The 137,021-nt window shown below is 37.1% G+C and overlaps 1 protein-coding gene across 1 annotated transcript; it reads right to left on the reverse strand.

Annotated features, from left to right (window-relative positions):
- Positions 1-25,233: 25,233 nt before the first annotated feature.
- On the reverse strand, positions 25,234-107,721 carry DOCK9 (dedicator of cytokinesis 9). Its single transcript, XM_041478300.1, has 53 exons — positions 107,419-107,721; positions 100,405-100,521; positions 92,682-92,771; positions 90,876-90,958; positions 89,711-89,780; positions 85,555-85,650; positions 84,809-84,943; positions 81,006-81,180; positions 79,614-79,681; positions 75,672-75,746; positions 75,438-75,578; positions 74,872-75,072; positions 74,621-74,743; positions 72,169-72,251; positions 71,603-71,725; positions 71,263-71,270; positions 70,015-70,232; positions 69,827-69,892; positions 69,213-69,305; positions 68,833-68,956; positions 68,323-68,444; positions 66,869-66,955; positions 66,191-66,280; positions 64,769-64,884; positions 64,572-64,641; positions 64,306-64,431; positions 64,106-64,177; positions 61,708-61,854; positions 60,922-61,005; positions 60,204-60,315; positions 57,803-57,981; positions 56,875-56,991; positions 56,052-56,172; positions 55,426-55,559; positions 52,194-52,308; positions 51,255-51,321; positions 49,811-49,858; positions 47,950-48,086; positions 45,028-45,143; positions 43,213-43,350; positions 42,721-42,903; positions 41,988-42,101; positions 41,632-41,847; positions 39,880-39,937; positions 37,943-38,049; positions 34,541-34,663; positions 34,082-34,195; positions 32,447-32,593; positions 31,417-31,627; positions 30,499-30,689; positions 29,187-29,287; positions 28,844-28,982; positions 25,234-26,462 (listed from the first exon to the last, which is right to left on the reverse strand). The coding sequence occupies exons 1-53, from the start codon at positions 107,530-107,532 to the stop codon at positions 26,340-26,342; spliced, it is 6,228 nt and encodes a 2,075-aa protein (XP_041334234.1). The 5' UTR covers positions 107,533-107,721; the 3' UTR covers positions 25,234-26,339.
- Between the last annotated feature and the right edge of the window lie 29,300 nt (positions 107,722-137,021).

The following is a 137,021-nucleotide window of genomic DNA, read 5'->3' on the forward strand; positions in this document are numbered from 1 at the left end:
CCGGCTCGGAGGGAAGCGGCTGCAGGGATGCTCATCCCGGGGCGGCATCCCTGCCGCGGGCCGGGCACCGCCAGCCCGCCACCCGCTCCGGGCTGCCCCATCCCGCACCGCCACACCTACCCATGTCGCCGGCGCGGTCCCGCCGGAGCGCTCGGGGCTGAAAGGCAGCAGGAAGGCAGGGAAAGAGGGGAGGAAGCTGCCGGGGGCGGCCGGGCTTTAAGGGCGGCGCCGGGGCCCCGCCTGGCCCCGGGTGCTGCGGGGCGGCGCCGCGCAGGTGTCGGGGCGGGGAGCGGCTCGGTCTGGCCGCGGAGCCATCCCGGGGCTCACCTGGCCTTCAGCCGCTGCCATCGGCCCGGCTACCCGAGCGCGGCGCTCCGGGGAGCCCCAGCGCTCCTCCCTGCCGCCGCTCCCCCTGTGGCTGCCAAACGGGGTCTGTCACCTGCTGCTGGGGGCTTGCTTCGCTCTCCGGCCGCCGGCAAGCGCCGACACAGCGCCATCAGCTCAACCGAGCGCCGTGCGGTGCTGCCAGCTCCACGTTGTCCCTTTGATGCTAACGGCGTGAGGGAAACCTTAGTAAGTAAGTAAGTGAAATACACGCTCTGTGGAAAGCAGCTTTCTGCCTTGTTCCCTCCTCTCGAGCCAAGGAAACCTAGGAAGGTCTAGGAAGATCTCCTAGACTGCTGCTGCCACAGGTTTCTAATGATCTGTGGCTCCTGTGGACAGATGCTTCTGAGAAGTTGGCCAGAGAAGATGTGGATGCATCCCTGGAAGTGTTCAAGGCCAGGCTGCATGGGGTGTTGAGCAACCTGGTCCAGTGGAAGGTGTCCCTGCCCAAAGCAAGGCATGGGAACTAGAAGAACTTTCAGTTCTTCCAACCCAAACCATCCTGTGAGTCTATGTTTCTATGACCTACTTTGCTCATCTCTTGGTCAGTCCACAGCAGAAGTCTGTCCTGTGTGCTATTTGTGCCACAAGCCATAGGGAAAGCTGGGAGAATGCACATCAGTACAACATGATGTACGTTTCATGCACACACCTTACTGAGCCACGTACATGGAATAAATGGATGAGAAGTTTAGCATGAGCAGGAGAGCCAGAGTGCAAGGCTGACAAGAAGAATAGCTAGGGGAAGCTCCATGTTACTAAGGCTTGAATGAACTCAGAATGCAGAAACAGTAAAACATTAGCAGACGTTACCAAAAAAAAAAAAATTTTTTTTCTGAAAGAAGAATGAGCTCTTTATTTGAGGCTTGAAGATACATTGGTACGCTCTAGTTGATGCAACCAATCCAATAGCATTTTCTATGGCATGCACTTAATAATTACCTGGCTGCTGAACAGGTTCATTTTGTCTTGGGTACAAATCAAACAAGCATTGCAATGCATTGCAATTTGGAATATCTACAGCCAGCACTTCAACTGCTAAAGAAGGCTGCTCTGATTTGTGATACAGAGCTACAGCTGATCCTGGATTTCTTAAATTGTATCTATATGGGGGTAATCTACTCAAAAGAGCTCTAACTTCTTAGCAGTTACCTGTAGCCTTGAATGTAAAGATTAATGAATAAATTCTTAAGATAAAACATGAGTAGGTGGTTATAGCTATATTTATAGCAAGTTCTCCAGTAAGAAGCATAAATCTTGCTGTATAAGCTCCACTGACACAGCTGATGCTAGTCATGTATCACTTCGCAGTGGGATATACGTATATGGCCACATAGCACAGGCAGTGTTGTGTTTCTCTATTATGGTTACTCCAGCAAAACAAGCAATCTGTAATGCAGCAAAGAATGCTGAAACCTCCAATAGCTCATTCATCTACAGAAATAATTGAGATATTACCACCATTTTCTGTTAAAGTATGGAATTAAAGATGTCATTTCTTTCCTGAATAATGGAAAACTTCCCATTGCATGACCAGTGGCAGTAAAAGGTTAGTTCACAGGCATATCTTATATCGACCCATGCATTTAGTTAAAACAAAGAGTAGGTCTTTGATGTTTCTTCTTAGAAAGCAACATACAAGTGAAATGCAGGAATTAAGGAAAAACACCTGTTTTCTCAAACATTTGGGGAAAAATAAGCTTGTTGATCACCGGCTTTCACTCAGGTTACTTTTCAATAATTAAGGTCTCTATTAATCCACAAAGTATTCACCCCGATGAGTACACATTTTAAGTTGTCCCACAGAGACAGATAAAAGGACACACAATCACTTCACAGCTGTTTCTGAGGTGGATTGGCTTCTGCTGTTCTTTAGTAAGCAGATGCCATGGGGTTGGTCTTGTGGAGCTATTTTATGGTTGTACTTGTTAGGGGGTCAGAATTTGTTCTCAGAGGATTAAAGTTCCCCAGTGAGGCTCCCTCTTCTAGAAGAACTCAGAGCACAGCAGGGCTGTTAAATACTCAGCAAACAAAAATGCAGAAATGCATTTCTGCTTTTTTCTACAAAACTCTGAAATCACAGAATCATATTTTCAAGGTGTAATAGAATACTGTCCTGCTTCTTCCACACAGGATCCTGTACTCCACCATCTCATGGTCACTACAACCAAGACTACTCCCAGCTCTCATATCCCAAATCAGTCCTTCTTTCTTAGTTCAAGGTCCAGCAGCACAGATCCTTAATGACTCTTCCACCACCCGTATCCAAAAGTTACCATCAGTCCTCCACAGGAACATCTCAGGCTGTGTGTTCCTACGGTAATGATCCTTCCACAGAAGGGATCATTCCACATATTGCTCAGTTAAAGGTTGTAGCTTAGTCTGTCAGATTGTTTCTTTGCATCTCCTAGGAAGGAAGAATACAATCATTTCAGAGGAGCTGGTGAGGTGAGTCCATAACATGGAATAGTTGATAACAACTGTTCATTATTTAAGGACAAACAACCTGACTTGAGATTGAAGTATTTTAAAGAAGGTTAGAGCATATTACTATCTGTTCAGATAATGTGTGATTTATAAATATTAATAGGTGTTTTTGACTTTTTTTTTTTTATATTGGAAGAATTGTAATAAGGATGAAGAATTTGCAGGGGTGTGCAGCTCATCATGGAATAGCCAGTATTGCACGGGATGCTGCAGACTGAGTGAGGTTGTACATTCATTCATTCCAAACAAAGGCTAATGGATCTTGCTCTACAACCACAATCCATTGGGCTTTCATGACGGTAGTAGGCAAACACTAACACTTGTCACTTCCCAGTATCTACTCCTCCCAAGATAATACATCCTTCCAAGAAAAGTTTATTCCTGCTTTCCAGATAGGGAATTTCAGGGGGAAAAGTGATTTGTTTGCTCTGACTTTTCTCATGCACTGTGTCTATTATTTGCTAGCAGAGCAAATAATAGATGGGACGTTCTGGAGGAGATGGGACTGCTGGGAAGGAGGGCACCAGGGGTCTCTGGAAGGGGTCTGCAGCAGTTCAGGTGCTTTCAAGCAGCAGCACTCCAGCTACTGGGCATTGTGCACACATAGTGACATAAACTGGTATTTGAGATGCTCACTCAACTTGGGTGCAAGGAGCAACTCTGGCCCTAAAACATATGGACTTGCTTCTTCTGGAGTTTTCTAAACCAGAACAGGGACATGCAGAGAGAGGTTTCTACCAGCCCAGCCTGCCAGCCCAGCAGCATTCAAAGTAATCGTCTCCACAAAAAGGAAAAGAGTTCATGTGCTGTGGCCCACAAGGGACTTGGCTTTTCTGGCACATCTTTATGTACACACACTGGATGTGGGTGGAGGGTAAAGCAGGGGAGCGGGAACTAGAGCAGACTTGTATCTAAAAAAAGTAAATGAGTGAACTCTATTTACCTGGAGCTGCCAGGCAAAAGCAATGGCAAAAGTCTTTGGCTCATTACCAGTGCCTGTGACGACATGCAGAGTTAACTAATGTGGCAGATGTAGACCTAATGAGTTCATGGTAAACAATATATTGTGAAGTCACTCCTGCCAATATGTGGGTTTGTTCCTTTTGTTTTTGCTGAAAACATAACTTGAGGTTGATAACTCTTTTTGTTTCCCCTTCATTTACTCTGATAACATTGTTTCCTTGGTAGAGCCAGATTTACACCTTGTCCAGTTCTCTTTATATCTATCTTCATCCTGACAACACCTTTGCTGCTGTTTCCTTCCATGGGTTTTCCCCTTGGGGAATCTGAAGGGGATATTTTGTGCAAAGCCTGGATTTAATAGGGAACCTTGGTTCTGGAAATGCAGGTCTGTATGGAAACCAGCCTTAGGGGACAGTTGCAAGGAGGCATTCAAAATCTTCACTTTGGACTTAGAGATGTGACCATCCCTTCCAGCCCTGAAAGGCCTTTGTAGATCCAGCCTTCAGCCTGAGTCTTTGTACCACAGCCACAGCCAAATGTGAGCAGTCATTGTGTTGTGCCTTCACAATGCATGAGGCATGAGACGAGGAGAACAGAAACACATGCAGTAATCCCAGATTTGATGCTGATTTATGGTCAGATGTTGTGCAACCCATCTCTGAGGCTGGGAGATTCTCCCTGCCAAGGGAGGGCACTCCCAGCAGGTATGTGGGATAGACAAATAGGAGTGTAAGCATAAGTATTAAGGGCAAGGGAAGTAGGGCAGAACAAAAGAGCTCCTGATTCAAAGCCTTTACATACTGCTTTCCACAGCAGATAAACACCTATTTCCACCCTTGAAGTATGTACTGTATTCAAGGAAAAAAAATAAATAAACAAGTGTATGAGTATCCTTCACCCAAGCTAGGATTCTAGCCTTTCACTGAGTTGTGAAAGCTTTTTTTATTTTGAATTATGTACCTCTGCTTTTCTTCATTTTCTTTTCTACATTTTCTTCATCTTGAATTTGAACTTTCCTGACACACAGCATCACCCTCTCTCACCTAAGGCAGTGCAAGGATGCTGAATGTTGTTCAAAGCACCTTGAAACCATCCAAACATCTCAATAGTCTTTTTTCTTTGTACTGCCACATTGCTATTCTTTTGAAACTTTGGGTCTGTGTTGTGAGACCTGACATTTTCAAGTGAACTTTTTATCTTTTCATTGCATTGTATCTGCTGAAGTTTCAGTTCTAGCATGTTTTTAGCCAAGTTGTGTTCAGCTTTTTTTTCATAAGGAGAGCACATGAGAGTGTCATCAACACAGCAGCTGCTAGGTATAGCTGGCTGGATTATCTTGTCAACTTATGCAACCAGCCCTACAACATGAATCATGCTGTTGACTGGACCATGCAAGTACAAGTGTCATCTCTTGACCAATCTATGTTTTGACTCAAGCAGATGTTAAAAGACTGGAATTAAACTGACAGAAAGATTTAGGAATGGATATGAGATTTGTATTTTAACTTGTGAAGATACTTAAGGGATTATTTTTAAGTGATGCACCCAACACACACACACACCACCACCACCCTCAAATAAACTATCTTACAAGATTGGATGCTCACATTTTCAAGGGAAAGCATCCTAACATCCTTTGACTTTATACATAATTTTTGGGATGGGTGAGACAGCAGTGATGTACAAAGCATACCTGACTACACATTACATCAATGTCCACAGTGGAAATAACATACTTTGAGTTCAGATAACAGGACAATATAATTTAATTTTCTAAAGACAAATTTTCCGTTGTGGAAATTCTGCAGCTGGAGACCAAGAACTGACACTGTCTACCTGTTAAAGCCCTGTTAGAAGTTTGCAGACGGATTCATTCCTCCTGAAATGGGTTTTCATATTTTTCCACATTCATATTTTCACCACAGGTTACAAAGCCCCCCTTTTTTCACTACCCAGAGCTGTGTATTGTTCAGATTTAAATGAAAACTTTAACAGCAGTAGCTGACAGAATTTAATGTGCAATTGGATTTTAACAGATTCACTTATCTCGCTGCTCTCTCATGAAGTCTCTATAAAGCCAATTTTTGTATTTCATCTTAGAAGTCTTGGTCAGGTCTGCTGCTATTGAAAGATCACAGCATCCAGGGCTCAACTGGATTAATTCACCTGTGCACTGCAGTACCCCTGAGTGCTTCCCTGCCTCTCCACTTCTCTTTGGTCTTTTCCAGTAGCACCTCTAACCTTCTCTAGGTAGTCTCCTTATTGTTGTGATATTTGTCCAAATTAGCAAAAGAGATGTGTTAGGATATTATTGACCTATGTAGTTGTATTCTTACTTTCTTTGTTCTTGACACTCCTGAGTAAAGGATTCCCAAAAAAGCACCACAACACAATCCAATTATTTTGTTCTGTCAGCTTCCAGAAAAGGGAGGTCCTCTTACTTTCTCACACTTAAAAAGCCCAGGATCTGCTGTTACTTTCAGGAAGTGTAAACAAATCCAACAGGTCAACCCATTTTTCTCTTACAAGAGTGGAAGACTTTGAAAAGAAAGAAAGGGAAAAAAAAAAAAGGAACCTTTAACCACAACAACAGAAATCCATCCAACGACAGCTTTTTCCTTCTTGCAAAGGCAGCTGAGTAAAATGCATTCAATACAAAGGTTACAATATGACAGTAAACCACTGAAATTACATAATATATTTCATAAACTGAAACTGCAGCACATAAATAATCTACTTGTCAGCATAACATGTTGCTGGGTCACTTGCTGCTTCCCTCACTATAAAAAACTTTTCCAAGGAACAGGAAACTGTCTTCCAAGAGGAATCAGAGAGAGAAGAGAAGCAGCATGTTCACATTGAGCAATTCTGTTATGCAGAATTACAGGGAACATACCTAATGACAGAGAAATATTTTTTTAGGAAATTATTAAGAATTTTACCATGAAGGTTAATACTTTTTCTAAAGATGAAGTGAATTGTGTTCATTTTAGGTATTTCAGCAATTGCATTTTTTCTTTGGGAACCCAGTTGTAAGGGGCAAAGCGTATCAACAGGTTTTTCAGCCTCTACCTACAAATAACTTTGTAAATACAGTCAGATTAATCCACTTCTTAGGCTGAAAACTTTGGAATGTGAATTTCAGAGGAAACCCCACAGATACTTGAATATATCCCGCAAGAATATTTTCATGTCAGGACAAAAGCAAAGCCTGGGAGCTTACTGACTGCTCCTCAAAATGGCTGGGCTTCTTCCTGCTCAGGCTAGACTCGTTGTTGGAATACAGCCAGCCATTTCTTTCTTTTAAGCACATGTTTATTCATATGTGTTGAAACATATTCCCTTTGTCAGAAACGTCTCCTGGAGATACCAACAAACAAATAATTGTCTGTGGCCTTGTAGCACATTCCTCATCAAAAAAGTAGCATCAGCAACATAGAAATTTTAGTAATGGAAATGACTGCAGTTTGGTGCTGAAAGCTATCCTGAAAAGAGTGAGCAGAGACTCATTTTCTGGCAGCTGAGGCTGGAAACATCTATTTTCAGATGTCTTAAAGAACCCTAATCCTGGCAGATGGGTTCCTTTCCATCAGTGGGTCTTTTTATCTTTGTTTCTCCCTCCTCCTCTCATAAGACTGGAAACCAAATTGCCATCTCTCACCATCTGCCTAAAAACCTTTTGCTGAGGGAAGGTTGCAATGGGAAGGAGAATAAAGGGTATTACATGATTGAACTCTTGCAGTTTCCACTTCTTAGAATCATGGAATCTACCCATGTTTTAAATACCTCCAGGGATGGTTACTCAACCACTTCCCTGGGGAGCCTGTTCCAACGCGTTACAGCCCTTTCAGTGAAGAAATTTTTCCTAATATTCAGTCTAAACATTCCCTGTTGCAACTTGAGCCCATTTCCTCCTGTCACCTGTTACCTGGGAAAAGAGACCACCCCCACCTTGCTATAACCTCCTCTCAAGCAGTTGTAGGAAGTGAGAAGGTTTCCCCTGAGCCTCCTTTTCTCCAGGATAAATAATCCCACAACCCTCCTCCACTCCTCATGGGATGTAAGTTTCAGACCTTTGACCAGCTCTGTTGCCCCTCCCTGGAGGCACTCCAGCACCTCAATATCTTTACTGTGGCAAACAACACAAAATTGAGCTCAAGGTTCTTCTGGTAAGCATGAATGCTAGGTATGGAGATGGTAATGATCACAAAACCTACCACTATTTTTATAGTAGCTTAAATGTTTAAAGATAATATGCTGCCTAATCAAAGGTTACATTTTGTTCCATATACTGAGCAAGACTTAATTTTCACTGCTTTCTGAGCTGTCAAAGTTTGTAGAGTGTGTAGTTATTTTTTGACTGTGCAGTTTTATAAATGAACAAGTTTTGCAGAAAAAACTGTTCTTAATCAGTCAGTAACAGACCTAATGGGTTGAAAACAGGTCCAAAACTCACAGCTTTGCTATTTCTTTCTTTGCTATTGACACACTGACACATCAGTGCGTGTAAACTTTTCCATCTGTAAAAACATCTTTACAGATATCAATCAGATTTTCACACTTGAAATTGGTACTTCTTTACCCTAAAAAAAGCTATAAAACATTATGATAAAATATCAAGTCAATACATATATCATTCTAAAATTCTTTACAATAGCATTCTAAAAAAACAAGTCTGCTTATAAGGAGATCATCAGTTAGCACATTGTAAATCTAGTGATCCCACACACATGCTACATGAAACCCTTGTAAAGGTAAGATTTCAAATTGCTCAACCTAGCCAACAGATACACTACATATGCAGGAAACATTTTCTGTAACAGAAGTATTCCCTTCATGGTGCAAAAGCAGAGCAATCTTTCCCTATAATCTATACTGAAAAGCAAAATTAAAAAAAAAAAAAAAAAAAGGAGGGAAAGGGCATGCAAGCAGAATTAATTGCTCTATTTTTTGTTTGTTTGGAAACTGATGCAGAACAGATTAGCTTGCTAATCTTTTCTTCCATAAACAAGCAATTACATTTGGCCAAAAGCAAAGCTGTTTAAAACACTCCTAGCTAGCTATAGGTAAAAGCTCGGGAAAAAAAATTGCCTAAAATGGATGTTATTATGGAAAATTATAATAAATGCTTGTTACTCTGGAAAGCCCTTAAGACCCTTGAACATTTTAGTAATAGACTGTAAAATCATCTTCCAGAGAACAAATGTAGCATCAGCTTCTGAAATTTCTTGAACTGCATTGGCTGAGAACTGATATTTTGTGTATTAGAAGTTAATCCAGGCTTATCCATCCAAAACTGTAGAAGCTCTAGACAAAGCAAGTACCAGAACAGGGCCCACATTTATCTGTTTCAATACTGGAGTTAAAAACTCTTAAGTTCCATATTTAACCTTGTATATTGTTACAAGAAACCAGTGCTTTATTAATAGCACTAGGACATTTAGAAATTCTTTTTAACTGACACAGTATTGGTCAAAAGTGATTTTTTAACCAAGTCCTGCTACTGCTGCAGCAATAACTCTCTTTTGCTTATGGTAAAAAATCAAGTATGTCCAAGCAGAAATGGTTTATCTGTATTCTCTCCATAAGAAACAGAAATGCATTTTTCATTATATTGTACATACTGAATTGTTTTGTACTTTGCAATTTTCTTTCTGATAAAATCATATTGCTTGTCTATTACAACCTCTCTATTACTTACTGGTGTGTCCCAAAAATAAGTATCCTTAGATACATTAAGTCTCATATTGAAACAGATAGATTTTATTTGGGTTTTGAGAACATTCTTAAAAGGGGACGAGAAAATATGGTTAAAGAACAAAGTGTCATCCTCTTGCTCCCATATCCATTCATTTACAGTTCCTGGAGACAAGGAGCAGTTCCTGCATTCTACTAAAATTACTTCCTATTCTTTCTGTTATCAGATAACCTGAACTTCTAACACTGCATCTCAGCCATAGGTGGTTTTGTTAATATTCACACTGACCTTTTCCTTTATGGTTCACTTGGTACCAGCTGATGCTGGGTATCTGCCTGGGGCTTGAAATACTCCATCCAATAACCCTTGAGGAGTTCCTCCTTGAGGAGTTCCTCTGAAGGCTAACAATCCTTTCCAGAAAAAAAAAAAAAAAAAGTGTTAGTGTTCAATTGCACTCAGCTGAGACCCCTGAGGGTTTTCATAGTGCAAATATTGCCTACTACAGAAAAAAACCCCACTATGTTCAGAAATCTTGTGCAGAGATGGATGCTGTCCAACCATGGATCCTCACTAACACCCCCCATTTGCTTCATGGGGTTATTAATAAGCAGGAAGACACATCTCTGGTGCAAGATGCCCATGGTCAGAATGGATTGAGGTGAGATTTAGGACACCATTGTAGTACAGGCGCACAGTTCAACATATTTGTGTCTAGCTCACCTTAAACACGATGAGCTGAACCATGCCATATCAAGAAGATGTTCTGTCTGGTGCTGACCATGGCTAATGTTTGAACATCAATGCTGCTGACACATGCTTTGAAAGAGCAGCTGAACACAGAGAGGGACTTTTGGCTAAATGGCTTATTCAACGGGAGGAAAACTACCTTTTTTTTTTTCCACCTGGAATGCCACTGGATCTGAAAAAAATGAAAATGGCCAAAAAAGAGTGTTCAGAGGCTGAGCCTTGTAGATGGACTGGTGAGGAGAAAGACCAGTGGACTTTATCTAAAGAAAGCAATTATACCGACAGAACCAAAAATATTTCAGCAGCCAGGCTGCTGAAAGTGAGCTGGCTCAAAAGTCAGGTGGAAAGGTGAGTCCAGGCAGAAGGGACATGCTGCACCTGACTTATCTTTTCCCTTCTCATGATTAAATATGTATTTTTCACCTCTGCTGTTATGCAACGCAGCGGTACAGTATGAAACCATTGCCAAATCCTCCTAACAGGTGCTGCCACATTTTGTATCGGGGTGAAGCTGGAATCACATTAATTGTGTTTGAAATTGTTTGGGGTACAGAGGTGCCATTTAACTTTCAATGTAGTGCCTCAGTATTTTGTGGGTTTTTTTAACAGCAGTTTGACATATCTGGCAACCAGAACAGACAGATGAAAAAGAAATTATGAAACAGCCAATCTTTCATGCAGTGGTTCAGTTCTCCTAGCAAAGAGGTTTTAAAGAATTAAGGTTTCAGTAAGGGAGAAGCCAGGCCTGAGGCAGGGTCAGGAAGGTGGATGATCCCTCTTATGATCCTTGTGGGTCTATTCCAACTCACCTGTGATAGAAGATGCTGATATTGCCAGTAAGTACATTAAAAAAAAAAAGTTAGTTATTCTTAAATATAGGACCTGAAAAATTGTTGTGATGACAACTGTATATATTACTTGCATGCAATACTTAAAAAAGGGAAACAACAATTTAGTGCAGGTTTTGGGCAGGAATTTGTAAACTTTAATGGCAATATAACACATCCTGCTAGGAAATGAGGGAGATCTGTTCATGTTTTAATTTACATATAGTGATATAATTAGCTTAGGATAGAGTCAACCTGATATATATTAGTCTTAAGTGATAGGAATAAAAATTATTTAAAATATACAAAATAAATGGATTAAGCAAATGGTGTTGAAATCGGTTGAATTTAAATGTTTTCTATCAAATATGTAACTGTTTGACAAATAACTCTGATGTAATGTCATGTGTACTTGACTTGCAATTTGGTAGAAGGGGAAAAAAAAAGCCAAAATTAAAGACTTACAAGCTTTAGGAGGGCCATACCTCAATAAACACCTTTTACAATTAAAGAAGACAACAAAGTATACTGCATATTTTGTCACATACTTATTATTTAAATGAACTCAGTTTGCAGTACAGCCCCACTCAGATATCTGGAACTTGAGCCAGAGAAAGAACAGCTACAAGAACTTGCAGCCATTCCTAGGACCAAATGACACACCTGTGTTGCAGAAGCTGATAAGTACCACGCAAAACTGAGTTCTCGTTGCTACCTGAAAAGTGTAGGCAGAGAAAAGGAACAAGACTGAAGTTATAGAATATTTATGCAAGACACTGTTCTCTCAAAGAAGCATCCCAGGAATTTCTTCATTTATAAATTTCAAACCACTTCAAACACTAGAAGTATTAGGATGTAGTTGCCTGAAAACGGCTTCACCAGTGCTTGTGATACAAGTTTCTGCTGTGATTAATGCCAGGCTGAAATCTGGCTGTTGAACACAAGTCTTGTGGTAAGTATCAATGCTGAGATAAAAATCAGTCAACAAGACCACTTTCTAAAATTATGATGTTACAGACTGCATTCCTCTGTTTTTCCAAAACATTGTTATAAAATAGCCATGAAATAGAATAGGTTAACAGTAACTACCATTAGCTTAAGATGGCTAATGATTTCAGGATTTCAAGTTTTGCTTTTAACACTTAGACCTAAGAGAGACCACTAGCTTTGAACCACGTTAACCACACCTGAAATAAAATTGTAATTAAACAACACTGCATCAATACCTTTGGAATTCAGCACCGTTGATTATGTCTTCCTTAACCAAACTATAAAAGACTCGCAGCATTCTCTATTCACTTAGAAAAAACTGATTTTGGGTTGTACACTCCTAAAATTTTTACTTGTTAAGTTGAAGTGCTGTTCCCCAGATCTCCTAGCACATACTCCTTGAGTATGGATTTTTGTGGCCCTTGTATCAATTCTTCAGTATAACATTTCAAAACTTCAGCCCCAGTGCTGACCCAGTAACAGAGTGCTTTAACAGTGGTTTCACAGATTCTGTAGGACAAGGGATAAAATCACCACAACACATTCTGTTTACATCCACTTCCTGCAGTAGTTCTCTTTACCACAGAATTACATTAGAAGTTTGTTTATGGGAAGCTCCATGTTCAGAAGATTCCTTAAATCCATTTCACTGGTGCTATTTACCAAGACATAATGTGTATATTTAAGTTATTTTCCTGTTTGCAGAAGCACGACTTTGTAGGTGATTAGACTAGCAACAGACACCAGCATACTATGTTTAGAAGTATGGTGCAATTAAAACAGAAGAGACCAACCTTTGTTTACATGCAATTTAAATAGGCAGGGTTTTGTCACATTTGTTTCTGGAATACCAGTGAAAATGTTGAATAGTACCACTATGACACCAATATATTTGGGAAATCTTGTACAATGACTCTGTCAATGGCCTCCAAAAACATTTGCCAGGCTGCACTTCAAACATTTGGACATAGCTCTGTCATAAAGGCCTGCCCATGTCACATTGCTCCAGGGAGGTGAAACAGAAACATTAAGAATGGTTTGAATGAAACATGAGTGAGAATTATTTATGTGAAAACACGAGCAGCAGCACAGTTTCAAGGAACAGCATGAATTGATGACTGAGGACATGACTAACAGCAATTAAACTAGTAAATGCTGAGGAATGTGCTGTTTACATCAAGATCAGGAGGACTGAGCTCTGATAAGGCCGTGGTAGGATGACTTGTCAGCAGAGGACCCGGGGTCTAATAGCAGGAGGATGGCAGCAGGGTTCCAGCATAGTGCGTGCCTTCTGCTTCTTACCCCAGCATGGAAAAAGGCCAAAAAGTTACTGAAATGAGGAAACACACACAGGTAACAACCCTCCCTACGATTTATGGGTGATGAGGTAAGCAAGATTATGTTGGAACATCACCTTGTACTAGCTGATGGATACAAATACCTGGGTGGCTCTGGTATTTTTATCTGGTATTTAACTCTGGCAGGCAGCTCAGCCCCACACAGGCACCTGTTCATCCCCCTCCTAATGGGGTAGGGGAGAGAACTGGATGGGTAAAAATGCAGTAACTTGTGGGGTTGAGATAAACTTAATTTGCCTAATAAAACAACAACAACAAAAAACCCCAAATCACCACCATGCCCTCCTTCAAATAAATAGCAGAAAAACAAAATTTAAAAAGCTAAAATAGGCAAGCAAAGATAAAAAAACCCTAAGTCAAGAAAAGTGTTGCCAAAAGCCTAATTGCTCATCAGTGACAGATGCCCAGCCAGTCCCCAGGCAACTGCTGCTCTGGCTGACCTCCCTCCCCTCCAGATTAATTCCTGAGCTCAATGTCATATGGTGTGGGATGTCCCTATGGTCATTTGGGATCAGCTGTCCCACCTGTGTCCCCTCCTCCCAGCTCCTTGTGCACCCCCAGTCTGATCACTGGTGGGCTGAGAGCAGAAAAAGCCTTGACTCTGCAAGCGCTGCTCAGCAGCAGCTGAAACATCCCTGAGTTATCAACACTGTGTCAGGCACAAACCAAAAACACCCCATACCAGATACTGTGAAGAAAATTAACCCATGCCAGCCCAAACCAGCACAATGAACAAGTTTTCCACTGCCAAGGAAGAACTCCAGACACATGGCACTTACTCAAGGGTCAACACTCCTTTTCTCCCTTGGGGACCTCCAGCCTGCCTGGAGTAGCTGCTTTGACATGGGCTCCTTGGTGCTTGTGAACACGTGGGTGTGAAAACACAGCTGGGTGAAATCTGTCAGATTCAATATGAGGGACTGAAATGGATTGTGTTTAAAATAAATACCAAGTTCCCTTTCCTTCTGGCCTTGAGTTGAATTTTGTCCCATTAATTTCATCCTGCATCTTTTTCTATAAGCATATTTTACAATTGGCTGTGAGCCATTTTCCCCTGAAGATGCGCAAGGCAAGTTAATCCTCCAGCTCTGAGGCCACATTTTAACAACACAGCTCTTCACCAACACATCACTGCCTCGTGCTTTACCAGCTGGTGCATTGCTTTAGTTCTGCTTCAGTTCCTGCGTTTTGGCATTATCATTATCTCCAAAACAGGTAACAAGCTATTTTAGCGTACTGTGTTACCTCCCCTATTTTATCTTTCTCAACCAAGTCAAAAAGAAGAAGAAAAAAATCACAGTCACAAAATTTGTCTAGGTACATTCAAATGATTTTTTTCAAGGCTTTATTGTCTATTGTGTATGTATTTTTATAGTCTCCTAGCACACTGTGATGAGAAAATATTGAGCTGTTTCTAATTATGGATGCAGAATAAGGATCCAACACTGCTGACAATGAAAGAATAAAGCTTTAAGCAATCTTAAAAAAAACCCCTTTCAATAGGCTGTTGTTGATGAAGAGAGTTTTTCTTTTCTATCGCAGGCCTTTAAAAAGTCTAAGTAGTGATGTTGACAATTTTTCCATCTCATTACACCAATTGTAAAAAGCGTTGGTCCCCTTAGTGCCTTGTTATTGATTATTACTATGGGCAACATGGCTACTAAAGCTTCACTAAATGAAACTCTGGGCTTTTCCCTCCCCAGGCACCGTTCATGGAGCTCTGAGAGTTATAGAATGAACAATGAATTGAAGAGTTTTGCTGAACTAAGGTCCTTTCCTTGCAGCTATCTGTACATCCTTGGGAACTTCTTATCTCTTCCTTTTACAGTCCCCACCACTGATAAAAACCCAGGATACTTACCAGCTCTCTGAGAAGTTTCACTTCTATTTTGGTACTAATAATGTTGACTGGAGCAAAATGGTACAGTAACTTTCTTTTCAGACTTCTTCCAGGCTTCAGAATCCTTTTTTTTTTTTTCCCCAAACATTAAATGCTAACTCAAATTTACTTACTCAGTGGCTACCAACATTTTCTTCTATTAAGTCTGATAACTGTCCTAAGCTTGTAGGCATCTGCTTCCCCTCATACACTTGGAAAAAATGTGATGTGTGTATTGTAAATCTGTCCGTCTATTGCGTAAGGCCAGTAATTGCTCGCGTATCAGGAAAACCCGCGTACTGCGGAGGGCACCTGCTTCGGGAGTGCTCTCAAAGCTCTGTTTTTTCCGCCGATTTTCCAACCCGCCCTAGCTCAGCTTGGGGGAAAGCGGGGCGTGAGTGCGTGTATGTGCCACCGGCTGAGGTCGTTCACTGCTGGAGAGAAGCATGACTGTGGCTCTAAGATCTTCTCAGCCTTCTGATGTTTACATTCTTGTAACGAACTTTCTCACGCACTTTATGTAAATTATTAATTTTTTGAATTAATTGTTTTGAATTTCTTCTTTTTACCTTAGAAATTCCAGTGTCCGCGTCGTTTTATTTCGTATCCTATATGACCCTGCGAAAGTTTATTTCGTGTTTAACACGCGCGGGTTTTGAATGTGCGGCTCGCCCGGCCATAAACGTGACAGGCCCCTCGGAGCGGCCGGGTGGGCCCGGCCCACGCCACGGCGGAAAGCGGGGAAGCGGCCCCCACCTCCTGTGTTCCGTCTGTGGAAAGGGAGGTCCTAGACCTCAGCAGGCTGGAGAGGGGCTCAGCTTCTGCTGTGACAAAAGCAAAAATTTTGTGGGGTTTTTTTCCTGGGTTCTCAGACTACATCCTGAAGTCACGGGGCCGCACCGCGAGCGGAGAGACCGTGTGCCCCGTGAGGGAAGCGGGGAGCAGCCGCTCTGATGGAGGCCGAGTGGCCCCTGCGGTTAGCCCGGTAACGGCCGAGAGATGGGCCGGGCAGTGTGCCCGGGCCCAGCCCGGAGCCGCCGGTCTGGAGCAGCGGGGAAAAGCACCTCTACGCGGCCACGGGGGGGCCGTGCCGCCCAGAGGGGGCCGGGAATGTGAGACCTGTGGTTGGGGACGCGCTTCCCGGGGATGGCGCCGCTTCTGCTGCGGCGGGGGCAGAGGCGGCGTTGAGCCGAGCCCCTCCGGGCAGCCGCTCTCTCCTTTGTAGACGGGAACGGCTCTATGGCGGTTTCCAGAGTAACGAGGTTTGTTTAAGACAGAAACGAAAAGCGGCGGCGGTGGGCAGTCCGGGGTGGAGCTCGGCGCCCCTCGTGCCGGGGGTGTCCCCACCGCGGGACCGTCCCCGCGCAGCGCTCCCGGGTCTGCGCTGGGAGCCACGGGCAGCGGGCAGCGCTCCTGTGCGCTGCGGGGCTCCGGTCCGAGCAGCCGCTCCTGACACACCGCACAGGTCAGTAAACGGAGTCCTGCTTTAATAAACCCCTTAGAAGGGAAACTAAGTTAATGTACTGTATTATTAGTACCACAGGGGTAAGAGAAATGAGACCTTTCTTCCAAACTTTAAAATATTAATTGCTAAAACGCTGAGTGATTTATCAGTTTCTCTGTTTGCCAGATTCTCCCAAGAAGGATCTATTGGAATTTTGCAAAAGGAGAAGATTAGCAGATAGTTTAAGATGGTTTACTGCATTAAATTCTAAAACACCTTCTCCTGCACTCCTGCAAATAAGAAAAGCCAAGGACTCTCTGATATTAAGGTCTAAAACAGGGAAAAAGAGCCAGCTCACCATCATGCCTGAGGGTTTAAAGAACAGCCCAGCTCTATTCAGGAATCAGCTGGCAAAGGAACTGAAGAGGGCAGCAAGTGAGAATTGCAGCATCCAACCAGCAGCCAAGAATTGCTGCATCCAGCAGTTGCATCCAACTCACTGTAAGTTTATTCTGTGACACTATTAATGACTCTCAGTTTCCTACTAGCAGCAAAATTATTAACACTGTTGTTCTTATGTAAGTCAGAGTGACAGAATTAATAAGGATTGGGTTGAAATTTGAAAGCAAACTCGAATTCTACACCAGGTAATCCTCAAAGGACCTCATTAAACCTTGAATATGCCTTCAGTACACTCACTTCATGGTTACCAAACTGGGCCTGGATAAAAGAAGTATTCATTGTAGCTGTAGTTATAGTTGGCATCTCTATGATATGATGGTGTGATTAAATATGGAGTAGAGACTGGACAAAGCAGAGTCTTGTTAGTGTCTAAAAGAGGGGGAAATTATACCATTTCAGTTTTTACCTTTTTTCCTCCTCTATATTCACTGTATTCCTTATGCATATATTTGTAGCATTGTAGCTTCTTATTGTGACTTAGCTTCAGCATTTTTCTAGGCAGGAAAACAAAAGAAATTTCAAGATGCCTATGCTATCTTGGTCCATGGCTACTAAAGTTGAAAATAGCTCTTTGAGACACAGTTTCATAAACAAAGTACAGCAAGTACAAAGGAGGGGTCTCCAGAAAAGGGGCTTTACCTGAGCGGGAATTGCATCACCGCTTGTCCTCCTAATTGCTGATTTTTCTCAATTATGGTAATTTCCTAAAACCTATAAAACTGTATTGACCCCTGTGGGAGTAGGATTTGGTGGACATTTTTCCATAACTGCCTCTGGAGGCCTTAAAATAAAGATCCACTTTTATATTACTTTCTGTTGTAATTTTATCTCGAAAGTGTGTGTTGTTTCATTTCTAGGTTGAAACAGGCATCAGAACACCAAGCTGGATGGGAGTCTTGATCTGCTGTAGGGTAGGAAGGCTCTGTGGAGGCATCTGGAGAGCAGGGATCCATAGACAGTGGCCAATGGTATGAGGCTCAAAAAGACCAAGTGCTGGGTCCTGCCCTGGGTCACAACCACCTGTAGTGCTACAGGCTGGGGACAAATGGCTGGAAAAGTTCCCAGCAGAAAAGTACCTCGGGGTGCTGGTTCAGCCAGCTGAACATGAGCCAGCAGCGAGCCCAGGTGGCCAAGAAGACCAGAGTGGCATCCTGGCTTGTTGCTTAACACATCAGCAATAGTGTGGCCATCAGGACCAAAGCAGTGATTGCCCTCCCGTAGCAGCACTGGGGAGGCCACAGCTCAAGTCCTGTGCTCAGTTTTGGGTCCCACACTACAGGAAGGACATGGAGTTGATGGAGTGAGTCCAGAGAAGGGCAGTGGAACTGGGGAAGGCTCTGGAGCACGAGTCCTGTGAGGAGCAGCTGAGGGGGCTGGGGGTGTTTAGCCTGGAGAAAAGGAGGCTCAGGGGAGACCTGGTCCCTCTCTACAAGGGCCCGAAAGGAGAGTGTAGCCAGGTGGGGGTCGGTCTGTTCTGCCCAGCAAGGGATGAGAGGAAACAACCTCAGGCTGTGCCAGGGGAGCTTGAGAGTGGATGTGAGGAGAAATTCCCTCACTGAAAGAGGGGTTAAGCATTGGAATGGGTGCCCTCCCACCAGGGAGGTGGTGGAGTCACCAGCCCTGGAAGCATTCAAAAAATGGTTGAATGTGGCACTTCACAATATGGTTCAGTGGGCAGGATGGTGTTAGATCTAAGGCTGGACTTGATGATCTTGCAGGTCTTTTCCAACCTTAATGATTCTGTCATTCATGTAAACACCCAGCTACTCTCTGAAAAGCACAGCTCCTGTTTGGCTCATCTTCCTGTCCTCTCTCTCCCCCCTGTACAGTCACAGCAGCTGTTAAACTCCCTGGGATGTGGACTAAAGCCCACCTCTGGGGTTAAGGTGGTTCATGCAGGGCTTTGACTCAGGACTGGGAATGAGCATGGGAAAGGGATAACATTTAACAGCCACATTAGAAAACTCACTGAATTACAGCTCTCATGGTACCCTTGTGCTGTGCTAAATGACACAAAATCCTGTCCTGCAGTGGTGGCTGTGAGAAGAACAGTACTGGGGCATCTTGGACTTTCGTCTTCCTGGTGAAGGAGGATGAAATTCTTGTTACTTCCCCTTTTATTAATTTGTCTCCATTTCACATTTTAAGGCAAAACCCAGTTGCTTTATTACCAATATTGTAATCTCTGCTGGACGGTCAGTGAATGTTATGCTAAAGTACTACAGCAAGCTGTGAAAGAAGGAGGCAAAAGCAAATTGTAGAGTATGTATAGGTGGCTTGCAGTTGCTTCCAGGAAATTTCAAGAAACCAAACAACTTTGTATAGACATTTGTCTGTAACTACAGATAAGTTTTTTCAGAGATTGTGCTGCTAATAAGCCAATATTTAGGAACAGCAAATGGCAGAGGACGGATTCACGTGGTTCAGAGAATATGACATTGAACTATTTTAAGTCAAGTGTCATTAGGCTGAGCCAAAGGGAATATGGAAAAAACATAGAAGTTTTACATTATATTTGTAATATTATTAAGCATACAGACATAGACATTCCTGTATCTACCTGGCCACGCATGAGTGTAGATTGAATTGCTAGAGCAGGCATAATTCATTACTCTTGCATTTTTTTAATGGTCCATTTTTGTTCAGAATTATAAGCTGTTAATTTGATTAACAGGGTATATTATCTGTAAAAGAAAATTATATGCAGAAGACCCTCTGAATTAGTCTCATAGTCTAGTTTAGGATGCTGCTGTCTAAACACTGTCACACTTAGAGGTTAATTGTACCTCTTCAGTGCTTAAAACTAAGGAACTGAAAACACTCCATTTCAGCCCAAAGACCAGTTCCCTGCACACAACTCCTGGACACAACCACAGTGATGCTGACAGGACCTACCTGGCTAGGCACATGGATATTTTAACTTGAATTACTTAAATCTCTGTTGAAAATGAGATTAAAATCTTGTTACACACAACTGTCTCCATTCTACCTTACAGGTAATTTTCACCTCATCAGAAAGGTTCCCTATCTAATTTTACAGAATTATTGGCTTTCTAACATTAACCACATCCATCATGTTGTAGACAAGTTAGTGGGTTTGATAAAGCACTAAGATACAACAGTTTATAGTATACAAAATTGACACATGACCTATATTCCAAAGAGGAAAAAAAGGTAGTGTTAAAATACTAAATAAACATTTCACCTGGGGTGGATAGAGTAGTAGGCAGAAGAGGATTTTCTATTGGATACCGTTAATAGTAATTTATTTTGCTTAACTTGCATGGCAGAGGAAAAACTGGTATAAAATTTCCTTAACTCCTCAGAGGATGGCAGGGAGCCAGTTGCTCCTGTGGACAAAAATTAGCTTCAGCTTCCTTCTCATTGCAGTCTTGGTCCTCCTTCTCTTCTTCCTTGCTGAACTGAGCTTCAATCTCATTTGATATAAAACGAAGCCATTATAGCGAAAATGACGCAAACTACCAACAGCAGGGCAGCAAACAGCACATACTCTGCGCACTGCAAAAAAAAACCCCAAAACCCAACAAAAACCACAAAACAGAATTTACCCACCAATACTCATTTGTCAAGAGTATTACACCATTTTAGTATTTTCAGGAAGGAAACTCAGAATGTGAAACTGAGTGTACATAATAAGTATGGCTTACAGGACTAAGTATTAATTAAGCATATAATACGTATTAAAGCAACCCAGAATTGAGGCTCTTTCAGCATTTCTATCATCACTGAAAAGATAAAAAAATCTGTGAATGCTGCAAAATTCTGCAACATCCTTTTCCTGGAGGAAGTGGGAATTGAATGAAAGACTGAGAAGGAAACTCAGCCCCTTCATTTTGGTCAGATCTCTAAACCAGGCTGGCACTGATTCTGCTTCCACTTAAAAATTTTTACAGCTGACCTAGTGACCACAAATGTGGGCAAAGATCAGAAACTCTGCCTGAAAAGCCTCAAAATCTCTGTTTCATGCTCTTTCTGATTTAATTTAGCTTAAACTGGGGGCTGCCAGAGCTCTTTCAGAGACATTGAATGGCACAGAATAACTCTCAGCCATTTTTATTCATTACGGAGCACCACTAATAACTGCTTTCTCCCAGTGTAATATAATGGCACACCTACTGCTTGCATGCTTACCTGCTTTTGGATTGCAGATACCCCAGCCACAATAAGGACAATTATGTTACCAACAGCCACAGTCAGCAGCCATCCTGCCTGCAGCACTGCCTTCATGTTAGACGGGGCCTGTGGAGACACACATTTAAGTTTCCGTGGTTTCATTTATTTTCTGATGCATTTACTGCAATCTTTACCTTACAATAAACACTGTTTCTCTGTGGGGAAGAGGATGTCATGGTTTGCTAGGTTTTGTGGTGGTTGGGGCTGTTTTTAAATTTATTTTTTGACATTAAAAATTGCTAGAGAGCTAAACAGGTCTGGAGAAGGCATTGAGGAGCAGCAGGAGACCACGAGCACACTAACTATAACACCTTTTACTTACACACACCGAGTAACTAACAGGTTCCTGCTCCCTCCAGAGCACGACAGACTGGTCAGCACAGAGTGATGCACTTGAGTGGAGGGGTCTCTGCTCTGGCCGGTGTCTGTTTGTGCATCCCCAGATCTTCTCTGTCACTGTCATATATTCTGAAAAATCTCTTTTCTTTTGGGAAGCTGAGAAGCCTCAGAGAAAAATGAAAACAATAATTATTTTATTTGCTTCTCTTGTGTTTTGCTGTTTTGAAATGTGTTTGGACATTGTTTACCAACAAGTGGTTGTTTCATTGGTTTCATGTGAATTGTTTCGACGTAATGACTAATCACGGTCAAGTTTTGTCGAGACTCTAGAAGGAGTCACGAGTTCTTCTTTAGTATTTTTTAGCTTTTTATTTGTATCCTTTCTGTATTCTTTAGTATAGTTTACTTTAGTATTCTTTAGTATAATACAGATCATAAAATAGTAAATTAGCCTTTTAAGGACATGGAGTTAGATTCATCATTCCTTCCAATGTCATGGCACCCTGCAAATACAAGACCTCTCCTCCCCTTGAGGTTCCCAAAGCAGTGCTTGGTAGCCAAATGTCAGCCCTGGCAGAGTGGTAAGCTGTATTTCTGCCATAGCCAGGACATCCTTTTTTAGCAAATATTTGCTCACCTCGAGATCCTGCACTTGTTCTGTGGTGAAGTCCCAGACTGCCAGAGGTGACAGTCCTTGTCACCTGCCCATATTCTCCCACATGCCTTGCTACCCATGACCATACTGCCTCGGGACATACCCCTATGTGATATTCTTGAATCAACCTTAGGAAAAGCTGGAAGAATATACTTGAAACATGCCAGTAGGAATATCTTAGTTACCAAAGGGTGTCCAAGATACTGAAGAGTTATTGTAGAAAGCGAGAAAACATCTATCCCACAAGAAAAGAAGGGGAAGGGGCTATTCTTTCTTTCATCCACCAAGTGGTTCTCAGAAAAAGGAAAATGTCTAATTGTTCATTGTCCTCATGAGATGGTTCCCAAAGTGCAGGGAAGGCAACAATGCAGGGCCCAAATACCAGTTTAGGTTCAAGGCCAACTCTTTTATCATAGTTCTCCCAAGCAAAACACAACTAAGTGATACACTGCAAATTCAGGCTTTAACAAGTTCTCAAATTTGATGTACAGCAAATAAATAGGGAGCATGGCAGTGATTAGATAAACTAATACTGTGAACAAGTAAATCAACACTGTGACAACCGTCAAATAGATAACAATTATCAGTTCCTTCTGTAACACACTGTGGTCAAATCTGTCATCCCAAACCCTTCAAGCACGACGCAGGGTGCCAAAACAGGACTGTTTTGATTCAGCTTCATCCAGCTGCTCTATCAATCCTCTGCAGCAGGATAGGGGACACAATCAGAAGGGTAAAAGTGAGAACATTGGTGGGTCCAGATAAAGGCAGTTTAATATGTAAAAAAACCAAAACAAAACTAAGAAAAAGAAATTATGCAAAAAAACCCTCAATTGCTTGCCAGCAGCTGACCAATGCCCAGCCACTCCCTGAGCAAGTGCTGCTCTGACAAACTTTCTCTGCAGTTTTTATTGCTGCACATGACACCTGTACGGTACAGGACATTCCTGTCGTCAGTTGGGGTCAGCTGTCCTGGCTGTGTCCCCTCCCAGCTCCTTGTGCACCCTCAGCCTGATCACTGGTGGGCTGAGAGCAGAAAAAGCCTTGACTCTGTGCAAGCGCTGCTCGCAACAGCAGAAACATCCCTAAGTTATCAACACTGTGTCAGGCACAAACCCAAAACAGCCCCATAGCAGTTACTGTGAAGAAAATTAATCAAAAACCTGCAGAGAGCACAAGTCTTTATAAATAAATTAACCCACTTTGAATAATTAATTTATGTGTTATAGAAGTAACAACAGAGAAGGGAAGCTGGTACAGAAGGAATTATTCAGGAGGGAAACGCCCACATTTATTACTATATATAAAGCTTAAACAGTAGAGGGTGTGTTCCCTCAGAAAAAAGCATCACAAGAGATTAAGTCTATAGACATGTCATTTATGTGTTAATTATTAATGATTTGAGCCTGTGTAAACCTGCAGCATTGTCAACTACAGTTTGCTGGTTTTCATAGGCCAAGGGATATGTATGTGCCTCTGTGTGTGTGTGTGTGTGTGTGTGTGTGTGTGTGTATTCCAGGATTTGGGAATTCTGGGATTTGGGAATTTTGGGAATATTTGGGATGGGAAATTGTGGGTTTTGGGAATTCTGGGATTGGGGAATTCTGGGAATCTTTGGGATCCTGATTTCTGGAATTTGGGAATTTCGGGATTTGGGAATTTTGGGAATCTTTGAGCTGGGGAATTCTGGGATTTGCGAATTCCTGGGAATATTTGGGATCAGGAATTTTGGGATTGGGGAATTGTGGGATTGGAGAATTCTGGGATTGGGGAATTCTGGGAATATTTGGGATGGGGAATTCTGGGATTTGCGGATTCCTGGAAATATTTGGGATCCTGATTTTTGTATATATATATATATATATATATATATATATATACATACACACACATACGTAGATGCACACACACATACGCAGATACATATTCACTTCTGAATACATACTACAGTTATAGGTTAGTTGTCAGATGCATCTTAACCCAAGTGAGGTCTCAGTGCAAAAGGGAAACTGTCAGTTCTGTTCCCAAGACAAAGTGGAAAAAAGCCAGAAAAAGTGAGGCAATTAAAAGAAGCCATTGTGATATACACAATAGCTCTTAATACATGGATACAGAAGTCTTCCTGAGTGGCAAAACAGCTTTACAGGATATATTCTATATTCTCCCAATAATGAAACACCTTTTGAGGTAGGTGTTCCTACACCCATTTCCACAGACGAACAGAAGTGTGAAGCATTTAGGGCAGAGGAGAAGAAAATGTCTCTTACAGCACTGTGAGTTCACTGCCTAGAAGTGTATGATTTTTTTTTTCCTCTTTAAGGAAAAGAATTTTAAACAATGATAAATTTTGTTTCAGAAACATAGTTAGAGAAAGCAGAGTATATGCAAAATATCACTGCCAAGATGAGCTGCTTTAGAAAAAACCTTTGATGAGTAATGGCAACATACATGTTTCACACTATGCTACAGAAAAATTACAGCAAACCTCATGTCATCAGGAAAAGATGATTTCTACTGTCATGTGATGAAAAGTTTTGAAGACTTCCTAATATTAACTGTTCTGGTGAATAACAACCTGCAGTTACAGTAACATAGCACTAGAGTCAAATGCAAGGGACTAAAAACTGATGTCTCAACTAATAATTTAATTGCCTTTCTTGACAAGGAATATGAAATAAGACCTACAAGCATCTGCATCTCATATGCAGGATGCAAAAAGCCGTGTTTTTAAAATCAAGCTTTCATTTTTCCCAAATGTCAGGGGTGAATCTAAAACAAAACAAAAAAAACCGCAGCACACAGTGAGAAAAGTAACTACCTTTTTTCTTTTAATATAGATGTAGTACAGAATGTTTAATTACAGCAGGACAGTGCTTCCAGTTAAATAAAATTAAAAACCTTTATTTTCCCCAAATATAAAATTACTAAATTAATGTCTTAAAAGAATAAGAATATGGAAAAAGCTTTAAATTATACCACCATTTACCACAGTAACCATGATTACCAATTACATACTCCATTGCTTTGGCAAAAAAGGTTTTTCTCTTAATAACTGCATATAAACCTACCATAGCAAAGACTGTATACATCTTTATATTGCACTTATTTATATACAGGGATAAATGAACTGTAAAGTCTGCATATACTTTGAATGAGCAAATTTTCAAATAAACTGAAAGCAGAATGGTAAGAGCAGGTATGAATATTAAAAAAATGCTTAGAAATGTAATACATTTATGTACAGACTGTACGGACTGTATTAACAAACAATATGTACATAACAATTTACTACTATTGATATTTTAGTATAACTCAGTGTTCATTAATACAGACCTTTGGTTGTATTTAGTTGTTTAGTAAGATCTAAGCTTGCATACCTCCAAAATGCAACAAGGTATAAAATAAATCACAACAATTTGCCAAATGGTACAAAAACTACTATTGTCAGTTCCATTAAACCCCAAAAACTAGTGTCTCTGTCTAGCCCCAAAATAGTTCTTGTACTTGTTATCTCTATGTGCCATACACAAAAAGAACACCTGAATGTTACATATCTGCAAAATTACATCCCACAACACTTTTTTTGTAATGTGCAATTCATTTTAATAATACTTTCTAATGAAAAACAGAAGCTAACTTCAACTTCATAATTTTCCAACACGCACTCCTGCAATGACATTGTGAACACTTTTAAATTTTACCAGCAAGATTAAAAAATATATATGTGTGCCTCCCTTACTCTAAAAGACTATTACCAGTAACTGCTATTTGCTAAGTGTGCTCAGACGTTCGTATGAACTACGCAGTTTGCATGTGCCCGACATTTAGCTTCAAGGTCATCCTGAGTTTGCACACAATGAAGCAAATCCACAAACTTCAAAAGAAACAAACATACTTTCCTTTACAAAACAATCATGCAACTGAAGAAGAGCTGGGCATCCCGTGAACTGTTGTGCTTGTCGGAGTTCCACTTATGGCGTTGAAAATGTGCAGCGAGTTGGGCATGACACTGGCCTTTTCTTCCACTGGAGTAATCTTAAAATGAAAGACATGTATTTACCAAAATGTTTCAAAATGGCACAGGCATGTCTAAAACAGCTAACCAATTTCTTGATGTGCTGCTTATCGACTCAACCTCCCAGTACTTTTTCAACTGCACAAAACTTTTTGGAAATGGTTACTCTTTTCAGCCATCTCCTCCCAGATTTAGGAGAAGTTACTTCTCCTATCTCAGTTCTCCTAACTCAGATATTACACATGCTTGGATAGTTTCTGTCATTCCTCCTGTCAACTTTCAAAAGGAGTTTCATAGTGACAACAAGTTAACTTTTTGCACTTTTTTGGTTTTCCTTTTTTTGACTTAGAGGTATGATTTGAGCATTTCATACAAAAAGCTATCGAAACACTGAAAAGATTTCATTCTTAACAGCTATAAACAAATTGATGCTAAAATCAGAAATACCATAAAAAATTATATAAAGATTAGACAAACTAATAGAACAGAAGTAGAGAAAACTAATTACCATCCCATCTGATCATATTGGCAAGCAGCAGAGGAGAAAAAAAAAATCTGTTAAGATTCTTTTATGCATTTTTATAGCAAATTTTTTGCAGTTGTTAAGACCTTGTATGGTTACATTACAGCTAATAGTTTATTCAGTGATGCAAAGCTCTTTTTCCCAAAACAGCAATAGGCAGATACATAAAGGAGACATTTAAAAAGATTTAAGTGAAGACCTTCATGTTTCTAAGTCTTCAGGGGAATTATCAGTCTAACTGAAAAAACCCAAAAGCCTAAAGCAAAACCACCAACAACATGGAATGTTTTAATTATGTACAATTAATTACATTGGTATAAGAACACAGTGGTAGGTCTACAGTACATATTACTGCAGTCAGTGCTGTACTTTCATATCCTGTTCACAGTATCTTATGGATATCAGTTGTTTGCCTAAATGTAAACCAAGAGAAGAAGGGGCAATGTGATTTACACCTGAAGTTTCAGGACATGCTTTTTCTTATCACCAATCTTTGGAAACTCACAAACGTCAGCATTTTTTAGACATCTACATTTTCCACTGAGTTCAAAGTACTTTTTCTTATGTACAAATTTTCATTTTATTCTTTTACTTTTTCCTATGCCAGGGGAATGCTAATCTTGCATTTATCATTAAATTCTTTGACCAAAACACTTGCCTCTCCTTACCAAAGGGGTATCTGTATCACTGTCTAATTCTCTCATGTACCTTGTTCATCTCAATCAGCTTTCCAATCAGTTATCCTCCATTCCAAATCCTCCTCTGCTTATCAATAAATCACATTGAAATATAGTCAAACTGTCCCCACTTCTGTTAGCTAAGCAAATTCTTTTTCTGTTCCACAAATCTTTCACAACTGTTTCCTTCTACTACCGTTTTTTATTTAAAAAAACCAAATCCAACCACATAATTCTGGGAAAATGGTATCACTTCCTATAAACTTTGGTTCACAAAGTTTACATCTATTGATGGTAGTTAAAAAGAGTTAGTTGTGACAGGATATCAAAATAGGTGAAGGAAAATAAAGCCAACATGCTTCATCATAATTACATCACAGAGTTGCCCAGAACACAGTACCTGAGAGACCACGCTGGGAAATAATGGAAAGCAATAGAGCATGTGAAGTGCACTTTAGACAAGTGGCACATTTTTGAATAAAAAAAGTTGCCATAAAGGTTTTGGGTACCGTCTAAGCAAAGGCAGAATAAAGGCAAATCTCTCTTTAGAATTATAAACCATTCTGTGGTTCTGGAAAAAGGTTATAAAAGTAAAAGTGGATGAAAGAAAAGGGGGCTGAAGTCATGAATATAATGAATAAAAATGTCAAGGCATGTCAGGGATCGAGCACTGAACTTCAGCTCTTCCTGTCCTACTGGAAATAATATCTTTGCCTTAGCACTCATGAGACATTTCTGCCATGGAACCCAGATGCAAAGGTTGAGTGGTACATTCCACTCCACAAAAATTCTGGTTTTCCTTCCCCCCATATTTGTAACTTGTCAGTATTGGACTTCCCTCAAGAAAATGTATTGGAATACCTTTTAAAAGACATTTAACTCTTTGTTGCAAAAGCAACTATTTATACCTCCAACATCGATGAAGAAAGGGCTAAACTTGCAGATCATACATATTAATTTCATTACAATTGTTTTATCTTTACTGTAGTCTTCCTTACCTACAAAAAACCAGGCTGGTGCCAAGAAAATACACAAGCAAAAAAAATGAAGGTCCACAGTTTCATCACAGGCTTATACTCCCACAGAAAGGAAAACAAAACCCAATTATTTTGTGTAAAGCATCCCATATATTTCCCCTATTCTTTTCACATTATAGTTACATTCTGAATGATAGTATGCATAATTTAATTGCAGCACATACTTGCTCATGCATTATTTCAGAAAGCTCTTTTGCCATTTCTCTGTAGTTGGCCTTCATTTCTTCTTGATATTCCAACTGATCTTCCTTTATCAATCGTTCATTTACACCCAGAGCATGCCCACAGGCTTCAACAAATTGCCTGATATAGAGAAAATAAGAAAGTTCTCAAACAGAAATCCAAATGATTGATTTAAAATGTCAGCTTAAAGTATATTATTAATGAATCAGAACACTTTGAAAGTTGAAAGCTTCAAAAATATTTTTTATGAGTCTTGGGAAAAAGGTCAATTTTTTTTTTCCCTCTCCCCCATCCCCAAGAAATCCCAAACCTTCCATGCCATACCTAAAAACTTCTTTTAGGAGCTTTACTTTATTGTCTGGATATCTTTTGGTGTTAGTGTCATCTAAGAAAGCTCTTGCATATGCTAATGGACCAGCATTAACCTAAAAAGAACAAGAATTAAAAAACAGTCAGATATCTGACGTACTGTCTTAGCAATAACAGGTGCTACAGGTCTGATCTGATTTTCTTATGAGAATACATTGATTTCAAAAAGGCTGGACTTAGAAAACAAGAAAACTTGTAAAGATGGAGCCTTAAACCAGGAGAGGTCTCTCCAGTGCTATAAACCTGTCGTGGCACAAAGAAACCACTTCAGTTATGTGGCAAAGTAACTGCAGATATTATCAATCTGTCATCTCTGTTACGCAATTAGGGTGGGAAGATGAGCTAACCTACTATTGTTTGGTCTGTGCATCTATTGAAAACACATTTCCAAGCTGAGAATTCTGCGAAAACCTGCAGAAGTTTAATTGTGCTCTTAGGGCAGCTACAGGAAAAGTGGTTTCAGTGACTTATGACTCATCCTTATTATTCCTTCATATTATCAACAAGAGCCTCTCCCTTCTCATCCCATAATACTAGCTTGATAGCTTACTGATTCTGGAACCTCGGTTTGTTTTTTTTCCCTTTTCTGCTGAATGAGACAGCTGGTCATATCAGGTGACTGTGTTAACAGTTCAGTTGTTTCCAATCAATTTAAAATAATAGAGCAGCACATTTGTCACTGCATTTTTTCAAGATCCTTTCCATACTGACTTGTACATGCTACACCTGCTTCAGGTACCCTATTTTGGTGAATCTGATGGCTTCTTTATACATTCCACTTCCTGCCTGCCTTGGGCAAAAAGGCATGCACAATGAGATTTTCTGTGGTTATCTTCTTCCTATATGTCATCACTCACTCTTTATCTCCATAGGGTTCTTACAAAAATATCCTAGACCTACTGTGAGCAGACCTACAGCTAGGCAAAATATGCTAATTTATCTTCAGGGTTTTTTTAATAATTTATCTATTTTTTTATAATTTATCTATTATCTTATAGCAGTTTCAGCTTTACACCAAAATCTGGTAAAGCTTGGAATGCAACATATTCCAGAGATGAATCTTAATTCTTTCATGCAACTGTCTCTGATCAGTTGTTTATATTAAATACTTTTATTTCTTTTCCTATTCAGGAAATAACTGCAGACAGTGAGCATATTTCTAATTTAGGACATTCTTGAATGTGCAGAATAGAAACCAACTGTAAAATGCTACTTATATAATTTTTCATGGACAGAAGCGAATGAAACTGCATGGCAAAGGTCTTACCTGAACACTGACACTTCCCTGTAGCTTCAGCTGCAATTTGATCATATCTACTTCAGCTGAAGAGCAAAGCTGCCTAAGCTCTGCAACTTTTTTACTCATTTCATCAATGGCTACTTCAATTGGGTTTAAATCAGTGTGGTGCTGGTACATCACTGGAATGCGCTTTTTCACATATGGGAAACAGTGTATGGCTGTGGATAGAAACACGTTTAACTTTGTCAGGAAAAGGTTTTTTAATAAGGTGTGCTTTGAGAGAATCTCATGCTAAAATCTCATTTTGATGTAATTAGCTGCCCAATTAATAACTTCTATAATTAGAAATTTTACCAAATGAACAGGGAAGCAGGATATTGAAATGTAAATATGCACAGTGCTACATGCATTACAGCAAAGAAAGATCACTGTCATTACTGCTATTAATAACCACCAAGAAATAAACCACTGGAACTTAATTTATATGAGAACTCTGAAAAAAATTGCTTAACATTCACAAATCTCAAGGAAGAGAAGAATCCCAAAATAGCAAAGCTGTATTTTCTATTTCCTCACAAGTACTGGCTATGGACAGCTATAAAGTCACTTTTTATTATAAAGTCACTTATTTGTTTTTGCAACTATATTAATACAGAAACTCGTACTTAACAGAGACAAAACACAAAATAGTCTTTTTCTAAGAAAAAGGAAAGCCAGAGTCTAGTTTCAGAATTCTGAAAGCTTAAGGAAAAGGAGATAATAATTTTGAGAATTCCCCACTGAAGAAATCAATCTGAAAAACAGTTAGCTAACTGTGGCCAGAAATATGAAAAGGATTTTAGCTGATAGCTATAAAGAACTTAGGTGAAATGAAAAAACCCATACAGAACAAAATTAGACCATTTCAACTAATGTTTCCAGTGAAAGCATCCATTCCATCAGTACCTGTCAAAATAGTCCTTCTCTTACACTGTTCTTCTACTCCTCCTTGTCTTTTACCACCTTGAGTAAAAGGCATCTCAAACATGAAGCGACGAATGTTATGAGTCCTTTCAAATTCTGTTTTTCTTTCCTGCAGCTCCTTTTCTTCAAAGTATGGAATTACATGTGTAACTTGAATATATGCGTATTTTGAATCTAAATCCTTAGGATTTACCTTAAAAACAGGACAAAAAAAAAAAAAAGTCAAATAGCTACATTGTGAATAAAGTGGATCTAATAGTAGTCATACAACTTCCAGGAATTAAATTTGGTCTCTTAACCTCTAAATTATTGAAACTGTTGGAAATGTTCATGCTTTCACAGGGGTTTCCTGTATTCAGTTTTTAACTACTAGGAAGAAAGACAGCCAGATGCATTACAGCACCTTGTGGATTTTTTGGTTTATTTTGGTTCATTTGGTTTTTGGAGGTTTTTAACCACTCATTATCATGAAACTCAGCCCTTTCATCAAGTCCTCCTCTCATTTTAAAGTTCAAAATTGAAATGCCCACCATTACTGCACTTTAAGGCCAAAATGCACAGAAATTTTTGAATCAAGGATTCAAAAGGATCCTTATCAAGGAACAAAAAGAGGCATGAAATTATACTAAGGGGAAATCACCCTAAAGTCTAAGGTGAGGAGAAAAACACCATAAAGTCTAAGGTGTGGAAAAGGGAAGAACTTCCAAAGAATGACTGGGCATGAACGGGCAAGAAATATAGCTGAAGTTAACACAGAATATGATCATAATCCAAATTTGTTCTAAGATACAATTATTGTTTTGAGAGGTAACACTCCAGAAATTAAGCTTTTTGTTTGTTCTAAAAGGCATACTTAGTAGGAGATAATATTCCTCTTATGCCTTTCCAACAGCAGAGCTTTTAGATGCTAATGCTCATGTGCCAAATGAGTAACAGCCAGTGATCCCACAGCATTTCAAATAAATTAATGAAAGCAGTATATTAGAATTTTTAGACAGAATAAGGATCATACTTTGCCAGAATCCTGAATCATTTTGACATTTTCAGCTCCAAATTTGTCAGAGTAGAGTTTTTGGAGTCTTTGGGAAATTTCTGAAAGAGGTGTGAGTTTAGGCTCTTTATAGATATATTCCTTTCCATCTTCATCCTCAAAGAAACCCTGTAAAAAATGAAGTAATCAAAATCTTGGGGAATAAAACATAAGAGACATTACTAAGATGGACATAATGGATGTGGTTCAAAGGAAATATAGACATTTAACATTAGAATTCAAGCAAACATAAATAGACAGAAATTAAAATCTAAGTAAAAAGATTTTCTAAGAGAATAAAAAAACAACAGAAAAATGTAATTCTCTACTACAATATGAGCAAAAGATAATGGAAACACAGAGTTTGAATTTTAAAAGTTTGTAGCAATTCTATGGTGTGACAAGCCTTTGAGATAATTTTCCTTCACTTTTTCTTAAAAGTGAACTTGCAGCACTGTTTCACTCACCAAAACTGGTAGTCTTGCCCAACATGACTATCTGATTCACAAGTGACAATTTTTTTGGCAAAAGTTTGCATAAAAATAATCTGAAATTTTTCCTTATGTAGTTACAAAAAAATAATTCCACAAGATAAAATATAATTATGCAAAGATCTTAATTTTTTGATGTACTATTGGTATATACTTCTTTATTTTTATAACACATACCATTGTTTTTAAAACCACACCTAAATGCATGGAAAGTGAAACAGTTAGTTGGTTTAAAACAACAAGCCATGTTGAGTTCATGTTTGAAACCAGAAAATAAACATTTTTGGTCATAAACGAAACAGACAAAATAGAAAAGCACAACATATCATGTATAAACACAGGCTAGATTGACAAAAATACCCACACCAAACTAAGGTGAAATGCAGTAGTTTGTACTGCATTGCTTGCTTTGTAAGCAGTTACTGTAATTACCTCAACATCTGTCTCACTGTCTGTAAACTGGTATTGCTATAAAGTCATAAAAGACAACAGAATACATGTAAAATTATACTGCTCAGATTATTTTACAATTCTCCATGCTCAGCTGGACAATTAAGCAACTGGGCTATGCATGTAGAGAGTGTATTACTCGATACTGCGTGATACCATAGGGATACAGAGGCATTCTAGACACGTACCAGAGGATGTGAAGCTGCCCAATACACAGCCAGAACTTTGGTTTGAAGCATGCAATACTGATGCATAGAAAAGAGTGATTTGTTCTCTAAATGGAGCTTGATGTTACTTTTTGACTTGCAATGGCTATTAATGCATACCAATCTAAGAAGCAGCCTTGCAAACCACACTGTAGCACTACAGACATTAAGTCAATGCATTGCTAAAAACTGACATTACAGAAAACTTACCGCTGCCTTAAGGTAGTAAACAAAAGAAGAAAAAAGGAAAAAAGGCAAAAAAATTTACTGAGGAAAATTATAAGAGTTTTACTGGAATTGATAAATGTTTTAAAAATAAATTACTGCTGGCATTTCTTTATTTCATACAGAACACACTCCATGTGCTTTTGATGTCACGGCACCAATAAAGATGATGAAAGAGTAAACCTTGTAAAATAAATTCAGGTTTTTCCTACTGCATAGAGCAGGCCAATGGAAGTAACACTCACTTGTCCAAAGAATGCTACCCTGAAATAAGTCCCCAGCAGCCTCTTGCCTGTATGCATAACTTCAGTAACTTTACTGTATGCTCGATGAAGGGTGTCATATAAGTGAGCAAGCCTCTAAAAGTAAAAGAAAACAATAATGAGGGAGAAGAACAAAGCACAACTTTCCTGTCTTAAAATAACAAATTATGTCCTTGTAGCCAGTAACAACTGAAAACATTCTTTTATTGAATAGTAGTATTAGCAGTTGTACAAGGATGACAATATGTAAGACTAATTTTAATTATTTGTATTTAAAGAAAAAAAATTAATTATTTAAAATTAAAACAAACATTTCAATGCATTCAAATTTCAGTTACTATTTTAATACTCTTATTATGTGATGTCCAATGTGTCATGCAGTTAGACTTGAAAATTCAGGATTTTTTTCTTGCTCAAATTTACATTTGATGAATTAAATACCTCAAAATCTCTCCGTTTTTCATAAATGGGAATGATAAGTTTATATATATCAGCAATGAGTTCATAGCGCTCTGCCTTCCAGAGTCCATCAGCACACTGCTCCAACAATTCCATCAGCACATCCTAGATTTGGATACACAATTGAAAGTGTAAAACAATTCAGTACTCATCAAAAGCGCAGCAAATAATTATACCAAAATTCTTCCCAGGGAAAAGGGAAATCTTGCCTTAAAACAGAATTATGTACACTTTGTAATTTATGTTATTGTGGCAATCAAAAATTGCTAAAAGTAAACAAAACAAGACAGAATGGTCCAAGTTTACACACATACTGCTTTTATTTACAAACAGCATGTATGTTTTAGATATTCTTTAAATTTCTTTGGATCTTCTTCAAGCACTCTTGCATCACAGTGATGGCAGAAGCTGGGAAAAACTCCTTTCATGCTTTGAAGCTACTCTATTCCACCTCCTTCTTCCCTTTGGTAGAGGACTAAGTCAGCATAAAGACATCACTAAGAAAATCAATTTTTAACACTGCAAGCACAGACTAACAAACGGTACCCTTATCCATGTGCTGCAACAGATCTTAAAACACTTCCTCCTTTCCCCCAGTCATTATGGGGCTGCACAGACTCCTCAGTACCTCCATTCTCAGCAGCCAAGTGGTGACAAGTGACAGACCAGTGTCACTGCTAGACCACAAGGGCTGTCCACAAACACTGGTTTATGACACAAGTCTGAATTCAGACACCAGAGGGCATCCAGATGTAGCAAGTAAAATTTTGTTTACAAAAGGAAAAGAACATGAAGAGCAGAAGCTTCAAGTGGGAGAGCTGATAGGAAGGAGCAAAAGAACACAACATTTTTGAGCCACTTGTCTCAATATTTATCTATTCTCATGGGAAAAGTTTTTTTCCACATATGTAATGTTTCCCTTGACACCTGTAAGAACAGCCTCTTGCCCTTAGTGGTGCTCTTCTTGGAAAAGTCTGATTCTGGACCGGATTTTTTCCAGTTTGTTGACACCTGTCTTGACTTTTGGGGGTCAATGCTGGACACAAGGTTAGAGATGGGGCTCCACAAATACCAGCATAAAAGAGAAAAAACTCACTTCCCTCTGCTTCGAGTCAATGCTCTCAAACACCACACAGCCTGCACTGGCTTTTGTTTCCACAAAGCCACACTGATGATTCCCATTCAACAGGCTCTCCACTAGAACTTCCAGGTATTTCTGCAGAGCTGCTGCTTAGCCTGTACTGAGATTTTTTTGCTGATTTTTTTTTAAAGGTGCAAGGCTTTGCACTAGTCTTTGTACAGCCTTGAGAGGACACTGTGTTCCTGAGACCTTCATTTACCCATCTGCAACCCAGGACAATGCCTCTCATGGAATGTCACAGGCAAACAACTGTTCTGATGAAATGCACACAGTAGCCCTGTTAGAAAGCAAAATCCCAAACTAAATTTTTGGCTAGCTTAGGTAACCCTGGCCTCAGACAGAATTCTTTTAAAATGAGAACTAAATTGAGAATTCCAAAATTTTAATTTTTTTTAAAATGAGGAACTATACAAGTCTTAAGAAAAATCTCACTTAACTATGAAGAGGTTTTATAAACTGGAGAACATGAAAGATATTTGACCCTTTTAAAAACATGAAGGGATTCTCTCTGATCCTCCAATACTTGTAAATGCTCCTCTGGAAATTTAACTCTAAAATAACTAGCAAAAAGGGAAATCTCAAGTTTTAAGGGAAGAAATTTCACATGGCTTGTTACCATGTATAGGAAAAATTCTCATCAGAGCAAATTTTGCTAAGTAGTAGTAAAATACAGCTTGAAAGATGTTTCTGCTTTTTGACTTCTGTACCCAAATGATCTAATTTTTTTTCTCAGACAATACAGTTCTGCTTACTTTTGAACACACTGAGGAAACACTCCATTTATGAATATGTTTCTATTCCTGAAGGAACAAGGCTACCTGTTCTGAAGCACTTCTGAAATGATTTTTAGTCTGCTAAAGCCAAACAGTTCTTCCCTATTGTTACTCTTGTTATCATTACTATTATTAGTTCTCCCCTATTATTACTTTTCCCATGTTTCAGACAACTTTCAGAAGTTATCTGAAAAACAGTAACTTTTTTCAATATTTCATCAGTTATAGTACTACATGGTTAAGTTTAGAAAGGGTTTCATGCAGGGAAAAAATGAAATTTGGCTTGGTTTGATCCTTCTGCAAGCTGTACAGGCTTATATTTTCACTCTTGGTTTACTTCTGTTCCATGGAAATACTGAGAGATGGAAATAAATTTGTGTAGGGTTCAATGACCCAGAAAAATCAGTATATTCTTTTTGCAGGGAGTGACTAATGAAAAAAAGAATAAAGACATTCCAATTTTAAAAAATGCATTATAATTTTACTCTGACAAATGGTCTGGCAGGAAAACAGTGACAGAAATTTCCAACAAAACTTTCCATCAGCAGTAGTCGCTAGAATTCCTGATCTTCAATAACTTAGAGCAGCTTGCATTTTGCTTTGAGTAACATCTAAAATTCATGCTGGATCAGAAGAAACAATTATTTTAAAAAGACAGCACAAAATTTGAAAAAAAAAATACAAACCACAAAACAATTTGCACAGTCAAGTAATATTGTCATACAGCTTTAACATACACTAATTAAAACACAAGAAAAATATGTTTGTTGTACCATTACACTTACAAACCAGAGGGTTTTCCAACATGACTTCTGCCAGTTGTGGTCTGCCCCTCTCTGCCACAACTATACCAGCAAATACATAGTGCAGACATAGCTTTTCATAAGCAAGATTATTAACATTTTCATATAGGCTGCTTACTAGTCAAATTTACTGTACAGCCTGCACAGATGGATCAGCAAAGACTCAAGGAGTGAAACTTAAGCCAGGAAAAACACATGGACACGAGTTTGGTGTCAGCAAAACTATTTTCACTGTTATGGCATATTTGCTTAAGGAAACTGTAAACAGCAAAAAACCAGTGAACCGATTTTCATGATTTCTGGTGGAGTAATACTGTAAATCCAAGTCAGTTTCACAAAACAACAGATTTTGCTAACTCTAATAAGTAACCCACATTAGTGTTCATCCTGTCAACTAGAATAAACCCCCAATTTGCTTTTATTCCAAAAGTGGAATAAAAATTGAGTTGATGTGCTAGCACTATATTTAAAATATATGTCTACAGTAAATTCTCTAAATCTAGGCCACCTCACAGAATTTTTTAATTTCAGCTTTAGGGTATGAATAGTAGATCAGAAAAACAATTATTGTATCCCTTATACCAGTAATTCTCCAGTAAACGTAAAATTTGCAAAAAAACCCAGCCCTTCCATGTATGTAAATTTTAACATTTTTATGTTTACTTACTTCATTGAAGTGAACATCTTGCATTCCAACATCCTCCATCATTGAAGCCTCTTCATCAATATTCGGTGTGATTACTCTGAAAGCAGTACAACCTTGCCTGAACATCCCTGTCATTGAAAAAGAAATACAGACAAATTTAATTTTTTCCAGCAGGATAACACTGGGCCGTTTTGTGATTCTGGATAAAGCAGAAGCCATATTTAAATATACCCATCACCAAATAAATAAAGAAATAGATCAGCCTCCCACTGCATGATTAAAATACAAGACCTTACATTACCGTGAATGTACAAATGGATTTAAAAAAATTCAAAAACATTAATATCTGGACCCTTACCTACCAAACTAAGTAGTGTCTGAATCTTCCTACTTCCTACTTCATCTTAAATTTGTCTCTAATCTAGTCCACCCTAAGTCTAAAGTACTCAAGGTTACTTTTACAGTGTTTAATTTTAAACTGTCATGAAGTCATGCTGGACCTGGCACATCATTTTTTCCAGTCTGAACAATATGAATGACATTAACCATAAAAAAAATGATCAAGGGATGGCAAACCAGATTATTCAAACACAGAAAACCAGAAAAAAAACTAACAAAATACCAATCTAATTTCCTTTACTGAAAAAAAAACCCCAAAAATGGAGTATAGAATGTTCCAACATGAAACCCATGTCTTTTACCCATGCTGTTTAGATATTTTTGGTTACATCAGACTGCTGAATTAAGAAAACAGGATTTTCTGTATCAATTAAAACATCAAGCATGATCAGTAAATGTTATGGAAGCTTAAGGATTTGCACATATTTATTTTACATTTTATTTTACATATTTGGAGGAATTTTAATCATTCCTCCAAAGATTCTTGCTGCTCAGTTAGGAGTTCTGACCATCAGAGGTTTTATTGAATGATTGACTCAAATGCAAGGAGCTTTTCTGTTCTTAGAAGTATCACAGGTAGAAGTTTGACCCTCTTCTGAGAGGAAATGAATTTTATATGACAGTATACAAAAACAGCAGAACACCCAAAGGACTCACAAATAAATAGAAACTATCACTAGTTCTCAGGTATCATCAGGCTTCCAACTGGACACAGATATTTGTCCTAGCAGCTTATTTCAGATTTGGTCTCAGAGAAGGTTCTGAAATCACTGTGGCAAAGAAAACAGCCTACACACTGCACAAGGATTTGGTGAGAAGCACAACAAGAACAGAGATAACTCATCTTTTAGACTCATGATTTTACTTCATTTTGAACTGTCATGCAAAGGCAAAGCTAAAAAGATGCAAACATGAATTTGCCCACAAATCCAAAACACTATCTCAGCATCATAATGTTTTAACAGATTCCTGAGATTTTCTTCATGAGAGCTCTTTTTGTTAATTTAAGTCATATCTCAAATCCCTGACTGAGAACTCTTCTGATCCTGTAGATGAAAGGCAGTTTTCTACCCTATCTCAAGGGTCATCAGAATCCACTTTTACAAACAGCTGCTGGCACAGAATATACCACAACAAGGTGAAACAGCCTGAGCACTACTGTCATTGATTGAACATCTGAAAATTTGTACAAATTTATTTTGACTCCTCTGGCAATGCCAGGTTTCCCTAGAGGCAGTGAGAGACTGGCTATGTGTAGAAACAGGAATATTCATGGATAACTTTGCTTTAGAAAGGATCTGATTTGCACTATTAGCAACTCTGGTGTATAATTAAAATTTTTACTTTCCAAAAATTTTACTTTGCCTTCATCTGAAATGCTGCTTCTTAGATATGCAAGTTTATTCTTTAATATATGAGTTTGCTGCCTGGTTAGGTCAGAATTTTTTTCCCTAGTGAACACTGAAATACCTACAACTTACCCAAGGAAACGACTGAATTTCCCAAACTCTAATAAAAAAGATATTTGAATACATTAAAATAAGGTTTTGAAATCATACCTTTTCGTGTGAGATATTCTGCAACCAGTGCTGCTACATGGACATAGCACATTGCTGCCTAAAACAGAAAGAGTAACAATCTTTTAAAATACAATTAAAATGGGAATATTAAAAACAAGGTATATGAGAGCAAGGGTACGACACAATTTCTTCAGTTTTCCTTTTTGCTGCTTTGCAGGTGATATTCTACGACTACTGCAAGAATTCTCCACCTCATTTATGTAAAGCGGTAACTGTGCAAGTGCACTCCTTCTTAACCAGAGCACTGAGTGGCATGGACAGCAGCTCACAATCTAAGAGTGACCCTGGGTCACAAATCACAAGGTAGGGACATCATGCTGTAATCAAACAAGTGAATCTCTCTTTTGGGGAGAGGTATTTTAAGTGTTAAGCTATTAATGATTCTACTCAACATTTGGCAGCCCTTCTGCTAACCTGTTTTGTCTGCTTTTGGCTCCTAATCAAGAAAAATGCAGAAGAAACTGGTGGCAGGCCATTTGAGAGCAGCAAGAGAGCTCTAATCTGTGAATGGAATTTGAAGGAATTTGGTGCAGTTTGGAAAACAGAAAAAAAAAAGAAGAGGGACAGAATAATTTTCAGATATCTGAGTTTTTTTAATGGATTTGACACTGACCACTTTTCTCCAAAAAATTAAAAAGATTTCGCATTTTTGTTTTATTAAAAAGGCTTAGGCTTTCAGCAAAGTAACTATCAGTTGAACAGCTCCAATATGGAGGCTGCACAACCTCAAACAATGGAGGTGAAGGAAAAAGATAAGAATCTGCCAGAAATTCTAACTCATACTTTGTATCAAGTTCAACTTGATCATTTGCAGACATCTGCATCTAGTTGCACAGTCAAAGATTCTAAGATTTCAACCAAAAAAATTAAAAACATAATTGCAAAGGACTAAAAGCCCTTGTCTTCTCAGATAGGTGAAGCTGTTCAGTTCAAGAGACAAGCTAAGAACAGGGCAATGTGTATGCCTTCTGTGTTCTTACTATGTAGAAGAACAGAATTCTAGTACTAAGAATTGAGTTAGGAAGATGGCACCTTCTATTTCTTGGAGATCTTCACTTGCTTACATGATGCTCATTTTAACAGATGTTTATGAAATGCAATGATTTCACACAAAACAATGTACTTTCAGATGAAAAAACCTTCTAGAAAGAGACAAAATTAATCTGTATGCAGTTATAGTGTTAATGTCTCATTAAGACATATAACAATCCCCAATTCTGCTTTTTGCTAGAACTGAATATTTTAAGAGCACAGTAAAAACAGAAAGCTTTCCTTTTTTTCAAATAACACAAGAAATTATTTGTCAGTTTTAAGAACATTAGTAGCTTTTTTTAGTAAGTAATTTGGAATAAAATCAAGCTAATTCTGTAAGGGCAACTGGAGGAGAATTCAAGGAGTGGCTTTAAGTGTTTAAGCAAGTAATAACAAAGATATTTTTAAGCAAAAGGCCTCTCTTCCATGGCTTGCATTGTGCATTCCATTCTTAGTAGTGTGTCAGCTATAGCAGTTAAACATGTTCCTTACATTAATAACCAGAAATTACTTACAGATGTACTTGGGTAGGACAAAAACTTATCAACTATTGAAGCCAATCCAGCAACAATTCAAAAATTGTTAAAAATACTTATTCTGTTACATTCAAGCAAATACATATAGTACATTCCCTTTCTATAAAGATAAGCTTAAGTTTATACCAGAGCTAAAACTAATTTGATTTTTTTTTCCTCTTACCTCTGAAAGATCTCCATTTTTAACATGGATCCTTGCCATGCTGTCTAACCATGTCTTCCTCAGTTCGGGTGTACTTGCATAGGACTTTGCCAAGCTGTACTGGAGGTCTACAAGCATTTCTGGATCATTCTCATGTTCCTTCATCTGAGCTGTAGCCATCAGCACTGTTCGAATCCGTTTGGTTAAATCCTTAACATCAGAAGGGAATGTAGTGTGCTAAAACACGGAAAAGTCAGGTTAACTACTGTGTTTTCCTAATCATTGCACAGCAAAGTGATAAAGCATAACTGCAAAAGATGCTATGAAACAGTCTTCAAGCATCCTTCTACAGTATGGAAATAGGAATAAAAACAGACCTTAATAATTCTGTCGTTATTGGCACAATTGTTGATGATGGAAAGAGACTGCTGAAATCTAGTTCCTCCAATTCCAACCACATCAGCAATTAATTGGCTTACTGAAATAATAACCTTGACAGAAACAAATATCTTGTTAGTACGTATTTCATTAAATACTCTTGAGATGTACTTATGACGCAATTACAAAGGAAGTTTTGTTATTTTTAATTGAAAAATCATTCTCCTAAATAAAATAATGTTTGGGGGTTCTTTTCCAATTACTTGTACAATAACATAGGCAAGATAAAACAGGCTTGTGTAAATTCCAGACACATAACTGACTGCTAGGTGAACTAGCCAGAGGTCATTAAACTGGCAAACTACTGATCCCAGCTTTTTCAAGACACACAACTCTCAAATTATTTGTTTTATTTTGGACTTCTATGTGCTTGTTGCTGCATTCTTTTCCTTCGTCAGATGCAACAGGATACAGCATTTAACAAACAAAATAACATCTACAAAACAGAATGTTTGCACTGACAAAATTTATTTCCTACAAAACACAGGGTAATCCAACTGTTTCTAAATATTTCCTTGTACTGAATATATTTTTATGGCCATCTTCTTACTCTTAGTATCAGCCTTTCTTGAACCCCAAATAAATTATTTTAGGTCTATCAGACAGGGCTTTGCACATTGGTATGCAACTGTGTATTTACAATACTTAAAAAAAAAAAGAAAATATACTAACTTGCAGATGTGTTCGAACAAAAGACTTCTTCCCTGTGTAGTCAAAATTATTTCTCATCAAAAAGTACAGTAACTGTGAAGCCTCATTACGAATTGAACTCAGCTTGGAATTACAGTACTTCAGAATTTCATAGCACAGTGCAGAACACATATCAGCTCTACCTTCATAAAATGTAGAAGGAAACTGAGGAAAAAGAAGAAAACAAGGAATTTATTCATTAAAACTAGAGTCAGAGCTTGATAAAATAACCATGTCAAGAAAAACACAAATGCATTCATATCCTCAAACTGTGGAAAGAAAAATTAGAGTAGTTCATGACATAAAATGATTTTTACAGCAAATCAAAGGACAAGCATTCCACACTGTTGAGATCAGATTAGTCCTTATTCACCAATTTTATTTTGGGATGTTAGTTCTTAAATTCTTATATAGCATATTGTTGACTAAAGAACTGGACAAGTACTCAAAGATGAATTTGTAAAAACTTCTTACCTTGTAAATAAGTGCCCTTAAAGCACTGAATACATTTTTCAATGCTGTTTCAGACTGATTCTTCTGAAGGAAGCAGAGGTATACATCAAATACTTTCTTCATCAGTGGATTATGTCCATGATCAGTCAGTAGCTGATTCTTTAAAACAATAGCAAGGATTTAGGAATTTTGTACAGCAATACATTTATACTGCTCTAAGAACATATACAGATCATCAAAAAGCAGGAGATTTAAAAAAATATAAGACGTTTAATAACACACATACCTGAATACTAACTAGGTATTTCTAAGACTTCATTAATTTTGCTTACAAAGGAAGTGTTGCCTTCTGAACAGACTTACAGAACACAATTGTTTTTATCAGTTGTTAATTAAATCCATTACTATTAATAGCTTTTTGAGGGGCACACTCAAAGTATTAACAGACTTTGCTTACACTGGCTTTAGCAGCTGAGACAGGGGGATTTTCTCATAGCAGTATCTCCTACTACAATGTGATTTTACAAGGTCCTGCTCCTTCTGCACCCATCTCGGGGCACTCCACTCTTCCTTGCCATCGCTGCATACATACAGGCCTCCAAAGGAGTGGAAGAGCCTGAGTTCAAACTGGACATAAGGAGAACTTTTTCTGCAGTGTGGCTGCTGAGGCAATGGGACAAGCTGCCTTGGGAAGTAGAGGATGCCCAGTTCCTTGGAAGGTTTTTTCAAGGCCAGGTTGTATGGGGTTTTGAGCAAACTGGCCTAGTGGAAGTTGTCTCTGCCCATGCAGAAGGGTTGAACTAGGTGATCTCTGAAAGTCCCTTACTACCCAAACCATCTGATTTTATGCATTTTAGTGCAGTTAATTGAATAGAAGCTCCTAATTGTCCTGTTTTGTTTGCACCTTTGAGACTATTCTGGCATATTCTTGTCTACCTTCTCAATATACAACAGATAACCTTGAAGGACTGTCATTCCAAGCATGATGGGTTGATAATTGAAGGAATAGTGTTCATTCCTCTTTAAATCTTTATAGCTAGGTTATTAATTTTCAATCCTATAATCAGGTCTGTGGACAGAACTGACTCTAAACTCTACTAATTAAATTACCAGAAAAAAGGAATCTCATTGTAAATAAGCTCATGTTTTCATAACTAGATTAAAGATAAGATACTAAATTTGAATCTTCAAGCAAGAATCTGGATACACTGCCCCAGTCAGAGGAGAAACAAGCTAGAGTTACCATCTCTCCTTTTTATGGCTTCGATTTTTAAGTCTGGAAAACCTCAGAAAAACAGCCAAGAGGGGTAAGTAAGTGGGTGTGCTATATAAAGATTCCACAGGAGAGCTACAGCAAATGATACAACTAAAGGAAGTCTTATTAGTGGACAAATGGAAAAAAGTTACAGAAGAGGAACACACAAATCACTATTAAGGAGTGCATTACTGTAATAAGCAGCCAAGTTCAATATGAAAATCTGAGAGTGTCCAATTATGGTTTTGCCATAGATCTTTCACCTCACATGGCCTTTAAGAGCCACTTTTACCACTAATATTAGACAGACACTAAAGCTCCTAGAACAATTTTTAAGTTAGGTTGAGGAAGGAGCTTTTCCCACAGATTCCTGCTAGTGTATGATGTATAGCTGAAGCCAAAGCATTTTGCTGTGAGATATTATTAGTTTTACATGAAAATAATAAAATACAATGCTAGAGAAGTTAAAAATAGTAATGCCATTTAACTAGACTATAAAAATGTAACTTAAAAATAGTTTTTAAAAGTATTTATTCTCAAAGATACTTAGGGGAAAAGTTAACACCAAGTCATGAACGAACCTTAAAAGCCATTGTGAACAATGATAGAGTGTCCAGAATTGTAATGCAAACTTCGGTGGCAATATTTGCTTCAAGTAAAGACTGGTGAAGGACATCTGCATCTGAATGGCCATAGCCTACAGAAATTCCAAATGAAGTGTAAGTGCTGGATACACTCATTTAAATGTTTCTTATTTCCAAAAGACTTGCTGAACTAGGAAAAGATTAACAAGCCTGACAGAAGTTAGTATTCAATACAGGAAAATAATTCATATGCATTTAAATAGTTTCAAATATGGTCAGACAATTATTCTAACATAATTTGCACAGGACTATAAAATACATTAAGTAAGAATTTCAGCAATAGAAGCATTAAACAGCAGTTAAAAACTATGTGATATTTCATATATATGTGCATGTAGACACACATGTATATATATATACATAAAGCTACACAGTTTTTTAGATATATATATATATACACACACATATATTAGTAAGTACTGCGGTAGGATGAAGTTACAGCTGAAAATATGTAGTTTTGGCAATTTAGTGATGTTACAATGGTTTTAAAGTTAATCACAAGTCAACCAGGATAAAAATACAAAATAGTAAGAGTTGAAGGAATACAATCCCGTACTTATATGCAGTTTACCACCCAAGTAATGAATTCTGCTCTTGTAGCAATACAATGCAATAGCTCCAGATTTAACAAAAACATTCTATCACTTCTAGCTCCATAGTGAATTTTAATGGTTTTCAAAACGTATCCTGCCTCAGCACTGATAGTAATGTGTCACTAATGTTCCCTAAGACTGGCCATGAAGCACCGGATTGACAAACACGACTGGGCTGCTTTATAAACATTGGTCTGGGTCATGTTTATATGTCAGATTTACAGACAACTTGGCATCACTAAATCAATGACAAGGATGACAAACTTTTTGAGATCAAGTAAAGAACAGAAGAAATACCAAACTCTTTTGTAATGACACCTGGCCACTTCTTTCTGCACCTTCTTGCTTCCCTAGCTGAACTATGCATGTACACACATAACCACCAGTTTCTTTAGATTTATATGTTCTTTCTTTAAGCACAAAACTATGCTGAAGTATCTGAGAGATGAAAGGTATCATACCAGCATTTCAGTTCTATTTCTAGCTTAGGTGGTTAGAAAGGGAGAAAATAAGTTTATAATTTACACTAATAGACAACTATCTTGCCAAAGAATCTTGATTTTAGAAACAAGTAAATCAACTATTTCCACCAGACATTTCCTTTCTTTATGTATCCCACACAAAATACCTGCAAGATTATTCAAGCTCTGAATGTTACTGTGGATACATGATAGAGGCAGACTGACAACTAAACAAAACTGGAAGTTAACAACAAGAACAAGGATATAAAAATCAATTTCACACTTGACGTGCTTTTTACAGCAACATATTTTCAATCTGTAAAACCTTGGTCAATACAATGTGTAATATCCTGATATTTATTAACTGTCCATTAAAAAAAACCCACCTATTATCAGTTTAGACAAAGTTATCTGAATAAGACACCTTCCTTCATAATTTCCTTCAGTTGGAAAAGAATGGAAAGTTTCTTTTTACATAAGCATGCATTTTTTAAAATCTTTCAGCTCACTGTTTCCTAAAAAATTAGTAAACATTGCCAAGTTCTGAAAGCATGAAATCTCTTTGCACAGGGACATGTTATCTGTTTCTCAGAGTTGTTTTTTTTTAAACCAGTCTTTATCTGCAAAGTATTATACTGTACCAAATGTGTAGCCACATAGTGTAAAGGCTTTCTTTTGTGTATCAACAACCATGTAGAAATTAGGATGATACAGCAGTAGCAGACTGATTGCAAAGGGGAAAAAAAAAAAGTAATTTTCACATACTTGTCTGACATTTTAAAAGCAAGCAATTGCATTTCTTACATTTAAACAGATGTGATAATGCATTTATGAATAGAGAGGTTTTGTGGGATTTTTTTTCACTTTTACACAAGAAAATGTGATAAGTCTTGTGCAATTAGGCTAAGTTTTGCTTTATATTACAGAAAAAGAGCTAAAAGATTTTAAGGGACAGTTAGATATGCTTTGAGAAATCAAAGAATGAACACAGTGAAAATACAGTTAACTCAAATAATTGTTTTACTGCACACAACTCTTTTCAATACCAGTGTTATATTTTACTGAATTAGTCAACCAGTTTCATTGTTTTTTGAAGCTGAAATTTGAGAAATGGTGCTTTAGAATACTTTACATACAGTATATTGCAATTTAGAAGCAGAATGTTTAAAAAGATAGGCCACAAGCAGATTTAGTTTTCAATACAGCAGTCTATACAAGCTGACTTCAACCTGATTAAATCTTACCATTGTCTACAGAAATTCCAAGAATACTTGATATCTTTCTCACACTGAAAACAGAAAAATCACTTCATTATTGGACGCTTTTTCACTTCCAGACAAACTAAATCATGGGCTCACAATCTTTGTAGAAATTCTAAGAAACTTATTTCTCCTCAGGGGATGTCAAAACATGGAGATATGGTCAGAATACATATATTTAATTTGAGACTAGTAATTTATAAGACCAGGTAGGAGAAAAAAATTGAAGCTTAAAAAAACAAATAGAAAAAAAAAGAGTAAATTTTGTAACTGTGCGCAGCAAAAGTTTGAGGCGTATGTAACTAAAAGAAAATATTAAAACACAGTTTTAAGATAGATTGTAGCTAACCATGCTCCATGTTATGGCACCACCCAGCAGTGATTGTTTTATCACAAAGCAGAGAACAGACCATGGACTGCTTCCAGCTATTCGTTTGACCTGGAACAGTAAAAGTCATTGGGATGCACTGGTGTGGCTCTGGGACCTGTCTCTGGTGTTGTGGTACTGGTTGAGGATGACAGATGTTATCATGTCATGAGACTTACTGTGGTTAAAAGTGAGAGAGTTATCCAGGCTGCTCAGCTGCTGCAATCTGGCATGCATCATTCCTGTTCTGTTACGGGAAACAGGCAATGTCTGAGATTTTCGATCATGAACTATGGATCCTAACCCCTCCTGGTTCCTGCAAGATGGGTGAAATGGGATAGAAGCAAAAGTTAGACATGTCAAACTGCAGCAAGAAAGGAAGTGCTGTTAGTTAAGCACAAGAAGTTTTATAGAAAGAATTATAATGCAACCTATTCACTGTTTTTTTATAAAACAAAAATAGGTAGCTCAAAAAAAAGCATCACAGCAAACTCTTTCTTAAAACCCCAAAGCATGAAGGCAAAAGCACACAAGCTTTCTTGAAGTGCTAAATTTACTTCAGAGCTTAAAAAAAAAAAAAGTATTTGCAAACATAAATATTCTGAAAATATTCAGAACCCAAAACTGAATCCTCTATTTATATTGCAAAAAATTTAGCAAAAAAGTTAGGACACACAGCAGTAAAATTAGAAAGCATACATGCAACAGGAGAGCAGGAATTAACTGAGATAGTATCATATACTTCTTACCCAAGCAGGAAGGGAGAAGAGCCATAGACTTTGTTAAATTTGCAGCAATCAAATGAAGAAAACAGAAAAGTGATCGGTGTTAGCAATCAGTACAGGCTAACTTCCTATTGTGTACCACCACCAGAGCTGATGAAGAATGCAAACCAGTGCTTGAACTGCAGAATTCCCTGTTCCCTTTCGTTCTCTGTCATTTGTGTATTTTAAGAGTACGTGCATTGACTGTGATACACTTCAGTGCAGTGACAATGTGAAAGACATGAAAGTTACATTTACTGAGAAAATTCACAACACCAGGTGCTTTCCACAGCTCAACATCTTCAGCACTAACATGCAGCACACAGACCAGGTGATCAGTAAACAAAAAAGAAGTGTAGTAGTGTCCTCGACAAACTCATCAAACAAAGCAGTTGGAAGAACTTCTACAAAAAGCCTGAGAATTATAGACTCCTGTACATCCAGAGTTTGACGTACATTTGAACACAAAGATTACAACCAAAACCTTAAGAAAGCCAGATTTATTTTTGAGGTTTTTACATTATGTGAATAATTTTTTTCCCCCCAGAAAAATCTCCAAGGAGACAGTCAAGTCTGTAGAAGAAGGTTCACATTATCTAAATTAAAACCAAAAAAAGCTAACATTATAGTTAGAATGTATTACCATCCAAAGCCAGCAACAACTTTCTCACTGAGTTCAAGAGGGCCAGTATTTTAACCACACCAGTTTAATTATAACACTATTACCATGTCAACCACAGCATAAGGCCTAAAGAAGTTGCTATCTTTTACTCCATTAAAAAACACTTTGTATTAAAAAAATTGTTGCAGATATTAAAATAAATTAATGCAAGTTTCTGACTCCCACAGATTTTCTTCAGACTCCAAATTTAAAAACAGCAGTGTTGGAATGTTCACTACTCACCTCCAAGTAAAAACACTATATATATGAAATTTCTAAAACATTTCCATTTACGTGGTTTTGTGGCCAACTGAGTAAACAAAACATAATAAAATTTCTTTCCCAAAGACATTATTTCAAGGAAAAAATGCTGTAAAAGATAGCATTTAAGAGGTGGCTTCTGAAGTCACAGATCATTCTTAAACAGATACCAGACTTCCAGACAGGATGCAGCTTTGTTAATATGGTAACCAGTTACTTACTTCAAAATCTTATGCATCATTTCACAATAACTCTTCTACTTGTGCAATTTGTTTGTTACAGAGGTTCAAGGCATATCTTACACGGTGCAATTATTAACAAACAAGACAGTGAAATTTAAATTCCACACAGTACCTGGCTATGTATCGCTTCCCCATGTACTGGAACTGATGTAAGCACACTCTGCAGAGAACACAAGTCAGAGAAGCCACACTTAAAAAAACCTTTTCTAGATTTATGTACACTGGAATTATTCAACAATTATTGTTAACTTTAAACTCTTACATCAAAAAAGTTCTTTATTTCTCCCAGCCTTAAAATTCCTTTCCAGACCCCAAGCCAGGAAAAGGTAAATGTGTCAGTTATCTACAAAGGGACAACAAGACAGGACAACTAACATAGAAGAGGGAAGCAAAGAGATAACCAGACATTGCCTATTTACACAAATTTTATAAATTGTGTGTAAGTGTTCAAAATAAGGGCAAAATATTTTGCTTCACTTGGTTACGAATTGGCTTTTTTTGTTTTGTTGGGTTTTATTTAAGGTCTCCAGATTCCAGGAAAATACTTTCTGAAATAACTATTTTCAAAAGGGTATATGCTTTTATAACAAGATGATGACAAAGACAAATTAACAACAAAAAAATTTCATGAAAAAAGTAATCTATATTATTGGTAAGTGCACAACACTAATGACTAATTAACTAGAAGTCATATTTTAAAATCAACAGAAGTGGTGTGAGGGGAGCTGTAATACTGATTTTATTTTACTCTATTCACACTGTAAACATTCATTCCAATAATACAGAAAACAATACAATATCCCTTGTTCCTCCAGTAAGATGTTCTAAAAGTTCTTCTTTAAAGTGTAAAGCCAAAATGAAAGCCAGATTTCCGGCTGTGTCTTCCATGTGCCAGCTGAGAATGAGAGAAAAAACTGCCTTACTGACTCTTCAACTCAGCTTCATTTTTTACTGAGATCTTGAGTAGCTCAGCTGTCTCCAACCTGCCTGGGCAGAATGGTGTTTGCCTTCCCCAAACTTGTCATTCTGAGCACAAAATAACCTCAACTCCCCCTTCTGAGATCTTCTTGTCTTTTAGACTAGTAGACTCGTGGTGGAATAGTGAACTCATCCTGCACCTACTCCCTTAGGGAACAGCAGAGGACTCATGAGGAATGCTAGGAGCACGCTTCTGAAGTTATGCAATACAATCAGTTCTGCTACACAACCACGTATTTGCTATTGAACAGCTGAAGTTACAAGACACAGTTTAATGCAGAAGGGTATCAAGACAGTTGGTTCCTCCTCCATGAGCACTGCAATACTCTGAGCACTACTTCTTGTTCAAGAACTTTCTGAGATCCCTTCTGTATAGCCTGATTCCAGAGACTGTCATGGATTTGGACAGACATGCAATTGTGGACATCAAGTTAAGGACTTCCAAACAGATCAGGACAATATTATTAAATTTTAAAAAAACCCCAACAACAACCAAAAAAGCATTTACACATGCTCATATCCACACTCATGTTGTTCACAAAACATAGAGATGCACGACAAGCACAACAAAAACTTACTCTGTAATGGTGAAAAAGTCCATGAGTTCAGATTTTGTAGCCTTGTTCCAATATGTAAACAACGCATCTAGGAAAATGAATAACAATTTAAAAGATAACAATTACTATTTGAAGTGCTCCTTAAAACTGATTATACAAATGCTCATATCAATTGTCCAAATGAGTTTCTGCAACATGATGTTAATTAATAACCCATAATATTCCCATCCAATTTCATATTTTACACAGTAATATTTGTGCAGCCTCTAGTGCCTACAGCCCTGTAACAATGTAGGACTCAGAGTATTTCACACTGTTAGTCCTACAACCTGCTTCTTTACATATGGGTGCCAACTTTTTTTTTTTTTAATTAAAATTAATTCTTTTTTTCTTTGATCACAGACAGGGATGATTCCAAGATGTATGATCCTAACAAACAAGTAAGATGTGCCATTCATGTCCTATTTCTATACCTCTGCAACACCTTCTCCAGGATAACACGACTCTTTCGAAAATTCAATGGATCATCTCACAAACATCCCAGGAGAATGAAGAAGCACTATCATCCCCATATTTCAGAAATGGAAATATATACCACAATCAAATCATTTGGTTCCTTGTAATACAGCAAGTTCTGCAGAACAGAGCCCAAGACACTTTTACAGAACAATGAATTTTTCTTCACCTCTGTTTTCCAAACCAAACTGTACCATCGCACACAAATATTCTCTTCCTTAAAAAGTCCTTCAGTTGACCTCACACTTTGAATAAATAATGAATACTTAATGCTTACAAGGTTTCAGTCAGAGTTTAATTTGAGTAATCACACATATTTGTAAAGGCAGCACATCATGATATCTACACCTAAAATATTCTGCTGATTTTGAAAAGTTATTTCAATAACAGCCATAAATCCAGGAAAAGACTTTGAATTTATAAAAAGCAGGAGGAATTACCTACCGTCTGACATGCTTCTTAAAATATGAAGGAAACACATGAGCAGACTTTTGATCTCTGCTTGGTCAAGTTTGTCATAGCGAACAACAGAACTTCCTAAAGTGCTGCTCTGTTGGTTCTGAAAAGGAAACAGATGTATTTTGGCTGAAGAGTTCTTAAACTGAAAACAAATTAAATTGTTTTCAATTGTTTTAATAATTCCTGCAGCAGAAAAAGGATCTCCAAATGGAGACAGAAATGTTTCATGTAGAGACAGGTCACTAAAACACACATTACACACACCAAGTATACCAAATTAAGCCTCTTTGCTTTTCTTGTTTTTAATTCCTTCTAGGTATAATTTTTTTTCCACTAGGAGCAAAAGGAAAAGTTACCTAAGTGGGATTATTGAATGAGTCAATTATACCTAGGTACTCACACTGTAGAAATCAAGCCTGCCCCTTCTGCTGAGACTGAATACTTGAAAACCAAATGCTACTGTTAGGTGATACATATATGCTCCTTTGCTTTTCAGGAGACTTTCTGCTGAACTGTAGACAGGACTGCCTCTACAAAATTCATTCCATTTAAAGAACTCAAGCAAAATTCAAAGATCCTCAAGAAAAACATACATGAAGGGCAATAATATGCATTCTGGAAGACTAACTACTACTAAGTAACTTGTTCTTGCCCTCCCCTTCTCCCCCACAATACAAACAAACAAATTATCTACCTGTTCCATTTTTTAATGTAACTCCTACACTTGTGGGAAATTTATCAGCAACCCACAATACCACTGTCTGTGCAAAAAGGAAAAAGCTCTGTAATAGGTCTTTCAAAATATATACCACCAAACAAAATGGAAAAACAAAAATTGTAAAAACAAATGAACTTTGGGCAAAGACTTGTAAAAGAATAATTTCCACAGAGTCAAGTGTTAAAAAATCCTCAGTCTGAAGCTTTTATAGATATACTGTATAAACTTTTGTTTAAAGTATAAATTATGCCCTTCATAGTGCCTAATTCTCACATCCAATATGCCACTTATGCAAATGGAAAATGAACCAGACATTTAATAAGTTTTCTGTAAAGTCAACAGTCTGGTATAATTCATCTGTATAAATCTTAATATTAAAAAAATTACAAATACAAAGGTAGACTCAAGGGAGAAAAGCACTTGGTTTCACAAACGAAGCAAGAAGTGACAATTAGAACAATCCTTCCTGGCATACTCCTAACTGAAAGCAGGTGACACATTAACCATGAAGGAACATTTCACAGCAACCATTGACTGCTGAGCCCTTTTCATGCATTCTGTTGCATTAAAGCATTCCTGTCCTAAACCAATCTGTGAATCTGATGTGTGACTCACATACTAGTCATTGAATGGATGCACAGTGAAAGTGAATGTGAAACTATGATGAATACCAGCCAGAAGTTACTGTAATTTAGGAGAAAGTGGACACCTCTGTAAGCCCAATTACTGCAGATTCTAAAGATCTCAAAAACTGTTTATTTTGAAGCATCTCTGATGAACAAGGAGGTGCCACTCTACAGCTTTTTGGATGCCATAACAGAGCAGGCAACCAATGGGTGACAGAGCAGAAACAGAACTGTGTTTCCAACACTTCAAGAAACTGCCCAGAGCACTAGATAATATTCCCACTAAGACTGTTGAAGATACATACAGATAAAATAGGACTATAGCTACTCAGAAGCTTAGTTTAGAATCATGTCAATAACCTACAATGTATGCACATATTGAAATAGAAACTGATATACTTCCAGTCTATTCTGATTCCACAAGCATAATACTGCAGATTATTCTGAAAGAAAATTAGAACAAAACCATGTCTCTTCACTATAATGATATCAAGCAATGAGCAAAAACTTGGAGATAACATGCACTGAACAACTGATCCACTAGAAAGAAAGTTTAGAAAGCAACAAATAAGAAGCCAGGATTAAGTATTACTTGGGGAAAATATCAACAGCATGCAAAACATAAATCCTCTGTTACCTAAGTTGGCAGATCAGAGTAGAATTTTCAAAGGATGTTGACTCCTTTGAAAACCCTTTTACTTGGCGAAAACACTACACATTAGTAATTAACAACATGACAACTAAGTAATAGATGACAGCATTGCCATTTAGCAACAGTGTATACCAAGATATTTCTTTATTACCTTGGTCAATACCAAAGAACTTTCAGTTCTATCAAAGACCACAAGACTCAAATTCTGTAGTTATTGAAACTGATTTGGTTTTTTATACTTGAACTAGATCACGTGCATGTACCCCAGGTTTGACATTTGAACATATTTTACATGGTCAAATTGCATATATTGGGTTTGAGATTCAACTGTTGCAAAGAAGCGGCAAAACTACTGACCACACACTTCACTCAGAAGCTTAACTATACCAAGCACAAAAACCAGATACTTCTTGTAACTGAAGAGAGAAAGTAGTATGCAAAATTTTCTCTGGCAAAGCTGGGATTGTCAGAAGTGAAAAATCCATAGTAACACGGTTTTTCTTTGGAGGGTGAGAATTTTCTTCTTCCTCTCCGCTTGGGCGCAAAGCATGAGCAGAGTGCCTTCTGAGAAGCTTCTCTCTCTGCCCCACGAAGGCATGTCAGAGTCAAGGGGAAAAAGTCAACATATTGTGACTTGCACAACGAGAGCTAAGCAAATGAAACGTGATCAGCATTGACACAAACTCTAGAAAGGCAGGACTGAATACGTCATAGCACCGGCAGCCAGAGCTCCTAATTTGTAACAGCTTTAAAGTGAAATGGTTTAGAAAAGTCAAACTAAGATAAAAGAAATCACCCAGGGAAAGCAAAAAAACCTGGTTTTTTCAACGTTTTAAAAATGCCAAGTATATTGAGCATAGAAAGGGATGGAGTGATGGTCTCCACAAAATCAAAGAAGCTGTTCTAACTGGAATTCAATCCTCTCAAGCAACAATCAATACAATTCATCTAGTGCCTTTCACTAGCAAAGAAAACAACAACTGCTTGCTTTTGTCTCTACATTGAAAATCTGTTTGCATTTTTTCTTAAACAACTTGGTAAATGCAATGCAAAAGCAGTTCACAAGATAATTATTTCACAAAAAAATTATATAAAATTCTGCTTTGAAGTTATTCTAGAAAAGCCCATTCACAATGGAGATCAGAGAAGTTAACTTCTATGAGACTTAGGATGAAATTTTAGAAATACGCTTTTAGGATTTATTGGTTTGTTTTTTGTTACCTTGTCAAGAGAATTGCTCTTGTCACTGTGTCTTTCTGGGAGACTGTTTCCTGAGTCTGTGCTTATAAGAGAACCTCTTGAGTCAGCATTCCTCACACTATTAATATTTGGAGTTGATGTGGTGTATGGGGAAGCTAAAAAAAAAAACAAATCCACAACCTCAAACAACATAAAAATCTCAAACAATACATACAACAAGTCACTCCATAGCTCAGTCAGACTTTTAAAATCACCATATATTTTTTAAGAAAGCAAATAATTCCATTCCATTTACTTATTTTTAATGAAGACAAACTTATTCTAGAATTTCAGCAAAGTATATGTGTAAACATAAACACAGGCTTATGTACAACTATGAGACATGCATAAAAAACATATGTAGCAATACATACACACTTCCATGAAGAAGCATGTCTATTTAATAAAAACAACAAACTTTTCCCATTTTTTCTATCTTAACTATCACCCTTGACAGGGAAAAAAGCAGCCCTGCTCCAGAAAATAGCGTTAGTTTCATATAAAAGAGCAAACCCCAAATGATCCCAAAAGACAGATTTTACGTACAGAGTGAAAAAATAAAACAGTTCCTCTTTAATTATTTTATTTTGCTTTTTTTAAGTGCTTACCAATGCCAGAGATAACACCAAACAGATCTTTAGGAAGGTTGTTATCCAATGTGTTTCCTGATTTTTGTGGTGTTACTAACTGACTTGCAGTCGGCAAAATCTGTGCATCATCCTTTGTGCTCTGTTTGGAAAAGAGAGGAAAATGTGATTATTTTCCTATATTAAAGATTTAGTGAATATGTCATGTCTTCTAGAGAAATATTTGTTAAGTATTTCTTCCTTAAAATTTAATTTATATTAAATATGCTCAAAAGAATGGAGATGCTCACATACTTGCATAAGCTTGGAATACCTTAAAACTTAAGATACCTCAGGAAACATTGAAGAAATGAGTATTCTGTTGAATTTGAAACACTATAAAACAGATATTTCAAAAAGAATCACATTAATCGCATTTTAAACACCCAAATATTTATCTTGTTGGAAGTTTAGGAGATTTTTTTTCTTAATACTAAATGGAACACAACAAGATAAGGACAGAAGTAAAATACATGAATAATTAAATCTTAGATTCAATAGCTGTGTGCAACCATATCAATATACGCCCTTCACAAATTGCATTTTAATTAATTCTCCTGTAGTCCTCTTGCACTGTAGGTCTCTCAAAATCACTCTTTAGGGTTAAGATCTTCTTTAATTTCTAGAAAATTAACAATCTTTCTGTGGTCCATTTGTTTCAGTGCTGGACAGTGCTGAAAAATTGCAGAATTCTGAAGCTTACGAAGCTCCTTTTTTTGCCAGGAGTATGCAGTGTTCCATATGCAAGTTACCAATAAATTATGATAAAACCAAATCAGAATACCAAACAGAAATTGTCACTCACGTTGCTGGAAGGGTTAACAGGAAATGGAGACACATCTTTCACATTAATTCGCTGAACATTTTCTATGAGCAGACCAAAGAGTGGCAAATACATAGTGGCTATTCTTGCTTGATGGCCCTAAATAGAGTTGAACAGTTAATTTAAAAACTACAGTTTTGATTTTTAATCACCAACTAGTTTTAATCTATTCATCCCTAAATTGCAAAAAAAAAAAAGAAAAAAAAAAGAAAAAAGAAAAAAAGGGCACTTGATAAATATTTGCCAACCCAGAGCTCACTCACATTCATAAATTCATAAATGGCAAAAGCAGTGATCATCACTGTATTTGATTCTAATTTACAGAAGATCAGCAAATTTTATTTACTGTCTTAATATAATGCAGAAAAACATCAAAATTTATGTCATTCAGCTAAGACTAACCAAGTAAATTAAGATTCTGTTAGCTCAATGAATTAATGACACCTTTCATTACAATTTTTTGGCTTCTCCACAGCACTGCTGACATTAAAAAGAGTCAGAAAATTAAAAATCACTCAAAATTTACCACCATGACTTGTAGTTTTCTTATATCCATTTCATAAATAATAGATGATGGAAAGACAGCTCCAAAATATTAAGAGCTAATATTTAATGAAATGAAGAGCTTAAAACACACTTGTAAAAATCTGATTACTTTAGGCACAGCAGTTAGAGTACACTGTGCTAAAATACAAACCCACATACAATTATATTAAAAGATGTTTTGTCATTTCTTTTGGTAAAAAGATGGAATTTGCAGATTGGTTTCGATACAGTTTTCATCACAGTCTGGGCAGAAATAATTTTGCTGAAAATTAACAGGGGTTTCTTCTATGAAAGAAAAAACTTTCTGTAGGTGTGCACACCTAATCTTTATTATTTTGTACTACTAGCATAGCAATAGACTTACCCTGGTGGCATATCTATCATCAAAAGAATGCTTTATCATCAAATTCTTGAGCACGCTGATGGCAATCTGCCGCACATCTCTGAACTCTTGTAAGGCATTGCCCACCTCCCTTAGAAGCAGTCCAACCAAGAAGTGATTTTTACAGAATTCATCAGTTAATGAATAGTCCAGCTGAAGGTCTGGAAATAAAATACAAATTTCACATAAGGAATGGTTTTATTTAAATCAATTTATCAATCAACTTCAGGTTGAAGTAAAACCCAGCACATCAGACACAGCAAAGTCAAACTGCTCCCTCTTTAAAGTACCTTTTGTGTAATAAAAGAATCCAGTTAATTTATGTACTGAATATATGACCTCTTTAAAGAAACTTCAGCTTGAAGGGCTCATTTATTAGAACATATTTATGTTTACAATATCAGCTGAGGAGGTGTCTAAGAGTTTCTCATGTTCACTGTCATTGCTCAATACAGTAATCAAAAACGAGATGCTAATCTCAAAGCACTTTCATTTTCCAAAGAGCTCTCTCAGTAAGGCAATTCCTTAAGTCAGAAAGAAGCATATCTGAGACACCACAGCCATTATACAGACATCCTACAGGTATTCTCGTAACACACTTAAGAGCCAGCCACATCACCTGAGATATCTTTTGCTCAACACAGCAAAACACAGCCAGAAACACTTCTTATAAAGGTCTTCTTTCCTAGCTGAACTCCTAGCTCCCAGGGAGCATTTTATACTCTTCTTTATTGTGCAATCAGAAACACTGTCTTCTCTGGTTTTGCTATTTTCTAAGGTTCTCTAAGCTCATAGTCTCTCTTTTCTATGAAAATATTTAGGCAGTGTTATTATCCAAGACACTCCCGAAGGCTAAAAAAACCAAAGACATAAAAAAAATTCTAAGCAGTTGTTCAGCTTGTAGTCTCAAATTTTACTTCATCTTGCTCAACCTTGATGAAAATGTTAATTAGAGATATTCAACTTTACTAACTAGCAGAGCCTACTGAATAAATATTTCAGAAAGAAAAATAGCCTATTCTACAAAAATATGTTAGGCAGGTTTACTCGTTCCTTGTAAAAGCACCTTCCTTGCCTCTGTTTAGTGCTTTCTGCTGTAGTTCAGTGCCAGGAAGAAATTAATGTGTCTTCAGAAGCAATAGCAAACATATGACTTGTTTTGGCACAAGACTGGATGTACCAGGAACCCAGCTGGGCTACACAGAATACACAGAACTTTCATGACTGAGCTCCTACACCCACCAAAAAAAAAAAAAAAAAAAAAAAAAAAAAAAAAAAAAAAAAAAAAAAAAAGGAACCATGAAGTGGAACTGACAATGAGCTACAAAACAAGAAAAGCTTTTACCACTACATTAGTATTAAACCCCAGAATAAGGAAAACATGGGATATTTGCTAAATGGGGATTGTGATTTAGAGACAGTGGGCTTGGGTAAGGCTGAAGTATTCCATAGCTTTGTTACTTTATCCTTCTCTGACATGAGTCCCATCCTTAACAGTCCAGAGACTATCTTCAATAAAGACAATTAGTGCCAGTGGATAAGGATCAGGTCAGATTGCTCACTATCACCTTTGTGAAGCCATGGTGAAGTCATCTTTTAGCAAGTGAAGGAGAAGAGTGTGACTGAAAATGGCCAAAATAAATTTTAAAATTTTAAATCATGTTTTAAGACTGAACTGTTGTAAGGGGAGAATAGCAGATGTTGACATGGTCACTGTATCCAAGCTGGGACATTTCAGTCTAGGTGAAGAGACACCCAAATGTGAAAAATAACTATATGGATCACTGGGCTCAAAAGTTGGAGGTTAATGGTTTGTATCCTATTTGGAGACAGCTGTAAGGAGTTTCCCAATGGCTATCCTACTTATTACTACTTCATCAACAACCTGAAAGGGGAGATGGAACACACCCTCATGAAGTTTATGGGTAGGTACAATCCATTTGCTCAAAGGGCAGAGCTGCATTTCAGAAGAATCTAGATTCTACAGAAATGGCAATCAAATTCCATAAGGAATAATGCAAAATTCTGCACTTGGGATGGACAAACTTCCTGCAATGGTACCAGCTGTGGAAGGACTAGTACTTCTAGAGAAAGGAAGGCCTGACATGATCAAAGTAGGAAACTGGGCTACAGACCTACTCAAGTCCCTTTAAACCTGAATAAATATATGAAAAAAAGTTTACCATGTCTCTCTTTGGAAAGATTACTCTGCTACCTAAGCACTTCCTTTAACTTTCAATGAAAGGATTAAAACTTTAGACCTGTATTTAACAATTTGAAGCTTTCCATCATCTCACAGACCTGAAGTTACACAGTGTACACATTTAATAATAAAAAGCTGACATACAAGAAACATGCCATACGCTACTTCAGAAGAATTTACCTTGGTATCTCTGAACTCTGCCTTTTCCAAATGGCATTGGTAGATTCAGTGGTATATAGTGCTCATGATTACAGACTACACGAAGAAATTCAAATTTGAATTCAAAAAGAGCCTGCAGAAAGAAAACCTAAGTTAAACAACTGATGCAGTGATTTGAATGACATATTAAAAAACAAATTTCTAACACAAAAGGGTGATTCACTTCAGTCTTGCACTATGTTGGATACAGACCTGTCAAAGTTCCACATGTCAGCACAAAATAAATCCAGAATAACTCATACTTAACAACTGGTCCTATTTACTATTCCCATTGTCCAAAGTTTACAACCCTATTATGTACTGATGCAAGAAAAGTTTGGACACACAGCAGAATCTCTTTGGGCATCTGATACATGCTTTCCCCACTCCAGTAAGTGTAGCTTACAATATTCAATATCAAATCTTCCAACTTCAGACTTCTTGCACTCATGCTTAAAATTTCTGCTTAGTGTGGCATCCCCACACCCCACTACTTCTGTGATTCACACACTCTAGTGTGGCAAAATTGCACCTGAGGATAAGAATCAAAACAAGAAACAGTGTTTTGATGGAAAAAAATGCTCTAGGCACAGAGCAGGGACTTCTAACGTTACTGGGAAAAGACTTAATGCAGGACTTTATCCCCATGCATCAAGAAGAGACAACACTTAAAAATAGCTTGTTTAAAAACACTGAGTACCTTCGGATCTCCTGGGGCAAAGCAGCTGATGTAGTTATTGATCTGCTTGAAAACAAAGCCTCTGTCCATAAAAGTGAAACATCTCTGGGGAAAACAAGTAAAACCAAGATAGAATTGATTTACTGCCATCTCTGCATTCAGTAATTATATTTCTGTAGTTAATAAGTTTATTTTTGAAACACATTATTGACATTTCAGTTTGAATACAAAACACAATAAAACAAGCAAACTAAATATATGTATACATATATACAATATATATACAGTATATGAATACCAAATTTTCCCTTAAGAGTGCTGATCATAAATAAGAAAATAAAAAGCAGTTTGAAAAGAACTCTATCTTGACAGAAATGAAAATGTCATGCCACTAGAAGTTTTATCCACCATTTCAGTTCCCATTCTTTTCTATCCCTTGTAGATATTATTGGCTGAAAAATGAAAGACAGTGAAATAAAATGCATTCAAACAACACACGGCTGAAAACTATTGCAGGATTTGAAGGCAACCCAGATGGCATTTTTAAAGGACAAAAAAAGAAAAATCAAAATACATTTTGAATAAAGTACAAATTAATTTCTTAAATTACCAAATTTCTGAATGGATGTTATCTTGTTTACAGAAGATGCAAATCATACTTCAAAGCATTTAACATGGATATAAAACTATATTTAAAAGGCTTTATGCATGTTCAGCTTTATATGAGTTTCAGATTCCACGACATCCATGCAGAAGCAATATAACTGAAAGAATAACCACAGAGTCCAAATCTCTTTGTGTACCTACTTTTATAAAGGCAGCCAGGCTATGGTTTGCATTTTTTGAGGCCTCTGGATTGTCTCTGTACTTCTGAGTGATGTGTGGCATTAGCATATTAACAACTGTTTCCACTGCATGATGAAAGGAGGCAGAAAATCTCTGGTTTCTCAACAGCTAGAAATTAATTCAGATGCAATATTAAATATGGTTTATAACACTAGAATATATCAGAAAATTTACTTTAGATAACATAAGGATAATCTGACAGGAAGACAGTAAACAGTTTTTGACCTTTCTCATTTTCTAGAGTGAAGGATCATTTGTTTAAAAGAAAACATTATAACATGCACTAGCATCTATTACTGAAATTCAAGCAAGGCAGTCTTTGATGACAGAAACCACATGTATAAAAGCTTCTAGGTATAACGCATTAATATTTTTATACACTGCAATAAACAACACAAGCTTAAGAATAAGAGGGAATCTTTTAATTTTACCCATCTTCCTTTCCAAAGAGACACCAGCAGGTTCACATATACTAATTACACTATCAGACAGTCTTTTCTGTCTTGAAAAAAAACCCTTTTTTTGCTGTTCTGCAACTATGATGGTAATAACTGCTTTCACCATTGAGAAACTGTCATCCATGCTTCTTTCTTTCTTACTCCTCAGCAACTTCAAAATCTCAGCTCTTCAGGCATCAGAATTTTACTCTCTGTGTTTTTATGTTTCCACAATCAGAATTCTTTTCTCTTACTTTTTGGTAGTTTGCCAATTAGCTAAAAAGATTGCCTCTTCATGCATAATTTCTTACTTTCCACTCACCACCTATATTATCTTCATCAATGAATTTGTACACTCTGACAAATATTGGTCAGTAAGTGCTCCTCAGTTTTTTGGCACTGAAGATTCTCTTTCATTTCTCTACATGTTACAACCTTTACTACAGATTCTGTCTTTTTTGCAAAGAGACTAAATGACATGTGGTGTGAGGCTGATGGCATTGACAAAAATTGTTTCAATTGTAGAGTCATTATCTCTTTTCTTTTTGAAAACTGAAAGTAAAACGTGATCTATGTACTTTTATTCAAATGTAGTTTTTTGAGCTACATTAAATGCAACATTCTGAAACAGAACAAGTCATTGTCAAGGCCCTGCATAAATCAGTGATTACATAATTTGCTTCCTTTGTGTTTGAATTGTGGTCCAAAACCTCCAGCTTTAGTTTAAAAAAAACCTAAAAATAGACATTAAGGCTGCAAAAGATCCCTTTATAAATATAAACAGTACTCATGCAAGAAGAAACAAATAAGAACTAAAGATTGTTTTGGTGAGTATGCCAGTGTCCCACAACACCCTTGTAGCTCAGTCTTTGTTGGACAGTAATTAAACATAATCCTTGCTATAGAAATAATTTTGCTGTACATAGAAATGCATCTTTTCATCAGATATCATAAGCAGGAAACATCTGAGTGCATGTTGCATTTATTACATTATCTAGTCAGGCAGAAAAAATCTAGCTACATAATTTATATTTAAGGGGCTTGTAAATCAAGAAGCAACGTTCAGGGGTGAGAATACTTGCAAACTGCAGCAAGTTCTTCTCCTCTCTCTTTCACATTACAGAGAAGGTGACAATGAGGTTCATTGAACTGGGACTCAAACTCTACTGTTGATACCACAGAGTACCAAATGTAAAACTATAAAGCTTTTTTCCTGATCATTGTACAATTATTTTTCTCTCATGTACTTCACACCTCCAGTTACATTCTAAATACACAGTGAGAACAGTGATAACAATATCACAGCAACCTGATATGTTTCTCAGATCAGACTATGTTGTATACTTGAAATTTTCAAGACTTGTTTCAATCCAGAAGTAAATACACTAAAAAGTTGTCAACAATGCAAAAAACACTGCCTACAGGCTAATCCTGTGGAAAAATGCATTTCTGAAGTTTTAGCATTCTCCTTCCAGCATAGGAAATAACACAAAATTAAATATTGACACTTCTTACTACATACAGAAGACTGCAAATTTCATCACTCACTGTTCCCAGGGTCATTTAATATCACAGCTACAGTACTGCTCAAGAAAAAGCCCACATTGTTTTGGATACTACTTACATCAAAGTGCTATCTACTGGTCCCAACTTCTTTGTACCACAAGAATTACAAATTCTTAATAGAGAGAGTCTGATGATTTACACAGACTGCTCTACTACATGAATTTTAAGGATTTCTATTATTTTATATTAATGTTGAATCCAGCCCTGTAGTTTCTTCCATCTAATATTTCAACTGATTTCTCCTGCTGCCTCTTTCTCTCCCTTTCTTTCTAATGTGCAATAAGAAACATGTGACTGGAGAAAGAAGAGACCATACAGATCTTCCTTAGAATATTTTTTGGCAAAAGTTGACATACCTTCACTTTAGAGTTTTCTATCAAATGTTGAGCCATTGACTTTATCAGAACTTCAAAGAAAAACCATGAATACTGCAGAGGAAAGAAAAATTCAGTAAGATTGCCACATGTGTTCAACAGCTATTTCAGTACACTTAGTTCCTCTTCTTCAGTTATGGCTAGGTAAGAACAAGCAGTAAAAAGTACAGTTCAACACTTACCTTAAGCAGTTTGTTGCTTGTAAGAAAGTCAGCAGATGGCTTTAAAATTGTTGTCATTGACTTTGTCAACTCTTCATGTACTGTCTTATATTCAGAAGCAACATAGGGTTCTGCTTTATATGCATACTTGGGGAGGAAAACCAGAATTAAATACAAAATTATGGCATAATACAAAAGAATTGAAATTAAATAGATGGAACTGCATTTAAATAGATTCTTTCTTAGGGAAATAAAAAAAAGGAAATATTCAATTTACTTTTACCTACCTTCACATAAGATCTTAGATAGCTATCCAAACCTTCTTCATGACACTGAGCAACAATATGGATAATAACCCTAAACAGAAGTCAGAAAACAAGTAAACCTATACAGAAAGCTGTGATTGCAACTGCAAAAATGCTACTCAGCTACAGATTTATGTGATAATTCAGTCATCATGTATGAACCACTTTAAATTCTTTACCTTGTCACGTTGACTGCAACTTCCTCTTGAGTTGCTCTGGTGAGAACTCTGAACAACTGGTTTAGAACAGTTGGCAGGAAAGCTATCATCACATGGCCTTCCATAGCATGAAGGCTCTAAAAGAGAGTAGTAATACTGTCACTCCTATGAATCAAATGCTGATTTAAATCAGCATTTAAATAACAAATTCTGAAACCAAAAAATTTATTGCAAGTCTTTTTCCAAAAACACAAGCTGATTGCACCACTTGGTGTTACCAAAAATATGGCACAGAAAGCAATTGAGGATATTTTCCAAAATAAATATTTTACTAAATGTTTTCTACGGGAAAGTAAATTAGGGATACAAATTAAGTGTTAATAACAGCATTTTAGAAGTACTTATTTGTACTTTTCCATTGAAATGCACTCTAGGTAATGATTCAGTGAAAAGTCTGTCCATCTGCCCAACAGCATGCAGAGACTGATATTGGCATATTTTGGTATTTAATCCACCAATGCAGACATTTAGCAAAGAGAAGCTCCACAAAAACAGGCAGATTTCTTACCTGAGCTAAGTGCAATACTAATTATACTAATTACTGCTAAACAATAAACTAACAACTATGTTAAAACTGAGGATGAACTAAAATCCCTAACTACTTAATGGAAACTGGAGACAGTGAACTATTAATGACAATTTCTTCTTGAAATGCCTTTGCATTCCATCACATGCAAAAGATCCGACAGATATAACCACCCAAACAGAAAAGGCAGCGTATGAAGTTAATCCTACAAAGTATTATGCCAGAAAATTCCCTGTAATTAAAGAGAATTTGACAAAAAGATTGTATTTGCTGAATGTGCATGCAAATAACAAATGTCAAACGTTTCCATTTAGTGTTGGGTGTTAGGCAGCTGTCTTGTCTCTGACTGTTTGCCTGCACATTCACACTATTCAGGAGACAAAATGGCCTTTCTTCCTATGTGACCTGTGTCAGAAAAAATTGAAGTGGAAACCATTCACTCACTCTATTGATCTAATCTCAAAAGAGAACTGAAGACATGACAATGCTTCAGTTTTTTGCTTCTAAGCAAAATTTTAGAAAAATCAAGAGTTCTGATTCCTTACAATTTCCATACACAGTTCAATTTGATTATTTTGACAAACTAAGCCATTAGTATTTTGAAATCATGACTCATAAAGCTGACCAATTCTACCTCATTATTTCTTTGTGGTTTCCTCTTACGTTGCAATTGTAAATTTATTTAAGGCAGAAGGAATCTTTGAGGGCTTTTTCCACAGCATATTCCATTAATACAAGTCACAGTCACAGTACTAATCCTCACACTGAAAAATGAGACCTATAAAATGTCTGAAGCTCCAAGGCTTTGCAAATGCATAAATGAATTGTATAATCTGTTATTCACCCTCATTTTATACCTTAAGATATTTCACAAGATCAGTTCCTAGTGCACGAGCTCCGGACTCTGTTTTCTGACAGTACTGAAAAAAATTATGCAAGTGCTGGTCCTGTCAAAGACAAAAAGAACAACAAATTAAACAATATCTAACATTACTATCTATAATCCATTTAAATATTTATTTATGTATAAATACATATCTTTGTCCATAGATTCAATTTTCAAAAGTAATAGTTGAAATCCACTATTCTGAAGACCTATTAAGTCTTATTTTTTTTAATGAAATTTCGAGTGTTATACAAAATGCTACCTATATTTGCTTCCTACTGACATACAGAAAATAACACACTTAATTATCCCAACCAATCATAGTATGTTTTCTATGAAAAGGTCTAACAGGACTCATTGTTTTGCAGACAGTGAACAGCTTTTAGACAACTATGACCTCTCATCTAACTGGAAAATTCACACTGGAATGGATGACAGGAGACAAAAGGCTCATGTTTTGAATAGCTTCCACTTAAAATCTTCTGGTTTTCACATCTGATGTAAAAGAAAGAGACCATGAGAAAAGCCCAAGAGACAAAAAAAGAGGTGAGCATACTGAGTTTAAGAATTTTCCCATATACTGTATACACATACTATAAACATACATCAGTCCTAAAAATTCTCTAGTTAAATGTGCTTTATAACTCACCTGTGTATACACAGTCGACACCAGATGAGTGGATATTTTCAGCAGTTGTTTGCCTCCATCTACCCATTTAATTTCAGGACCAGAATGCTGCATGCACACATGAGGGGGAAAAGTAAAATAATGTAGTAGTATATTAAAATAAAACAATTAACAGTACCATTAACAACATTACTTTCAAAAAGAAAAATAAAACAGGTTGAAGAAATGCAGTGTGCAATGAATAAAGTCATAAAAAAAGCAAAATTATGCAGGCAATATTTCCAAAAGCATTTATGAAGCTTAGAATGTATTTTACAAGTCCCACGGTATTTTCCTTGGTGGCTAACAAAATTCACTCTCTGCAAGTCACATATTTTGTATTTCCCCTACAACTCTGCAAGGAAACTTCTGACTAGAGAAAAGTATTTACTAGTTTTCTCAGAAAAATAACACAAGGATTTCCACAGATACTCACAAGATTTAAAACTTAACATATGTCACTGATAGGTAGCAGCCAGTCCTTCCTTCTCATCCCATTTCCAAAGAACTGAGAATGAGAATGCTGACCCTGATATCCAGTTCGGGAGAGATTTCATTGCTAAATCTACCACTAGTGATGTTGGTCCTAACATTCTACCCATGGGCATGAGCAGAGACAAACAGCAGAGGCATAAAGAATACACCTACAAGGTGAGAAGATGAAAGATGTGAAGGAGACAATGGTTGGAAAGCTTACAGCAGAGTTTAAAAAAGACCAGCTGGTAGAACAGGAGGAGAGCAGCACCTCTTGCTGTTGATTTTAGGTCTCTTCCTCCAAAATCAGTCAATTTTGTCTCTGCATTCAAACTTAGTCAAATTCCCTCTCACATTTTCATTTTGTATCCTCCTTGGTATGATTTTTATGACTACAATTATGCAAGCTTTCTGCTTTGAAAAATACAACCATAAATTTTACTTGTGAAGTATAGAGATCACAAAAATCAAGATGTGAGAATAAGACTTGTTCAGGAATAAAGACTTACTGAAAGGAGACAGCATGAAATGCTAAAAAAAATTTAGTAAAGGACTTCAGATTATTTGCATACTTTCATAAACTCAAAATAATTTTAAATGTTTAAAAATTACTGTAACTTCTAGTTAATTATTAGTATAGAAAATGAAACATAAGCATATCTTAATTGTATCAGCTAAATAACAACAGAAGTAAGTATGTAACAACTTTCCGACTTTTACAAGAATTTGACTCGAGCTGTCCTAATACATACTTTTTTGTCTCCCACATCTATTTGGGTTTGTTTCTTTCCTCTAATTTGTACATCTGACTTTTGCTAAGCATTCCATTTCAACTATAAAATAAATAAATTCTATTAGAAAATGACTTAAATCTTATCAGCAGACTGGGGAACTACAACCAAACCTTCACTCCACTATGTTTGGGTTCTTTTTTAAGATGAGAGGCATTTTCTACAACATACCTTTCCAATACCCACTTCTTGATAACTAAGATAGCCCGAGGGAAGATTTGCTGACACTGGGATTTGTTGCTCATTGGTGACCACTCTTCCATCTTTTATCAAAGGAAGCCAAGAATACCCAACTACAGAATACGAAAGGCAAGTAATTTTAAATATTATGAAACTCCACATACACCCTTACAACAAAAGTCTTACCAAATAATTCTGACATGTAATTTATAAAATAGAAAATGTTACTGTAAAGGCCAAATGATTTGAACTCAAACAACTATAAAACATTGAAAGCACAAGGTAATTGTCACTGATTTTGAAAAACACTGTACATTCGATGGACACTCTAAACCAAAATTTGAAACATTTAAATTAGAAGAAATATTTTATTAAATCTTTCAGTCAGTCCTATGTAATTAGAAAGCATTATATAGATCACACAAGTTATGGGTTACCAGATAAGCATACTTCAAAAAAGTTCCCCAGTAAGTACTGAAAGTAAGGCATTAGTGTACAAACCTTGTGTTTCAACAACATCTTTCTTCTTTGTACTCCCTTTGCTTGAATTATCACAGCTGACATGGTAGAATGTGAACAACAAATGGTGCTTTTCATGCAACTGAGTGGGGAGCTCTATTTTAATCTGAAAGGCAAAGAAATCTCTGTAGAAGTTTTCAGCTAGAGCACTGACATGTGTTACTGGTTCTACATTTAAAGAGCAATTCCAGGTTGTATGTTATTTGAAGCTAGACCACAAATCAAACACACAAAACTTTAAAAAAGTCCTTAGAAAGGGGACCTGATTTAACTGAGAACTTCGCAACACTCTAATATTTTCTTGTATTTTGAAACTTACATAGTAGCTGACCTGGTGAAGTTTCCTCAGAAAGGCAGCTTACCTCATCATAAAACTCTGGGTTTTGATGGTGATGCAGAACAGCAGCAAACGCACTTCTAGTAAATACTGGTCCACCAGGCCTACCGTAGATACACTGAGAATACAGAAAAGGAAAAAAGAGCAAAAAGACCCTGTGATCATTTTTTACTCTCAGCTTAGGATGTCTCACCCAGAATTTAAAATATTTTAACTTGTGTTTAACTTGGTTTCTTTACATGATGTTAAGTCTGTGCAGTAGAGCTGACACTGTGATTTCATTTCAGGATGTCTCTACATTTCTCTACTTCTGGTCTTCCAGGCACCTTTTATACACTGTGATAGCTCATAAAATGAAGTTGGGCTCTGCAGTTGAAATAAATCTTTAATGTTTTAACTTACTGGGGAGCAGGTAAAAGCTCCCCTTGTTTGCAACAAGTTTATTCCTGGAATTTTAGTAAAAAAATATTAAAGACATGAAATGCTCTGAGGACTCTTTAGAATCTCTTTTATCAGAAACAAGCAATCCAGAAGTTATTCTCAAGCCACCATCCCAAACTAGATCAATTAAAGTACTACTGTTACTTAGCTAACTGCTCACGATTTACTTCTATCAGCCACAAAAATGAAAAGACTGACCTTCAAAGGCAAGGAATCCTCTTCATCAGAATCCTTGAACTCAACACACACTGCAATATTTCTAGCCTAAAGCAGTAGTTAAAAACATAAACCCAAGCAATTAATCATAAGGATCATCACAAAAATAAATATGTAAACAATCTTAACTAAACCTGAAAAAGAAGGTGGTATATTTTTCCCCTACTCACCTTTGCAAAAGACTTTTGACTGTCATATTTTAAGTGCTTGGGATAAACATAAAGATGATTGTTGTAGATGGTAAAAGGCTGAGTGCATTTTGGTATACAGGGAACAAACTCCTCTATTTCAAATGCTGTGAGTGTCTTGGTACTGTTTTCAAACTGTTTCATGGGAATGTATGATGAGTTAACATAATCTGAAAATACATTGAAAAAAAAAAAAAATACTTGACACACAAGTGTGTCAAAGGTCACAGAAAAACATGACTTTTTCTTTCTTTAAACTGAAATTAAACGCTTTTTCAAAAGCAAGTTTTGTTATGTAGTAACTCGCTATCATTTGCAGCAAAGAGGGAATCTGGAAGTTATAAATCTCAGTGGTCAGTGATAAGGATTCACAGCAGTAAGATAAACTTGGGGGAAACTTGGGGGAAGAGAAATCAGCAAGTTACTATCTTCTCATTTTTCTTTACTATCTTCTCAGACTAGCAATTGACCTTGCAAAACCCAAGTATAGATGTTATGGTGTAGCTACTTGAGAAACATGAAATACAAGTATTTTCCATGCCAAAACCATGCAGAGTCCTTTATGAGTAAAGACAGTCAGCAGCATGATATTTTAATATTATTGCACAGCAAGTGGATGCAAAGTTTTCCCAAAAAGCAATCCCATGCTGTGAAGCAAACTTCTGGTTGGAGTTGGGATTCTAATTCCAATAGATATGCCTTAGACATTAGAACCCCTTTCTTACTGTAATTTCTGTGAAATACTGCACAAGGTTCCACAAACAGGGTGCTGAAATAACCAAAAGCACCCCCTTAACTCCCAAAGTAGTGTGGCAGGCTAATTTACTGGTTTTTTCAATTCCAGTAATTGCACTTATGGCAAGGAGTACCAGTATAGAGACCAATTCCACTGCTATGTGAAGTTCAACAAAACCTTCAGGCACTTGCTAAAAGTGAGCTAAAATATTTATTACAAACCTCATCTCCTTGTCAGATTTGCTAAGCAAAAAGAAACTATAGCTCATTTTGTGCTTGGTGATTGTTCAAGTTAATACTCATAAGCCTTGCACACAAACTGCAAGGTGTGCAAGGTGAAATCTTCAAGAATACTTGGTAAAAATGTTCTGCTATTTAAGTATCCTGAGACACACACATTCCAAGGAAGGTGGACTGGAGACTTGCTTGAATCCCTTTCCCTGGGAGCCAGCATCCCCTGTTCAAGGTCAGGGAACTGATGATTTATGCTCATACTTGTTTTCCTTTGAGAAACAGATGAGCACATTGTGCAAAGATAACTCCTAGCACACAGAGATACTTCAGGATATGATGCTGCCTGCATGTTACATGTGGGATTATACTTCAGTCCTGCTTGTAGCCCCCAAACCATGTAAAAAAAAGATCTGTAGCTCATTTGAAGGCCTTAATTATATTTATACAGATTCTATATTTGATGTGAAAGACATGTATAAATACATACATCAAAATATTAGATGTTCCAATTCAAGACCACAACAAAATATTGTGTGGGTTAGGAGTGAGGGGTTTTAGGCTGGTTTGTTTCTGTTTTGTCAAGTGGGAAAATCAGACTTACTTCCTGAAATCTGCTAACAATTTCAACATGTCTTCATTTGAGAGTTTATTACTGTCTTGTCTGAAGAGAGCAGAAAATCTTGCATTTTTGTCCAGGGTTCCTGAGGCATCTTTAAACAATGTCCTGAAAGTAAAAATCTTGCTTTTAGCTGAGTTTATGAAAGTGTTGAAATTCATTTCAGGAAATCTTTTTATTACAAATCAGAATATCCTTCACCTTCCTTCATTAATATTCATTAAGCATTTAATATTCTACTCATTGTAGGTGAGTTTAACATATAAATAGCTCAGTCGAACAAATAAGTGTGAACCATTTCATCCTTAATAACACAAAAAATATTGACAACAGAAAACAGCTGGCAATATCAACAGTTTGAATAATAATGTATGTTTATAACTTTTTTCCTACTACAGAGCTGAAGTGCAAGGTTGTTGGAAATCTTTGGTTAATTGAAAGCAAAAGAAGAAATTTAAATAGCACACGAAGTTTTACAAGAAGAGAGATGCAAAAAACCATGTTAGAGAAAAGTTAGGAAAAAAATACAGATTGACAAGATTTGTCCTCACCTAGCTGCCCAGGCAAAAGGCATTCTATATTGACCTAATCTCTGGCATGCCTGCTTAGCATTCTTCAAAACTTTCTGTGCAACCTACAAGGGACATAAGAAATAGCCATATTTGAAAAGCTACATTTTTCTGAACCATTAGTACTCAAGAAAAAAACCCACATATTGACACTGATATGAATTAGAAAATCTTCTTTAGAAGATTATAGATCAATCCTAAGTATGTGAAGGGAAAGACAACTGATAATGCTTCTTAACTATTCATTTCTGGTTAAGCACAGCCTTCATGGGTGAAAACAGACCCATCTACAATTCTGATAAGAAACACTTATTAAGCATGAGAAACATTATTATACACAGAATACAGACTGAAAGCTAGAGCAAAATTAAACTGTTTTTAAAAATAAAGCTCCAACTCCAAAAAAAAAACCCAACATTTCCCCTCTCACTTGCTCCCTCACCTATATCCACCACTCACTCTATGTACCAGAACACATTCCTGCAGAATAAGTAGTACAATACTCTGAGCATTTGTACTACAAATACACACAGACTATGGGGAAGAGTTGTATGAAGACCACATGGACAACCCTGTGTAAGGACATTGCAACATTTGTTCTCATTAAAAGTTCAAATTCTTGATTTTGTTAGCTTTTAAATGAACAAAAAACTCCATTATACAGAACCAACAAATACAATAATCAGAAGCTAGAAACCCACTGGTTTGAGACATTCAGCACTGAGCTGAACCACCTGGGCTTCTCTTTTCCAGAAATCAGCTTTTTCCATGTGTCCACACAGAGCAATACTCTTTGCCAGAGGCGAAACCAACTACAGAGTAAAACTTCCAGAATATTATCCCTGATCTGTGCTGTTGGTATTATAAAGAGGTGATTCTATTAGTGCGTTTGAGAGAACTCTCCATTACCCTTTCCTGTAAAAAAGGGGGAAATAGCACTCGGAAGCATAAAACCTTAGCAAACAATGACCATTAAATCACTGTATTCAACATTAAAGGGGAGAAAAAGTGATTTTTTTTTTTCTTTTGGCTATAGAATTTGCTGTTTCCATTTTCCCTTTTTCTTGTCCAGAGTAGTAAATTTGCAGGGAGCTGGAACTCATTCCCTGCACTGGAATTCACCCACATGGAGGCCTATATAGCTGGTACTGTTCTATTTTATTTCAGATTAATACAGTGTAGTCCCTGAGAACAAGAACAGAAGAAAAATCCAAACTAAGCATTCATTTGTATAAAATCATAAGTGATTGAATGCTAGAAAGCATAAGTTAATATAACCATGAGCATTCTCATTGTCTACTCCCATCGTACAGGGCAACTACAAATCCAGAACTCAGCATTAAATGTGGGAACACCTGGGCTTACTTAACCTCCCCACATGGCTCAGGCCAAGGACATCAAAATCACCTACACTCAGTTCAGGTTTTATTTTAACTCAGCAACAGTCAACATCAAAACCAGACTCCTAAAATACAAAGCTGCTGTTTTCCAACAATAGCTGGGGGGAAAAAAAATAACTCGCACATTCCTGGAAAAACAAATCAGTAGGCTGATCTATATTAAGACCAAGTGAAAAATACATGGTTTTTTACAGGCAGCTGAGCCAGCATCAAATTTGTAGGAAAGAACACTGTTGCCCTGCAGAGACTGGAAGTTAACTGTTTCTTCTTAGCTGCAAACAGGCAGAATGTCAACAGTAGCTGACACTGCTTACAAAAACACTTTTCTCTTGTATGCTGGTCTGGCTACTTAAGCATAACTGTAAATCAAAACCACTGAACCTCTGCTTCTTCACTGGCAAACAAGAAGTAGCAACTAACAAAACTTTTTGTAGCTATGTTTCAGAGAACACCAAAATGTTATGCCATCCTAGATTCCTGGAAACTTAAGATGTTCCAGTGGATTATTTCCAGAAGTGATTTGGGGTTCTATCAAATCTGCAATGCATTTTATACATAAAATCAGAAGCTTAATGATCTCAATGGTTCTGGAGAAAAAAAACAGCAAGAGTGCAGATAAAGTTACAGTAAATATTGTTACCAAAAAGACAAACAAAACATCAACTGTGCTACACAAAGATGCATTAACTGAGACCTGCAGTTATGACCTATATTTAACATTTCACTGTTCAACAATTTTCAACTCAACTTTCACACTGAAGTCCAATATTCTTTTGTCAAATCAGTCTACTTAAAGACATCCTAAAAATTACTTTGTAACAATCTTAAAAAGTGAAATATATGTTTCCAGTAAAATGTTCTTTCATCTATAATGTAATAATAGTTACTAGAAATAACTACAACTTATTAAATCAAACTATCCAGTTACATGAATTTACTACAAAACAACTAAGATTTTGATGTATAGTTATTAATTTGAAATCAATCTGGTTTGCCTCAACATTTTTTTCACGCCACAGAAGAAAATGACATACCTTTGACGAATCTGAACTTTTCATATATGGCTCAGCACAATGTGTAATACTTCCCTGTAACACCTTTTCTATTCTAGCCACAAGGAAAATGTCAGTATGAGGACATGTGACTGAGAATATTCCCTAGAAATAAAACAAGAGATAAATAAAGGAGGAAAATGCACATTTTACATCACTTACTAGAAAGCCAAAGAAATAATGTAGGAAAACTTGTATCCAAAATCCTGCTAGTTCAGGTTCCTAGCTCTTACCTGCTTTGGGTATTGCAAGACAGCTTCCTGGATGTCCTGAATTCTGTGTAAGCTGTCACCACTGCCATTCATCATTTGTTGAGATGCACTGGACAGCATGTGCCTTACTGAGGCGTGGTTCAAATCAACGTGGAAATCTGCTGAAATCTTCCTGTTGTTTTTAATATCAAATAGTGACAGTGTGACAAAGAAAGGTTCTACCTAGACATCAAAAAAAAAAAATCAAGTGTCAGTGCTGGCATCTAGATCACTGTAAAAATGTGTATGAAAAAAAGATAAGTAAGATTTTCATGAACACATATGGCCATCACCCTAGGTATTACTGACAACATGTAAAAGACAGCAAAAGAAAAATTTCTCTCTCTACCACTCAACAAAAATATTAGTAGCAAAGTTGCTTTATGTAGGATTTAGGCCTTCATTGTGATTTAAAAGAGCAAAAATCCCCACAACCTACAATTCTCCGTCACAACAAGGAATCTCTGCCATTAAGGATAGTGCCAACCAAACATTAGGACACTCATTTTCGAATTAACAGAAAGTAAGTAATTAGATTAATTATTTACATTTGTTGTTGGTCCTTCTTCATTTTCTGCAACACAGCTTTGCAAATTAAAAGATAAATCATTACACCGTACAAGAATTTTTTTTCCAAATTTCTCTTCAAATGGCTTCACTTCTGGTTCAATACTAGAAAAGTCAAGTTTCTTTAAAAAGAAAAAAGATAAATAAATGTAAGTTTGCTTTCATCTCAAAAGGATCAACATAAAATACCCCTGCTTCCTTGTAAGAAGTCTAACCTGTGCATCTGGATCCAAGGCAAAAAGTTTTACTCTGCTTTCAGTTTTCAGCTTGATTTCTGCTTCTCTGGTACTCTGTTCAAAATAAGAAAAGAGGTCTTGATATCACACTATTAAAGTGGGCTTTAATTTCATGCCTTTTTCTGTGATGTTCAAAGCCCCACACGTTTTTGATTCATGCATTCATTTCTCCCTCGCTGAGCTTTGTACCTCCTCACTTTACACTGATCAAACATGACTAAGCACAAAGTGAGAGCCTCTTCCCCTAATGCTTTTTTCCAGACCTAGAAGTATAAAACCTTACATCAGCAACACAGAACCTTCCAAGCTCATGGGAAGTACACTTCAGTATAATTTATACATCTGCCTCCTTAAACAATAACTTTCATAAATCCTATTTTATTTAAATAAAACCGCATAGTATGACTGCAGGTTAAAGCTCAGAGCTATCCTGAGACCATAAGATTGCTGAGGAAACAACAGATCACCTAAATTAAGAAACACCATCATAGCTTGCTTTCTTTTTTCTTTTTGTTGGTTGCTTTCTTTTAACTTTTCTTGAGCTCTACAGCCAAAGAAGTGGTTTTCCTGTGGGCAGCTGGAGAAAACCCAAAAACTTCCAAAAGATAAACCCCTCACACTTAAAAGTTACTTTGCAGAGTTCACCGTACACTGGGATTTGTGGATACCTCTCTATTCACAGTAAAACAAAAGTGAAGTGGAACAAAATAGAATGTGATGGTATACATAGGTTACCTTTGTTTGAAAAAGGTATTATTTAAAGTGCATTCTATGATTTTTACAGTCACAGGACATGACAAATGAACAGATGCATGCACCAAAATTACCCATGCAGGAGAAATGCCATTCTTAAAGTAGCAGCTGGCTAAACAAGGATACAAAATATTACATTACAGGCAGGTGTTTCTTTTTGGATCAGCCTGTATGGGTTAAAAGAAGTTATAAGCCCAAAATGCTCATCACTGACCATCAGGAGGAAGTGATCTACTGTCTACATCTGCTTTGCTGGAAACTGAAGCAACTTCTACTATGTCTCAAGAGAAAAAAAAAAAAACCAAAACAAAACAAAACAAAAGAACAATCTCTAAGAGCTCATAACCACATTTTCAGGTTGATAACAGGAATTAAAAAATAGAATTTGGCTTGGAGGATGTATTGCAGAAGAGAAAATTCTGAGTTGCTATTTTGAATATAAATGCTCCAATGGTTTTCATTTACTTTACTTTGTTAACATAAAAAGAAGAAAAGAGGAGAGTTGCTGTGAAAGAGACGACCCAGATACTCAATACCAGCAGAGTACTGGCAGAATTAGCTTTTTGAACAACTAGTCTAATTGGGAAATACAGGAAATATTAAACAGTTTAAGGATGGCAAGAAAGCTGTGTGCATGTTTTGCGAAGGTAATATTTAGTGGCAAGAACTGAGGAGGAAGATTGCCTAGCCATAGGAGCTAGACAGAAACTGCTTCAGCTAAAGCATCTTGACTAGTTTTAGATTCTTTAGTGTTTTGTGCATGAAGACCAGATGATTATACGCATTTTTGACTGACAGAACAGGGGCAGTTGTCAGAACTTGAGAACTGAAAATGCATGAACCTGCTACCTGCTACCATGAACCCTGTCTACAGCACATCAGTGGCTCTGTGATTTTATTGCCTCATCTGTAAAACTGAGAATATTTTCCCACCTCAAGGTATTCTGGGACCAATAATGGTCAAGGAGGTGCTTGGGCACACTGAGAATGACAGCCACAGCTATTTCAGAGGTCTAATTTCTTTTAAGATTAGTAAATGCAACAAAAACAAACAACCCCAACCAACCACAAAAAAAAATCTCTATACAAAACCCCTTCATTCACTATTGGCAGTTAAATTACAGAAAAACAGAACATTAAATAGGTAGGAAAGACAGATTGGACAGATGTGTGTGCATCTATGCACTGAAGTACAAAGTACCATCTCATTTCATTTATGTTATAAACTAAGAGCTATTGATAGCAAAATGAAGGCTTGGAAATGTATGTACTCACAAGGGTTAAACCCTTCCTAGGAAATCTGTTTTTTCCCCTACTGTCAGGTGCTCTACAATCACCCCTGAAGGAATTTCTCTCTCCTCATAAGGATATGAGGTCAGCTATTGTGAAATTTTCCTCCTAGAACCAACAAAAATAATAGAGCAGCTATAAAACTCTTCTAAAAGAAAGCCCAATGCCCTGCAAGGCTTCCACTGGGGAAAAAAGAACCAAACGCAAACAACAGCTGAAAAGACAAGGCAAGAAAGAATAAAGGACAGAAAAATCCTCCAAACAAACACCATTTATCTAAAGCAATGAAGTTAAGACACAAAGAGTAATTAAAAGGGGCAGAGTTTTCCCTGTACTTTTCCTCAGGAAAAAAAGGGCTACGGAAATACATTAGAGGAAATTATTTTGAAAGGCAATGTTTAGGAAAGATGAATTAGAAGGGGAAATTTAAAAAAATATTTTGAAGGAAACAGAAATGTAAATGGGCTATAACAATGGAATAAATAATAATAATAAATCATGCCAGTGCTTAAAGAGCTGAGCAGAAAATAAATTCTAAAAAAAAATGAGCTTTAAGAGCTGCATGTTTCTGATCCAAAAGTTATGGAAACAGGAAGTGGCAACTGTAATACTAAAACTATATGCAGCCCTGAAGTAAAGTCCCCTTTGTAAGGAATATGGACCATAAGCATTATAATAACTGACTAGGAAGAAAGAAAAATCTTCCACACAATAAGAGCATCTAATTTAGTATTTATTTCTGAAATAAATGTTCATGGCCTCATGCAAATATGCTGTTTGATGCTTAGAGCCCTTCCAAGGAAGCCTTGATTATATGCACCACAATCCCAATTAATTTCCAAGTACAGCCATAGCTGGAGCTAGATTATCACAAAACAGCTTTTTGTGTACCTGTGCTAAACTGATTACAAAGCAGTAACAGAAATAATTAAGTCAGCCAAACAATTTGTGTGCTAAAAGCTTGTTAATGTATTCTGACTGGATCCTTTGATATGTTAGCTACTGTAGTAAATAGAATTTGGTTTGCTTATTCTCAGTTCATAAGCTGTGCTACCTTCAGGAGGAGTTACTATGTCAAACAGATCCTCAGAAAAGAAAGGGAGAGCACTCCACAGAATGGTCAAGCAGAAAAGTTTCAATACTCCAGGCTGTACCACACAGAAGAAAGAGTAAGGAAGTCAAGGAAGGAGTTTGGATTCTGCAGCTTCAATAAAAAAGGTCACCAGTTTCAGTTCTTGGTGATTTAACAAAAATTTCTCCTTCACAAAACCAACTGCAACACACAACTCACTGATTTGACTGAAAGTCTGCAAATGGGCTGAGGAAGAGTTACTGTTATTTTCTATTTGGTTCCATTTTATTTCATTCTTGTTTATATCACACTTCTCTGAGAAAAAAATTGAAAAGCAAGAACCATGGCAACAGAGGAAGCATCCATGGACCTGACAGTTCATTATAAACACAAACATCTTAAAATACATTCATTTCATCACTGCTATTAGGCTGCTCTGGATTTTTAAGTCTAAAAATAAAAATTGACTTCACTACAACTAGATTTCTACACAAACACTTTAACACTTACCTGAATGCAATAAACCCACACAAAATAGAATGAATTAATAAAATAATAAGACATGCTGCATTTAAACAGCATATTAAGATTTATATAGGAAACTTCAAGACAGTATCTTGTTTCCTTCCAAAAAGCAGAAAATAATGAAGCTCAATAATCACATCTGATAAAGAGCTTGTAAGCTTTCCAAGCACCACAAACTGACTGGAAGCTACAAGCCAATGCCTTACCTTTACTGAAAGTTCATGTGGCTAACTTATGTTTAATACTTCATATCCCATATTGACATTTACAATATATATTACCTTGGCAATTTCAGGATAGTAGTTATCAAAACTACTTGATGAGCTTTCCAGTTTGCTTTGTTCATCATCTGAAATTATAAAACTCATTTTAAAATAAATATAAAAATTCCAGCGTGCCCACAAAACTCCATAGCAAAAGAATTTAATCTTTTTTAATCTCCTACCCCCTCAGAAATGACAACCATTAATATAAATAGGTTGTGGACAACTGCATCATTTTGATGCAGTGATTTCTTGAAAGATGTAACTAGTCACAAAAATCATTAAAGTAGCATTTATTTCTAATCTTACCAGAACACATCTTTAATTTTAATTTTGATATCTGCATGAGGCAAGCAGATACTCAATGCACAAACTTACATTACTCTTTCCACAATGCATTGTAACTTGATTTCAAAACAAGTTCCCTCTGTTCATTAGGTTCCCAGCTCTACTCACCAACAGTTACTGGATTTACAAAGCAGCCATTCAGTTAGCTATAAACATCTTGCAGTGCTAAGGTCAACTAAGGACCACAGAATAAAATGTCTTTCCCAGATCTAGATGCTTCTCCTTTTCAGATTTGCTTTTGTTGCAAACAGCACAGTAAATTCTGATAGTCTTTGAAGACTGTGAGATCTCATTTTAAACTCTGATGGATCCCTTTTGGTACTTTGTACTATCTATAAAAATACAACCTTCTGTAATATCCTCCAGGTTCTTTTGGATATTCATACAGTCAGGTTCACACCAGTTTCCCTCCCCATCCACCCTCAAGAGGAAAAGTGAATGAGAGGACATCTAGACTATCCTTTTGTCACTGAAATACTGGTGACATACACTGCATTCCTTACAGATACCTGCTTTACCTATCCTTAAAGGGCTCCCTTTACCTATCCTTAAAGGGCTCCAACAGAAAGGATTCTACACCCAACCAGTCTGTTTCAATACTTGCAGGAAATATTTGTGGTCAAGGGAATGATATTTAAATTTAAGCCCCACACTGTAACCACCATTTCTATCTACAATGACCACAGAACAGATTATTTCATTTTCAGCAGCATTTTACACATTTCAAAACAAGTCCATCCTAAGTTTCTTTTCTTCCTTAAACTGCCTCAGTCCTGTTTCCACATTGTGGGTTCTACTTTCCTAGGCTTAATCAGTCTCATAATTATCTTGTGGACTTGACTAAACTGGAATCGATACAGGACAGTACTGTTTTAATGCCCAAAAGGTTAAAATGCTCATCAGTTGAAGTGGACAGTAAAAAGGCCTGCAATTTTTATGACCAAAGAAAACAAGCAAAAAAAAAAAAAAAAAAAAAATTAGCCACATTAAAGCCTTTCTTTCCAAAATGCATGTAAGAAGACGTGGTCACATAACATTAGCCTTGCTGGAAACCCTGCTTACCTTCGTGGGACTCGCCATTTCTTTTTTCTTGCATTGCAGCCTCAAAGTTAAGCTGAAGGATTTTGTTCAGAGTGTTTATCCACTCTTCCATTTCAAGTTCACTGTCTGCAGCTAAAAGGAAACTACTCTTGTCTTGCATCTTGAGCTCAAATGCGAAACGTCTGACTTTATTGTTCTATAAGAAAATAAAAGACCTGTGTAGCACTTCACATACTGTCTAACCACTATCAAAGGAAGTTACATATATTTCAGATATTCTATACAAAAACACAGTTGGATATTTTGAGAAAAAATGTGCCATAATGATACTTTTTGCTCTCTGACATTTGACCTTTTGAAGTTATTCGCAGCACTGCAACAAGTGCAAATAGGAAAGAGAACAGCCTCTGTTCCAGTTTCCAGTCATCGTTCTGCTTGCAATCATTTTATAAATACCCAAAAGATCCCATTTCCAAATCTCTGTGTACTCAGATCACCTAGAAATGAAGCTAACTAAGCTCTACCAAAAAAAAAAAAAGAAAAAAGAAAAAAAAGAAAAAAAAAGAAAACAAAAAGCATGAAATGCTACTATATTTGAGTGACAACTGTTTGCACACTGGGATTTTAAACTGGAGGTAAAATTATAACCAACAGCAACCCCAAATGCTCTGATATTGTTAGTCATATAGATATACAAAAAGTTGTGAATCAGTTCCTCCTTTTTTCCTCAACCATTTCTGTCATCCTTCTCTGCACAATTTAAACCAGGGTTTCAAATGCTACTTAGCCTGACTCATGTTTCTGGGAATGAATTCAGAAGTCTTAAATGAAAATTCTATAATATCATCAATTTAGTTTTACAAATGGATAATGCATTAGATAAACATTAAATAAACAGTAAGACAGACTTAATGGTTGGGGGATTTTTTGTTTAAGTTAAATTAAATGCCAAATTACATATTACTTTCACTGTATCTCAGAGTCTTTAATTAGCAGACTAACTAATTTTTGACAAAACAGTCAGCTTTCTACCAAAGTTGAGTTTCTGTCAAGCCACAAACAAAAGTATAGACCTCAGACAGACCTAAGGAGACCTAAGGCAATCTTACCACCTGAAATCAGTGCTGAAATAAATGAAAAATCCTGAGAAAAGTAACCTCTATATTTCACATTAAAAACCTTGACATGGGCAGTAGATGTCACAGATCTCAGATTTGACAAAACACTGAATTAAAGCAACTATACCTACACATGTGGCTAGATGTGTGAATAGATACACTGCATATATTAGGTGTTCCACATCTCTAATCAGAAAAGTCTCTGTATAATTGAGCATTAAAACAAAAACCCCAACAAAACCAAATGCAAAAACACCAAACAGAATTCTGGGAATTCCAGCCTCTTTATGTAAGTTTGGGAGAAAAAAGAAACTCACCCAACCCAAAAACCACAACCAAATAAAACCTCTTTATTGCACAAATTCAGCATTACTCTTGATGCAAGTTCTGATGAAGAAGATATTCTGGTCTACCTTCATGTCTGTAAGTGAAGTCAGCATTTTTCTCTCAGGCATCTACTGCTTTGGAAAAATAAGTAAGCAAATGCACTGAATGAACTCAGACCAGGGGAGTGTTATAGCAATGCAGTAGGAACTAATCTCCCCTCCCTGAAAAGACTGACTCTGAAACAAGAAGTTTCATTCCAAGAACAAAATCTTGTAAGTATAACCACCTAAGAAGAACCATTTCTAGTAATTCCATGTCAGACTACTTCAAAGTAATATGGCTGGAGTCCTTCAAATCTTTTTCCTTTACTTTCCTCTTCTGTTAAATGGAAGTGCAATTTCTACTGTGTACATGCCACTTTTTCCCATATGAGTTTTTAAATGCTAATTCAATCAACACCAACAGTAAGGAACAGTAAAACAATACGGTCAGCCAAAAAGGATACAGGACATAATATAAGATAATAAAACAACACATCTGGAATAGGGACATTATGGATAACATTTGATAGTTTTAATCTGCATTTACTTGCCCCCCACCATAAATTCAATTGAAGAAAAGAGTTATTTCCAAACCCCTTTATTCTAGCCACTGAATAACTACTTGGCTTCTTGGAAGTAAGCACTAACTGGTTTTGATTTTGCACATGATGCTAATTCATAGCTAGTCTCAAATTTTTACAGGCAGTTTTGAAGACCAGGTACCAAGATGATCACAGAGGGTACTGTACAATACAGTACAGCATTAGAGACATAGCCAACTATAAATTTAAAAGCATCCAAAGTACAGTTTTACTTAAAGATGACTTAAAGTAATACTTTAAGTATCAGCCCTACTTGCAGAAGAACAAAAGAAACAGTAATACATTGTTTGTTTTAAAAAGCAAGCTTCTGGCAGAGTCTGAGGAAACGTGAGGTTAATTGGATTGAACTGCCGGAACAGAAAGTATGGAACAGTACGAAAGTATGTGTGAGGAAAAGAGATTTTCAGGTTTTAAATCCCAAATGATAGAATGGTTAGAGGTTAGAAGGGGCCTCTGGTCGTCATTTCATCCAACACTCCCTCCTCAAGCACAGCCAATTAGAGCCAGAGGATCGTGGCCAGGGAGCTTTTGAGTATCTCCAAGGATGGAGACTCCACAACCTCCCTGGGCAACCTGTGCCAGTGCTCAGTCACCCTCACAGTGAAAAAGTGTCCCCTGATGTTCAGAGGGATCCTCCTGTGTTTCAGGTTGTGCCCGTTGCCTCCAGCCCTGTCACTGGGCAGCACTGAGCAGAGCCTGGCTCTGTCCTCTTTGCACCTTTCATCAGTATTTGTATTTATTGATGAGACTACAGCCATGTTTAAGAACCCCTTTTGTGTTTGTTGGCTTTTTTTAAAAACACAAATTAAATTCATTTCAGTGAAGTTCGTCAGAATTGTATCTCTAAGGCAAAATAATTCCTGTAAAATTATATATATAACTTGCAATATGATAAAATTTATTACAGCTATAAGATTTTCATAAAAGTTACCTATTAATGCGTATCCAAAAGATAATATTACAATATTTGGGCAGAAAAAATCCTCTGTAAAGCTGTTTTATCTCTTTGTGTAAATCTCCAAACAACTTTTTGCTACACAAATATTATTTAAGTAATACATTTTTATTAAACTTTGCCTATTTCTTTATTTATTGTTCAAGTTAAAAAAAACTCTAAGACCCACGGGGTTTTTCCAGGTATGCTGTGCCTAACAGAACAGTTACATGCTCTACTATAAATACACAGCAGAATCACAAAAAAAAAGAAAAACAGTCTTTTCTTTGGCAGTTGCTACTGACAAACATTTTACCAAAGCCCTTAACTTTTCAAAATAAAGAAAAGCACAAAAAAGTAACATTATAAAGGTCAAACGAAAGCATCTGGAAGGGTGTTTGAATTCAATACAACTCCTGCAACAAAAATCCCACACAAGAAGCTATGAAAAACATTTTACAGCTCATGCAAGCACAAAAATCTAACTGAAATAAACTTCAATTTTATGCTGTCATTACTTTGCCAAGTTTGGGGTTCTTTGTACATTTGCCTTAGAATTTGGTTTGCTAAATACTTGACATCAACCAGTAATTTATGTTCTTTCCAGAAAGATTTCAAAAATTCAGTCTCCTGCCCTTTGAAATCTTGTTCACTGCTTTAGCAAGATGCAGCCCGTCTATTTGTTTCTCTGCATAATAGGTACTTATCTACATTTAACAACACTAATCTATATTTTAAATAAAATTTCTCTTGCTAATAAATACAGAATTAATTGGCAAACAGGCAAAATAATTATAATTACCTGAACCACTCCCATACATGAATCTAGAAATATTGATCCTTTAGGTTCTTTTGATATTTTTTCATCTTTGTAGAAATTGAGATTATAGGATCCGTCACCAAGCTGGATTAAGTGGAAAAATCTTCTTTTAAATGACTAGTGAAAAGAAAGGAAGGAAGAAGAACAGTGACAACACTGGTATTAATTAGCTTCACATTATATACTCATAAATGCTATTTACATAGCAGGTAATAGAAAAAAAAAGCTTTTATTTATAGATAACATAATCAGTATCTGCAGAAAAGAAAATAGAAACCATTAATTTTAAAAACTTAACTCATTATATTGGCAGCAGGACTGTATTATATCATTTGACAGTATTTTTGACATACTAAAAGGTATTTAAAACTGACTCTATAATATACATAAAAGGCACATTAAAAGTGATAGTTTTATATAAAATACAAACAAATAACTTCCCCCATCAATATTACACAGTCCCATTTCCACTAAAATCACACAAGAGTACAGTTAGGAAAACTTAACTCCTCCCACATCCTAGACTTTTCATGGCTTTTTTTTCTGATTTACATAAAACAAAAGCAAGGTTTCAGATATATGAAGTACATACAAGCTTCCCTCTTGCTTTTCATACAAATTTTTTTTTAGAACTAAACCACATACCACAGATTGACTTCTCCAAGGCACAGGAATTTTGAATATCAGTGTTCAGGTTTTTGTTATATGTAAGATATTCTTAAACTTACCCTCATTGTCACACTGATTGCACTGTTCATGTTGCCTTTGTACAGCCATCCTTGTTTTGTTATTCCACCCTTCTGAGACCCAAGAGATGCTGCATCCTGGAGATGAAGAAAGGAATACAGGGGAAAGGGAATAAAGGGAAAATAAGAAAGAAAAGAAAAGAAGAAAGAAAAAAAAGAAAAAAAAAAAAGAAAAAAAAGAAAAAAAGGAAAAAGAAAAGGAAAAAGAAAAGGTAAATGTTTGCATCACAGTCCATGTAGTATTTATCAGTAATTTCAGAAGTAATTTTAGAAGTTGGAATAAGTATGATCATAACATAATGATAATAATGTACCATGAGTCTCTGCTGAAATTCTACAGCTTTTCCATTATTTTATTTAAAGACCTGGGATGAGATTGACCTCCTCTAACTTCTACTATGTAATCTGGCCACTTCTACAGGCTTTATCTACAGCCAACAGGATGATCCAGCCTATAGATAGCTACACGTTAGTCAAGACAAATCCCAATGAAATAGGGGAAAGAGCAAACTTAATGAGTCAAAACTTCAAACATTTGCTTACATTTACCTGGTAACCTTTTCCACAGAGTGTAAGAATTTTTACCAATTTCTATTGCCAAAAAGAACAATGCAAACACATGCTTATCCAAAACTTCAATCAAGATTTCTCAAAACATTTTGCTTTACATTACATACAGTACTTCAAACACATTACTTTCTTAAGAATTTACAGAGAATTAATTCTTGAATTGGGTCTGCCCTTTTACAGATCAGAATCAAAGCTTTGCAGAGAGAACAAGACTGAACTTGGCAGTGATGGCAAGTTCACAAACAGCAGATCCAATGCAAGCATCACACATCACACCCACTGCCTGTACCCCACATCCATCTGCCAGGGGAGGGAACTGAATGACTGCATCAAAAACCTTAGGATGTTAACAACTACCAAAAAGCAGCCCTCTGCAATCAAACAGATCAAAAAGACAGATTTATAACTGCCACAGAATAAATATTAAATCACCAGTTCCAAGTAATCTCTTAGAGTACTACGAAGCTGACATTACCATGGTTTCCAGTTGATGTAGCCCATTTTGAAACAAAACTATTCATGAATTAGACATGTAGGAGGATTTTCATCCATATAGAGGAGAAATACTCCTGGTAATTTTTATTTTCACTGAAACATTCAGAATTAGCTGAGCATCCAGCTGAAATCACAAAACATCCTTAAGTACCTAAAGTACTTTTTCTAATCCCTTTTCTTGGCTGTTAAAGAAAACATGCAACAAAACCTGATTATATAACGGGGAGAGAGTCACTAGTTCAACAACTGAACGTTAAACCAAATCTTGGAATAACATGAATTTGTTTCTGGAACTGAATCAAGGAACATTCTGTAAAATGTTACTAGGTAATTTATTTACAGATCATTTAGTCTGTCTAGCTTGCATACTCGTAAGCTTATGCACATGTGAACTTCAAAAAACCATGAACAGAAGGCAAAAGATGCATCAATCTGACCTTTTAAAATTTATAGTCAGCTTGGTACTACTGAAGTTAGGCCCAGTAAGGATGACATGGTCATCAACTATCAGAGCATCTGATACAATGGCCCAAAGGCACAGACCAGAAGTACTCAGTAAATTTGCATGTGCCCCAAAGAGTCTCACTGTCCAAGCAACACAGTTATCATTTTTCCACATTTTCAAGTCATTAGCCTCTGCTGCTCTTCTATTACCTAGATAATTATTTTTCTTGTACAAGAATAAAGATACAGACACCACTTAAAACACTGGGTTTCCAAATATGTCTCTATATGACTCTTCACCTCCCCTGGCACCTTGAGTTATACGCAAGGAAAGGGTGGGTTTAAATCACCTTTACAAGTGTTAGGCCACGAGTAGATCATGAGTTGTTACCACAACTTGGTACAAAACAGCCAAAGCTTTTCTGTAATTGCACAAACCATGCACAGGATCACCTCACATGACTAAAATTCAATCATTACCTGAGTTAACAAAGATTAAGATTTAGCTCTATCAAGACTCCGGTTCCCAGACTCTGAGGTGCACAATTTCCCAACTCTGTTGAGCTGCATGCTGTTTTCTAGCAATAAAACTGAGTGTCATTTGGGCCTCTCTAGTTACACCATTTCTTCTGTCAGGCAGAATTCCTGCCTACAGAGCCAAAAAGCTACTGAATCTTTCCAGCTGACCACCTGTTAATACAAAGGAACCCAGGATCCAGTTGTTAACACATGACTCTCACACTGAAAACACACTTCCTGTTTCCAACTGGTAAGGTAATTTCCTCACTTTTATCATTACTGCTGCACACTGTGCTGCACTTTTTAGAGTGATCTTTCCCACAAACCTGGCTCCAAAGTTTACTTCAACAGCAACTGTTTCAACAAAAACAATCCCGTATCTTGATCCCATACTGGATTGAAAAATTCCATTTACAAACATCAACCTGATGGCCTGATAGCCTGAATTCGTTTTGGATAGGTAATCTTCTCTTTTTTAATGATGTGTGATTTATCTGATTTTCCTCACCTTTTAAATCACTTTTAGCTTTCTGCTTTCTATGATTCTCTTAATAAATCAGCTTTCTTCAAACACAAACAAAAGCCAAACAAAAAGACCAAACAACTTTCAATCTAAGGTTTGCATCTGTGCTTTTTGGCATAGAAAGATATTAACGTCTGAAAGAAACACCTCTGGCATTAAGTCTTTCCTTGATGAAAGAATTTATGGTCCCCCCACTCTATTGTCCCACTAACTTCCCTTTTCCTCCAGCATGTCCTTTTCTTGTGTTTATTTTCCAAGTTCCTCTAAGAGCAGCAGATCTCTCCTCCAGTGCTTGTACTTCTGAAAGAGGTACCCTGCTCCTGCCTGTTCTTACAGGACACAGGCAGTCCTCTCTACCTACATTTCCTAATAAAACAAATACTACCTGCTAATAGCCAAATTATAGTGTTTCAGTTTTTAACTAACTCCACCCATAATGTATTTCCTGGTAAGAATTATAGTCAGTTATACATCCATTTAATTTTTTAGTGTTTAACTCACTGTTTTCTAATATACTTCTGTTGTCAGAAATATTATCACAGTAAATAATGCCAAGTCTTTTAAATGTCAGTATAATAGTAATCGTAATTATTCCCATCCTACAAATAGGAAGTTTTGGATACAGATACATAAAGTTATTTGTCCAAATATCACAGTGCAGATTAACAGCAATGCTGGATAAACATCAGCCTGGGACTATCTGCTTGGGAATCTATCCATTCAGATGAATTCCCCAAACAACTTCTTCACATTTAATCCTTTCATTTCATATGCAGCAGTTCTGAGTACCAGGAATTTAGAAGCAAAGTAATTGCCATGAGGTAAAAACCACAAAAAATAAAAATTATTTTATTTTAATTCTTGTTTGAGATGTAAGAGTTCAAATAACTGTAAGAAAAGGTAACAATGGCATTTAAAAACATGCTTTGGAACAGGGTGTGGTCAAAAATAAATAAATCACAAAAAAAACAGAGGCAGTTGCTGAAAAAGTCTTTGGCATTTGAAATATGCTTGAATATGGCTTGACACTATATACATCTCTCCTCACCCTAAGTCAATGACACAAGAGAAAATATCTAGGAGTTTTAGTCAATTTTTAAAGCCTTTGTTTCCATGACAGCACCTTAAGTCTTATCCTATACTCAAATTTCTGATGAATTGATTTTAGCTCACACTGTACTGTCATGCATGCTGAAGTGTGTGTGCTGTTGTGCTGGAACAGATTCACCTATGATTTTACTCAATTCCAAGATTAAACTGCAGGAAACACTTCTCTCTGGAAACCTGCCTACATAGACACAGTATAAAACAGATTTTATGACAGCTGAAGGATTATATGTCACCAAGTACTAAAACTTCAATTTTATTGTCTGTCAAAACTTTTTCTAGCTCACCTGACAGATCTCCAGAGAACAAGGTTATTTGAAAGCAGACAGGAAAAATAACTGATTTGCTTCCCAATAAGATCGTTCAAAGTAATCTCTGTCTTCATGTACTGACATTAACACTTAACCAAACTCACAACCTCTACACACCCAACATTCTTTAATGAAAACAAGATAAAGTAAGGAATTGCTATTATCTCACCTCATCTTTATCTGCTTCTTCATCCACTTCATATAAATGAACAGGAAGCTTGTCTGGCTTCGTCCCTTTACTACAAAAGAAAAAGCTTCTGAAGCACTGCGAATTTTGTAATTAGTTACATATTTTATTGATGCAAAAATTAAGATGTTCTTTTCCTACTGAAGAGGGAAAAGCACAAGAATAACTAAGTAAAAACATGTATTTTTCATTAATTCTATTTCTTAGAAAGCACTTTTCCTCATTTGTATATCTGGCTGCCAGGTCTCTTTTGTTCTGCTTGTTACTGTGCTAAAGTGTAACAGAAGAGAACAAATGCCTTCTCATTCACTGCACTCCTAATGTCTTATCAGCAAGAATTCATACCTGCAACCACTGGCCCCTTGCAGGACAATGAATTTTTTTTAAATTCCTATTGTGGTTTCTGTTCAGAGCAAATGAAAACCAGATACTGACTTGTACAAAATCTGGGAGTAAATCAGAACTCTCCAGAGGGCAAGGTAACTATTTCTTAGCTGACAGATGCAGGAGAGCAGTTAGGGAAGACATAGATTTTCCAGAGTTGGGGTATTCAGAGTATTTAGCTACTCTCACACATTCTGAATTAAGGTTCTAATCTCTATACTGTTCCTACAAAATTCTGAAAAAGTGGGAAAACATTTCTCTAGCAGATGGTTTAGAAAGTTTATAACAGATGTCGGCTAGGCTTGTACTTTGAATCATCCTTGTGAAAACCTGCTCCAACCATCTCAGTTAGGTTCTATTCCCCAAGCTCCTAAAGGGAGTTCCAAAAGCTGCCTTTGAAGTGATGAAAACAGGATATTACCATTTTAGGTTCATCTAAACATTAGCCTGTTTTAGTTATCATACTTAAAGTCACATTGTCAATGATACAATGTCTTGTTTTGACTTGCCTGTTAATAAGGCAATGTTATTACAGTACCTTCCCAGATAATGGTTTAACATGATATTACACATTCAAGTTCATCAATTCCATCCAACAAGGCTTTATTGTCTCTACTGACCATTAAACATGGATATAGCATATTTCAGTTTACATATTACACATATTAATATACTTCTCTAATAAATAAGCCTATATTAAATGCAAAGTTCCTTCACAATTTCAATTTATCATGCCACTAAATAAACTAAATAACATACTTACTTTGGAAGCTGTCGAAACTCTCCTGAGTAATCTTCATATCTATAGTTAACAATATGCCAGTCTGAATTGTAGGTTTTGATGCACTGTTTAAATGAAAACCAAATATCAATATTAACTGGAAGAGGATTAAAGGCATTCAACAGACACAGCACAAGAAAATCTCTTGAGATATGTCTGTTTATGAACTATTATGGTTACATATCAGTCTCTGAAAATTCTGTACACTTCCTTTCTTTTGCAATAGTCTAATGCAATATAGGTTTCTGGAACAAGTTATATGTTTCAATGGAATGTTATCATCCATGCTAGCCATGTATTTAATAAAACCAGAAAATGATGAATGCACTCAGCATCTGGATTAACCGTCTAAGTCATCCAGAAAGTTAAACCAGCATTTTGCTGCAGCTGAAAACATGGCCAAGCCTTTCGAAAACTCAGCTGAAGCTGAAAATGTGACTGAGCCCTTGGACAACTCAGCACAAAAACAGACACCTTATTAAAATAGAATATTCAATTGTGCACATAGCGATCCAGAAAGCCAAAAACATATTTTCCTGAATTTATACTTCTAGTGCAATTCAATTAATACTTAAATTTAAACTGTATGCTTGCAGTGGTTGAAAAGCAATTATGTCATTAAGTTCTGATCTAGATCACAGGAAATACCATTTTACTCCACCCATATTGTTACAACATAAAAGTACTGATTTATCTTGGCTTTGAACAAAGTAACATAAAACTGACAAAATCTGTTGATAGAAACCATTCCATACAACATTTTATGTTACACAATAAACCTACATATACACAAACACAGCATCCAATAAATCGTAAATATTTTCTTTGTATTTCAAAACACAAGTTTAATACTTGCCAAGCAATTGTTTCAGCAGAAACTCATTAAACTCCATGAATTACCTCTAACACTCCTCCCTCCTCTTGTCTATCCTCTTCAAATTTATCTCAGAAATGTTTAGGTTTGGTATTAAGGGTATTTATCACTGTGGATAAAATACTTTGATGTTGATTCAGCTATGTGGAGCTCCTTCAGTTTTATTAGAGTTACAGACATTTACTTGTTTCAGACATTAAAATATCAGCTTAAAGCATATCAGTAGAAAACACACACACAAAAAAAGGAAAAATAATTGAACCTTTAATTCCTTAAAGGCTTCAGCAAGAAAACAAATTAAGAACAACCTCACAAAACCAAAGGAATGCCAACCTAAGCAAACAGTTCTGAGAAAATTTAGGGTTGAGGATGTTTTTTCTACATATAGCATACAAGTTGAACAGTCATAATGAATTTTGGCCTCCACGAGTGTTAGAATTCTGGATACCTCGATTGTTCCAGCAATCTGTAGAAGATTATTATGAACAAAGTAAGAATGACTGGTGTGAGAGAACCAGTTTTTTTTATCAGAAAAAACAAGTGACAATGATTCATTCCAGATTCATTGTAGATCCAATATTATGTATTGAAATCACCCACGTTCATCTGGAAAAGCCAAAAGCATAATGAAGGTGGAGGAGAACCATCTGCAAAAGCCAGTGACGCAAAAAAAATAATTAAAATCTATCCTGTAAAACTTCTTTTCCAGCCACCAGTGGAAAAAAATACTGGGTTTTAATATTGGGTTTTCCTGGAAATTTTGCCTTGAAATAATTGACAAGTGGCAATAAATATTTAGCTCTTTTTCCAGGGCTTATTTTTCTGGGTTTTTTTAAATGGCAAATGAAGGAGAAGAAAAACAAGTCAGGTATAATATTGTTATTACATACAGTCATATGCGACTTCAGTATTACCTCAGTTACAAACAGGCTCTGAGCTTCTTTCTCTGCATTTTCAGGAACTGTTGAACGAATGTATCGGCTCTGCCGCTGCAATAATGCTGTCTGATAAACAACAAAAGCAATTAATGAAACTTAAATAAATTAAAGGGAAGATGACACATGATGGCCACACTCAGCTACACCACCACAATGAAGAAAAGTTCAGCAGAAAACATCCTGTGAATATGATGTTTCAGAATAGCCAGTTAGTGGGAATTTGCTTTCATTCAAGCAACATGTTCCTTCTTACACAATAAGGGCAAGATTGGAATCAGTGAGGAAGATGCCATAGGACAGTTTTTTCCACTACATTGCCAGCATGGGGAAGAAAATACTAGAAAAAAATAATTGCACCATGACAACATAACTCAAACATTTTGAAGACAAACATTAAGGTAGTGTTATTAGTACACATAAAAATTATTATTCAAGGAAGGTAAGAAAATCACACCAAAATAAAAGAGTCATTTAACTGCAGATCTCAATGATAAAAAATGAGACTAGCACTGTTTAACTGCAGGTTTAGAGAGAAGGTGTGGGTCACTGAAGTATATATACACTTCAGCCTACCAAGCCAGCACTTATTCCTGTCCTATGCCAGAACTCAGAGAGGCACAGGAAGGTTGCCAGAGAGCAGGAAATCTCCCTGTGACCATGAAACTCTGCTTCTCAAACCAGTGCTGAAGTAAGCCTTAGGAAACTTTACATTTGTAAAGTGAAAAAGATGAAAACTTAACAAAATCTTCTGGACCACAAATGAAAATAACCATATAGCAACAGAACTTGTTTTTGCCCTGTGTGGAAAGGAATCTCATAGCTTAGGCCATCAAAGGTGAGCAAGAGAGTTTACACAGCCAGGGCCTGGAAGGGGGCTGTGGTCCCTCACCTGTTAGTTACAGGACTCCACACATCCAGGAAGGATCAGATGAAAATGTGACAAGAAAAAGCTCCACATGTTACATTGAAAAACAAAAGGTGCATAAGTACATTAGCTAAACTTATCTCTGTTGAGAGTCTGATCCATAAGGTGATTATCTTGGTCATTACCAAAGCTTCACTCCATTAACTGGGAGGGTATTTAAGTAAGAACATTCAATTACAGTAAAGATTGAAAGGGAAGAAAAAATAATCCCATAGCCATGGTCAACTCATTCATCTAGTCTAGAGCACTAGAAGTGACAATGCTGAATTCTTGGGTGGGAGAGGTGGGGAGGTATTAAAAACAAATACGACAAACCCCCAAAATATTTAATATGACCAATAAATCTTGCGAACTACAGTTCAAAAAAACCAAGCTGCAAGAAGATATACATTTATATGCTAACAGCTTTTAAAAATGAAGTTTTTTTTAATTCTAGAAGTAGCTTCAAACCATGTTAAGTATTTGTTTTCACAAGCCAGGGAAACAAAAACTTCTATTAAGAGTAGTAAACTTCCTTAAGACCAGAATTTCTACATACTATTTCATTGAAATAGCCTGATATTTGATGAGAAATTATTTATACTTTATATAATGCATAAATATTACATGCAGTATTTACATATATTCTACAAGCATACAGTTATACTGTGCATTCCTAAAAATATATTATTTTAAGAAAAAGATACTAAGGTGGCATCTTACCAGGCACTTTTCATGGGAAACCCATGAACTCATCAATCAAATTTTAACACTAGCATAATTTGGTAAGATTGAATTTGCTGAACTTACTTTTAAAATGTCTGCTGCTGTTATCCTGCTAGATAACTATCAATACAATACTAAGGGCTTTTTTCTAGTTGTTCACACATAGTAAGATTTTTATCTTAGTACTGTATCAATATCAGTGACAAAACAGAAGAATCTGACTTGTCAATTTTGTTCATATTAGTAATTGTCTTAATGCATCCATCTCCTTCTCAGCACATCCATCAGCTGCAGTAGTGCATCAAAGAGCCAGGAAATGCAATGAGTGAGGTATTATGATTTGGAGCAAACTCCTAAAAATAATTACTTGAGCAGCACCACAATATTTTAAAAGCAAGCATGCACATAAATGCATGTTATATTCCAAAAGAAAAATTCCAAAAGGAAAGGAAGGACTGTCTTCTCAACAAACTCCCTTCACGACTACTTCAGCTGAATTGTTTTGTAGAAATTAAACTTTTCAGCTCTCTGGGTTTGAGTGATCATTTGATTTATGGCAGCATCAGAAACCATAAAATGTTTGTCTCATGCTCTCAAAGAAAATTAAAAAAGCCTTTCAATTACTCTGCTGTCAAAACTAAGGAAGGCCACTTTTAACACGAGCCAGGGCTCACACGCACTTACTGAGGCACACAGTGAACAGACTTTCACTGACACAACTCCCTGACTGAGTCCCAGGGATTCAGGCCATGTTGAGGTCTCAGAATGGAGAACAGCAGCAAGAACATTTCACCAAGTCAACCACAGAGTCCTCACTACCCGAAACCCGATGGAATATGGATAGTGAACAGTCCACAAGGGGAGCAGACTGCAATGGATGTTCTTTCTGTCCCAAGGTTGTCTTTGCCAGTGAGACTGTTACCACAGAGGCTCATGCTCCAGATGCAGAGACAAAAACTCTTCTAAAGACTCAGTGGAAAAGATGGCAAGCTGTGAGATCCTGCCCTTAAAACAACCATGTGTCAAGAAGTGACTTAACCTTGGCATGGGAAACGTCAGATCCTTTGTATGGCAAGTGTCAGAACCTGTATTATAAAGAAATTTCAAAGCTAAATCAATTTAGAACAGTTGGCTAAAGACTTAAGGAAAAACAACAAATAGATTTTAAAGAAGAAAAATTACTTTGAACATGTAAAAATTAGTATTTAAGGAGTTAAATTTGTGCTCTCTAAAATAAGGACATTACTTGGGCATTTTTTCATTTTTCCTCTACTGAAGATGTGCCTTCTCATAGAATGACCTGGATTTAGTTTTACTTCTGCAAAGTTGGCATAATATCTATTTTCAGAAGTACTTAACTCGCATTAAATAAAAGCTGAGAGCTTTAAGTGAAAGTGTGTTAAATCCAAATGGCTCAAACCCAGAAATAACAAAGGTGAAATGATGTCAAAGCTAAAGCACTAAACTGCCTTCAAAATAACACTGTGATAGCTTTGCAAAGACAAATTTAACATGGGTAGGAATGCACCAAATTTTATTTGCTACCAGCAAAATTTGCCTGCATTTGCATTATTTGACAGGACAAAGGGGAATGGATTCAAACTGAAAGAAAGCAGTTTAGATGAGATATTAGGAAAAAGTTCTTTACTGGGAGGGTGGTGAGGTACTGGAACAGGTTGCCCAGACAAGCTGTGGATGCTCCATCCCTGGAGATGTTCAAGGCCAGGTTGGAAAGGAAACCTGAGCAAACTTGTCAAGCGGAAAGTGTTCTTGTGCACACCAGGGGATTAAAACAAGATGATCTTTAAGGTTGCTTCCCACCCAAACCCTTCTATAGTTTTATTATTTCCTTTAAAAATTCAGGAAGTACTCAAAACTTAAGTATTTTGAAAGAAAAAAAAAAAAAGGTATTTAGATAAAGGGTAACTCATTGCCAAGTACATACTAGTATTGCTTTGGGTTAGGGTTTTTTTAAATAATTTACCCACTGTGCAATTAACATAAACTTCACCAATTTTGCAGTCATTGAGCAGACAACTTGAACATCACCACCACCACCATGAAGGTGGCCTGTTTTAAACTAGTGCTATTTTGTTATGAAGCCATTTCATCATGAGGAAATTACTCAAAAAAAAATTTACAAGCAGCCATGAAGAGGCACAAGCTTGGATACAAGAGTATGGATATAGTAATTCACTGTTACAGAGGAGATGGCTCTTCCCACGAAGAGGCTAGAACAGGAATAGCCTTGAAAATCTGGCAGCATTGCTGTGACTGAGATAGCAAGAACATTAACAGAGACATTCCAATGGGTGGCAGAAAAGTCGTTCTATCATAATTAACAAACACATTGTATATGCACCACAATGAAAAAGAGGACAAAAATGCAGCTAAAAATGAACAGGCTACAAAGCATGAACAAAGTTTAGACACACCACTTACTAAGAATGAAAGCAAATTCAGTGATGCCAACAGCAAAACACGTCTCCAAACAGAACATGTCTGCCCCTATAAATTTGTTGAGAACAAGGTAGGGAGTAACCTGATAAGTGAATTCAGTGCAGAAAACTCAGAGCTTGAGCTTGTGAAAAGCAGCTGAAACAATCTTCAAATGGTAAATTTTAAAAGACCCAATATATGGAGATGAAGTTGCTGATTAAGAGCTCTTCTGGTAACTACAGAAAAGCAAATCTTGCTATTATTTAGATATAAGAGCATGAAGGAAAAAAAAAACTTGAAAGAAAAAATTACAAGCAAACTTTTTTGGATTTGAAGCTCTGCACAAAACAGAACAGAAATCATGTTCTTATGGAAAGTAAATGAACTGCTATCAAACATATATAAAAAGAGAGAAAACAGGTTTCATAACCTCAGCTAATCACATTTGGGACAATGGCAAATGCAGTTAAGTAGAAACCTGGAAAGGTTCCTGTAACTAGATAGCTGGCTGAAGAACAATCCTTCAAATGTTATGAGTTTTCCAAGACTGGAGCATTTTCTGAGCATTTTGAGCATCCTGGCTCAAATGTATCTTTGGCAGTGATTTGAGCTTAGAGCTGCTTCTGACAGCATGTTTAGAGAACAGTCATACACGAACAGAAAAACAGTTCTTTTCCCCCTTTGTGTTGTTTTTTCCCCCCCTTCCCTCGCTAGACAATATTAAACTGAGGAAGAGAAAAAGAGAGGAACATAGGAAAGCTATATGTGATCTAGAAAAAGCCACTTGCTGTGCTTTTTAACTTCTGATATGAACTAAAAACTAATATTGGTGCTGCTTTAATACTAGCTTCTCACACCTTATAAATTAACTTTCAGTTATCTAACTGCATTACCTGAAAAAATCCAAATCAAGCACAAATATGTCTTTCCAATTATTCTCTAAATAATTTAAACTTTAACATAAACTCAATGGTGGTATCATCAATGGTGCTTCTTTGAAAACATGCAGCTTCTTCTGTAATCTTCCAAAAATTCTGAAAGTGATATCTAGTACTGCAAGCTAAGTATTTTCTGTGCCATTTTAAGTGCTAGTTTTAGGGCCATGCTGAACAAAATAGCCTTACTCTTAATGTCATTATAAATTAACACTGCTGGACTTCCTTCCCAGGCAAGGGTTTTTTACATTGCAATCAATTTAAGCTAAGTGTGAGGAAGAACTTTGCAAAGATAAAAACTGAATGCTCTAAAAGGAAATAGCTTGAACAGGTTTCTAGACAATGGTAGGCATTTCCACCTATAAACAGTCATAAGTGTGTTTCCAGGTAGTTCTAAATGCTCTAGCTCACTATTTTAAATTTTTCTTGAGGGGGATGAGGCCAGTATCAAACATTTGAGCCATGGCTTACCCAAGAGCTGCTCATAGACTGACAGCCACAAGATAGAGGAATTAAAAAAATACATGTGAAGCTGAATGGCAAACACAGAAAATATGCCTTAATATTTTTTTAAATTATTCAAATGATACTGGAAACTATACAATGGCTAGTGATTTCAAACCTGTAAATATGGCTACGGAAAACTGAATGGGGTTATACGGTTTAACTTTCAAATAAAAATAATAAGCACTTAAGAGTTTTCTGTTCTACAACTTGGGAATATTTCCTTAATACACTGAATGACAGATTTAAATGTTTTGTGTTGTTGAAAACAAGCTAGAAAGATCAAAGTAGTGCAGAAGAGTCATGTGTACAACAAAAATATTTGGAGTTAGCTTGTGCCAGCAAGTCTTCGAAGGAAATAAAAGTTTGATAGCACAAATCAGTCTTCACGTAAATCACATATAAAATGAGACTCTGCCAAAACTGGGGAAACCCTGAAAACTTGTTCAGATACTATACTATTGAGGGATAAAGACACAGGAAAACTGACTATATTCCAAAACTGTGACTACTTGAAGGAGATCTTCCGATGTAACACACACTTTAATGCCCGCCTTGATGAAAATCTGACCACAGAATCCAAACAAAGGACGACAAAAGCCATTACGATTTATGACAAAATTCAGTCATGCCTTTTGAAGGATGAGACTGAGAGCTATGGATTAGCTTCATTCACACAGGCCTGAGGAGAATTATTGCAGGAGGTCACTAGAAATAGCAGTTAAACACTTCAGCCATAACCCCAGACTGCTCAGACAAAATGCCTGAGGATATTCTTAATGGTTTTCTTTCTTCTCCATTGATAATTCAGAGCTGCTCACCGGAATGACCCTGCTAAGTGAACCAGTCAATCAGGTAAGAGCACACTTAGCAGAAGTAACCTGGGTTCCTCTTGATCTGTGATACTGAAGAGGCACACTACAGAAGGGGATTTTGGTAGTACAGCCAACTCATGATTTTCAGTCCTGAAGCGAACTCCTGGTGCAGGGTATCATCTGGAGAGATTCCATATTCGAGAACTTCCCTCAGTACAACATCCTTTTCAAGAAGTCTTACTTCCATCCTACAAACTTTCACGTGTGGCTGGGAACACATGAAGCCTAAACTCCTCTCTAAATAACTGTAGCTTCCCAAAACTCAATTTTTTTTAGCTGAGAGTGGGAAGACTACAAGTAGAGTTGTTCGTGTCAGAATCAAAGAAAAAGAAGCTCCCAGACTGTATTAAAAAGAGAGTCCAGGTGCATTCAGGTAAGCAGTCTAACAGGCCAGAGATAATTCATTACAAATTCAACATGCAATTTATAACAAGGATTTTAGATGTCCTTCTGTAGAAATACATCAACTCATCATCAACTCTCCCCACAGTAAACAAACTTAGGTCCAACTACTTGGTTGAATAAAATTAATTTACAGACTGTTCAGATGTCTGCGTACTTTTCAAACAGACATTTCGATTGCAGGTATGGGCATGTGGACAAGAGACTTTGCTCACTATTTACTCCAACTCCAGTGTCTAAGATGCTTGGTAGTTATCCTAACAAGATCCACAAGAAGATTTTTTTAAAAGGTGTACTGAAATAAACTATTTATTTAGATAAACATTGTCATTTAAAAAATATAACAAGATTATCACAAAGCTTGGTTCAGTCTGGCTTAATCAAGTCAGAAACTGTTATGTAAGGGGTATTTTGCTAGAACACACTTTTGGCTGGGATGATGCAGCTAAGAGTAAAAGACTGCATTTGAACAGGTTCATGTCCTTCACTATTAAGAAAGAGGGGAAAAAATCAGTTTAAGAATTAAAGAAAGCAGGTGCTTTTTTTGCCTTTTTTAAACAGTCATCACATAATTTCCTACATTGGAAAGGGAGGGGGAATACCTACAAGTGACTGATCATTTACTTCAAAAGGCAGTAAAATTGTTGAGATGCAGAAGTAGATTTTATAATATGGTCAGATGAGGAAATTGTGCTATTTCTTCTGTACCCAAAAGAATAAGTCAATTAGGGTAATGGGACTCACAGCAAAGATTTAGTGGGGATTTTTGGAGCTAAAGAGAGTTAAGAAACAAAGAAATAGGGAGTAATCACCTCATGGCTCCTACTACTAAAAACCTGTGGTAAAAAAAAACCAAAAACCAACCCCAAACAAACAAAAAAACCCCACAACAAAACCAGGGTGGATTAAATTACCTGGAAGTCATCATAAGGGAACAGTAGCATCTCACGTAGAGGATCATTCAAAATCTGTGTTTTCCTCTGAACAATGACATTTTCATAGTCTATTGGTTCTATAAGTTTTGGTTTTGCCTACAGGAAAAAAGAAAAAAATCAAAATAAATTCAGGTATATTGAGGGAATATTACAATTGTTGACTTATTCTAGAAGTTACTCTTTAAAAGATTGGCAGGATTATATTGCATCTACATCAAAAACATACAGTATTCAAAATGCAGACTTTGTCATGTTACACCATATGGGGAAGTGCAAGTGACAATTAGAGACAAGCATGCTGATTGCCTCAGAATTATTTCACAAAATCCAGTAAGCCAGAGCTTATTAGCATAATCACATATGTATTCTCACTGCAAAAAAATTATAAAAAAATTACTAGTCTCTTATGTTGATGGTTGCCTTTGCTTGATACAGCCCAGAAAGCTCTGATCTGGGCTTAAGAGGAATGAAAACAACCTTAGCTCAAACACTGAGCTGTGTTTTAATTCAGCAATAACCTGCAGCAGGGGCAGGCTAATTGACATTCCTCCTTCTTTCCATTTTTTTTTTTCCAAAATTCCCATAGGCCATCTACTTCCCTCTTAATTGCACAAGTAGCTTTCCTCAGTAACTGTGCATTGATTCCACATTAAAACCCCTTTCCACAAATGAGGCATTACAGCTGCCCCTGCACAATCAGACAGAGAAAAACCTTCACCCTGCCAAGCATTCTGTTAAGTGGTCAGATGGCAAAGCAGCTTTAGACAGAGCTCTGAACAAGGCAGCTCTGCCTTGGAGTGTGCAAAACTAATGCAAAGATGGGGTTACAATCTAGCTTGAACTTTCCGCAACTAAAATTCAGCATCACAGTAACAGACTTAAAATTACATTTTTTTACAAGCAACAATTACAAGAGACTTTACAAATTATACTTTCTCAAGATCAGTGGTACTAAGTTATAGGTAAGGTATATTAAAGATAGTTGTAGCAGCAAGACCAGCTTCTGTCATCATTATAGGTAAAATGATAAGTTTTATATATTTTTTTTATAACGCATGACAATAACCTTCCAAATTCTACTTGTCCTACACAGAAAAAAGCTCCATCAGTAACTGCTGTTAATCACTAGTATATTAATAATATTCCTGAGACACCCTCCAGGTGTTTTCTTTATTCAATAGTGAATCGAATAAATTTGTTTGTCAAGGAATTAGGAAAGATTTGGTCAGAGAAAGTTACCAAAGTTTTCAGGCTTAGGTCACAGGCTATTTAAAAGCTATTTGAGATTCCCTCATATGTACCACAGAGTAGTTTTTTATTGGCAAGAAAAATGTGGGAACATAACAAAGCATAGCAGCTGAAGAGGCAAAGAAAAGTCAAGTCTGGAAAAATCTACTAAAAATTATGAAAAAAATGTGTTTTGTTAAGAAAAATAGCTAGCATTTACAATCACACAGGAAGGATTTACTAGAAGTGCATTAGCTATGTAACAACATAACAGCACAGACCAATACTTCTAAGAGCCATAATTATTATGTTGTGTTTGACATCTTTGTGCTCAGATGAGATGGAGAAGGGCTGTTCAGTTCACTCCATAATCCACTCTGACACGTTTGGAGAGCTTATGACTTGAACCCCAGCTCCTGCCTCATCTTCTCCTGTCATTCATGAACATGAGCTATCACAAAGCCAAGAACTAATGTCAGCGTCCATCAGAAAAGGCTTAAGTTTATGTTCATGCATCGTTCTGTAGCTTAAATGGTTGGAAAATTTAGCTCAGAAAAGCACACACAACCTAAAAAAAGATTATGCTTTTATTAAGAAGGCACACACAACCTAAGAAAAGATTATGTTTTCTCTAATGTACTAATTCACACAAAATATTTTGGTTGCAAGTTTGCATTTAAGTGTTCAGACCGCTGCAATGAATCCCAAGCTAATGAAATCATGTGCCCCACACCTCCTTAACACCTTGTCCGCCCAACTATTTGAAACATTTCCTACATACTCACACTGCAAAATTACCCCTTCACAAAATTTCAGACTGAGCAGCCCCACTCCAACGGATTGTCATAACCAGTTGTGATTCCAAATAAACTACAGTAACTTCACCTCTTCCAACTCATTCACTAAAGCAATAACTGTCCTTTACAAATTTTCTTCCTTAAGCACAGAGATAACAGAATACAAAGAGCATTTCAAACTTTACTGGTCTACACATGAAGTACAAGGCAACACATCAGCCAGAAAACGAAACACCCTTTGCTCACCTTTCTCTCACCTTCAGTGTAACAGGTCTCTCTCTACCTATCCAGGCAAGCAAGATGCTCACCTGCCAACCCCTGAGCCTGAGCTCTCATGCAATACACTTTCTTAAGTTAAAGCAAGGTTTAGAGACTACTAGAGTAACACGGCCCAGCCACTCCTTTTGGTCAAGTTTGCCTTTCCCATGTGACCACTCCTTCTCAAGTGTTTGTCATGACAGGTTGGTTTGAGAGTGGTGCAGGATGACTGACCTTTAGGAGAAACAAAAATAAATACTGCAAATTAAACTGTGCAGAGAAGGACCATTTGATTTGTGTAGACAGTCTCTGCAGTTAGCTGAAAAGATTTGGCTTTACAATTGGCCTAAAGCCATTAAAAGCAGGGTTGGTGCTGAAGAGCTATGTCCATCCTCCTGTTAATTCTCTTAGGAAGGTGACAGGTGAAGACTGGAAGAAAGCTAGTTCTGGTTTCTCTCATTTTACCAGCAAAACCAGAGGAAAAGGATTACTTTTAAAGAAAACGCAACTAAAATTATTTAATGGGCATGCAAACACACACACTTGTCTAGCACAGCTAATTCAAAACCCAAAAATGCAGCTTTAGAAATCATCCAATTAATTGCAAATGCCTCTCTTTGCCTTATAGTCACAAAACTGGCTTACCACAACTATAAAATTAATGAAAAGGAATCTTAAAAGAATATAAGCTTTGCTTATATTTTGTTTGCATGCTGTAAACACAAGATGAAAAAAAAAAATTCCTCCCTCATGAGAAGCTTTTAAAGAATCTAAAGCTCACTGGAGCTGAGGTCTTAAATACAGACTTCTCCTATTTAATCAGTGAGGTACTTGATTTGCAGAAATATCATTTATGTAAAAATTAATGAAGAATTTGCTTCCTGGGGTTTTGCTTAAATGTTAGTCATTTCTTTCTTAGTCATTTGTCAGATTCAAAAGGAAGAGGATGTTTTATCAGTTTGGACCAGATATGAAAAAAGAAAACAATAAACAACACACTGATACTGGCATTTAGCCAGACATAAAACAGCACAAGGAAGCAGATTCTCTCTCAGGCTCTTCTAAACTTAAAAAAAAAAAAAAATCTGGTCAATTACTTCATGTAATGTAAAAGAAAATATGATGGGTAGTTACACGATTGTTAAATACAATTTATGGACCAGCGGACACAGATAAAACTCAGCCCAGTTAAAACTGCAACATCAAGTTTATAGGCACTAAAAGTCAGTCTTTACAATAAGGCTTAACTTTTCCTATTAATCTGCAGCCAACAACATTTTTATTTCTGCAATCTAGGAAAATGCTAACAGCATAGGCGTTCATGGCTGGTCTCGAGCCAGCCAGTGCTATATTTTTGAAAGATAAAAGAGCAAATTCTCTGCCATACCACTTTGGGTTTTGCCTGAGTATTACAGGCATGGAAACTTATCAGAAATAGAAAATATTTCAAAACAGCAATCATGACACCCACACAGCAAGCATTTTAATCTGTCAGGATACAGTATATATATTTGGACAAGCAGTGTCAAAATTCATCAGATAAAATAAATTTTAATCTCAGAGTTCAGTGATTATCTACACTACACATTACAGAAAAAAAACCCCACAGGACGCGTTTTTCTCCCACGCTTAAATTGAGACAATTGTTATTGTCCAATTCTCTTCTCAGAAAACAAAAGATGGTAAGGCTAAGCACACTCAATATTGTGCCTCCTGCTACAAAACATCATTTACCTTACAAAAACATGCTTGGCTTATACACCTGCAAATTAACAAGTTCCCATAAGGAGCAAAATGGAGCTACAGGCACTAGCAGGAAGCAGCATATAAATAGATGAATAGGTGTTATGTATTTCTTAATAGCGGCCTGAGGAAAGCCACTGTGGTCATACAGTAAGATTATTTAATACTAAATATGGGTAACAGCTCCATGTTTATATACTGTCCCATAATAAACATAAAATAAATTGCTTTGCTTGAGGTTTTAAAAATTAATTCAATAAATTATTTGCATCCTAGAGCTTACTTTTAACTATTATATTTTATACTGCCAGCAAGTTTCCAAGCAGAAAGACGACCTCCAAAAGATCCAACTTCCCAGAAACATCAAATGTTTTGATGAGCAGTTACTACTTGTGACTATCAAAATGCAGCTGGACAGCAGGCACACTCATCCAGCAACTTCTACAACAGTTAGCACAACAGCAGCTCATCCCAAGCAGGGTTTTGAGGCACCACCTGGAAAATCTAAATGCTTTTTCCATGGGCTCTTCTTGCTTGTTAACCTCAAGAGCAAAGTTAGGATGCAATGTAATTCAAATCCCAGGGACACAAAGGAGCACACAAACTGACATACCGGCACTGAAAGCAGCAGATGACTCTTCCCATGAACCCACCCACCTAATCAGGAAAAGTTAATTCTGGTACAGCACTCAATCAAATAACATTGTTTCAATAACACATGGGATGCTTCCAGTTACAGGTACCCAGCTCCCTCAATACTCCAACAGAGTCCCAGTAAACATACAAAAAAATTAAATGAATATGACATAAATTAATATCACAAAAAACCTGTTGCTTTCTGACAGCTGATTCTTTCTCATCTTTATAAAGAATACTTAATCTGAGTGCTCGGCAAATCACATCATATTTGCACATCCACACTCGAAACAATATTTTAGACAATAGTAAATGAGAAGCATTACCAGAGTAAACCTACTGTTTACTCTAGTAAACAGTAACTAGTTACTCTAGTAAACAACTGAAGAAGCCTACTGTTTCATATGCTTTTGAGTATTGCTATCTAATGTAATTTCCAGGTTTTTAACCCAGAAAACAAGAAGTTCTGCTATTTAGATTTTGTTACAGCAACTAGCAACTTTGTCAGTCTTAGTTATTATCTTACTGCACCCTGCACCTACGACAGGGTACCCACCTTCACTGTGCCAGTAAAAATTTACTGCAACATCACAGCCCACGGAAATAAAAATGGACCCAAATGTCAATGTCAAATGAAATATTACACCTTACTTTTTGCTTTGTGCCTGGCAGCACACTTGCTGCAGGTTACTTGCACCACTTCATCTAGCTTTTCCCAATAACTAGGGAAAAGGGATCTATAATTATGCTACATATACACTTGTGTATATATATGTAAACAGATTAAGAACAAATTAGTAACTGAAATGACAGTGAAGACATTTTTACTGTGACCTATGCAAAACCTAAATGTTCTTCCCTTTAAATATTGACCTTTGTGTTGAATGCATGCACTTTATCCAAAAATGAAAACATGAGAGCAAACACTGGAGGTGTATTATTCCATGAACATTAAATTAAGTAGCATTTGAAAAATTATAAGGAGGTACTTAAATGGTGATAAGTAAACACAGTATTGTTTTATACTTTTTTTTCCTTAAATAAGTTCATGTGCCTTGCTGATTAGCTGCAGTACTCCAAGTATCTGAAGAAACACTAATATCCTCTCTGAGTATTCATGGGGGAATAAAAACAATTCTAAATAAAGTTAAACATTCCAAAGGCAGGAAAGCACACAGAAGATTAGCTCATATTGTACTGATGAAAATCTGGACCAGAAATCGGAACACACCCATCCAAAAAAACCCCACATTCTACTAACAACTCTCTGAATAGAACAAAGCCCAAAAAAAAAACAGTGACAAGGAAAAGAAAGTTTGTCTTACTAGCACACACGTAAGCTTTCGGTTATACACAGTAACAATTCCCAAAAAGTTACAGATGAGTATTACTAAATGCAGATGGCCAAAATGTTTTAGTTCAATTCTTAAATACATAGTGTGAAGCTCAAATAAGAAGGAGGGACACTATAATTTGAAGATCACCCCACTAATTTCAACTACAGGCAGACAAAGTGAGCACCATCAGCAGCAGCAATTAAGCATGAAATAATACTAATTAAAGTTGGAATTTTAGTAAGAACTATCAAAGTACTTCTTTCTACTGATATGTAAGTACTAGTTTACCAATCCTCTTCTGAAGAGAGTTGGTGGATTCACTGCAGCTCACTTACTACATTCTCTTGCTGTACTATTAAAGTTTCAACAGAACTAAGTGTCTAGAAGTGTTTCAGACAAAATAGTTCTTATTTGATTATTTCCCCCACAGACAGAAAACTCCCTTTTTCCTTCACTGGAAGCTATTTTAAAACTTTAAATTCCTAAATAAAGTGCACTGAAAGGATTGAAAAATAAGTCCTTTAACAGATAGTTAGATAGATACTTTAATAGAAGTAGTCATTAATTATTTAGATAGTTCTTTGATCATTTAAGTTACACACACTTTAGGGAGATCAAAGATACATTAATTGGAAGATATGCTGGGCAATTAAAAACAGAGGTGCTAGAAAGAGTTTTAAAGCAAATGCAGTTTTCATGCTAGGTTCAAAGAGCTGTTTAGATATGCTAGGTAGAAGAGACTAAACAGCAGCTAGTCTGAAAACCAAATTCCCAAGTCACACTCAAAGAGAACCAAAGATCTAGTAAACTAGAACAGTAAAAATCAATTGAAAAGGCAGACAGCACACAGAGAATCAAACCTAAATCCTAAATGCAAATTATTCACAAGTAAGAATGCTGGAACTTCTCATCTGCATCGGATTAAGAAGTTTTTCACTGACAGAGAGAACAGGAATTATTAAAGGGAAGAGACAGCTTGTTTAAAGAATTCTTACCAGCACAACCACAGGACTCTCCGCTTGCACTTCACAAGGACCTGCATCCTTGCCCTTCTGTGGAGATTCTACAGAAAGCTCTTTCTTAGGATTTCTGATTGTTCTTGCCTGCATTCTTTCATTGAAAACACAGACAGCAGCAAAACTGTATGCTTTTTGGCATCAAAGTAATCAACATGCCAGTGATTCAGTGAAAACAAAAGCTTTTTCCCTGGCACAAGCAGCACAAACTACAAACTAGTCTAACTTCTCAGCTGCAGTTTGCTAAATCTGTTATGGTGGGAATGCATGACAGACAAAGGCCAGCCCCTAAACATGCTGTACTCCTCTGGGGAAGGAAAAAAAAAAGGTGGATCCATTTTAACGCCTTAAGGTTATGAGCCAAACACAAAAGAGAATGTGCATATCTAAAAATACTATGTAAAACAGGCTGAGTCTTTTACAGCATGTATAAAATCAAGCCTGCAATAATTCAAAAATATTTTTAATGTAATAATTAGTCACTTATTGACAACTGTATCTTCTCAGAAGTATGAAACCCTAAATATTGTACTTTTTAAATTTTTTTGCATTAATGTCACTTACTCAGGTGCTATCAACAATCCATCATGACCCAAGGACATTCTCCCTGAACAGATACACTGCTCTTTTTTGGGGATAGAGCGGGCATGATCCTTTTTATCTTAGTCCTAAATCCATATTAAAAGTTTCACTTAATACCAAATTGCCTTCACAGTAAAAATCTTACATACTTTACAAAGATACTAACTCAAAATAAAATTAAAAAAAATTAACTCTTCAACTACCAGGATCCCTCTGCCTCTTTCCTCTCATCAGTCAGTTAGCTCACTCCTGTATTGCATGTTATTTTTGCTCATTCCTCACTCCTCAGAAACCTTCAACACTGTAGGTGTCCATGACTGATCAGCATCCAAAAACACGGAGAAGACAATGTAACAAAATGTTCAAACATTTTGAGAGAAGACACTTGGGAAGAAGACACTTGTGCAGCCACGAAGGCCAGCCAGCCATCACTCGCTGCCTTTGGCCAGCACAGAAGCCTGCAGGGTGTCAGCCTTGTCTGGTGAACAGCTTGCAGAAGTGTCTCTTGGCCTCAGGATATCCAGGCTACAGCAGTGCTCAGTAGTTGCTCACTTCATTCTGGTCCTTAATTACAACATAAACTCAATCACAGAATCACAAGGTTGGAAGAGACCTTCAAGATCGAGTCCAACCCATGCCCCAACACCTCAACTAAACCATGGCACCGAGTGCCACATCCAGTCTATTTTTAAACACATCCAGGGATGGTGACTTCACCACCTCCCTGGGCAGGTGACAAGTCATGCTTCAGCTTTGCTTTTTTAACCCAACCTACTGTCTTACCATACCACTACTTACAGCCACTGTTCAGCACACTCATACAGTGGCAAAATAAGAAGCGGCAATTTTATTGGAATCATTTCTGTGCAATTGCAAAGGAATTTTGTATGCAACCTAGCTGACATTTTTGGAAATTTTTAAAGTTTGACTACTCCAACTTCCCCACAGAGTAGTTTTAGCTAAATTCCTCCTGGGGGAAAAAAAAAAGGGAACAGTGATGAGCAGTTTTCTCCAGGTTTTGAGAGGAATATTTTGGTTTTCCCTTTGTTTCTTTTCAACACTAATGAGTTGCAACCTCCAAGTTCACAAACCTCAGTAGCTGTATTTACCAAGCAAAAATACATCTGAGAGAAAATTCAACTCCCCAGAGAAACACATCCTTATTTTAGACTCTCTGTCTACTAAGGAACCAGACAGCTGTGGAAACTAAGCCACCACCTTTATTCAGTTCTCAGTTTTCTTGGGACAGTTAGCTATCTCAGTTCAATATAACTCACGTCCTAAATTTAACTTGGCATGAACTTTTATCTATTCTCTAATAGAAGAGAAAGTCACCTTAAACTGCAGAAAACAGATGAAGTTGTGGAGAAGCACAAATATCCTCCTTTATTGTTAGAATTTTTAAGAAGGCACAAGTTTCTTATTCTTCAGACCTAAGACATTGATGTCCCTTTCTCTTCCCCTTCTCTCCACTCTCACAATTGTATAACATACTCCTATTTCAGCCTGCACTTGTGAAATTGAGTCTGAACAAGTCTGAAATTGAGTCCACAGTGCAACTACGTTTCTAAAGAGTGGACACAAAGAAATAATAACATTTTAGTCCAGACAATAATGATTTATTATGTTTCTGACTTTTTCTCTAGGAAATACAAGTTCAATCCATGTACTTTTTAAGCTGCCTCTCTCATACTGAGAAACCAAACTCCAGAAAACAGTACTTTATGAAGCTTCATTAAGAGTTAAGAAGGAAACCAGCAGTTTAGTCAAATTTACAAAACAGATCTTCCTGTGTAAAGCAAGGTACACAATAGTTCAAGAACATTTAGTTACACTTTTTATTTTGCACCAGCCCCCTTTGTTTTCAGAGAACGGAAGCACAGAACAGCTTAGACTAAATTACACCATTACTTGAGGATGCAGCTGCCAAACAGGAATTTGTTTCATTGAGATGGTCTGCAATTATACTTAACTGCAAACAGAAATGCACAACCTTATTACACAAAAGGCATTTGTGAACACTTACACTAATAAAGATTTTAAAATTATGTACATTGTAAGTAGCATTTCTTCTGCTTAATTTAACAAAGGATTCTTCTTCTAAATGGCAACATTATTTTACCCTGGTCAGGTACTTCTCCTGAATGCAATGCATTACTTTAATTCATTATAAATGTGATTTTCTTTCCCAGCCATTCTTCCTGTTCTTCTCAACATGTGGTGAGGGACCAGAAGAAAGCCAACAGACTAACATTTTTATAACATCAGTTTAAAGACATAGAAGCTATTTTTCCTTATGAATGACTCATGTAATTTCTAGCTTGCATTTCACTCACTGATATACCTTTAGAAGAGGTTCTTTCATTTAACAAAAACAGAAGTGTGAGGCAGTACCTCTGGACCTGTATCCTGCATGGAATAGACCTTAACTGCCAAACTGATGTGTACTTCCAATATTTATTTTCTGTTGAGGACTTAGTGATTACCTCAAGAATTTAATTAATGTAAAAATACTCAGGGGGAAAAGCAAACAAACAAAAAACCACAGCAAAAATATCAAAGCAAACAAAACAAACAAAATCCCAAGAGATATTATTTATCCAGGCATCACACAGTCAAAATATTTAAGCTACTTTAATAGTGTATTGAAACAATTTCCCAATAATACAGTAAAATTCAAAAAGTGAAAGATGAAAACCAGAACTTTAAGACATGATGAAACTTTTATCGTCTTGTTACGTGACCTGTAGTTTTAACCTCCTTAACTGCAATTTTAAAAAAGGTAACCAAATAAAAATACTCAGTTTGTTGCATCAGTCAGTTGGCTACCTCAATAATGATCAACAGAAAATGCAGGAATATAACACATACACAAAAAATATCACAATATCACTGTACAAAAAACTGACTGCATTTCCAACATGGCTCTCAAAACTACAGGAAATTACTAGCTAGAGACCCATCTGCAAAATAACTCACGTTATTATGGAAACAGTGCAATTCATCTTTTTACAAACACTGTGGCTTGAAGGACTTCACATGGTACTTCTAGCAACCATAGTTTTTACAACACTTCCAACAGCCAAATATTTGGTTCTCTTCTTGCATCACACAGTCCTAAGGAACAGCCTAAGTAATTACAAAATTACATATGTAACGAAGTTCTCAGTAGTTCTGGCATACCCCAGTGATTCATCCAGCCAATCTGCTGTCCAAAAGACAAATTATTTGATTCCTTCAAATCACTTTTCACTTCAGTAACTTAGGTCATGCACAACATCACAAAATAAAAAGTGAGTGATGGTAAGGGAGCAGGCAGCATAGGAGAACTTCCTTTGAACTTTAATGGAAGAAAAGATGACTACCCAACCTCCGTGTAGGAACAGTCTAAAATCTGAGTAGCTTCGTTTGATGGCCCTTCTTTTGCTTCAAGTCCTACTTAAAGTCTGCATTGAGATCACTAAACCTACTGGCTATAATTACAGGCACCAAACTTTCCTCTGTAAGATGTTCTAGAGAAAGAACTGTCCTTAACCTATAGCAGTTGGGGGGGAGAAGCTGGGGAGAAGAAGAGAAGAAGGAATAATATTACAATAGGTTTACATGTCCTGTATATGGGAAAACAGAAGGATTTTATATTATTTGCTAAAACCTTACACCTGTTCTCTGCTCTGTGGCTACACTCTCCACTTTGTGTCTCTAAATTCTCTGGCAACTCACAGCATCTCTTAAAAAATAATTAAAAAATTAGAAGGATGGATAACTGGAGGGGGGTTGATGCTTTATTTTGCTAGGGCTTTGGGGGATGGGTTTTTTTGGTTGGTTGGGTTTTGGTTTGGGCTGGATTTTTAAGGCAGTAGCTCAATTGAAAATATGGACCCACCTTAGCAGTGTGACAAGGACCATTAAAAGCCAGTACTTCTTGCTCTCATTTGTACTAGTACAAGATATTCCAGCACTGCCCTCCCACACCTGGCAGCCTGCCTTGCAGCTGTATTCAAGGCTAACATTTCACAAGTCAGTGAAAGATTCAGTGTTGCAGCTATACATATCTTAACGCTGCCAAGTTTCCTAAGTGACCAACAGATAAGTGCTTCCCTGGAAGAACATATTCACAAGTTCAAGAAAAAGGCTGATAGCAGATGGAATGCAGCATGCAATTCACCTGGCAATTCCCTGCCATCCATGCTACACTCAGATGAAACAGAAAAGTCAGGAAGACTCCTTCTATGACACACACTGCAAATGTCTAATTTGCAGTCCCACCAATAAGGAGAACATTCTCAATTGGAAACAGAGATGCGAAAAGAAAATGTGTAAGACACAGATAGGAGTGTGCTACACATTATGCAATTTTTCATGTTCACTTCCCTTGGCAAAGCAAGAAATAAGCCTATTTCATAACAGGGAGAACAACAACCACTCTTTGTAGAGGTATCTCTAAATCAGTATGAATGATGCAATCTCAAATTTTGCATTGCAGGGAAAATTACTCTCAAAACACTATTTTTAGGGAGAGAGTTAAGTAGCCTGGATAGGACAGAGATGCTGAGATACTACACAGAAGAGATCTCAATCATGAGCAGGTTTCATTAATGAATAACAGTAACACCAATGTACAGGTCTGTACTACCACTCAAGAAGATGGACTAAAAAAACCCTTTCTTTCAGTAGCAGTATAAAGTTAAAGGATTCTTGCAGTGAGTGTCTCTATTGGATCCATAGTGTTCTGCACAATGCATTTTTTAAAAGCTTTATTTCACAGAATAAGAATTTGGCTAAAGTTATTAACACAGACATGGCATATCTCATTATACAGTAGCTTAGTTGGGGCACTCTGACACAGTGACAAATAAAAACCAAAACAAGTGTAAAATCACAGCAGAGCTAAACAAAATACAGATTAACTTTTGTCCATGTCACATATCTGCATACCATTATCTATGAAGTATCAACTTGTGGCACAATTAATTTCATACCATCTTAGTAGGAACCTGTTTTCAGGCAAAACCAGACTTCCTTAAGGTCCCAGAGGAAAAAATAAAAGAAAACAAATACAACAAATAGGAGATGTCAAGACTAAAACTGCACTTCTGAATTAACTATGGTTCTGACATATGTCCTTACAGAGAGGACATCCACAGGCAGACTGACTGTGAGAACATTATTGCACTAAAGATGGTTTTTTTCTTAACTGGACAGGACCTTATGACTGTCAGAAACTAACAGGACAGAACAGGCACACAAAAAGTGGATCAAACCCCCAAGTCTGAAGATCTCTTACATGGCAGTAGCTCTGTGTCAGGCAAGCTTGAGGATGGGGGGGAAAGGGAGATGTGGGAAGGTGCCTGCAGGTGTTCAATGCCAGGTTCAACAGGGCTCCGAACAACCTGCTAGGGGAAGGCGTCCCTTCCAAACCAAAGGATTCCATGATTCTATGATGGACTCCAGTTGCATTTAATTTCATGACAGAATAGGGTATCTACATCTATAGATGAGTCAAATGAGGACTTCAGGCTGCTCCTCAAGCAAGTCCATAGAAGTATTAATCGAGAAAGGAGCAGAGATGTGAACTCCTTTCCATATGCTCATGAAGTCTAGACTCTAGTCTTAAAAGCCCCACCTGTGCAGCTTTTCCACCACAGAAGTCTTCTCATTCCTTAAATCCATATAAAACTTTACAGGGGGGTTTTAGGAGGTTTTTAAATGGGGTTTTTAGGGTGGTTTTGGCTTTTTTTGGGTTTGGACTTTTTTTTTTTTGGTTGGATGGTTTTTGTTTGGTTTTTTTTTGTGTGTGTGTTTTTTTGTTTTGTTTTGTTTGTTTGATGGGGCTGTGTTGTTCTTTGGGGTTTTTTTTAGCTCCACACATTTTGACTTCTTTCAAGGGTATCACAAGATACCCCTCTGCAACATTCAGAGGGAACATGTTTCCCACCTGGATGTAAACTAGTGCCATATTTTTGGGTTGGCTATCTTTCTGTGCTAGTCCAACATATATTGTCATGGATGAACAACAGATCATGCATGTAGACTTGACCAACTACTCTGATTTTATCCCCAGGCCTGATTTTTTTCCTGAAGATAAAATGCTTAATCTTATCTTCTGCATGCCAGTGCACGGAGTGCTTGCCAACCTGTTTCTGGTAGTCCTCTCATGCATCTTTCAAAGATGTGTTTTTGATGTAGGTACTACACACTTGATAAATATGTGCTGCAATTTCTCTTGCTGAGAGGGCAGAGGGATATGAGGAGATGGACATTCGAGCATTCTTCCCAAAGGAATCTAATGAAAGGTCAAAAGAAGTCTACAGAAACCATCAGGAGATTTAGCCAAAACTACAAGTCAGCACATCAGACGCCAGGTTTTTATTCAGCCAGAGCAGTAAGATGAAAGGAGATAAAAGAAGTGCTCTAATTCAAGTGACCCATGAAAAACCTCATGCCACAGTTAGATGCTGTACTCATACATATCTGTTTCTTCCTCATTAAGAGGCCTAATGAAGCCTAATGCTCCCCTTGCTGATGAATAACAGCCACTCGTAATACAGTTACAAGTTGAAGCAAGTTATGAGAGTGCAACAACAGACTAACTCGTACAAATTGTCTGCACACCATTACAGGATTGCTGCATAAGCTGTTTGAGCATATTTAAATAAAACAACTTCCACTTAGCACAATTACTTCCTCAGAACTCTCTCCTTTTATATATTTCTACTTTATTTCTACTAAACCTTTCTACCTCATATAAAGAAGTTGATATTAATTGGCAAATTCAGACAGCAAGAACACACCTTAATATAAGCTGTTCAGTAAATGAAGGCTTTAAGGTTTATTTAAAACACAACACATATTAAATTAAGGAGAATCTTTTTAAAAAATTATACATGTATAGTTTATTTTGAAATCAAAATATCTGCAACTTGAGTGTCTCCTGTGGAATTATTTCCAGAATGATGTAGCTCACTGCTGTCATAAGTCAATCTTCCCACATGCCAGACTTTGGTGTATCTTAAAAGATGTCACAGTTTATTAATAAACCAGATGACTCATGAGCAGCACAGGAAAAGCAGTCACCAAAAATCTCAGGAACACCTAATGATGATGCTGCTGTCAAGTCAACTGGTGACACAGACTAAGACACTGCAGCTACTAAAATGTAGCAGGTTCAGTTTCCAGCCAACACCTAAATTGACTCTATTAAAATCTGTGCACGTACTATTTCAAAATGCCCCACATTTCTTTTCAGAAATTGTGTAAGAGCAATTTGAGTAACAGATATTTTCAACACCAGACATAACAAATTTAAAGACTACTTAAAATTATTAGGACCCATCTTGCACAAGCTACAGCCATCATACCAATTTAAGTACGTTTACCAAACTACAAATATCTAAAGCTTAATGTGAGAAATGTGCTGGATAGGCCATTAGAAGCAAATTGAGCAGAAAGCATTTCAAGCATGGAAAAAAAGGAGTTGTTTTCTGCAATCTTCAGACAAATATGTAAAAAAAAAGTTAACGTCCTTCAGCGCAGTCTGTCTCACTTCAGAATTTTCTAGCTCTTCCATAGGTACTGGTAGCCACTCACCCCAGCTTCTTCCATCACTGAATACTTCAAGGGGCTTGTTAGCAAGCCTCAAACTTTTTTAATTTTGCTAGTTCTGTTATTACCACATCATTCATCCTTGCTCATTTTCCACCTTTATCAACCACCCAACAACATCCTAGCTGTTTAGAACCTAACTTGTCCACCAACATTTGACTCTTTTTGAGGTAATGTTTGCTTATACAGTGATAACAAAAAACCCCAAAACCAAAAAACCAACCAAACAAAAAATAATTTGAATATAAAAAGAAATAACAGGCAATATTGTTCTGAAGATTCATTTTTTTTAAATTCACAGGAACATTGAGACAAATTAAGTAAAGTAAATAAGCATTCAAGCTGGTATTCTGAAACTATACACTTCAACTTACTACAAAATTAAGCACATTAAAGTGTTCTCTCAACACTTGCCAAAAATAAATATGCCCAAGATGGGCATTCGGGGAAAATATAATTTCATTAATTTTGGTGCAACTTTCAACAGCATCTCAAACTAAATTTATAATCTTTTATTAAAATAAAGATCTTTATCCATGCGGACCTAAAGACCCTACAAGACCCCATGTTCTAGCAATACAAAGTGATAGGTTAGAAATATGCCTAAAGCTAAGCTATACCACTTTCATTGCAAGTTTGAATGACATGATATGGACAGAAATAAACTGTACTCCTGAGAACACATTCTCACATGGGCTTCATTTTATCTTTCCTTCAAGCAATCAAAAGAGCAGGTCCTCTTAAGATAAAAATGTAATTAGATTTAACTAGATTTTAGATTTAACCTCCTGACATCTGGGTTAAAGGGTAAATAAGAAAAACATACACTAAATCAACCACCTTTTTCTCCTTACTTTCTTCTCAGAGATGATTATTCCTTCAAGTGGAGCTACTTCCTGAGAGTTTCCTTTTCACTGGAAATTTTCAAGTTTTCAACACTGATTTTACAAGAGGATCACTGTGTTGTTAAATGAAAGGACTCCCTGAAATTCACTGGTGCTTTGACAGTAGCTCTGTATCAGGAGATATTTGATCCAAAGTGACTAAACAGACGTGATAGGAGGTACAGCCAAATAGGCTAAGCTATTACAGCTCAGATATGTTACAGCGCAGACAAAGAGGTGAAACCACACACCCACTTGCATCTGTTGCAACAATCACCAAAATAAAAAACAACACAAGCAAGTGACACTGCTTTTGGTGTCACTCTTGGTCTTGGCCATACAGGTTCTCTTCAGAGATCAGATTCCTGGAGCCTTCACCTCCATGCACAGCTTCTTGACGAGCAGTAACACAATTTCCACCCCTGAAAGCCACCACTTTGGAAGGGAAAGAGCTAGACAAGCTAGCTTTCATAGCAAACCATACAGACATTATGTAATTTAAGAGATACAAGTCCTATATACTTTGACATGTTCCACAAAATCACTCGTCACTGTTGCCAGGATTGCAGTATCTTCCCCCTCCTTCCCATCCTTCTCACAATCCCACTTCCCAATCTGCAGGGCTGTATCTGTAGCAACTGGTCCCCAGCCTCAGACAACACCTAAGAAAGCAATAGCCAGTGCCAGCTCTGATTATCAAGAGCATGACCTTTAAACAAAGTCCTGGTTTTTTCTTGTAAAACCCTAACTTTTATTCATCTGGACTACACTGGTCCATTACAATGACCAGGAAGTCATTCTGACTCTTGATTCCACACACTCCTCCATGCTAACATTCAGGTATTTTTCCCCAGAAAATATCTTCCCTTAATCCACCACTTCCAGTTAAACCAAGCTAACAAAGCCAAACAGGAAAATTCAAAAAAAGAATATAATTACTTAAAAGCATCTAGACATTTCGGAGTTGGAAAAAATCCAACCCCCTAAGACACAGATGTAGAACTTCAGTTGTAAATGGCAGATTAAGCACATTTTGTGCTTAATCTTGCCAGTTTGTACCAATTCTGCAGGACTAAATGAAAGAAACATTATTGCTGGAACAGTACCATGTGAAACAAAGAAAAAATATATACAAAAACATTTCACTTCATACTCTAAGTTACAGTCAGTCACATTACATTAAAAAAAAAGTATTTCTTAATTCACTCACCTAACTAAATGTAGAATTCCAAACCAGTAAGGGTGTTAGGTCTTAAATTCAATGGGTTACCAAAGTAATTGAAAGTACTCATTACACAGAATTTAACAAATTTCTAACAATATTTTATATGAGGCTAACTTAAAAATGGCTAACAGTGTAAAAAGGCTTCTAATACCCAGAGGAAGCCATTTTATTTGTAATATCAAACTATATTAAGCAAATGCAATGCTATCATGAAGGATAATATACATGCTATAAGTTATTTAAAGCATCTGAAGACAGTTCAGATTATTCTGTGTTCTCTCCTAGAAGCTTGTGTGTGTATCCATGAAGAAAAATATACATATATGTGTGCATACATATATACACGTGTACACAGACAGATTCACACATATGTGCAACCACACACCTTTTTGTCCCCTTAAATTTCAGTTCAGCAAAAAAAGGACCTGAACAGCACAAAGGCAACAACAGCTTTATGAAATTTCTATAGACTTTCCATAGCTGCAGTTGCACAGCATGGGTATGCCAGCAAGATAACAAGCTCAAAATCTGTCCAGCTATTTCAGTGCACCACGCCCCTCTCATCCCAACTACCGAGCCAGTGACAAAGCAATTAGCAAGTAAATTCAAATTGGTTTGAATTAATGTTAAAATCCTTAACCAGCCCAATTGTGAAGCAAGCTATGCACACTAGTTAGCTCTTGCAATTCCACCCCCTCAAGCTTAAATGCAATACACCTGACGCACGAACACGTCATGAACCTGGGGGGTACAAAGACCACAGTCTCACTTTAAAGCTTGGTTTCTTTACATCAGGAAACACCTAGAAAGCCTTTCAGAGCAAAGCAGGTTCAGGAAACAGTTATTGCTACCTTTAACCATTTTTTTTTTTCTTCTAGAATGCTCCTTTATCCCTTTCAAGAAGTTAAACAGAAATAGAACAGTTAAACCATTTCAGAGGAGAAAAAAAATACACTCAAATCCATAAGAAAAAAAATAAACCTTAAATGCTGGGTTACTGTTTCCTCAACAATGCCTTCCTTAGTTTTTTCAAATAACATAACCATCAGTTGTTCCTCAGTCCAAGTGCCTAATCCATTCCAAGAGTATGTTTAGAAAGATCTAAGAGCAGACAATTTTCTACAACAATTACATAGTGGAAACTCTTCAGAGCTATCAATACAAATCTAAATGATACAAGGAATATGAATCTTAAGCTTTAACATTACAGCTGCATGCACACATACATAACATGCCACATACATGCACTAACATCCTACAATATCAGGACAAGATATATATCCATGTCTGTACACAGCAGATGTTAAATAAACATGCTATTCTGGTTTTAGTTTAGCTTTCAATTAGCAGATAAAATTATTAACGAAATAAGTTTTTATTTACCAGGAATGAATGAATCAATATTTCTGAATCTTCATCTGGCAAGCTGAATGCTGTGTATTCAAGGGCATTGTTTTCCCCTTGCTGTTTGCATATATAACCACAGTTTCTCTCAAAAACTGTACGAATGCCTTTAAACAGAATCACACTTGTCGTGCAACCCATTCCCAATCTGTTGAATTTTGCATTTCTAGCAGCCCTGATTGCATTTGCAGAATGTCTTCCTCCGTTGCTCGACTCGAGTAATTTTCCTGTGCTTTGCAGAAATATTTCTTTGTACAATCCTCATTATGTCCCACATTTAGTATGTTCCTCGACTAGAAACCATCAGCTGCTGAAATGTAATCCTATTTGCTTAAGCCAAATACTGCCAAAAATCCAGCCGCTGAAGACAAAAAATCAGAGGGCGATGAAAAGCAAAGGATACCTCAGCTGTAGAAGGTAGGAGGCTTTCAGCATGTGCTGCACTCCACCAGAGAAATGAAAAGATATTCCAAGGGGTTATGGAAAGAGCTCCTGTATTCAGAGATCCTTAGAACATAATCAAAGATGAAAGGAAACTGCAAAGATACTGCTGCAGTTTCTGCTGCCAGCCACAAAGAATCCTCATCTGCTGCAAGAAAGCAGTCTCCCAGAATGCTTAGCACAGAGTTCGTACTGGCAAACACTTCTTTACTTGACCTACATGTGCTTTTTAATGTCTGAAACAAAAAGCTTCAACATAAAAAACTGGAAATATGAGGGGGAAATTCTTAAATCACTGCTGCCATGCAAAGAAAACAGCACTCTATATACACTTCTTTCAATCAAATCTCTATGTCAGAGCATGCTATTATCAGTTCAGGCAAACCACAAGGGAGCTGAAGACTGTCTTCACTTTTCCCTTTCTTTCTTACATGCAAAGTGAACTGTCAATTCCCACCTGCCAAAAGCTGAATTTATTAGTCCTTGATTGCAAATAATCAATAGTCACAAAAGGAAAAAAAAAAAAAAGAAAGAAAGAATAAGACTATCTAGTTCAGATTAACATCCACCACTAAAAAACAAATATAGAATGAAATTTAAAATACATACATTTCTTGGTTTTATAGTGACTCACCTGTACTGACTGAATTTATCACTACAGGACACTAGTTCACATACTGCAACAGTATCCACTGTACAAGCACATAAATATCTTTAACTGACACTGAGAATGTTAAATTTTTAAAACTACTTTTAAAGGCAAGCAATTTGCAAAAAAACCGCGTCCCAATCCACATCACAAGAGTGCTGTATCACCCTGTCAGAAAGTGCCAGTGAGTTTTATATTTCTGCTAAACTGAAAGCACTGGGGTGTATTCACCTACTTACTTACCAAATTGTAAAACTGGATGAAAAAGTGATCTTACAGAATCACAGTTGTTGCAGTGGAGTTAAAACAAGCTAAACTAAAAGCATGAAGGGAGGGAATAAACAGATACAAGATGGCAGCTACAGATTTGTCCCCATGAAAATTTTCTTCTCAAGGAAACATTTGCAAGCTATAATGATAGTTCACAAGAAATATTTCGGACTTAATAGCATTTTCCCCTAACATCTGCCTAGCTAATACATGTCAATATGCTTCTCATTACGTTTCTAACCTAGATAAAACATAATAACATGCAGATACATCAATTAAAAAACCCCAAAAACCCAACAATACTTGACAGTGATCCAATACTTGACAGTATTTCCTGTCAGTCCCATATTCAGAAAGGCAGAAGTTAGACCATTTCTCGTACTGGGAGAAATACCAATTGTTTTAAGGCAGTTCTGCTAATAATGAACAGCTTTATCATGAGGGAGAACAAAGAAGATCATGGTGAAGAATTTGGCATAAATTCTACTATGAAGGACAGAGATCCTTCATACATAACCATGAACGCTGCACAGCAACGTCTCCCTACCTATCCTACCTTCTTTGAAAAGAAGTAGGTCAGTGAGGGAAACGCAGCGCTTCGTTCACTAAGGCTGGATAACGACATCCTTACAAACATGCAAGGGAAAACAGTCATGGGAATTACCACAGAAGGCATTCCCCAAATATATATTCAAGTTAACTGTTTCTAGTGCAGAAGCCCACTTCGTTTCCATCTGAAATGTAGGATTACAGAGACCTGACAAAGTTCAGGTTACAAACGTGGTATCAAAAGTTAAGAGATCATTAAAAGGAAGCATTGATTAGAGGGTTTTCCATGCAATTTCAAAGACTTTATAATAGCAAATGTCTCTAGCAAAAAAAAAAAAAAGGAAAAAGTAGCTTCCACCTTAAGAGAGTGTGAGAAAAAAAAGTCAGTTAACAACAAGCTATCATGCACTAGACAATTCTTCCAAATGTCTAGAAAATTACCTTACTTGCAAAATACTAGGTAGGTTATGGAGAACAAGAAGACAAAAAAATTTAATTTGAAAAGAAAGACCATGTAAACACCATAGTCTAACTCAGATTGGAAATGACCTTGCGATGTGTTCTAATTCAAAACCAATTACGAGAAAAATTAATTCCAACTATATCTTGAATAAATTTAGCATCAGGTTTATACAGTATTTTAGAAACAGCAACTGACATGGATCAACACAATGAAACCACCATGAAAATCATCCTCATCACAGTCTAGAACTTCCTCATGAGGGGAAGAGAAGGGGCAGACACTGATCTCTTCTCTGCGGTGACCAGGGACAAGACTCAGGGAATGGCCTGGAGTTGTGTCAGGGGAAGTTCAGTTGGATATTAGGAAAAAGTTTTTCACCCAGAGGGTGCTTGGTCACTGGAACAGGCTCCCCAGGGCAGGGGTCACAGCACCAAGCCTGACAGACTTCAAGACAGAGCCTTTGGACAATGCTCTCAGGCACATGGTGTGACTCTTGGGAATGGTCCTGTGCAGGGCCAGGAGTTGGACTTGATGATCCTTGTGGGTCCCATTCAACTCAGCTTAGATTGTGTGATTCCAAATAGAACTTGGAAGGGAAATAATTATGGTGACATGAGGGGTAGGAAGAAATCACAGGGAGCAGGAGAAATCTGAATAGTACACAATGCAAAGAAGTCTGCCAATAAAAGCAGACTTTTTATTAATTTGGTGCAAAGTAGAAGTTTCCAGCTTCATTAAGGAGATCGCTTGAATGGTAATGAGCAACCACACTGCACAAGCAGTGACCATCCAGGCAGCAATGTGACACAATGCAATATTATTTCACATCTCAAAGTGAAATGGTTTCATGGTTTAATAAAGGTATATTCCAATTTAGTGTCCCCACTGAAACCCTCCAAACCATGCACCCCTCATTCACTGCCCCCTGCTCTTCCATGAAGTGGATGGCTGGAGAAGAGAACTGGAGACATGAAACATAAAAACCACAGGCTGAGATAGGAACAAATTACTGGAAACAGCAATTAAATAAAACACAGTAACAGCAGCAATACTAATAACAGTGTACAAGAAAGACGTGAGAAGTTGACACAATTGCCCACCACACCCCCTGGTAATACCAGAACCACCATCACAATACCCCCACTTCCCCTGTCCCCAGAAAATGGCATAAGGTGTAGAGAATAACCTCTGGGAACTAGCCATGCCCCCTCCTGGTTACTGCAAATATTAACCCTGTCCTGGCCAGAACCAGAACAAAAGGGGAGGCTGGAAAAAATCTTACAAAGGTCTGACAGCACTTCATCCACTGAAGAGAGCTAAAAGACAGCCCAAGGTAGGTAAAAGTCTTAATCCAATGGTAAAAATACCAAAACAGAATAAAGCAATATATGAACAAGCCCAGACTGTACATATGAGCAGCAAACTACCCATTGCAAACTGCCTTTAGCTGAGCCTGGGTTATGGAAAGGTCTTTTTCCACAAGGCAGAGAGTGGAGGGGAGGAATGTAAAGCTATAGGGAGGAGACAACACTAATGCCTGCCTTCTCTTGGTTTATGCAAAAGGGCCTACACCAGAAAGCATGCAGACTTAGGAGCTATTTGTGTTAGTACACATTGCAAATATTACACCCCTAAGCCAAGCCACTCATTTATATGGGGAACAACAAGCTCCTCCCTGCTATATGCTAGATTCAATCTGCACTGACTGCACCAGGAGAACAAAAAAATTATTTAGCTGTGTTACTTCTAGATTGTTCAGAAACATGTATTTTTGAGACATGTTCTTTTGGAAAAGTAATAAAGAAGTTCTAGTTTCCTCCCAAAAAAATTGCTTTAAGGGCCTAACCACTCCTCTAATTCCAGTAAATTACTAATAATCACTTTGCACTTGGGAACTGGAGGATTTCAAATCAACATGTTAAGCAATCCTTTGCCAACCAAATGAGATCCAAGAAAGCATAATGACACAGGTACAAATTAAATGTTAGCAATCAGACAGTTCTAAACAATGTTTACAAGTTTCCATTTGACAATGTTTAATGCATATGAAGGCTAGGGAATCAACCTGGGTTGATATAAAATCTTCAGCTCATCCTATAAAATTCTCAGTATCAAAATGAGAACTCAGAGACTCCTAGACAGAAATTGAATAGTTAAGAGGGTAGAGATCAAACTAGGAAGACCTTCCAATTGAATAGGTTACTACAAAACATGCTTCTGTCTTCAGAAAAGGAAAACACTTCATAAAACTATCTGCAAGAGAACATACTTCAGGGAGGATGCAATCACCTAAGCTGTAGCATAAGAGCAACAAAAGCATCCTTAATCTCTTGAAACATCAGCAGCAGGTACTTGTATTTTTACCTGCAAAGGTGTCCATGACATTTCAAATGCCCAAACTAATGTCATCTTGACATGACTGAATGTCTGGTTCCTTAGAGATCTTAACACATCCTGACCAAATTCCGCTTTTCACAAAATGTGAAGTATTTGTAGGTGGAACATTACCTCTCATCTGGCAGCTGCCTGCATATTGGCTCAGAACACTAGAGATGGGGCCCTAAAGCCTCCTCAGTCCAGAGGTCAAAACCAACATCACTTGGCATTTTTGGAGTGCCTTAACAATCCAATGACAGTATTTCAAAGGCAACATACTCACTTCTGCCTGAAAAAGCTGTGCTGCAGAAAAGACCTGAAGATCCAATAACCCTTCAAGAGTAAAAAGAAGTGTATATGAAATGGTTCATACTTAATAGGAGTGTTCATAGAGGACCAGAAAGCTCAGATGCTGGTTCCTTTAGCAAATACTGTTACTGCAATGACTGCTGCATGCAGATTTCATAGAAGAGTTTTACCAGGTAATTATCTTCAAGAAATAAGGTTCCTTCAGAAAGAAGAAACTATGCTGTAAGTTTCTTTGTGGCCACAACAGTGAGTTTTATTTTGTCTTAAAATTCTTAAGCACTTAATTTGTCAAAACCAGTGCAGAGGATGTTTTGAATATGGATTATCCTTAGTTACCCTCATATTTGCTCTCCAAAATGGTAAGGAGAACATGGAAAACTACAAGCTGGTCAGATTCACTCCAATCTCCAGGAAAATTATGATGCAAACCCTCCTGGAAGCAATTTCTTGACATATAGAGAGTAAGAGATGTACATCAGTTCCAAGCAGACCACATGGATTTACTATTATGCCTGACCAGCCTGTTTGTCTTCTGTGACGTGATGGTTGGTTCTGTGGACTAGGAGATAGCACTGGACACTGAATACTGTTAGTGAAAGAATGTTTCTGACAGTCTCCCATAGCATCCTTGTACCCCAGTTAGCTAGATGTGGTCTGGATGAGTAGGTAAGGATGGATGAGTGGATAAGGATGACATCCTGCTGAACAGCAAGTTGAACATGCTGAGCAGGCTTCTCAGGACAAGCAAGATACTGATATATTGGACTGAGTCTAATGGAGGGCCATCATGGTGTTTCACATATGAGAAAAATCTAAGAGATCTTGCACAGTTCAGCCTTAAGTGAAGGCTAAAAAGAAATGTTATTGCTGTTGCAATATCTAATGGGAAGCTAGAGAGAAGAGCCAGACTTGAAGATACAGAAGGAAACAGATACAGAATTTCCATTTGCATAAAAGGATTTATTTCATTTCTTTTTAACCATGAAGAATGACAGCTACTGGGGTTAAAGTATTTCCATCTTTGTGGATATTAAAACTAGGTTGTCACAGTCTCTGAGCAACCTGCTCTAACCAGATCTGTTTTGAGCAGAGGATTGCACTAGGTGACTTCTAGAGATCTGCATTTCAGCCAGTGCATTTCCATGATTCTGTGGTGGTACACTGGATAGCCACACACTAACCACTGAAACAGAGAAAGACAAAAGCTCCAAGAGAATTTCATCCTTCAGAAGAAAGCCAGTGTAGTTACTCCAGGAGTAGTCTTGAGAACAGCAAGGTTAAATTCCCAGTAATTTTGACTAAGCATTTATGCACTCAGCAACACCCTAAGAAGAGATTTTCATCCAACAGAAACAAAAAGCTACCATGACATTAGAAATACTGAGTACAGGGCCAGGCTGAAGACCAGAGGCAGTTTATCATTCACACAAGATGCCATGAATATCAAAGATCACATCAAAAGTAAAAGGAAATGCTTATGAAAATTGCAGCAAGATTTAGTCTGTCCTACCTGTACAAAGTATTTTTTGTGTCTATTATGCCTTTTATGCATTTAGAGAAGTGAGGAGGCATAGATGAAGCAATCTAAGAAATGCTATTTCAAATCTTACAGACACATATGACAGGTATTACATAGGCACTGATGGGGAGATGCACACAGATTTATAGCCCTGCCAGCTGCAAAATGCTAAATATCTTAGCTAATAGTTTTAGGTTTCATATTTGAGAGCTGCAGAAAGCTCAGTCTTCTCACAGGTCCATTCTTACATGAGTAATACACTTTGATTCACAGATGAGCAATGGGATCTACCAGTTCTGTGCCTTAAGCTCAAACTTAACTCAAATATACCTTGAGGATAGACATAACAAGAACAACAAAGAACTTTGGGAAGTTGACCATGCCAATCTAAACTGAATACATGAGCATTTATTGCTAAGCATGAGACAGAAAACACCTACCCCTTTTAACTCTGCAAGCCATAACACAGGATTTCTGATACTGAAATATGCTCAGTGGACTCCATCTAGTGGTCACGTAACTTTCAGCTTTCTGAAGTTAAAGTGATTATTCTGGGATTTTAAGTAGCTGATACAATAACCATAACAGAATATTATTTCCATTAGAGAGCTACAAACCAAGACAGTAATTACAAGATATTATTTTAGAAACACTGATGAAACCATGATATAATAAATAATGGTCAACAATACAGCAGACTAGGAAAATAAAATTAAAATCCAATTTTTTATCAAGCTTACTGTATTCAGGTAAGAGCAGCATACACTTCAGGCTCAGACATCATTTTTCTACTTTTAATTTGTCTAAGAAGGTCATTCAGGTTCAGGTCTTTCTCCTTTCCTTTGTTCCGAGCTCTGCCAGGAACAAGTTCCAACTTCCCCTACAGGAGACGAACTGCTGCCAAAATATTATGCTGGATGTATTGTCCCTTGAACTTTATCAGCAAGACTGTATACAGCAGGGTTATTTGATTTTTCTTTCCTAATAGGAACCTCATATTTAATGTGAGGAAAAACTTATTGGATCATGTTGTATGCTCTGGCTGGGAAGAAATTAATTTAACATCCATATTAAGCCATATACAATACCAGGCAAATAACTCCAAAGTGATAGCAAACCCGGCAAGCAAGAATCCCAGGACAATTTCTGAAGGAAACTAGAATAGCATCCTTCAAATAATTATGATGTGTGTCATCTATTCATTAACCTGAATGCTCTTTTTAAACTCACTGACGTTTGCGGACCAACACAGATTTAAAATCCCTTTTGGACTAGCAAACAGTGAGAATGTGGCCTCTTTGAACATCCCTTAAAGACAAACATACTACTACAATTTTCACATACACCACCTACCATATCAGACATCATAACATTGCACATGTAAGTGCCAGTGCAAGTAGGTGTAAATATGCCTGGCAGAAAGACATCTGAAATACCACTTGACAACATCATTGTACTGGGAAAAATGAGACATGGGCTAGCTGAGATCACTGTCTATCTTATTTTCACAAAGCTTCACTTCTGTGTTATTTTATTGCCCAGTAGTCCCTTACCAACATGGCTACAAACAAGCCCAGAAAGGCATGAAGTGACGAGCAAGGAGATTCTCTGTCAGAGTCAGCACCCTGGTGAAGAACAGGACTCCTTCTGGAAACAAGGGATATAAAGACCATTATGCAACATTAAAGAACAGAGTGTGAAATAGTATTGTCAATGTGATCAAACTGGAAAACGGATGACAACCCTTCCATCACCTTAAAACTCAAGCCTCTTTTCTGTATGTTGATACCCACAGCATTTCCATTTGACTTTTGATTTCTTGACAAACCTGTTAAAATGAGACCAAGAACTATCTTACTGACATTCAGCTCCCCATGGAAAACACCCAGCTCTTTCTGTGGAGCATCTACCTTCTCATTTCAGCACTCCTTTCAGCCCATGAAGGGCAGCTGTGCGTTGGGTAACCAGTAAGGTAGCAAGATCATGCATCTCCGTATCAAAACTAAAGCATCCAAAGGCAGTGGAGGCTCTGGATCTGCAGGTTGAAACCAAATTTTAGGTCTATAAACTCAGTCATATTGAATTCCAGGCTCCTGAAATTAGCTACTTTACAATTTGGGTGTTATAACAAGCGAAATGTATTACATCCTGCACTGATGTAACCCGATCTTTAAATGCTTTCTCTACTTCAAATTATGCAAGCTTTATCTATTCTGATTTAAATTCTCCCACTCTTTGTTGGCAGAATAATTTTATAGTAGTCAAAATATAAGCTCCTGTCTTATCTCTGAATTCAACAAGCAACTCCTCCCCACCCACAGAGTACCTGGAAGTACTAAAAACAGTTTCATCTATGCCTCAAATTTCCAAACCCAGATCAGTATCTGTCAACATGCCATTTCTTCTTAAGTCAATAGCTCCACCTGAGTATCAAAAAACACACAGAAGTACACAAAGCAGCAGCTAAGGATTATTTATTTACACTGATGGATCTATATTACAGGCTTCTCTGAACCCTAGCAGCTATGGATCAGCATTACCCCTTCTCAGGTTTGTTGTGACTACATTTATGTGTTCATCTCCCTTGGATTTTTTTTTCATTTTGGGTGGTTTGGTATTGTTTCTCTTGTTTTATTTGGGTTTGGGGAGAAGTTGTGTTTTAAAGCATATTTAGGTAGCTAAGCTAATTTTATGTGAGGTCACTTGATATTGCCACTGCATGAAAACAAAAAAAAAAAAAAAAAAAAAGTCTCTTAGGAGAAGAAACTTCACAAGGGACTATTTGATTTTGACTTGTAAGGACTAACACTGTACATTCTTCTCTGAAACCTTTAAACAAGTTTAGAAGAGTAAGGTATCATTTTGAAAAGTGACTACTTTTGTAGATTCTGTGTCCTACATTTTTTATTTTCCAGTATTCTTTCCTAGAATTGTTACTAGAAAAAATTTTCCATGAGTACTATAAATACAGTTAGAAGGAAAAAAAAAAAAAAACAGTCTAAATCATATTTCCTTTATTTGCTCAGAATTACAAAGCTGACACTTGCTTTCTGAACTATCGTTACTGAGAATGTTGCACAAAACAAGGTCTGCTTTGCATTTAACCTTTCCAAATACTGTGAATCCGATTTTTTAGGCAATGTGCTGCCTCAGCTGACTTGCTTCTTCCTCCTCCCAGTCTCCAGACTGAAAAATGATCCAGAACTTTCATGTTTTTTTGGTTTGGGATGGTGGGTTTCTTTTTGGTTTTTTGGGGTTTTTTGACACAGTTGAAGGGGTTGAATTACAAATGCTGTTCTAAAGCTACCTGGCATCTTTTCATCAGCTACTGAGCTGAAAAAAAATTCTAGCTGGTTTTCTAGTGGAATGGGCCTTTCTATTCAGAGAGGGCCCCAACACAAAACTTGGCCTGGACCCAGAGGTTTAAAACTACAATTCCAGAAAAAGCCTCCATTAACACTGACACCAACAAGTACTCCAGCCTGAAAGAGCCTGCAATCTGCTTGAGCCACGGATGTACTGCACAGAGCACAGCAATGGGCCATAAAGATGATTAAGGAACTGGAGCACCCCTCCCATGAGGACAATCAGAGAGCTGGCACTGTTCAGCCTGGAGAAGGCTCAGGGGGATCCCATCAATGTGTATAGACACCTGCAGGGAGGGTGCAAAGAGGACAGAGCCAGGCTCTGCTCGGTGCTGCCCAGTGACAGGGCTGGAGGCAACGGGCACAGCCTGAAACACAAGAGCACCTCTGAACATCAGGGAACACCTTTTCACTGTGAGGGTGACTGAGCACTGGCACAGGTTGCCCAGGGAGTTTGTGGAGTCTCCATCCTTGGAGATACTCAAAAGCTTCCCAGACACAGCCTTGGCAACTGGCTCTAGGTGATGCTGCTTGAGACAGAGAGTTGGACCAAATGACCTCCAAAGGTCCCCTCCAGGCTCAGGCAGCCTGGGACTGTGTGACAGAACCATGGCACTCCTTTGCATCTCATCCCTTGGAGAGATCTTACCTGCTGTTTTTTAATTCTGGATATTCACCACTAGGCCCAAGGTTAACAGTGCCTTACACAGAGCCCTAGCCCAGAATGGAATGGTTAGTTTCACCTGGCTGAATTGCCAGACACAGACTTTTTAACAAAGACGTTTGGTTTCTTCTTCCTCATTTTTCCCCTCACTTGAACTGCCAGGAATCTCTGGACCCAGCAGGAGAATGCAGAAGACAATACCTGGATTCACCATTCCTCCTCTCATATCTGGTTCATTGGGCACAGATGAGTGATGACAAACTGCTGTAACAGATGCAGCAATCCATCCTCACACTAACAAAGAATCCCATCTCTCACTCTTTGCAGTCAGATTAAGACTTCATTTTCTTAATGTACCTGCAGCAAAGCTGCTATTTCTCCCAAATAGTCACAATGTAAGTAGAAGACAACACCAGCAACAGATGTTGGACCCAACCTTTGTGGTCAAAAACAAGAGTTTTCTTCATAAAATCCCGTTCAGAGCTTCTGATTACTTTTTGAAGAGCTTCAGACAACCTAGCACACTTTTTTGCCAAAGCAGAGTTCATTCCACCAATGACATTCTAGCCCTTGCTTAATATGAGAAATCTAGTCCATAATGTTAAAAGGCTTAGGTTTCAATGTGTGTTAATTTATCGCATTTTTACTGCCAGAAGAAATCTCTATTTTGAGATAATACATGTTTATTTTCATTCTCACAAAAAGAACTTTACTTACAGTAAAATAAAATTTTAAAAAAACCCTGTAGCTTTCTCAAGATGCAATACTTACCACTATCTCATAGATATTAAATTTAAGAGACCAAAGACATCAGTGCCTCTGGACTAAGACAGAATGTAAGCCACCTTTCACAAATCAATCTATCTATCCATCCATCCTCTAAATTAAGGTCTTTAATAAGTTACATGACCAGAATTATTGGAGTATCTTCTTTTTAGAAATAAGTTGTTTCAAAAATACTTCAATGAGAAAAGCATTGTGTAATTCATGGACTACTTCTGCAACTCTTATGCCTTGCATAATTAATGCTCTCCATGGACACAGACAATCTAAGGAGGAGTAAGGGAAAATGGATTTGTCTTTACTCTGGTAAAATGATGGAATACCCAAGCCCAATGAAGTACTTGAGACTGTTCAATTTAAAAATAAAAAATCAACACTAGCTAAGGAAAGAAATTTTACATATATATTATTTTAATAAATATTATTTTTAGAGTCATTGCATTAGTAACTTCTTCAGCCTCCATCAGAAACTTCAGGTCTAAATGAGATCTCCCTGAACACCAGCACAGAAGATGTCATTGCACCTTTTATCTCCATAAAGAACCAGTGGCATCCAACCACCTCTAACAATTACAAAAATTCTTAAATAAAAGCACCATTGGCTATACATTTCTCAGGAGGCCACAATCAAGCTGCTTGCTGTCTTGAAAACTGAACTCCCCTTGTTCGCTTCAACAGCTTATGAATAACCTCTCATTATTTTTAGAGCAGACCCATATGAACTTGGCAGGATCCCCAAATTACCTAGAAAATACAAATATCTGACAAAACAGACAAGTTCATAAACTGTTGATCTTGCATACACATTCATACCTCTGATGATCATCTAATCTCAGGTACACATTACTCACAAGAGAGCCCAATGACCACATAGGCTTAAACATTACTTGAGCATGCACACCCATGCAACAGAAAAGACAGTTTACACTAAGGGTCTAGTTTTCAAGATGAGTGGCTACAGACCTTTTTGAAGCATTTGCATTGAAGCATAAGGTAGCATAACCAATGACTTTGAGATACATGCTTGTAAATTTATTGCACAAGATCTTAAAAAAATAATAATCACAGAGTTGTGAAAGTCTCAAGTTTAAATGTAGGTGTAATGAGTTCTACTTCCATTGAGATAGAAACATCCTGATGGAGGATTAAAGGGCATGAGTAGGAGGAAGAGAGGAAAGATAAGGTATGCTGTGGTATCTTGTATTGAGTAAGATGGGAACCCAAACCAGCATCAGGTACATCTGACATTTGCTGTATTAGAAACAACTACTTATATAAAGCACTTATTCTTCTATCTTAAGTATAATTATCCTTGTCTAGCACGAACAAAAAAAATTCCAGAAAATAATAAGGAAAGAAATTGCACATTACAAGAATGATCTAATGTTGTTGAAAGTTTAAACGTCTACCTATTCACACAGAAACTCAACTGTCCTGTATTTTGTCTCTCAAACTGCCTTCCTGAGCAAGAACTTTAAAAGTCAAATAAGTTCAATGGTATTTCTTAATAGAAATTTTAGTACTGTAGTCCAGCCTCTGAATCTTTACAACCACAGAAATGTCTATCACACCCAGTGAGTCCTCTTTGCAGCATCAGACTTTCCAGAAGTGTTCTAACTACTATCTTGTATCCAACCAAAAAGGTTTATATATTGCACTTCGGAAAAATAAAATTAGCACCTTTATTAAAAATACCTTATTCTCTGGGAATTCTTATTTCCTTTACAAAAGTAAGCAGTACATACCATAAACTAAAATAACTTAGGGCCAAGTACTAGGCTTTTTCCCCCAGGTAAAGAAAGTTCAGCAGTTCAGAGTGACTGAATTAGCATTACCATTTTTAGCACGTTCCTACAAGATGAAATATGTTATGGTGATGTTCATTGCCAGCAATGATTTTTCCTTTAAAATCTTGAGTGTCAGTTCACATCTCCCTGCTTTCACTCACCCATTCATAACAATTTGCTGCTTCCAAATTCCTTATGTATACAATTTCACATTCCATGTACAGAAAGCTCAAGCTTCATCCATGCTTCCAGCTTTTCTGTACCCATGAGCTCTAAAAGATCCCAGTCCTTCCTCATCCCTTTAGCATTACATACCACTTTTGAATCTCTACTTGGCTAAAGCCATCAACCCTCTTTTCTAGACACACTACAACTGAAATCTGGCACTTAATGAGGATCCAGATACTCTGCTCATCACATACTGAGAAGCTGCTTTGGAGAGAAGCACACAAGCCCTCTGTGCACACAGCATATGAAATGATACAGGAATCAGAAAGGAAAATCCCAACCCAAAATAAATATTACACAATCCTCCCAGTATTTTTAGGGAAACACTGTATTAAAAACTTGGCAATAATACAGTATAGAGTGCACCTCACCATCTTTTCTTATGGAGTGGAGATTCACAGGAAGCCGAGATCAGGATTGGAAGGACAAAGTTGACATAAGTTTTCTTATAAAGAAAAGAAAGAATACCAGTGAATTTGAGACCAAAGACTCAGTAGGAGATGCAAGCACTGCCTTTGTGATATACTGATTTTCTACCATGTCTGAAAACTGAATTTCTGGAAGAGTTTTAGAACTCAAGAGATCCGTCAGGTATCTGAACTTAACATATGAAGGCCAAGACTGTCTAAAGATACAGTTCTAGCCTTTAAATAATTAAAACCTATTTTACATATCCAAATCAAAAAGAAGAACTGCATAGAGCAATTTAGAAATCTCTCAAATTTCATCCTGATTTCTCATATTGCAAATTTCTTCTGTATAATATTAATTTTGACATGGGGGAAACAATTTTTGCTGCATTACTTGGCATATTTAATCATTTTCATTATCTGCATATTGGACAAAGGCATTTTATTCACAGCTAGGCTAAAGCAGATCAAATTTCATAGGCCAAACATTATCTTAATTGCTTATTATTCTTAAATGTCAGTTCTGATATAGGTCTATTATTATAAATAACCCTAATGTAGATTAATTTTGTCACTGAGATGAGCTATCATTAACATACTATTGAACGAGACACTGATCTGTATGCAACATGCTTTGAGTAACTCATCATCACTTAAAGACATCACTTTCAATTATGCATAATACTGAAACTGCATTGAAAACTGCTCTTGGCAAGATTGCTGGTTTAAGAGACACACTTGTCATCCCCATAATCTTCCCTCTCAGACATAAACGTATTTGGGTGGCCAGAGGCATCAAATTAAGTCACATGACAAGTCTGAAGTCAAAACAACATCAACAATGCACAAGAGGATATTCAGCAAGGATGCTACTGTCAAGCAGAAAATATAAAAACTGAATCAAATAATCAAGAAATACATTCTGTGCTTTACAACACAGTGAAAAGCTGATTGCCAAATAACAAGATTTCCTCTCAGCCAGCCAAACTGTACTTGTTGGTTCAGCAAACTATATCCAACAGAGAGAAAGTATGAGATGTCAAATGCTGACAAGACAGCTTGCTTCATTCTGTGATGAAAACTAGCTTGGCAAACCACATCTGCTTCATGTTTTTCTACTACACAGTCAAGTTATTTAGTCTGTCAGCTGGCTGAAAGTCTCTGACTTTTAGATCCAATGAAGAGCAATCTGAAAATTCAGGATATACTGAATTTTCAGACGCTACTGACATGCTACACTACTACCACACTAGCCTACTGACATGCTGGTTTCAGTTCTCTTTCATCAATATAATCTCAAGGACATTAATAAAATGGAAAAAAAGAGCATATTTTAGTAATGTGATCTAATAAACCTCATTTAAATATGGGCAAAACTTTTCTTTTCTCTTTTTAATCTAGCCATACATTGCTGATTGTAAAAATGGATGGAACTGTTAAACAGTAGCCACAATAGCAACTCAGAGAATCTACTCAAGCTCAGAGATATTCATAGCTCCCATTTATCTGCTACTGCAAGTAATGACTGGATGTTTTGCATCACTGCTCAGTACATTCTGCTGCAGAGATGTACAGTCCAAAGCAATAGCTGGTTGCAAAGATCTGGACAGATCATCCACCATTAATTACTAGTTCGAATTAATTCCTTGCTACCTCCAGATTTTACACAGCACGACTAGTCAATGGCAAACAGCAGTTTTTCAGTACTGGAAAACCTCAGCACTTGCTCATGAGCAAGTGATGACAGTAAGATCCCTTTAGTTATCAGTGCTGAACTATGTTTTAAGCAAGACAATTTGCTGACAACTCAGTTGAAAAAATCCTGGGATAGTGCAATATCAAAGAGCTTTCAGAGGCAGCTTTGGAAGGAAAGAGGGTCTCCTTTACTTTAAAGTCCCACATTGAACAGAGCATTCCACAACTACTCTAACACTGGTAAGACTCGTATTTTCACCAGGTCAGCCTAAGAGATTGTTCAGATAACAAAGCCCAGAAACTCCAACAGATAAGAAACAGGTCAACCTGTCAAACTTAGAGATGCAAATTTTTTTTTTTAAGTATTCTGTAGCAAAAAACAATACTATCCCATCGAAATTTCTCCTTTAAAAAAGTACTATTTCATTCCAAACATCAATGTTCAACAAAAAGAGTTACAGTATATTAACAGGAGGAGGAAAATGTAAATGTAAATTTACAATTACTAGCCTTTTATTTCATTACTTAAACAGTGTGTGCACAAGAACACTGGAGTTCAGTGATAAAAAGAACAGCACTTATAGTAAGAGAGACATAGCAGCCTGGGTAAAATACAGCTGAAATAGGAAGGTGAACTTCAGCACAAGACTCTATGTGAGGGAGATGGGGATTCAGCTTCATGCATCAAGCTAACATAAAAGGATCAAAAACCTGACATGAATGTTAAGGCACCATGAATAGTAAGCCACCCCTTTTGCTCTCTAAAATGCTGATGAAGATCTTATCCAGGATAAGATCAAGTACATCACTCTGCACCATCACTTCTTTAATCTCCATAAAATTCTGCAGAATATGCTGTACGCTGTTGCGACAGCATAAAAACACCTGGGATATTAGTGCCTCTCACTCCATTATGTACTTAATAATTTAATTAATCCAGGTTGACCATTATTATGGTCTACTTGATTTAATTAAAGATGCACATAAATATTTTCCAACTCACTGACACTAGTCATGAGTGACCAAAGGAAAAACCTTCTAAAGGCAGAGAAGGGAATGGCAGGGTTGCAGATTACTGCAAAAGAAACATTTATGTCATGAAAATACCTAAATCTTTTTTTTGTGCCCCCCCCCAAAGCAAAAAATATTTTAAAATACATATACTCTTTTTCCACAGTTGCCAGAAAGTACTTGATCTCTGGAGAAGTGTTAACATATTTGGATGCCCACTCCATGTGGAAAGCTATCAGTATCCAGGAAGACTCCAAATATGCCTATTTTATAAATTCTATGATGCATAGATAAGTAAAGAGCAATTTCATTTTAGAGCCATTGTCTTTTTTAAAAAAAGGTATTTGTCTTTCAATCACAGCTACAGCATTTGTAACTCTCACAACACACAGCTATGACAAGACACTGTCCCAACAGGAGGTTTAAAAAACAGACAAGATCATACCTAGCAAGAGCAAAGAACAAAGGACAGATCAGCTTCCAGTATCAGGAATCCCAGCACCAAAACTTCTTCACTTACACAGAGTTAAATGCTTACTGAAACATTCCCCTTGGAGATAACAAAACCACAAAGAAAACAAATGCATACCATGAATAAGAGTCCTGGGAGAGAAACCCTGGAAAGTCTTACTGAGGCTGTTTAAGATGCCATCACCTGCTGCCTCAGTACAGCATCTGACAGAATTAAATCCTTAGGGTTGGAAGAACTTCTGGAGATCATCTAGTCCAAACCCCCTGCCAAGGCAGGGTCACCTGGAGCAGGTGACACAGGAACACATCCAGGTGGGTTTCAAATGTCTCCAGAGAGGGAAACTCCACGACCTCCCTGGGAAGCCTGTTCCACTGGTCTGCCACTCTCAATGGAAAGAAGTTCTCCCTCATCTTGAGGTGGAAATTCTTGTGTTTACGGCCATTGTTCCTTGTCCTTTTACTGGGCACCACTGCAAAGAGTTTGGCACCATCCTCTTGACACCTGCCTTTGAGATATTTATATGCACAGATGAGATCCCCTCTCAGCTTTCTCTAAACTAAAACACCTGATTCAGACAACTATTTACACAAATTGAATTTAAAAGTTTAAATTAAGTGAATGCGCCCAACTGTGCACTGGAGAGAGCGGCAACCATGTGCGAGCACGGTACAGGACAGCCGGGATAAACAACACACTAAAACATTCCTGCTACACTTGCCAGCGCTCATCTTCCATTCCGCACACCGAAAAACTGCATCTTAGTTGTAAAGCGAGTAGGGAGCAGCGAGATGAAAAATCACTTTCGCGCCGCTATTTCGACACAGGCGAAGCGACCGGGTCCCGTCCGGCCGGGCGCCAGCTGCCCGCTCCACAGGTGAAGTTTGCGGCGGGCGG

Source organism: Pyrgilauda ruficollis, unplaced genomic scaffold (genome assembly GCF_017590135.1).
Source record: "Pyrgilauda ruficollis isolate IOZ18807 unplaced genomic scaffold, ASM1759013v1 scaffold44, whole genome shotgun sequence".
In the NCBI taxonomy this organism is placed as follows: Eukaryota; Metazoa; Chordata; class Aves; order Passeriformes; family Passeridae; genus Pyrgilauda; species Pyrgilauda ruficollis.

What these genes read in the sequence shown, in the direction of transcription:
- DOCK9 (XM_041478300.1), bottom strand. Translation starts at nt 107,532, where the DNA reads ATGCAGGCAAGAACAATCAGAAATCCTAAGAAAGAGCTTTCTGTAGAA. An exon ending in AGATGTTGTTGAAACACAAG is followed by an intron (nt 68,445 to 68,832) that starts GTTTGTACACTA and finishes CGTATTCTGTAG; the next exon opens with TTGGGTATTCTTGGCTTCCT. An exon ending in AGAGCAATTCTCTTGACAAG is followed by an intron (nt 52,309 to 55,425) that starts GTAACAAAAAAC and finishes TTTCCTTTTCAG; the next exon opens with AACCAACAGAGCAGCACTTT.